General features: G+C 45.5%; 2 protein-coding genes and 1 long non-coding RNA gene across 8 annotated transcripts; 1 reads left to right on the top strand and 2 right to left on the bottom strand.

Moving 5' to 3' along the window:
* Positions 1–74466: 74466 nt before the first annotated feature.
* LOC134732771 (uncharacterized) lies at positions 74467–75930 on the bottom strand. Its single transcript, XR_010116261.1, has 2 exons — positions 75658–75930; positions 74467–75022 (listed from the first exon to the last, which is right to left on the bottom strand). It is a non-coding gene; the product is annotated as an uncharacterized lncRNA (long non-coding RNA).
* A 583-nt stretch (positions 75931–76513) lies between these two features.
* NSUN2 (NOP2/Sun RNA methyltransferase 2) lies at positions 76514–110987 on the bottom strand. Of its 2 annotated transcripts, XM_055245515.2 has the most exons (19): positions 110544–110987; positions 110259–110416; positions 109540–109644; positions 102956–103061; positions 100611–100682; positions 99418–99502; positions 97504–97696; positions 95372–95446; positions 94163–94293; positions 88947–89020; positions 88171–88301; positions 87024–87120; positions 84416–84600; positions 84040–84132; positions 82485–82620; positions 81820–81900; positions 81356–81494; positions 79675–79714; positions 76514–77507 (listed from the first exon to the last, which is right to left on the bottom strand). In XM_055245515.2, exons 1-19 carry the CDS (start codon positions 110637–110639, stop codon positions 77201–77203), a joined length of 2304 nt encoding a protein of 767 aa, XP_055101490.1. In that variant the 5' UTR covers positions 110640–110987; the 3' UTR covers positions 76514–77200. The 2 variants fall into 2 exon arrangements, with proteins under 2 accessions (XP_055101490.1, XP_055101491.1); XM_055245516.2 differs by lacking the exon at positions 109540–109644 and having other exon boundaries at positions 110544–110789.
* SRD5A1 (steroid 5 alpha-reductase 1) lies at positions 110965–143781 on the top strand. Of its 5 annotated transcripts, none has more exons than XM_055245519.2 (5): positions 110965–111527; positions 124892–125058; positions 129150–129251; positions 135865–136015; positions 143451–143781. In XM_055245519.2, the coding sequence occupies exons 1-5, from the start codon at positions 111235–111237 to the stop codon at positions 143515–143517; spliced, it is 780 nt and encodes a 259-aa protein (XP_055101494.1). In that variant the 5' UTR covers positions 110965–111234; the 3' UTR covers positions 143518–143781. The 5 variants fall into 5 exon arrangements, with proteins under 5 accessions (XP_055101494.1, XP_055101493.1, XP_063475653.1 ...); XM_055245518.2 differs by lacking the exon at positions 143451–143781 and adding an exon at positions 141296–142657; XM_063619583.1 differs by lacking the exon at positions 143451–143781 and adding an exon at positions 139259–142657.
* The last annotated feature ends 398 nt before the right edge of the window (positions 143782–144179 follow it).

The raw sequence follows: 144179 nt of genomic DNA, 5'->3' as shown, positions 1-144179 counted from the left end.
TGCGGAAGCCCAGGAAAAAAAAAAAAAGTCCTGAATTATTGAATCATGTCTCTGCAGGGTCACACTTCCTATCTCAGGCAGGTTGCCAAATTTAACAATTAAAAATATAGGCTGCCCAGTTGAAGCTGAATTTCAGATGAACAGTGAGTGATTTTTTAGTGTAAGTATGTCCCAAATACGGTATGGGACATACTTACACTAAAATGTTGATTATTTTTATCTGAAATTCAAACTTAACTGTACATCCTGCATCTATTTAAACTGTACACTAGAGCATCCTTACCCCAGAGCATCCTGTACCCCAGAGCATCCTCTACCCGGAGCATCCTGTACCCCAGAGTATCCTGTACCCCGGGGCATCCTGTACCCTGGAGCATCCTGTAACCCAGAATATCCTGTACCCCAGAGCATCCTCTACCTGGAGCATCCTGTACCCTGGAGCATCCTGGACGATGTGCAGAGGGAAGACTCCTTGGGAGGCACAGTGGCAGCATGAAATTTCCTGACTCAGAGGCTGAGCACAAGCCCCACTGTGGCAGGGAGGCCTGGCTCTCTCCCCAGCTGGTTTCTCTCCATGTCCTGCTCAGCATGCACTGCCCATCAGACAGCAGAGGCTCAGGCTTCCCAGCCAGGGAGGAAACAAGGGGCTGGCTCCCCGGGGACAGGAGGTACAGGCAGAATGAAGGGTGGCACGGGAAGGACCCCTGAAGGGTCATAGGTTGACCCTAGGCAGGCAGTGAGCAGCTTCTCCCCCTGCCTCCAGACCTGGATCGAGCCTGCCCCTTTCCAGTCCAGTCCTGCTCAGCCCCTTAAGAGCTTTGCAAGTCCATGTCCTCCATTTACAAACACCTCAGCTGATGCCAGCACCTCTTTGAGAAGGCGTGGTGAGGACTCAGCGTATGAGGTGCTCTCCCAAGTTGGAGCATCTGCGAGGCCTCCAGCTCCAGCCCTGGAAGTCAGCAGAGGTGGACCATGGAGCCATCTGCCATGTCTGGGGAGTAGAGCAAGGTGAACTGGCCACCAGAGACTGAGCTTCTTCCTGCTCAGGGCAAACATGAGCCCCGTCTGTGTGGGCAGAGGCACCCACAGACCTGAGCCCCTTCCTATGCCCCGAATGGTCTGGCCGCAGCCCTGAGGGCCTCAGAGCAGGAACTGCATGTTACAGTGGAGGAGAGCCAGAGGGCGTGGCTCCAAGCAGCCCATACCCATTCCAGAATCAGGAGCAATGGGAGGCCATGCCAGAGAATGACAGGGGAGCAAATGCTGACTCAATTTCCAACATGGATAGTTCCAGAAACAGCAATTCTGTGAAACCTAGATCTGTGACTGTTGATAATTACTTGCCAAAGGCCAGCATGGCCGTTCACTTACATGTTAGGGCGAAAGATCCTCTCCTCGGGGGTGTGAGTGTGTGGCAAGGGAGCTCCAGGGCAGATCACGGTGCGTCTTGGTTCTGGGGTGGTTCTGGGGCAAACTTGCAAAGCCCCTGCCTATGTCCCATGGGTAGGAAGATGGAATATGAGCTGGGCAATAGCATCGTCCAGTGGATTCAAAACCACTGGATGGCCATGCCTGCGAGTGTGGGTTACTGGTCTGAGGTCAATCTAGAGTCCTTCAGTGGCTCCAAATCCTATTCCATTCCAGATGTTCACCCCTCCTGATGCCAGGGTGATACCTGGCTGCCTCCAGGGGTGGATGGAATGAATGAGCTTAGAATAACCTCCATAAATATTCCAATCAGACCTTGGCTGATGGCTTGGGTGAAGCTACGGATGGGCAGCTTATGAGATTTGCAGACAATCTGTGTTTAGAGGGAAGCAAACACCACACATTGCAGAATGAAGGTTCAGAGACCAAATTTGCCAGGTGGCAATGTTGGGCCAAAACAAGCAAGGTGAAGTTTAAACAACATAAACATAAACTCCTGCATCCCGATTACACAAATAGAAGTTAAGCGGCCTGTTCTATAATTCAGGGAAGACGCAGCTCTGGGATCGGAGAGTGACAGGCTGCTGCCAACGCTAACACAGACGCCTGTCATGTAGGTCAGGGTGGCGCAGCCGCAGGTACTGTTGCTGGCGTTTGCTGCTGGGACCACATGAAGTGAATTGATTTTAATTCCAGGACCATGTTTCTCTGCTGTAATATCCAGAGAATTATTCTGAAAACCCGCTGCTCCAGTGCACCTAGAAAGGCTGGAAACCCTCTTCTCCAAAGCCTGGAAAGGCTCCAAAGCACCTAGAAAGGCCTATTGTTTAAATGTGTGATTAGGCTCACAAAAAAAAATAAGGAGAAACCTCAAAAGAATAAGAAGACTAGATCCCAAATCCAGAGAAGTGTGGTGGCACTGAGGCCCGAGGCTGACATTGGGCTTGAGGTGGTTCCTGTACCCTGGCATTGTCCATCTGTAGGGATCTGTGGGGACAGGAGACAAGTTCGTGGTGAGACGCCTCCCCTACAGTCCACGCACCCCAAGGACTCACCTCCAGGTACAGGGGAGTGAGGGAAACGGTTCAGATGGATGTAGGTGTGAGACATACTGGGAACAGCAGGGACGCCTGTAAGGAGGGAAAGCAGAGTGCCCAGGGCAGAAACAGAGAGGCTGAGCCAGGCTCAGAGGACGCCCAGCAGAGGCAGTCACACAGGCCAGCAGGGGTGGCTCTGGAATCCCCGAGCAAGTCGTGGCAGCAAGGAATTCGGAGTCTGAGGGGTTTCAGTTGTAGGTCTGAGGTCTGTAATGACAAGGGGCAGGATGCCAGCTTAGCACTAGTGGGGAGGTGAAGGCCTCATAGGGGATAGGGGATAGGGATGGGACAAAAGAGGGAGGTCTCTCACATACAAGACCCATTTACAGAGTCTCGGCTCATCAAAAGAATATGGGGGGAGGGGGCTTCGCGCTCACGGACAATTGCGTTGGGGAAAGACGATTAATCACAGGCCGTGGAGGGGTTTCGAGTTAGGAGCCAAGCCTTATGGCAGGGTAACGAAGGGGACGGCAAGGGCTGCTTTGTGGGGGTGCATGGCTGGGCCCGCAGCACCCCACCTGGTCACTAGGTCTGGGCAGCAATTAGACCTGCACCCAGCAGGGCCCACAAGGTCAGAACAGGGACTGTGAAGGTCAAACGGAAGCACAGGAGGGTGCTCGAGCCTTCGGACAGGGCTTGTGCTTCCCCCAAAATCAGTGCAGGTTTGCTGGTGGCTTTCAACCAGAAAGCACTAAGGAACGCTGTGTTCATCTGCTGGGCTGCGTGACAGAGTACCTCGGGCTAGGCAGTGCAGCCAACAGACAGTTATTTTTCCAGTGATGGAGGCTGGAGGTCCCAGAACAAGGTGGCATCAGCAGCGTGTCTGGTGAGGGCTCTTTCTGGCTTGCAGACAGCTGCCTTCTCCCTGTGTCCTCACATGGCAGACAGGGAGACAGAGAGAGCTCTGATGTCTCTTCCATTTACAAGTACACCAGCCCTACTGCACTTGGGACCCACCCTATCACCTCCCTATGAAGGCCAACTCTCTGCCTGCAGTCACACTGGGGATTAGGGCCTTAACACATGAATTTGGGAGGTGCATGCAGTCCACACAGGCTGAGGCAGGGATGGGAGGTCGGGGTGAACTTGGGAGTGTTTGAAACTGAAGGAAATAAAGTACGGCCAGGGAACCGCCTTCCAACATTCCAGCGGGTACCCCTCAGGGCAGCACTTCCTGGCCCTCAGGCTGTGGGTGGCCCCGACAGGTTAGATGTTTGGCTCAGCCTGCTCCAGAGAGCGCAGGTGGCTGCACCACAACCCTGTGGGCAGGACTCCGACCCTCACGCTGGCCTGGGTAGGGGGCTCCTCCCGTGCCCTTGGCTCAGCTGCTGACCCATGTACACCCTTGCTACACGACCCTGTGGATTTGCCCTCGTCCCCTTCACAGAGGGGGAACCAGAGACAGCATTTCCACCCGGCTTTTGAAGTGAGATTCTGCTGGGGGGTTTGTGTTTTCTTTTGCTTTTATTAGTGTCTGGCGCTTCTTTTACCCTCTTTTGTCCATTTCAAATTGTATTTTTATTCTAATAAAATATGTATAACATAAAATGTGCTATGGTAACCACTGTGAAGTATACAGCTCAGGGGAACCAAGCATAGTCACGCTGTTACGCGGCCGTCACCTCCATCCAGCTCCAGAACGGGTTTCATCTTCCCAGACTTCCCATTCCACCTCCTGTCTCTAAGAACGTGACTCCTCTGGGGACCTCATAGGAGTGGGCTCACAGCCTTTGCCCTTTTGTGACTGGCTTATTTCACTTAGCACAATGTCTTCGAAGTTCACCCCCTGTGCCATGTGTCTGTATTTTCTTCTTTTTTAAGAATGGATAACATTCTTATGTGAGGATGGACCACATCCTGTTTATCCATTCATCTGGCGACAAGCACTGCATTGGTTTTTCTCTCCCAAGCACATGAGGATGCCTGAGCCTGGCTGGTCCTCCTGCCCTTCTCAGGGAGACGGACGGCGTGTTCCATCTTTGCTCTCTGCTACATTGTGCATTTGGGCGCAGAGAGAAATTCAGAAAGGCTTCTAATTGTGCAAGGAATCGAGGTCTCATCTCCTCAGCACACTTGTTTGCAGCACTGAGCCCTCCTCTCCCTCTCCCTCCGACACACACTGGGACTTTGTCCCCTCTGGAACAGACACTGGTCAACAGCCTGGTGTCATCCCACAGACCTCCTGTGTGTGGACCAAAGGTCTTCAACATTTAGGGATGGTCCCCTCACAGGGGGGTCGGCCCTCTGTGTCTGAACGTGGCTGAGCCACAACCCCTGATGGAAAGTTACAAGGAGGCCAATGTGAGGAAGAATTTTCTCCAGAACGGAGCTCTGGGAGCAGGAAGAAATCACCCCCGGAAGTGAGTTCCCCATCACAGGGGGTATCCACTGGCTGAACGCCCATGAGTGAGGAGTGCTGAAGAGGTCTCTGGATTAAAGGGTAGGAGGCATGAGAGAGTCCATGTCCTTTCCAACTCCAGCATCCTCATGGCCTCGATACCCCAGAGTGAAGACTATGAGGCCCCAAGTCCTCGAGAGGGAGAGGGGCTGCCGCCTGCAAGGGAGAAGGATAGATCCAAGGAAGCAAGCCCAGGGGCCCCTGGGAGACACTGGGTGAGAGTCCAGGGGGCAGGGTCTATTCCCAGAAATGAGATGGATTGGAACGGCCACAGGAGGAAGGCGATGGGATCGGTCACCTTTGCAGCATTTGTTGTTAATGGACAGAGGTGCTGCCCCTCCTGGCTCAGCCTTGTCTGCAAGAGCAAGTGGGTACGGGCGTTGGCCTGGTTGCTGGGAGGCGCGGGGCAGGAGAAGCTGTGCCCCTCTCTCCACAAGGTTGGAGCTAGAGCTAACGAAGTCTGGCTCTGTGGCCTGCCATGCTGGGCCAGGTGTCCCTGCAGAGAAGGGAAGCTCTACTCAGCCCGGACAAGGCCACAGTGTCGACCAGGGGACAATGTGGATAAATCAGCCCAATCTTGTGACTATGGCTGTTGGTGGGAATAACTAACAAACTAACAGCGATGATGACTGTTAACAGTCAAGTGGAGACAGATGTAAATTTCAGTTTAACAAACAAGAAAGTAAGACCAAGTCATTTCTTTATCTTCTTTAAATCCACTGGACTCTAACTTCAGTCCCCCCTCTGCCATCAGGCAGGAAACTGAAACTCAGCCAGGCATCAGGGAGGCCCCGGAGTCCTCCCTTAGTGGCCTGCCCTGGTCACTGTGGGGACGTCCACTGTCCAGCCCGATAGACCCTTAAGGAGTTCAGCAACTCTGCTGCCCCTGATGGGAACTCCAGAGGCCCTGCCTGGGGGCTGGTCCTTCTGAGGGCTCAAAGTTCTTCCCTCTGCAGCCAGGCCATCCACCCAGGGATCCCCAAGTCCCCTCCACACCTGGGACCTACCTCTGAACATCCAGCAAACCTCCACCCTTGGTTTCCACTTTTCTCAAATACAGGGAGGGAAGTTTCTTACAAATGGCTTCCGCTTTTGACCATTTAATATAACTCACACTCACCTCACCTGAAGAAACAAGGAACATAAAAACCGGGTCACCCCATGAAATAGCAGGTGGGGGGAAACCAGAGAGAAGACACTAAATCACGTGCCTGAATAAGCGCATCTCTCGCAAGCACCCCGCAGCAGCTGGGCAAGGGCAGGTACTGTTCGAGCCTAACGGCACTCAGCCTTTACAGCAGCCGCATGGGGAAGGAGTAATTACGATCCCATTTCAGAAATGAGGAAAGTAAGGTAAGGATATGCTAACAGACTCGCCAGCAGGGAATGTGACATCAGAAACCCCATCCAACCAGCAGAGGTCCAGGGAAGGCTCCCCCATTGTGATAATTTTATATGTCAGGATAATTTTATGTGTCAACCTGTCTGGACATGGTCCCAGTCATTCTGCCAAACACTAGTCTGCATGTTGCTATGAAGGATTTTTTTAAAGATATGATTAACATTTAAATCAGAAGACTTTGAATAAAGCCAGCGACACTCCATAATATGGGTGGGTCTTACCCAGTCAGTCGAAGGCCTTAAAAGCAAAGACCGAGATTTCCCGAAGAAGAAGGGATTCTGTTGAAGACGGCAACATGGAGACCCTGACTGAGTTTCCAGATCACTGCCCTGTGAGATTCAGACCCAAGACAACACCACTAACTCCTCCCTAATTTGCAGCCTATTGATTCTGTTTCTTTGAAGAACTCCAACTATAATACATCCCCATCTCTATGCGGACGGTATGGGGAGATTTCCCAGGGAACTCCAGACTTCAGGCAGAGAATTCAGGACCCCATCTGGCACCAGTTACACCATCAGCCTCCACCCCTTGCCACCTCTAGTGCCACTTGCTTTCCCTGATAGCATTTATTTACTTGGGGTTCAAGTGAACCTTGATCTAAACACATCCCTCTTAGCAGAGAAGTTCCAATGAGGCATGAGTATGTGTATGTTGATTTGAGTCCTATTTGTTTTTCTTTCAAAATATTGAAAAAGTTTTTCTCTCTAAATGTCTGTCTACTGACAAGTTTTGATCTGTCTTCATTGTTCTGTAATTGCCGCTGAGATGTGGTATTCAGTGTGATGAAAATCCCCATTGCATTCCTCTAATTGAAGGTTTTAAGGGAAGAAACGTGTTCAAGACAACGGGCATCCATGCTCAAGATTGGGCGTCACCACCCAGGCCAGCGAGCCAGGTAGGCACAGTGTGCGGACATGGGTGTGTTGGCTACAAACAAGCGTCCCCAATCAGTTGGGTCACTCTGTGGGGAAAGCCAGCCAAGCCATTTACCTGGACCCAAATAGTCAAAGAGAGGTTTTACATCACACACCGGGGCCTGTTGTGGGGTGGGGGGAGGGGGGAGGGATAGCATTAGGAGATCTACCTAATGTTGAATGACGAGTTAATGGGTGCAGCACACCAACATGGCACATGTATGTATATGTAACTAACCTGCACGTTGTGCACATGTACCCTAAAACTTAAAGTATAATATAAATAAATAAATAAATAAATAAATAAATAAATAAAATAAAGTAGAGGCCATACCCTTCTGCTCTTAAAAAAAAAAATTACAACCCACTGAGTTAGCTGCAGGTAGTCATACGCTAAGATAGAAAACCAAAAAACTAGAAAAAGCTGTTTTTTCCTTTACCAACAACAAAGGACATAGCCGAAATCTTAGGGTGATGTACTTTCCCCAAAAGCTTCATTTTGACAAGAATCCTGCATTCAGAGACCTCAAAACACTCTAGATCCCAATGCACTATTAGGATTTGCATTTTAGGGCAGACTTGTTTTTATAGACTTGGACATGTTGGATCTTTTGGGCCTTTTGAATTTTATAATCTTCTTTTATGTGGTGAGAGGAGTCAGTGTAGACAGGGGGTTGAGTAAGAAGGAACCTGGAATAGACTTGTGGTTAGTCAGGTTACCAGGGGCAGAAAGGGCCGGTCAGGGCCAGGTGGCTGAGCCAGACAGGATCAGATTCCTTGGACCCTTCAGGAAAGGACTCTCGGCCCAGTCACCTTGAACTGTGCTGGGTGAGCCACGGAAGGCAGGTTTGTTTATTACAGGAGCTCTGAGACCCTCTCATTAGGGACTGTGTACTAAGAATCCCCTGGTGAGCAGGAATGCTGGAGTAAATATTGTGGGAGGTGTTTGCCAAACTCAAGCAACAACAGTGAGCGTCAGAGAAGGAGCCAGCATTTACCCTTGGGGAACAGGTGCCAGCCAGCAGCTGCGGGTCTCCCAGCAGGCAGGATGGCTGAGCCAGCTGTGGTCTGGCCCTGACGCCCACTGGGTAGGGAAGGGATAGCAGCAGTCTCTGAACACGCAGCGCCTCCAGGGCCTCCATGGAAACTGTCTGGGTGCTTTGAGTGGGAACCATATCACACCTTTTCTTGAAAGGTAAATTGAGTCAGGCCATCTGAATAAGTTTTCCCGCAAAAGTCAGCCCCTCTTTCTGGGGTTCCAGAGTCACACAGACCTCCTTTCGCGTTCAGCACCTTCCAAGTTGGTATCACAAGCACATGAGCCACAACCAAACTAAGCACAAGTCCCAGAGCGCCAAGAAGACCCCTGCCTAGAACAGGGATGCAGTGAGAGTGCCTGCTAAAGGGCTCAAGGTCCCGGCACGAACAGCCAGAATCAGAGGGGCTATAGAGGAGTCAGCTGGGCATCCCCCACCCTGGGAAAGAGGGCCCCAGCATCCTTCCCTCCTCAGAGAGCCCAGCGAGTCTCATCCTCAGCTTCCTGACACCTAGAGGAAACACCGAGCACCCACATCTGTGCCCACCTCTAAGCTCTGAGCGCCCACCCCAAACACCACCCTTTATCTCCTCACTCCTCCTTCCTTCCCATGGACCCTGGTCCCCATCCTCATGGCAATCTCTGCCCTGATCTTCACCCCTTCCAGGTACACTCTCCCCAGGCCCCTTCAGGCTACACACGCACCCCACCCATCTGGACTCAGGAACTGTCAGCTCTGCTCCTGGTAGCACCTCTAAGCCTTTGCCTCCTCCCTGCTGTGCCAGTGCCCATCACTTCCCTAAAACTTCCTTCCCACTTGGGATTTTTGCTAGAAAAATAAGTGTGGACACCTGGCCAGGGGCTGCCTGATGAACAGCAGCAGCTGGTGTTGCTGGCTGGCACCCACCCCGTCTCTCCGTCTGGGGAGGCTGCTCTGCTCTCTGTCCTCTCTCCCCTGTGCCTCCCACCACACCATCCACTCCCCTGCTCCTCCTGGTTCCCTTCTTGCCTGCTAGTTGTAACTGATTACCATCTTACATTGTAACTTATACTCCTGAGTGATCTCACTCATTGCATGTCTCTACCTATTACTTCAGGCCTCTTCCTTAATTCCCAGGTCCCCATTTCCAATAGCCTGAGTGTTCTCTGACCCAAACCAAGCTCATTACATTCCCTGATATACTTCTCTCCCCACCTCCATCTCTGCCAGTGTAGTACTCAAGCATAAAACTTGGGTGGCATCTGAACCTCTCTATTTTCCTCACACCTCCTGCACCAACTACTCATCAATACTTGCATCTTGTGCCACCAGGATTGATCAACCAATAGTCTTAATCTCCCTTCCTTAAGTGTGTTAGGATTTGGTTCAGCTACCTATAACAAAAAACCTCCAAACCACAGAAATTAAAACATAAAAATATATTATTATCTCACATGAAGTAACCTCAGATGGTTAGGCTCTGGAAGAAGTCCTAACTTAGTCTCCAGCATTAAAAGTCTGGAGCCTCCACACCAGAGGTTTATTTGGGAGACAGGTATAGTGACCCCACGGATGCCAGGGCCCAGGCTACTTCTATCTAGCTCCTTCCTGTTCCCAGTACATTGCCTCATCATCCAAAGCAGCTGCTGAAACTCCAGCCATTACAGCTTCATTCCAGACAACAGGAAAGAGGATGGGAGGATGAAGGTTATGCCTCTGTCTTTTGAAGATAGTCCTAGACACTTCACACAACATTTCAGCTTACGTCTTATTGGCCAAAAGCTGACTCCAAAAGAGGTAGAACCATTTTTCATTTATTTATGCCTCAAACAAAACTGGGGTCTGTTACTGTGAAAGGAGGAGAATAGACATAGGGAAGCAACCAGCCATTGTGGCCACACTACAGCATTTTCTCCAACTGAGCACCAAGATGAAGTACAGTCATCCCTCGGTATCCATGGGGAATTGGTTCCAGAACCACCCCCAACCCCTACAGATACCAAAATCCAAGGACGCTCAAGTGTCATATAAAATGGCATAGGCTGAGTGCAGTGGCTCACACCTGTAATCCCAGCACTTTGGGAAGCCGAGGTGGGAGGATCACTTGAGCTCAGGAGTATGAGACCAGCCTGGGCAACATGGCAAAACCCCATCTCTACAAACAATACAAAAATCAGCCAGGCATGGTGGCGCATGTCTGTGGTTCCAGCTACTCGGGAGGCTGAGGTGGGAAGATAGCTTGAGCCCAGAGGCGGATGTTGCAGTGAGCCGAGATCATACCATTGCACTCCAGCCTCGGTGACAGAGCAAGACGCTGACTCAAAAATAAAATGTCATAGTATTTGATATAACCTATGCACATCCTCCCTCATATTTTAAATCACCTCTAGATTATTTATATCTAATACAATGTAAATAGTTGTATTGGGTATTTTTTTCTTTTTTTCCTTTTTTTCCTTACATTAAATACATCAGAAAATCAGCAGTCACATTCTGTTACCACGATTGTTATGTTGGGAGAAGCAAAACAAAAACAAAAGAACCAGAACACCACGCCCCCCCACCACTGCCTTAAAAAAACTGGCCAGAAGAAAAAAATGAGCTGGGAAATTAAAAAAAACTAATATCCCCAAGCCTAACAGAGCTCAAAGGAAGGCAGAAGATCTGGTAGGAAGTAGAGGGAAGGCAGCCCATTGCCCGGAAGCTAAGGCTAGATCCTGTTCCTATAGGGGTGGGGGAGGGAGAAGCCTGGAGAAGTGGTTTCTGAGCCCCAAGACAATGAAACACCTTCACTCCTGCTCGCTGGGGCAAAGCTTCACAGAGAAAGAACTTCATTTCTAAGAGACTTTAGAAAGCCATCCTAGTTCTTCCACTTGTAAAAAGGATGCACTAGGTGCTCTGGGGGACTAGAGGCTTCTCAGAAAGGAAGGGAGAAATGTGTGTGTTTCAGGGCCATGGGAACTAAGGCTGCCGCTGGAAAAGGAAGGGAACTGAAGCCTAAGTGGAAGAACCTAAGCTGGGCCCTTCGGAATCTCAGCTTCATAGATTTCTCAGCTGTTCTGGAATAGAAGGCAGTCTGCAAGCCAAAAGGGCAGAAAGGTTCCAATCCTAGGTCATGGTGAGTCCTCATCATCATCTCCTCCTCGTCGTCATCTCCTCCTCCTCCTCCTCCTCCTCCTCCTCTTCCTCCTCCCCCTCCTCCTCCCTTCCTTTCTCTTTCTTTTCGTTTTCTTTCTTTCTTTCTTTCTTTCTTTCTTTCTTTCTTTCTTTCTTTCTTTCTTTCTTTTCTTTCTTTCTTTTTTTCTTTCTTTCCCTCTTTTCTTTCCCAAAACTCTGGGCTGGAACAAGGAACTTAAAGTTCTCTTTTGCCTTGATGGCTTCCCACAGCCATCTTAAAACACGTGATCAGGGATATGAAGAAAGGCTAGAGATTTAGAAAGGACCAGGGTCCTCTGATAATGAACCGGTTGTAAGGTACCTTCAGTGCCAGTCATTCCCTGTCCACAGAAACAGGTGGTATGATATGAGGGTATCCCAAGGAGGCCTCTGTGGTACTAGCCCCTAGTGGTACATGGATTAAACCATTGGTTGCATGGTGGGGAGGGGTGGGGATTAAGGATGGAGGGACTAAATTCAATATATTAACAAAGGAGAAAAGAAACAGGCCTGACAGGGGACAGAAGACAGAACAGACTGTACAGTGGGAATAAAGATCATACCTATTTACAGGGACGTAGAAAAGACATGGTAATGGATATCAAATTGGATGTGAAACCTGGGACAGGGTAGAAAACTCCTCCCTTTTGCCCGACCTCCTTTTAACTCCCCACCTTGGCCTATGCTATCCTGAGACACTCCCCAATTACCCAGTTAATTCTCCAGGAAAGGCAAACCTATACTCCATAGCTAGGTTGGCAAGAATATCGGTTAAGAATTGGAGTTGGAGGAAGCTAACAGTAGAGATTGGACTTGAGTAGCTGCCACTGGTTTTTATCTATAACCTCTCCAAAAACCTCATATTAACCTCAGATTCCATTGAATTAAAAAGAAGGTGGGAGGGCAGGTAAATCAATCAAAACTCCCGTAAAACAAGTACCCCAGCTGAACTACCGTCAGTTAAAGTGCAAACTGCAGGGGAATATGGTAGCTGGGCCTGAGGCCATCTAAAGGCCAGAGGGGAAAAATGCATATGTATAAATCAGAGGATGAGTATCAGAAACTGGTCCCTCCTCCAGTTAGATCACAGCAGAGCCAACAATGCAGGCAACCAGTGACGATTCTTTGGAGGACTCTGGGGTCCAATCCCCGCAATAGGGGAAATGCCATTTAAGAGGCTGAGTGAGGGGAAACTGGGCCTTGGAAGAGTTCCAGAGCCGCAGATGACACTGCACCTCCACCTCTGCCCATTTAGCTAACAAGACACCTCCTGCCTGGTGCCTGGGAGCTTGCCTCCCCATTCTCACCTCTACCTAGGAACACCCTCCACAAGGCCAACTCATGGATACTGCAGTGTTTTCAAATATGAGAAACTCCAGCCAAATACAAACAAAAAGTAAGTGTTTCCTTACTCCCTCCTGCTCTGAGCTTTATTCTCCCCCAGGGCCCCTAATGTAAATGAACTGGAAACCTCCTTCCTCAGCTCCTGGGTTCACCACCTTCTGCATCCTGGGGAGAGGAGAAAAGAGGATCAAGAACAGGGATTGACCAAAAGCAGATTGACCAAGAAGAGACAGGAGACAGAAGTGTTTTCTGAAAACATGGGGAGGAACAGTAGGGAGGAGGAGAAAAGAGAAGTAAATCACTGTCTTGTACCTAGAATACAAAATGAAGAAAGTTGGTTTTGGAAGGTAAGTCCTGGCGGAGTTGACCCCCAAGCCCCAGAGTAGGGGCTAGGAGGCCAGTGGCAACAGCTGCCTGGTGTTTGTTGCTGAAGCGTTAAGAAGTGCCATGGGCTGGGCGCAGCGGCTCACGCCTGTAATCCCAGCACTTTGGGGGGCCAAGGCAGGCAGATTACCTGAGGTCAGGAGTTCGAGACCAGCCGGACCAACATGGAGAAACCCCGTCTCTATTAAAAATAAAAAATTAGCTGGGAGTGGTGGCACATGCCTGTAATCCCAGCTACTGGGGAGGCTGAGGCAGGAGAATCACTTGAACCCGGGAGGCGGAGGTTGCTGTGAGCCGAGATCGCGCCATTGCACTCCAGCCTGGGCAACAAGAGTGAAACTCTAATCTCAAAAAAAAAAAAAAAAAAAAAAAAGGTGGCATGACGGAGGCATCAGGAGGCAGCCCGTGGAAGCCAGGGCTCAGTGTGCTGTTAAAACAGATTGCAGTAAAGAAGCCAGCCAAAACCCACCAAAACCAAGATGGCAATGAAAGTGACCGCTGGTCGTCCTCGCTGCTCATTATACACTAGTTATCATACATTAGCATGTTAAGAGACACTCCCACCAGTACCATGACAGCTTACAAATGCCATGGCAATGCCCAGAAGTTACTCTATATGGTCTAAAAAGGAGAGAAACCCTCAGTTCCAGGAATTGCCCACGCCTTCCCTAGGAATCTCTTGAATAATGCACCCCTTGTTTAGCATATAATCAAGAAGTAACTATGATTAGTTGAGCAGCCCACACCTCTGCTCTCCCTATGCAGTAGCCATTCTTTTATTCATTTACTTTCTTAATAAACTTGCTTTCACTTTACTCTTTACCCACCGAATTCTTTCTTGGAAGAGGTCCAAGAACCCTGTTGGGGTCTGGATTGGGAACCCTTTCCAGTAAAAACTGTAGACCTTAATCACACCTACAGAATTTCTTTAGAGCAACAACTACATGAGGCTTGACTAACTGGGGACTGGAGCCTCCCAGGTTGACAGAGAAGACTGCACCATCACAGGTGCCTACTCCATGTTCTACCCATCTGCTTGGAGCCGACTCTCACCCGCGTAAAGAACGCTGCCATGAACACCTTCATGCAGGTTACCTTAAGAACCTCGGCGAGAGTCTCTTTAGGATCCGTTTGTAGGAGCAGACCTGCTGGGGCATAGCTATGTGTATACCTAATGTCACTAATTCTGACGGATTGCTCTAAAGAATGACTACACTAGTCTATACTTCCGCTCCCCACCCTCCACTCCCACCCCCACCCCCACCCTGGAGAAAGTTCTATCCCTAGATACAAGTGACATTATCCAATTTGCAAATGTTTTCAAGCCTAATGGTATAAAGTGAGAGTTTTAATGGGTGTAAAGTGATAGTGTCTTTCAATGTGCAAATTCTTTAATTACTAGTGGATTTAAACAACTCTCTCTTTTTGCAAGTCTTTGATGTTTCTTCTGCTGTAAATTGCCTCTTTGCATACTTTGCTCATTTCTCTAGTGGAGTTTTTGCCCTTTCCTTGTTAATTTCAATGTTTCCTTTTATGGTCTACTTATTTTTCACTCAGTGGTTTTAGACATTACACATATCTTCTCCCAGGCAGCATTGAACAGAAATCTTTATCATGATAATACTAAATTCATCAATAGTTTTTTCAGTTATGGCATCTTGGGATTTACAGGTCTTTCTCCACCTCTGTATTACAAAGACATCACTTATATTATCTTCTATGACTTTAAGGAGGCACCACCTTTGTCGTATATTCTATTCCCACGTGAGATTCTCAGGATCTCTCTCTCTCAGCTCTGTGCTATGTTATCTTGGCTGTTTTTTTTCTTTCAAAAATACCATATTGTTTCTATTACTACATCTTTACAGAATGTCCTTATACCTAGTAGGACAAGTCCCCTTTCCCACTCCTTTCTTAGTTTTGTTAGATTCTGACAAATTTTATAAGTTTATAAAGTTCCTCAAAAAAATTCAAGTATTGGATGTCTCACTTAAGAACTATCTTCTTTAAAATATTGTCATCCCAGCTTGGAGAGGGATTATTTTCTATTTATTCATATCAACTTCTAGTATCTAACATATCTCTCAGTAAAGTTTTAAATGTTCCCCATAGAAGTTTCATATACTCTTAAATGATTTCTAGATACTTTATATTTTGTTTTTCTAGCTGGTTATTTCTGTTGTACAAAACCACTGGATTCTTTTTAACTGATCAGGTATCCATCAACATCGGTAAGTTTTCTCTTTATTGTAATCATTTGTTGATTCTATTGGTCTTTCTTGGAAGATGATTGAATAGCTTGCAAATATTGACCTTGTATTAAAATTATTCATGTATCTAACTCCTTAGAAAGACAGAATCCATGCTTGACCCATCTTTTAACACCATAGTAGCAAGCAAAGTGCAAAGAAGTTCAATCAATATTCATCGAATGCATAAGTGAATGATGGGCCATCAGAAGAATGTGTTGAACCTATCTGAGATCACTAAGGAAGTGAAAAATTCTATCACATTGATTTTTGAAGTTAGGTTGAGCAAAAAACAAACATGGCTGTTGATTCTCTCATAAGTGGTTGGATCTGATACAGGGCCCCTTCCCTTGGGTACTTATTATCAAATAGAAAACACAGTTGTATCAACAGACTTAAAGACAATACAGACAAGGGATAAAGGACAAATGATAAAACACAAGAAATTCAATAGTGCAAGGTAGCTCAGCACTGAGCTGACCAGTCCTCACCAGTCAAGGCCAAGAGCCCTGTAAACAGTGCCTCAGCCCTCCAACTCCACATCCTGCTTCCATCCAAGGCCCCTGTCCTGGCTGTGGTTGAGGTTTTTGATGCCATCATTCCCCATTCCACAGCCCTGACCAGGGACTTTCTATTGGACATGCTTCTACTCAATAATCTGCCTGGTATTCTTATCTGTCCCTTCTACCCACAAACACCACCTAGCTAAATGCCTTTAGATCTCACCAGGTTCAGGTTCAGCCCCGCCTCTGGTTGTGGGTGACCCTGAGAGCCCCTTGGTCCTTTGAGGGTCCTGTCAATAAGTCTTTGCCACGTAGGACCCATAGAGCCAAGAAGGCAACCAAGATGGTACTGGGTCAGGCCAATCCAAGGCAGGGCAAGGCCAGGCCCCTTGTCTTCTTTCGAGTCCACAAGCTGAGAGAAGAAATTTGTTCCATTCCTCCCTGGACCTGCTGCTTTCCCTGGTGATCAGAAGAAATGATTTCTCCTCCAGAGAATCTAGAGAGGGTTGGTCTGTGGGATCCCTACAAATGCAGGCCTCAACAACCTCAGAAAAGCTGGCATGCCCTTGTGCCTTACTCCCCAAGAAGTCTCCTAATCCAGGCTGTGACCTAGCCTGTTGGCCTGCCACAGAGACCTCCAATGCAGCTGCTAATAGCTCAGATTGTCACTTGTTGCCCAGAGTCATCAACCCAGGGCCACAGAAGGGGCCCTTGCAGGGACCTCAGGACCCAGATTTCTTGTCTCCCATCTCCAATACCTCATACCTCTGTGTCAACATCACTCACGTTGAGGCTCAAGGATCCACTAAAGGTGGGATTCTCCTTTCTCTGGGCTATTCCAAACTTGGACTTTCACCACAAGCAGACATTTTACCAAGAGGCAAAAACCAGCTAAATGGTCTTCACTGGACCTTGTTCCTACAGAATACCATGTCTAGCAACACCTGATTATGACCTGTTCCACTCCTGCCCTTTGTGCAAGGGTGCAGACCCTCAGTCTTTAAATAGTCCGGGGCCTCTGAGTGTGGTCACTCAGTCTCTGGGGCAAAGAACTGTTCCCTTTCCTGTACAGGTCCCCTGACCTGATCAGCAGGTGACCATTCTGAAGCGTTCTGCTGTATTTTACTGCTCTCCTCAGGGAAAAGATGTAGGCCAGAGCTGACAGCCACTCTCAGCTCTCTAACCCTCCAATTTAGGCTTATTGAGGATGTACAGTCACCACCACAGTCACCAAAGAGCAATTTTTTCTGCTGTTCTTTAACAGAAAAAATAAAAAATTAGCAGGCCTAATTTCAAGGCAGAGCAGATTCTCATTAGAAGTGTGCAGATATGAGATGTGAGGCCGGGCACAGTGGCTCATGCCTGTAATCCCAGCACTTTGGGAGGCCAAGGATCATTTAAGGTCAAGAGTTTGAGACCAGCCTGGCCAACATGGTGAAACCCTGTCTCTACTGAAAATACAAAAATTAGCTGGGCGATAGTGGCATACCTGTAATCCCAGCTATTCAGGAAGCTGAGGCAGGAGAATCGCTTGAGCTTGGGAGGTAGAGGTTGCGGTGAGCCAAGATCACGCCATTACACTCCAGTCTGGGTGACACAGTGAGACCCTGTCTCAAAAAAAAAAGAAGTGTGCAGATGTGAAATGTCCTCTTCCCTCTCCAATGTGTATCATTTATCATCTTCTAGTGATGGATTAGCAGTTCTCAAAGAACTCTGCTCAGAAACAATAGAAAATATCAATAACCCGCACACACAAGATAAAAGTCACCAAAAGCTCTCCCTTCAACAACAAAAAAAGAAAATTGATTCCTCCCTCATCCCAGATGCTCAAAGCGTTACCCACCAGGAAGGGAAGGATGCTGTGTTTGGCTTTCGGGGTGACCATTTAGCTTTTCTACAGCACAGCTCCCAAACTGCCCCCATCATACACAATGCCTCTCATATCCTACGACCTCTTCCTGCTGGACAGGTCTGCAGCTCCTTGTAGTGTGTGAGGGTTAATTTTATGTGTCAACTTTACTGGGCCACACGGTACCCAGATATTTGGTCAAACTTTATTCTGGGTGTGTCTATGGGGGTTCTTTGGAATGAGATCGATATTTAAATCAATAAACTGAGTAAAGTGGATTGCCCTCCCTAATGTGGTGAGCTTCATCCAATCCACTGAAGGCCAGAATAGAACATAAGGGCTGATTCTTCCTCGAGTAGGAGAGAAATTTTCCTGCCTGAGGACCTTCAAACTGGGATGACAGTTTTTTCTTGCTTTTGGACTCTGAGCCCAGCTTGCTAACTGCAGATCATTACATATATATAAGCTCTATGTATATACACACACATATGCCCCTACATTTGACCCTTGAACAACATGGGTTTGAACTGCATGGGTTCACTTACACTTAGATTTTCTTCTACTTCTGCCACCCCGAGACAGCAAGACTAATCGTTCTCTTTCTCCTTCTTAGCCTACTCAATGTGAAGACAATGAGGATGAAGACCTTTATAACGATCCACTTCCACTTAATGAATAGTAAATATATCTTGTGTTCCTTATGATTTTCTTAATAAAGTTTTCTCTAGCTTACTTTATTGTAAGAACACAATATATAACACATATATCATACAAAATATGTGTTAACTATGTTATCAGTAAGGCTTCAGGTCAAAAATATGTTACTAGTGGTTAAGTTTTTTGGGAGTCAAAAGTTTTGGAAGGTCAACAGTTATAAACAGATCTTCAACTTCTCAGAGTTTGACTCCCCTAACCCCCACATTATACACAAACACACACACACACACACACACACACACACACACACACACACACAGACATATACACATACGTATATATTTTTCATTGGTTCTGATTCTGTTTCTCTGGAGAACCCTAATAAAGAGCATTGGCAATCTCTTCATTACATGGCTTCAGAAAAGCTCAGTCTGGCTCATGGCCTGCAGAGTGCCAGTGAGCTTACAGCAGCCTCTGAGAATGCCAGGTGGGAAGTCAAAACATGTTTATTCTCATCCAGCTCTACCACCTCTTCCCTCTTGATGGGTGATCACCTTTCCGGGCCTCACTGTGCCATCACTAATAGGAAAGAGTGAGAGAAATAATCCCACATGTCCTTTCATTTCTAGCATTTTATCTAAGTGTCATGAAGGCTGGACCCTGAGCTGTCATGTCCACTGCCTATTATCAAATGGCTGGCACAATGTCTGGACACAGTAGGTGCCCAGCGAGAAGTTGTTAAATAAATGGAGGGAGGAATATTTGGATAGATGATTGGATAAAGAGATGGATTGATGGACAGATGGATGAAGGGATGGATGGTTGGATGGATGGTTAGATAAAAGGATGGATGGATGGATGGATGGATGGACAGACGGATGGATGAATGGATGGATGAACAGATGCTTGGTTGGATGTTTGAGTGGATGGATGATGGATGGATGAATGGTTGGATGGATGTTTGGGTGAATGGATGATGGATGGATGGATGGATGATGGATGATGGATGGATGGCTGGATGGATGTTTGAGTGGATGGATGATGGATGGATGCTTGGGTGGGCGGGTGGATGGATGGATTGATGGATGGGTGGATGGATGGATGAGTGGCTCAATGAAGCTCATTACTCTGTACCTTTGTTCTTTTATTTGTTTTCATTATACTCTGGTGTTTCAAATCAATGCACTGCAATCCCCAGTAGATCTAGTTGGTACCTGTCAATACGAGATCGTCATGCACATGTGCTGCTATATACTTGTACAAGTGCCTGAGTTTATAGTATAGAGTGAGGATGGGGAAGTGGTGAACAGAGACTGGACATGAGCCATGTTCCATTCACAGTTCTAAGCAAGTGAGCACAGAGTTTGAAACTTTTTGGTGTAGACCTTCTTCTGAGCCAGTCTAGCTAGGAACAGAGTTCTCAGCAGCTGAGTTTTCCTAGGACTTCCCTGGTTCTCCTGCCTATCAGAAGCTAGTCCTGAGGGATCCCAGTCTTGGACTTCCCCAGTAGCAGAAATACTGGTCAGGGCCAGCCTTAGATTTATCCTGGTCTATGAGCACATGAGCTCACTTATGGCAACCCTTTGTTCTCCAGCATTATTATAGGATGTGTTTATCCACAGAGGTGGTTTTCCAATCAACAAAAATCTTAAAGTTTAAACAAAACTTTAAGCGTTTTAGCCATCTTTGATAAAAGCACCAAAATATGGGTGTGCATTACCATACTTCTGAGTAAAGAATTCTGCCTTAGTTATAAACACCATAGTAACTCAGTGTGAGCTTCAGGAGTGGGAGTTGTCCTAGCACTGCCCAGACCCCTCTCAGGTGATGTGCTGGTGCGCAGAGCAATTTCCTCAACATGCAGATGGCTATGAGCTTTTGAGTTCTTGGCCTGTGTTAGATAGTTCCGAGCTGCTCTCATCTCTTGTTGCAGCCCTAGGTCTTAATCTACTAAGTCTGATCCATTGATTTTCTGCATCCAGCCTGTGACAGCCTGGAAAAGCAGTTTGCAACATTTGTTGGAAATTTATCAAAAGTCACAGTCTTAAACAGGCTCTGAGTAAGAGTTGGAGAGACTCTTCTACGTTAAAAATACACACACAAACAAGCATTAGCAGGTGGACACTGTGACCTCTAGTTTACTTGCTTGAGAATTTTTTCTGCACACACCTTTGAGTTTAACACTATATTCCAGAGGATCATAATCCCTGAGAGTTTAGTGTTTCAGGGAGCCTGAGCTCATTCACAATATATAATCTTTCGCTCATCCTACAAGTATGCACTGAGTGTTTATGTGGCAGACGCTATTCTAGGAGCTGAGAGCCCTGCAAAGACAAAGTTCCTACACGATGGAACTTACATTTTAGCAGGAAGGACAAAAAAAGAGTGAAACATACACAAATAAATATAACAAACAGTTTATATGACTAGGTAACCATAAGTGCTCTGAAGAACAAAACAGACCCAGGGGGAAAAGAGAGAGTCTTGGACAGGGAAGACCTCTCTGAGAAGGCAGCAGGTCAGCAGAGACTACACTAACCAAACTGATGGCAGCTCGTGCGAATGTTTGAAGGAACAGCTTTCATGGCCAAGGGAAGAGCAAGAGCAAAGAATCCACCTTGGAAAAGCCAGAGCATGTTCCAGGACCATGAAGAAGGCCGGTGTGCTACATCAGGATAAGTGAGGAGGACAGGGGAAGAGCGTGCAGAAGGAAGGATAGCCTGGCCACACAGGGTCTTTGGGGGCCACCTAGGGACTTGGGTCACCATTGTACAGCCACATGCAAACTGAAGGCATCAGTGTGGGTGGCTCAAGTATAAGGCCCTTGCTGGATCCAGATAAGAGATGATCGGAGCTTGGATACTGCAGCAAATGGAAGTGGAGGGACAGTGGGATTGTGGACATACCTTGAAGAGGGAGTCAACAGGATTTGCCAGTGGAGACGAAGAAGATTCAAGGATATGCATTTCTACAAAAGTAACTTTCTTGACAAAGCAGATTTGGGGTCCAATAAGTTATAATCTTTACATGGAAATGCCAGGACTGGTTTCTCAACCCCGGCCCTGCCACCATTTTGCACTGGATAGTTCTTTGTTGTGTGAGACTGTCCTGTGCACAGGATGTTTAGCAGCATCCCTGGCCTCTACCCATTTGCTGCTAGTAGCACAGCTCCCCTCCAATTATGACAACCAAAAATGTCTCCAGATGTACATAGATGTTCATAGCAGCACTATTTGCAATAGCCAAAGGGCAGAAATAATCCAAATGCCCATCCACGAATAAGTGGGTAAACAAAATGCAGTCTATCCATACAATAGAATATTATTCATCCATAGAAAGGAATGAAACACCAATCCATGCTGTAATGGGGATGAACCTCAAAAATATAATGCTAAATGACAGAAGCCAGATACAGAAGTGTGGACAGTGTGTGATTCCATTTATATGAGCTATCCAAGGTGGCTAAATCATAGAGACAGAATGCACACTGGAGGTTGCCAGGAGCTAGAGAGAGTGAAAATACAGAGTACCTGCTTGATAGGGATGGGTTTCCTTTTAGTTGAAAATATTTTTGAACTAGATTAAAGTGGTGGTTGCACTGGGCACGGTGGCTCACACTTGTAATCCCAGCACTTTGGGAAGCCGAGGCGGGCGGATCACATGAGGTCAGGAATTCGAGACCAGCCTGGCCACCATGGTGAAACCCTTTCTCTACTAAAAGTGCAAAAGTTAGCCAGGCGTGGTGGCAGGTGCCTGTAATCCCAGCTACTCAGGAGGCTGAGGCAGGAAAATTGCTTGAACCCAAGAGGCGGAGGTTGCAGTGAGCTGAGATTGCATCACTGCACTCCAGCATGGGTGACAAGAGCAAGACTCCGTCTAAAAAAAAAGTGGTGGTTGCACAACATTGCGAATGTGCTCAAATGTGCTTAATGCCATTGAGTGGTTCACATTAAAATGGTTAATTTCGTGTTATGTGAATTATTTCACTTCAATTAAAAAAAATATATATATATATATATACCAAGCAAAGGTGGGGCCCTGATGGGGAGACCAGTGTCCTTGTAAGAAAAGGCAAGAGAGCTCTTTTATCCCTCCTCTCTCTCTCTCTCCCCCACTCCATGTTTACACACACACACACACACACACAGAGAGAGAGAGAGAGAGGTCACATGAGGACACAGGCCAACTACGAGCCAGGAAGAGGGCCCTCACCAGAACTCGGCCATGCAAAAAAGTATTTTATCCACTCTGTAATGTATCCACTCCCTGCTCCTCAGAACATAAAACGGTCATGGGCTCCGGGCATCCCTGGGGGTCTTACATCCCAGAAACACTGAAAGAGCAAATAGTCCACCAGGATGGAGTTCACAGGCATCTTTAGCACCTGTTCGCCCCCTTCCTGGGCCATGAAACTTCCCTCTGGTCTGGTTCCTGACCCAAACCCCAGCCCCAGCCCCGTTCCCTCCAGCACCCTCCTGGCCTCCGTCCCTGGCCCTGGTTGCCTTCATCCCATAGCCCTTCCAAATGGGCCCTCTGCCTGGGTTCCGAGTAACCAGTGGGAAAGCTAAAGGGGGATGCAGTGAATTCAGGGGTGAATGACTCCTGCTTACTTCACATAACTCCCCTCTGTAGTGGGCAAATTGTGCCCCCAAGAGATATGCTGAAGCCCCAGCCCCTTTTACCAGTGGATGTGACCTTTTTTAGGAAATAGGGTCTTTGTGGATGTCATCAAATTAAGGTGTCATACTGGACACGTAATCCAATGACTGGTGTCCTAAGAGGAGAGGGAGGTCTGCAGGCAGAGACATTGGATGGGCAGTCACATGAAGATGGAGGTGGAGACTGGAGCCCTGTGGCCACAGCCAAGGAACATCATGGGCAGCCAGCACCCTCAGAAGCCAGAGGAAGAGCAAGGAACCCTCCCACCGCCCCCACCCTCAGAGGGGGTGCCGGCCTGCCGACACCGCCATCCCAGTTTTCTGGTGTCCAGAAATGTGAGAGAACAAATTCCTGTGGCTTCAAGTCACCCAATTTGTGGTAATTGGTTACGGCTGCCCTAGGAAACAAATCCACACTCTGTGACAACACTGGTGCGTTCATTAGAATCATCAGTAACTGTCACCAAAGAACAAGTAACATGGGAATGGGGAAACGTTTTGGGGATGTAGAGCCTCTGGTGCCCCTGAGACCACAACCTTCATGCCACCCACACCACACCTGTGCTGGCTATGTGCCCGCAGCTGGGGTCATTTCACCCAGCCATCGCCATCCCCGCTGGGTCCCCTGCGCAGGGCTCCGTGATCCTGCGAGGCCTGGTTCCTTCTCCACGATCAGTGCCAGCACCTTCCAGGCACAACTCATCCAACTCCCTGGACTGCCTCCCTTAACTCATCTCCACCCCTGCCCACCCCTGTCTCCAAAGGAGCCAGAATGGGTGTCCCAGCACCAGCGTTGGCGCATCCTGCAGACAAGCTGCGGAGTCTACGGAGGCCAGTGTCGTGCCCACACCCTGCTCCTGCAGCCTCGGCAGCCTGCACTCTCCTGGTCCTCCTGTGGGCTCTTCAGTGCCCCTTCCCCTGAGCCCGGGACCTCCCCGGCCTCCAGCAGGACCTTTCGTCACCTCACCCTCTGCTCTGAAGCGTCATTCCCTCCTTTCTCCCATGAAAAGTTGACCATTCCCAGAAGGCATCGCATTGCCCGGAGTCCTCCGTTCTCTCACACACCCAGTTCCACCAGTGCTAAGTGGAGTGGGCCAACTCCCCTGTACTCCTCACTGTGTAACTGAACCCAGGCTCAGCTGCTCACCACTCAAAAGCCAAAAGTCAAGAGATAAGAGTTGGTGGGAGGAAAAGCAGCTTTATTCGGAGAACCAGAAAACCAAGATAGTGGCCGACTAGTGTCCTAAAGCACCATCATAAGTCAGTTCAAATTTTAGGCTCTTTGCAGGTTAAGGGCAGGTGGAAAAACGGGGATTGGGAGCAAAAGGGAACGACAACTGCAGACACCGGGGCACCAGGGAGAGTCAAAGCAGGTGGGGAAAGTATTTGTGCTTGATCAGGTGGCCGTGCTCGCATAAATCCTTAACAAAACATCATTGTTTACATACTTTCCCTTTCATCCCAGAGTCAGTTTTTAGAACTCCTCGACTGCTGTTTTTGCATATGATCTCAGTGCTCTAAAATTATCCTAGCCTACATGCAGGAATGGGGGTAGAGATCCCTTAAACAAAAATGGAGTTCATTCTGTCAGTTCTTTTGCAGTTTCACTGTAACAGCTGCACCTAAAGACCGCTCCCCTGCCCAGGACCTTGGAGCTCTGTTTTTTGCCCTCTTACCATTGTTGTCGCCTGAAGCCTGCTGTGTGAAGTGGGCTTCTGGGCCCAGCAGCAGCAGCCTTCCCTGAGAGCCTGTGGGAAATGCTGAGTCTCAGGCCCCGCCTCGGTTCTGAGAATCAGCACCTGAATTTATCACAGCCCCCAGTGGTCTGCACCTGCAGATCGTGCGCCACACACACTGCTTCTTCCTCCACAATTTCTGAGGACATCAGCACCCACGTCATCACCCACATCCGTGCTCCTGGCAAATCCCCAAGCCAGTTAAATCCAATTTCCCCAACTCTGCTCCTACGTCTGGGTAGCTGAATATAGCTAGAAAAATAGCACTTACCACGCCAGCCTCATTCAACCTCACAGCCAGGGACATCCACTGGGCCCTGGCACTGCCCAGCACCCAACCTCATGCCTCTCCTTGCCTCAGGCACCTGTCTCCACTGCGACTCTTCCCACTCTCAGCTGGACCATCCCGCTTCATTGAGAAAGAGAAAACTGACCCTGCCACAGAATTGACAACCTACTTGCATGTGTGCCCCTCCTCTGCCTTCAGTTCCCACGAAGGAGGCTGAATTCTCTGTGTGCCACTTGTGCATGGGATCCCACCTCCTCTTTTCCTCTTTTTTTTTTGGAGATGGAGTCTCATTCTGTCGCCCAGACTCCAGGCTGGAGTGTAGTGGCGCGATCTCCGCTCACTGCAACCTCCACCTCCCAGGTTCAATCAATCCTCCCTGCCTCAGCTTCCCAAGTAGCTGGGATTACAGGCACCTGCCACCACGCCCAGCTAATTTTTGTATTTTTTAGTAGAGATGGGGTTTCGCCATGTTGGCCAGGCTGGTCTTGAACTCCTGACCTCAGGTGATCCACCCACCTCGGCCCCCCAAAGTGCCACCTCCTCTTTTACACCCAAAGACTTCACCTCACAACTGAGCCTCAGCACTGGGCTGAGGGGTGACTGAGCCCTGGGGCTGGGATGACTGAGTCCCAAACCTGCCCCTTCCCTTCCCTTTCCACTCCAGCTCCCCGCAGTGCAGGCTTCACTGTATGCAGCAGCCATGAGCCCTTCTCTTCCCCACCCCAGGCCACCTGGGACACATGGTCCTTCCAGCCCAGCTCAGCCATTTGGTCCCTGAGGAAGCTGAGCACTTTTTGGTTTGGGCCCAGGTACTTCAGAATCTGACCTCCAACTCCAATGCTTTCCCCCTAGGCACAGAAGACTCTGCTCCTTCCTCCCTTTTTTCAGTTCATGGAACCTAAATGGACTCCCCCAATACTTTCACCTCCAGCCATGAAGGCTGAGGACCATGTCTTCACTCTACGAACCCCCAGGTGGCTGCTGCGTGCAGGCCCTCGTGCCTCAGTCCTTGGAGGTTGTCTTTCCTTATCTTCCCACCTGTCTACTGGAGCCACTCTGGTCTTTTCCTAAGAGATCCTAAATAGCTTCACCCTCATTCTTTTCAGGTTCCCAACTCCAAGGCTCCCAAACTCCAGTCTGAACCACCACAGTTAGCACAGTGAGTGTTTGCACTCCCACCTCACAGATGTGGTCTCCCTGAAGTCCTCATTGTCGGGGGGGGGGCTTCAGGTCATTTACAAGCAACCTGGGAAGAAAAGGAGGACGGAGGCAGGAGGAGGAAAGAAAAGCCAGGCAGATCCGGTGTGAGGTACATTATGACACATAAGTGTCAGCTGAATGGCTTGGGTCAGTTTCATCTCTTCTGACCCCTGTTGACTCTAGAATCATCTGCAGCGATTTTGTTGGTTGGTAACCTGAAGTTTCATTTTTCTTCTCTAATCTCCCTGCCCAGGCCAATGCATGTGAAGGAAATTTTGCATCTGGCTTCTCTCTTGGTTTTCACTGGTCACATTAAACATAGATGGAAGGCGGCCCACAGGCAGGGCCTAGGGCAGACACCTGCCAAATGACCACAGCTGATATGGTTTGGCCGTGTCCCCACCCAAATCTCATCTTGAATTGTAGCTCCCATAATTCCCACGTGTTGCGGGAGCACCTGGTGGGAGATAATTGAATCATGGGGGTGGTTTTCCCCATACTGTTCTCATGGTAGTGAATAAGTCTCATGAGATCTGATGGTTTTATAGGGGGTTTCCCCTTTCATTTGGCTCTCGTTCTCTCTTGCCTGCTGCCGCGTAAGATGTGTCTTCCTTTCCCTTTGCCATGATTGTAAGTTTCCTGAGGCCTTCCCAGTCATATAGAACTGTGAGTCAATTAAACCTCTTTCCTTTATAAATTACCCAGTCTCAGATATGTCTTTATCATCAGTGTGAGAACAAACTAATACGCCAGCCTAGCCAGACCTCTGCTCCAAAGTGCATGAGAACGAAACAAGAGAGATGAGTGAGGGCTTCTACTTTCCTGCCTCTCACAATATTTCTGTCTGTGGAAAGGGGCAGCGCCAATGAATATTGATTACTACTGAGATTTCCACCCCACTAGCATCAAAGGGGATGTTAGAGAAATAAGATTATATCAAAAGGAAGCTCTGTTTTCCCAAGAAGAAAATATCTTCACTTCACTTACTGGGCTTTGTTCGTAGCTGCAGTAGGGAAGGAAAACTTGCAATTTGGAAAATGTTGGGGGAAAATTCCCTGCATGTTCCTTTAAGAGACTCGTTTTTAATAAAAGTATTCTCTGCAGCTATTCTGTAAAATGTATCATCAGAGGGGAACCTATATAACCTTCACATCGCCATTTTATCAGCACTCAGCATTTTTCAAAGACCTGATGGATATAAATACTTCACAACAACTTTTTTATTGCATTCTAAGCATGAACAAGTTTCCAAAGAAATCTATGATGTCTGTGACCTCCAATGTAGCTAGAAGCGATGGGTGGAAGATGAAATGGCTTGTTCCAAGTCGTAAAGCAAAAGCAGCAACAAAGCTGGACTTGGGCTCCGTTCCTTCCAGGCCATTTAATCTACTGCCACTTTCAAAGTGTATTCCTGCCCAAATCTAGAAAACATCGCACACGAATGGGGAAGGCCTGAGATATGTACGCTGAGCAATACTCACAGCGGAGGTGGAATGCCTTCTCCCCATCCAGCTTTCAAATGCTTGCATTCTCCCTTCAAAGCCTCAGTCTCACAATTACCTTTCAGAGGTAATTTCACAATTGTGTGTGTCCTGGCTGGGCTTGGCTCTCTCCTCTCGCTCTGTACACCACGATTGACTTTGGAACCCATCTTAATGAAAAGGGAGGAGAATTGGAACAAGAACAGGGTGAATTCTTACATGCAGCATGCTACACCTATAGCCCAAAGGGCTTTCTCGTCCCTCTTTTTCATCTCCCATATCAAGTCTGTCCAAAAATTTGGTGAATGCTTCCTTTGAAAGGACTGTTTAAAAACAGCCATACACTTCACCCACTTAAAGTGTACAATTCAATAGGTTTTGTATACACAGATATGTGCAACCACAATCATTTTTAGAACATTTCATCACCTCAGGAAATAAATTCTTTATCTTCAACCATGCCCCCTGCCCGCCAGCTGCCCCCAGACTCCTAAGCAACCACTAATCTACTTTTGGATCTATAGATTTTACTCTTCTGGACACATCATATAAATGGAATCACACAATATTTGTCATTTTATGACTGGCTTCTTTCGCTTAGCGTAATGTTTTCAAGGTTTGTCCATATTGTAGCAAGTATCAGTATTTCATTTTTCAAGGCCAAATACTCTGCCACTGTATAGGTAGACCACATTTTGTTTATATACTCATCAGGTGATAGACACTTGGATTCCTTCCACCCTTTAGCTATTATGAATAATGCTGCTGTAACTTGTCATATGTGCAAGTTTCTGTGCAGACATATATCCTCATTTCTCTTGGGCATATACCTAGGAGGGGAACTGCTGGGCCATATGGTAACTGTGTTGAATACTTGGAGGAGCTACCAGATGGTTTTCTGAAGTGGCTTCACCATCCTACATTCCCACCAGCAGTGTATGAAGTCCGATTTCTCCATCAAATGACTTTTTTTTTTTTTTTTGAGATGGAGTTTCACTCTTGTTGCCCCTGCTGGAGTACAGTGGCACCATATTGGCTCACTGCAACCTTCACCTTCCAGGTTCAAGCGATTTTCCTGCCTCAGCCTCCCAAGTAACTGGGATTACAGGTGCCCACCACCACGCCCAGATAATTTCTGTATGTTTAGTAGAGATGGGGTTTCACCATGTTGGCCAGGCCGGTCTTGGGCTCCTGATCCGAAGTCATCCACCTGCCTTGGCCTCCCAAAGTGTGAAATGACTTTTAACTATACCAAATACTCATTCTTGATGCCACTATCTAAGCCCAGGCCCTCCAACCTCATGACTGCTGTTCCGGATTTCCCCTGCAGTCCACACCAGCAGCAGAGCTGCTGTCCCACCAGCCCCACACCAACATTTGCACAACCCCTGAATAATATTCAGGGTAGAGCGACTGCTGCTACCCATGAGCCTCCATCATCCAGGCTGAGACTCAGCCACAGTCACAGCAAATCTTCCCCTCCCAGCTCACCTCCTCCCAGCATGAGACTCTGCCTCTAGCCCATGCCTGAGGTCCCCATGTCATGCCCCAGGGCAAGCAATTCCCAGCCTCTCAGCAGCCTCTCATGTCTTCTCGACACCCCGCTCCCCAAAAGTGGCCACCATCCTTACTCTCCACGGAGCTGGGGGTTCTGGCCACTGCAGTGTGCGTTCTTTGGGCTGCTTCTTCAGCTTTTCTCTGGGCCCAGCCCCTAACTGGCTCCCTTCGATGAGTCTGCTCTCTTCTCCACCTATCAAGGGCCACTCCCCTCATCATTCCAGTGCACACCATTCCACATCCATGAGGAGTCACAAAACTACTCCATCAATGACCCCTCCCCTCTAAGGTCCTACTGCACCATTGGGCTTTTCATTACATGTCCTTAAATAGTATTGCACAAATAGGTCACAGTGCTAAGATAGTTTTTGGTCTCCTGAATATCATGGTAGCCCCCTGGGAGGTAATGATGGTGTCCTGTGGATCCTTTTCCCACGTTGGGGTGACAGAAAGTGGATAGAGGAATATAGTAATGTCTGCAGTGGACATTTATCGTGTTGCATTCCACTGCAATGAGCTACGTGTTTCAGGTGGAGTAGCTCAGCAGCTAATGAGGCAGGCTGGTGATGATCTGGGAGACGTGCCTATACGGGAAGTATGGCGTATGGGTGTGGGAGGGGTCTGTGGTCCCAATTTCACACTCGCATAGCATGGTGAGGACTGAGACCCAACATGACCACAGGCTTGGCCCAGGTTATGCAGCAGGTGACTCATCCAAGGCTGAACAGCTGGTAGCCTTGGCTCACTGCCTATTCCTTGGCAGGACACTCAGAACACTGTGCTGGTTCCCCCCGCCAGCCCAGGAAGCCCCCATGATCTGTCCAGCTGGCACATCTTATCCCACTGGCCTCCTCTGTACCAGCCAACTCTCCTCCTTGTGAGTCCCCTAAATACACAAGTTGTGTCCCTTCTCCACGCCTTTGCCCAGGCTGTACCTTCTGCCTGGAGGGCCATCCTTCCTGGCCTTGTGGATCTACTGTGCTTCTGGGTATCAGGGTCACCTCCTCCAAGAGGCTTCTGAACAGCCTGGCTGAAACGGCCACTGTCTGGCTGACTCTCCGGGCTCTGCATGGTGTCTGGCATGATGTGATCTTTCTCTTATGTGTTCACCTACTTCCCCCCGCCCCCGCCCCCATGCTGAAGGGAAGCCCCTCCAGGGGAGACGGGCCTCATCTGTGTCCCATAACCATCATATCCATAGCACCTCCGGCACCTGCATACAGCAGGCGTCAAATAAGTGATTCTATGAAGGAAGCCAGTCGCACTCTGCCATCTGAAGACCTTCAGCACCGACAGCTGCAGGGATACAACTTCTTGGCAGGAATATTCCAGGTGTGAAGCAGAAAGAGCTTATGGGGAGCATAGAAGTGGCTTGGGCCACGGCTCATGGTCACAAGGGCACGCCACTGTCCCACTGCTCATGACTTCACACAGATTAACTTATTCAACACGGGCAGTGACCCTCTGTAGTACTCAGCTTAGTCTCCTTTTACAAATGAGGAAACTGAGGCACAGAGGGGATTGAAACTTGAGTGAATCACACAGCAAGCAGGCAGTGTAGCCAGGTTCAAAGCCAGGCGGGCCCCTTTGCCACGAGCCTCCTCTCTACTGGTCTCTGCCATCTGCCTCCCTGTTTGCAAAATCAGTGAAAGCATGAAAAATAAAAAGAGCTCAGAAAGCCATCCCTGGCCTTTATTCTGATCCCAGCCAATATCATCCAATGGCATGTTCAGAACTCTGGGCCATCTTTCAGCTCTGGCCCCACAGTGCATTTTCATTTCATTGTCGGTTAAAAACAGGCATTCTGCAGTCAGCTAAAAGGAAGCCAAGGCTGAAGACATCTCTTTTGTCTGACATACTCGCCTTGATGTCCAGGGAGAGAGGTGCTCTTGTACCTACCTGTCCCAGGGCTGTACATGAGACTCCAGACCTGTGTCCAGGGCTGCACAGGGCAGAGTCAACCCTCTAGGATGCCAACGTGGAGCAGGGTTCTCTGGGCATCAGCATTGGTCTTTGGGCATCAGCAGTTTTCATGACCTCTGATCAGTGTCACCATCCGGGGAACTTACGAGCATTCCCTATCCCAGAGAACCCTGCTCCGTGGGCCTGGGCATCAGCATGGAAAGGCTCCCTGGTGTGCAGTCAGGGTCAGAGCCACAGGCTGGACGGGCTCTCGCACTCCCCTAACTCCACAGTTGCAATGCTTCTACATTTTCTATCCAGAAAAATGAACGCAAGTCCCAAATAGCTGCTCTTGTCTGGCAAGGGAGAGAAATCAATAAACGTATTCAATATTTATCCACCGTCTCCTGTGCACAGAGCCCTGTGCCACCGTGGCGTGGGGACAGCGGGGAACTAGGCAGAGTGACATGGCCAGTCCCAAGCAGCCATGGGCCCTGAATACCTGCACGGCTCTCCACTGCTACCCCGGCAGTAAATGACAGTTCGTAAATAAACATTAAGAAAAGTGTCATTCCAGAGGATTTGCCAAAAATGCAGAGAAGGCACTCATCTTTCTGAGACTCAAACCCTCCAGCGCCTTTGGGCCAAGTGATGCTGTCATCCTGCGAGGGTCGAGGGAGGGAGACGAGGAGGGAAAGGAAAAGGATGAGAGCAGAAAGGGGATAAGAAGGGAGGCAGGAAGTCAGTAAGGGAGGGAATGAAGGAAACAGAGGGAGGGAGAGAGGGAGGGATCTTAGGAATGTTGGTTGCACGTGGAGGCCGGTTGGCATTGGGGAGGCAGAAGGGGAGAGAAGCCAAGCTGAAAGGGAGATTTTTTTATTTTTTTGAGAAAGTCTCCCTCTGTCACTCAGCATGGAGTTCTGTGGCGCAATCTCAGCTCGCTGCAACCTCTGCCTCCCAGATTCCAGTGATTCTTATGCCTCGGCCTCCCCAGTATGTAGGATTACAGGCATGCGCCACCATGCCTGGCTAATTGTTTGTATTTTTAGTGGAGATGAGGTGTTGCCATGTTGGCCAGGCTAGTCTTGAACTCCTGGCCTCCCAAAGTGTGAAAGGGAGATTTTGTGTACACACACACACACACTGCAATAAGTATAATGTGATCACGTTTATAAATCAGTATGGAATCATACAAACCTGTGTGCACATGTAAAAATAAGAATTCCAAGAAGGATGAGAGAGGGAGGTAACGAGACCAGGCCTGCTGGAAGGGTCCCCACAGGGACACCTGGCCTCACACAGCTCACGAGGAAGGACTGGGGTCTCCTCAAGGCTGAAGGAGGAGACGGCATCTCCGCATCCCACACCAATGAGCAGAGCAGAGCTGCACGCTTAGATCTGCAGACTCTCCTTGCTGCCGAGCAAGACCCACCCCAGCCCAGCCCGGCGCCTGTCCTCCTCTCTGGCTGGGAAGCTCGGTGCTGTGAACGAATTAGACTATCCAGCTTCCCCAGGAGCGCTCCTCCGCTAGAAACTTGGGCGCCCACAAATTCTGCTTCAGTTACAGATGCCCAACGGGTACCAGATGTTTTTCCCGCTTCCAGGGTGGGACCAGGGCCCCTCACCTGGCTCGTCCTAAGACACTTGGGGAGAGCTTGGCTCCTTTTCAGATCCAGGGGGTGGGAGAGCAGCCCAGAAACGCCAGGTCTCCTAGGGGCAGCCGGGCCACACTGCCCCCCACAGAACATCAGACGTGGAAAGCATGAATATACAAATTTCCATGGAAGAGATTGGGCTGTACTGAAAAAAGCCCCCCACAGCTTTCGGAATTGTCTTTCTCATTCTCCGTTTCATTCAAGTTTTATATTAATCCGGCCAGACGCGGTGGCTCACGCCTGTAATCCCAGCACTTTGGGAAGCTGAGGCGGGCGGATCACGAGGTCAGGAGATCGAGACCATCCTGGCCAACACGATGAAACCCCGTCTCTACTAAAAATACGGGCACCTGTAGTCCCAGCTACTCGGGAGGCTGAGGCAGGAGAATGGTGTGAAACCAGGAGGCAGAGCTTGCAGTGAGCTGAGATCTCGCCACTGCACTCCAGCCTGGGCGACAGAACGAGACTCCGTCTCAGAAAAAAAAAAAAAAAAAAAAAAAGTTTTATATTAATCCTCTCTCTTTTAATTTCTTAGGGTTTACATTGTTATTTTGCAAAATTTGTGAAAAGAATTCCAAGTATTCTTATTTTTCCTCTTTCTCCTTTAATCATGAAGGCATTAAAGATGACACATTTCCTGAAAGTGTTATTCTCTCTGACTCACTGATTTTAGCAAGAATTTTTCTCTTTTTGTGGTTTCTACATAGTAATTTTCCTTTTAATTCTTTTTTGACTTAAGCGGTATCAAGAAATGTGTTTCTTTCTCATTTCCAACTATCTTAAGTTATTTATCACTACTTATTTCCAGCTTCACTGGTTTATGATCAGAGACTGCAGCCTGTACGCTTTAATTTTTGGAACGTATTACAGTCTTCTTTCTGGCAAAACACTGTTTTCATAAGTGTTCCTTGGACCTAGGGGGAGAAAATGTACATTGCCTTTCAACAGATCTGTGGCTCTTTTTTACTTAATACATCAAGTTTACTAATTGCGTTCTTCAAATCCTTAATATCCTGCTTATTTTTGGTATTAATTAGATGTAATTCTGAAAAAGGTAAATGGAAATTCTTCACTCTCCATGGCATTTTTTCATCAGGTTCTTTCTGCATCTTTAAGCATTTTTGCTTCATGTATTTCTGCTCTACTGTTCAGTACATGCAAATACATTATTATATCATTTCATGAACTAAACCTTTTATCTTTATGTAACATTTAGTGTTTATCTTTGTATGTGTAGCACTTTTAACCTTAAATTTGATATTTTGGATTATCCATTGGTTATTAATGTTATGACTTCTGATTCCTTTCAGCTGGAATTCCCTAGTATCTTTTTGCTCATCTTTTTATCTCAAAACTTCCTCATTCTTTTTTTTTTTTTTTTTTTTTTTTGACAGGATCTCACTCTGTCACCCGTGTGGGAGTGTGGTGATGTGATCACAGCCCACCACAGCCTCAAACTCCTGGGCTCATGCAATCCTACCACCTGGAACCACAGGTGCATGCCACCACACTCAGTTAATTTTTGTGTTTTTTGGTAGAGATGGGATTTCACCATGTTGCCCAAGCTGACCTTAAACTCCTGAGCTCAAGCGGTCCTCCTGCCTTGGCATCCCAAAGTGCACAGCATGAGCCACCATGCCTGGTCAAAACTTTATCATTCTAAGTGTGTTTCTTGGGTTTTGTTTTTTAACTCAATCACATAATCTGTCCTCTAATGGTAGCTTTAATGGTAGAAACCACTCCACTCTCATTAATTGTAAAGGCTAATGTTCTTGATTTCATTACTTCAATCTTATTTCCTTAGTACTTACTTAGATTATTGTTTTCCCTGCCTGGGGAGTTTGGGGAGTGAGTCAGCACCTAGACCAGCTCCCTAAGCCTTCCAACCCGCATCTGCCATCTCCCTCTCATTCACTGCAGGCTCTGGGTCTTGGCAAGCAGGCTGTCTAGACACTAGGGCTTTGGCCAAGATGAGCCTTTCAGAAACTGTTTTTCCAAAAGAGCTTGTGGCATTCTTGGCAAAGACGAAAAAGAATGGCCTTTCTGCAGCACAGCTCAGAAATGCTCCGAAGAGCAATTGACATTGCAAACTCACTTCCAAGGGCTTCCCTCCAGCAGTCTTCAGAAGCTGGGTTTCCCTGGGAACCATGCCTTGGCCTAGACAGTCCATGATGGCAACAAATTGAAGAGGTGAAACCTACCTGGCTGCCAAACTTCCTCCATGACTGGTGCTGCACAAATAGACAGGGATGTTCTCAAGGGGCATCAGCTGCATCACGGCCCTTGGGCTGAAGCTCCCAACCTATGATAGCTTGGGCAGGCACCTGGTGGCATTCATGCGGGAACCTGGCAAGCCTTGTTGCACTTCCAAGGGGTTGCTCACGATGGAGTCAGCACCTCTCCCTCCCAGCTGCAGGGGCACCGGAAACACTCACTTTCTCACAGGACACAGTGTTGCCTCCGATGAAGTTGGGTGTCCATTTGTAAGGAAGGTGAGTGCGTGCTGCACGGGTTTGTGGCAGTGTCTGCCCTGCCCATGAAGAGGCCCCCTCAGAAGGAGATGGGGACCCTTGATACTGCAATAGGGGTCAGGGGCACTGGGCTGCATAAGCTAAGGAGTGAATGTGGCCAGGAAGGGTGAGTGGAAAAGCAGGTGATGCTCTCCTGTTGCCAGGGGAAGAAGAGCAAGAGCTCGAGGACAGGGAGAAACATTTGTCTTCTTAGGATGGTGAGGAGTGGGCACTGTAACTTGGTGAAGGGAGGAAGCTGGGGGAAGATCCTTCAAAAGGGTTTGGGGAGGTGGAACATTGATGAGTAAAATCCTGAGGACAGCGGGGCTGTTAAGCCCACACCCCAGAAGACAGCAGGTGGCTGGGGAGGACCGAGGGTGTGGCCCACCTGCCTCCAGTTCCTGTCTGAGGAAGGGGTGAGTGCTGCTGAGTCACCTGGAGCTGGAGCCCCTTCCCAGTCTGTCCTATGCAACCTTGGCTTGGTGGGGCTTGTTCTGGGCCCTGAGGAGCCCAGCTTCAGGTCAAAACCCTACGTGTGCTCTTACAGGTCCAACCACAGGCAATGACAAGGCTTCACCAGGAGCCTCCTGGGGGCAGCTGCCCTCAGCTTGTAGAGCTTGGTGCACAGTAAGTGCATTGTATTCTCCTGGGGGTCACTGCAACCAAGGATTCAAGTACCCCAGGGCCAGACACACTCACACACAGACCCAAATTCCTCGACTGAGCTCCTCCACCCAAAACTTCCTCCTCAGAGACCTTGGCTAAGGCACTTTGTCCAGGCTGACTCGGAACTTTTCCACTCCTAGCCCCTTCCCCTCCCCTCTCTGGACACCAGGGCGATAAAGAGAGAGGAGTCCTTAGTGTGGGGTCCCTGGGCCATGAGAAAATTTCCCCATCTGTGCTGGTCCCCCTGACCCTCACCTGGTGCATTTCTTGGGGGAAAAAAATGAACCTCAGGAGCCGGTGCCTGTCAGAGTAAGTGCATAAAGGATTGGTGGTCACTTTCAGTGTGGCTCATTGTCTTAACTGACCTCCTCAAGACCCAATTGCATGACAGTCTCCTTGTTCCTACTGTCAACTAGGGGCCTCTGACCTCTCAGCAGGAGACAGGTGAGAAAGCTGGAGAGAAGATGACTAGGAACCAGCCTCAAAAGGGGCAGGTGTGGCAGCTGACCCCCATGTCAGGCATTCAAATCACTCAGCAGACAGAAGCAGAGGCCCCCTCACTGCTCACTTAAAAGCCACTTCCCACCTGAGACCTCATGGAAATGCTCATTCTCTGGAGTGCACTTGTTTCCTTCCTTCTGTGTTCACTTCCTGTCAAGGGAGCCATGGCATGACCTTTAGGGCCAGTTTTTAAGCCCAGGCCTTAAAAAAAACAGGATTCCATTTCCTGTACCTTGAGACCCAGCAGCCACGCTGTGAAAAAGCCCAGGCTACGTGGAGAGGCCACGCAGAAGTTCTCTGGACAACAGCCTCAGCTGAGGTCCTAACTAACAGCCAGCACCAGCCACCAGACGTGCAAGTGAGGACGCCTTTGAGATGGTGCTTGCCCCTAATTATCATGTGACTGTAATCACAGAAGAGACCCCAAGCAAGGCCCAGCCAGCTGAGCTCAGTAAACTCCCTAAAAGAGGAGGAGGGGGAATAATATGAGTAAAAATAATGATAAAATTATTGTTTTGCTTTAAGCCACTAAGTCTGGGGTGATGAGATATTCAGCAATACGAAGTGGTACAAATGGTAGACTAATAAGCATTGTTGAAACTGAAATAGAGTTCATCACTTGTCCCTCTTTGAATAAGACTACTCAGGCATTCCACTTTCATACAAACAGGTTGTACCTCTTCTTAGGAAAACCACTCTACTCTTTTATAAAAAATCACTTTGAATCTCTTTTGAGAGATACCACTAGGTATCACCAATATTGTTGCTAGAGTGGAAAGAAGTTAGATCATTTAAAAAGTCTTTAAATTTTAAAATGCCCATTTGCAGATATGTCCTAAAGGCCATTCATAATAAATATCTAAGTAAGTCTATTCACTTTGTTCGTTAATACAGTATTTTCCATCAGATTCTTTCTTTGAGCAACATAAAACTGTTTGCTCAAGGACCCAATATTTGAGCATGAACAGGGTTGCTTTAATAATTAATCATTAAATAACTCCAATATAGAATGTAAGTCAGAGTGAAACACGTACACAAGAATACAAATGAACTAGGTTAATAGCATCACTGTGGAAAAGACCTCCCGATGCCAAGAAGGTTAATGTTTGCATGGCAAGAAGTCAGTCACCTCAAAACCTCTTAAAGAGGGTCAGAACATGTCACCCAATACCATGGAACAGGCAAAGGGAAGCTTAACTGTATGGAAAGAAACTTCTTTGCACGTCAGCACTCTCTTCCTCAAACGGTGAGCATTTACAGAGCAAGAGCACTGGGCCTCAACTATACCAAGCCCTTGAGAATGCAGTGTTCCTTCTTGTTGCCAGAAAGACAAAACTACAAGAATTTCAAGGAAGTTGTTAACAGTTGCATGCTTTATCTAGATTCTCTATCTAAACTTAGGAGTAGCACGGAACAAAAGATGTATTTGCTTGGGGTGGGAATAATCAAGATTGTTTAGAAGACTTACATAGCATTATATTGCAAGACCTTTAAAGCTTTCATCATACACCCCTTGAATCAAGAGTGGCTGTCAATCTTGTAAGATGGATTTTGAAAGTAAAGCCAGTTCACTAGATTAATAAACATTGCATCATTTACTGCTAAACTTCTTGACAGCTCTATTAAAATAAAGGGCTTTTTTTCTCTTTTTTCTTCTTTTTTTTTTTAATTGGACCTCAGATGCACAGAATTGGGTTGACATAATCCTTAATTCAGGTTATGATATCATCATTGGTTCATTATTATTCTCTTTGGTATGTGCATCTGTCTATCTGTATTATATAATGAACATTCTTGAACCCACAAGCCAATCCAAGAATGAGAACATTGCAGATAATTCACACCTATGTGCATTTTTCCCATTGATCACTTAACCTCTTTACCCAGAGGCAACCACTATCTTGAATTTGGGGATTATTATTTCTTTTCTTTTCTTTTTTTTTTTAAAAAAGCACTATGATATACATATATATGCTTAAGCATATTTTGTTTAGCTGTGCATTTTCAAAAACATATATCCTAGCCAGAGAATTTAGGCAAGAAAAAGAAATAAAAGACATCCACATCAGAAAGAAAGAAGTTATCTGTTTTTGCAAATGGCACAATCTTATATGAAGAAAACCCTAATGAATGTGTGTGCACACACACATGCACAGGTGTGTGTGCCCACACACACATACACACTGCTAGTACTAATAAACAAATTTATTACAGAATACATAATCGACATACAAAAATCAGTTGAATGTCTACATTTACAGTAAACTATCTGAAAAGGAAATTTAGAAAATTCCATTTACAATAGCACCAAAAAAGAATACAATACTTAAAATAAACATAACCAAGAAGGTAAAAGACTTGTACATTAGGCTGGACACGGTGGCTCATGCCTGTAATCCCAGCACTTTGGGAGGCCAAGGCAGGCGGATCACAAGGTCAGTAGATCAAGACCATCCTGGCTAACACAGTGAAACCCCGTCTCTACTAAAACTACAAAAAATTGGCCAGGTGTGTTGGTGGGCGCCTGTAGTCCCAGCTACTCGGGAGGCTGAGGCAGGAGAATGGCATGAACCCAGGAGGCAGAGCTTGCAGTGAGCCAAGATGGAGCCACTGCACTCCAGCCTAGGTGACAGAGCAAGACTCTGTCTCAAAAAAAAAAAAAAAAAAAAAAAGACTTGTACATTGAAAACTACAAAACACTGATGAAAGAAATTAAAGAAAAGACCAAATAAATGGGCAGGAATTTCATGTTCATGGGTTGAAAGGTTTAATATTGCTAAAACATGTATACTACCCAAAACGATTTGCAAATTCAGTGCAACCCTATGGACATACCAATGGTATTTTTTAAATAAATAGAAAAAAACTATAAATTCATTTGGAACAACAAAGGATCTTGAATAGCCAAAATAATCTTGAGAAAGAACAAAGTTGGCATCACACTTCCTGATTTCAAAATATATTACAAAGTTACAGTAGTTAAAACACTATAGTACTGGCATAAAGACAGACATATAAATCAGTGGAACAGAGTAGAGAACCCCAAATAAACTCGACCTATATAGTCAACTGATCTTTGTCAAGAGTGTCCAAACTATACAATGGAGAAAGAATAGTCTCTTCAACAAATGGTGCTGGGAAAACTGCATAACTCAATGAAGAAGAATAAAATTAAACCATTGTCTTATTCCATTAAAAATATCAATTCAAAATGAACTTAAGACTTACATGTAAGACATGGAATTATAAAACTCCTAGAAGAAAACAGAGGAAAATTAGCTGGGCTTGGTGGCATGTACCTGTAGTCCCAGCTACTTGAGAGGCTGAGACAGGAGAATCACTTGAACCTGGGAGGTGGAGGTTGCAGTGAGCTTAGATCACGCCACTGCACTCCAGCCTGGCAACAGAGTGCAGTGCTTAAAACTTTATTACATTTGTCTTGGCAATAATTTCATGGGTATGACACCAAAAGTACAAGCAATGAAACCAAAAATAGACAAATGGTACTACATCAAACTAGAAGTTTCTGCACAGCTAAGGAAACAACAGAGTAAGAAGGCAGCCTATGGAATTGGAGAATGTATTTGTAAACAGTTATATATGATAAATATTAACATCCAAAATATATAAGAAACTCCTTCAACTCAATAGCAAAAACACAAATAATCCAATTTAAAACTGGGTAAAGGACTTGAATAGACATTTATCCAAAGAAGATATACAAATGGCCAAGAGGCATATGAAAAGATGCTTAATGCCATTAATCATCAGGAAAATGCAAATCAAAACCAGAATGAGATATCACCTCACACCTGTCTGAATGGCTGTTATTTTTAAAAAATGAAAGATTACAAGTGTTGATGAGAATGTGGAGAAATTTGAACCTTTATGTACTGTTGATGGGAATGTAAAATGGTGCAGCCACTATGGGAAACAGCATGGAAGTTTCTCAAAAAGTTAAAAACAGAAATACCATATGAAATCCCTCGATTTAGTATTTATCCAGAAGAATTGAAATCAAGATCTCAGAGAGATATTTACATTTTCACGTTCACTGCAGCATTACTCACAATAGCCATGATGTAGAAGCAACCTAAATGTTTATCAAAAAGAAATTATATGTATACACATACACACAATGGAATATTGGTCAGCCTGTTGAAAAACAAATCTTGTCATATGAGACAACATGAAAGAAATTTGATGTCTTTAAGCTAAGTGAAATAAGCCAGTCACAGAAGGACAAAAATTCCAGGATTCTATTTATTTGAGGTATCTAAAATATTCAAACACATAGATGATTATAGCAGAATGGTGCTATGGTTTGAATATCCCCTCCAAAACTCATGCTGAAACTTAATATTGAGAGGTGGGGCCTTTGAAGGTAATTGGATCATGAGGTCTTGGCCCTCATGAAGGATTAACCAATCATGAATGAATGGATTAATGGGTTAATTAGTTACCATGTGAGGGAAACTGGTAGCTTTTAAACAAGAGGAAGAAAGACCTGAGATAGCACACTCAGCCCCTCACCATGGGATTCCCTGTGCTGCCTCAGGACTCTGCAGAGCTCACACCAGCAAGAAGCTCTTACTAGATATGACCCCTCGACCTTGGACTTCTCAGCCTCCATAACTCTGAGAAGTAAATTTTTTTCTCTATAAATTACCCAGTTTCAGATATTCTGTTATAAGCAACAGAAAATGTTCTAAGACAAATGGCAACCCCCAGGGGCTGGGGGAAGAGGGAAATGGGAAGTTATTTGATGGTTATGAAGTTTGAGTTGTACATGATGCCTAGGTTCTAGAGATCTGCAGTATGGAATTGTGCCTATAGTTAACAATATTGTATTTTACATTTAAGAATTTGTTAACAGGATAGATCTCATTTTAAGTGTTCTTATTGCAATTTTTAAAACTATATAAAAGAATATCATATTATATGAGTCTTTTGAGACCCTGCCTTCTCATGCAACATTATGTTACTATGATGCATCCATGTGCTGAATCTGGCTGTAGTTCATTCCTTTTCAATTTTGTATAATAGTTTATTATATGAATAGATTCAAATCTGTGTGGGCCTTTGGGATGTTTCCAGGTTTTTGCTATTAAAATCAGAGCTGCTACAAGCATTCTTCTTCATAACTTACATGCATTTGCAAGCATTTCTCTTAGGTACATATACCTACAAATGGAATTGCGAGATTGCAGGGTATGCTAATATTCAAATTTACAAGATTAATTTGCAAACTGGTTGTACTAATTGAAGTTCCCACCAGTAAAGTATAAAATATACTCTTGATCCATTCTTCTCCAATACTTGGTACTATCAGATTTCTTGGATTTGCCAATCAAAATTTGGTATGCAATGCTATGTTAGTGTGTGACGAGAATGTCCCTGATTACTAGTGATATGTATCATCTCTTCATAGCTTATTGGCTCCCTGTATTTTTTCTTCTTTGAAATGCTTGTTCATGTTTTTTACCCAATTTTTTAAAATTCAATTGTCTTTTTTTATTAATTTTTAGAAGTTTGTTTCATATAGTTTGTGTTGGTACTTTCTGCAGGAAATGTGTTTTCTTTAACTTGCAAAATTCATCAATGTTTCAGAGTTTAGCCTTTTTGTGCCTCTTTTAAGAAATATTTTCCTATCCCAGGGTCAGGAAAATAACCACCTATATTTTCCTCTAAAAATTTTATGTTTTGCTTTTGATATTTCAAATTTTTATTGTATATGTTGTGAGGTAGAGATCCAGTTTACTTTTTTCTACGTAAGCAATGGAAAACTAGCTTTTCCCACACCATTGACTACACAGTCTCCCCTTCAGCCAATGATCTTTCAACCCACTGATGTCATATATCAAGTAGTCCTACTCTGTGGTTCTGTTTCTGGTATTCTATTCTGAGTCATTGCTCAATTTGTTATCATTATACCAACACCACCCTGTCTTAACTGCTGCAGCTTAATAAATAGGTCTTAACTTTGATAGGCAAATCCTCCTTCTCCGTATTTCATTTTTAAAAGATTCAAGGCTATTCTTATCCCTTTGATCTTCTCTACACATGTTAAAATCCAGGTGTGTGAGAACCCTGTTGTGATTTTTATTGGCACTGCATTAAATCTAGAGATCTATTGGAAGAGAATTATCTTTATGATATTAAGTTTCCCTACTCATAAGCACAGGATATATATCCATTTATTTGGTACTTCTTTAAAGTCTTTGTATATACAGATTTTCTATGTGGGTCTTACAAATGATTTCTAGATTTATTTCAAGACAATCTGCAGCATTTTATTCTATAATTTTTTTCTATAACTTTTTTGCTATTGACTTTTGTATATTGATTTTATATCCGGCCACCTTGCTAAACATATTTTTTTTTTTTTTGAGACAGTCTTGCTCTGTTGCCCAGGCTGGAGTGCAGTGGCACAATCTCGGCTCACTGCAAGCTCCACCTCCTGGGTTCACGCCATTCTCCTGCCTCAGCCTCCCGAGTAGCTAGGACTACAGGCGCCCACTACCATGCCCGGCTTTTTTTGTATTTTTAGTAGAGATGGGATTTCACCATATTAGCCAGGATGGTCTTGATCTCCTGACCTTGTGATCTGCCCACCTCGCCCTCCCAAAGTGCTGGGATTACAGGCATGAGCCACCACACCCAGCCTAAACATATTTTATTTATAATAATTTATAGAATTTTGGGTAATCTCTATAGATAATCATATTACCTGCAAATAATGACAAATTTCTCTCTTTTTCTATCATATGCTATTAATTCCTGTTCCTATATAATGTCAAAGAGAAGCATAGTAGTATAAGACATCCTTGTCTTGCTATTTTTAAGCTAGGTGCTTCCAATATTTTATCATTATAATGATTCTTTTTGTATATCTTTAGATAATTATTTATCAGGTCAGGAACATTTACTGTTAGTTACTCCTAGTTTTAAAAGAAGGTTTTTATTTCTCATTTCGAATGGGTAATTTTATCAAACACTTTTTCTGTATCTACTGAGATGATTTCCTCTTTCAAAACAGTAACGATTTTTACATTTTCCAATATTAAATCATCTTTGAGTTCCTAGGCAATCTCTAGATATTAATTTTCATTTTTCTACACTGTGGGGGGCAGCTTGCTATTTTGTTAGAATCCTTCCATCCATCTTCGTAAGTGAGATGGGCTTACAATTCGGTTTTCTTGTACTGTCCTTGTTTAGTTTTGATTTTAAGGTCAGACCTGGCTCATCAAATGAAGGAGGAAAATTCTTTCAAATAAGCTAACTTTTCTAAATCAGCTTATTGGCCTCCTCAAACAAACCTGTTCATCCCAGTGAGCAAGATGGGAAGGAATTCAAAATAGGACAAGAGGGGCATTTTATAGTTATTAATATATATACAAGCAAGTGTTTTTTGGAGACTGAGTATGTCAGTGTTCCTCAGCTATAAAAATTCTTATGAGGGACCCACCAGCCCAATTAAATCTGAATCTCAGGGGGGTTGGGCCAAGCCATTGTAATTATGAAGAGCCCCCTTGAGTAAGTCTAATCTGCAGCTAGGGTTAGAAATGTTTTTCCATGTAGAAATCTCACACACTGTCTGTCATCTTATAGTGAACCAGTCCATCAGTTTATCAACCAACAAGCATTTGCCAACTGCTGGCATATTTCTGGAAACACAACAGGCTTAATTGAATTGGTATGATATGGTTCTTTTCTCCACGTACAGGCCCACTGGGAAGAAAGAGTGACCCCCTTGGTTTCAGTTAGAGAACAATCGATTAAAACAATCTGTGTGTTAACAATGATGCTGATCACAGCATAAACACAGACAGTTGATAATATGCTATTGAATAAATTATTCAATGAAACCTAGTCAACCACAAAAAGATGTTAGTGATCTAGTGTTCATGCAGATGACAAAACTGTAGGTGCTAACATCACATTTTGTAACATATCTTGATATAGAAAAAAGTTAAATGAATAAAGAACAAATAACAGTATTAATTGCCATGTGTTAAAAAAGAAGAATTGTTCAAAGGGTACAAAGTTTTAGGCAGGAGGAATAAGTTTCAGTGACCTATTAATAATAATATATTGTATATTTCAAAATCGCTAAATATTCTGACCACAAAAAAAGGTAAGTATGTGAGGTGATGGATATATTAATTAGCTTGATTTATTTACTCCACAGTGTATACATACATTTTAACATCACACTGAATCCCATAAATATATACAATTATTATTTGTCGATTTAAAATAAAATAAGAATTATTTCATTTTGCTTTTATTTTTTCCCAGCCTCTTTGCAATGCATTGGAATTTCTTATGCAATAAAAAAAATGCAAAATATAACGAGAGAGTTACATAGTGGTTTATTTTAAGTCATTTTTGTTACAAGAAAAATTTTGCTCCTTTTGACTCTAGCACAGAGGAGCAGGGGTTTTGTATGGAACTTTCACATTAAGAACTGAACAAAGTCCAGTTAGCCTAGAACTAGAACCCAGAAATTCAGGTGTAGCACTTTCTCTGGGCTCCTGTCTTCAATAACCTACTCCTTCTTCAGTCTCCCTAGAAGTCTAGTTAGCTTGAGAGTGTAACTTGCCATGGAGTGATACGGACTACAGCCATGGCAACATGATCTTTTGAATACAGTGCCCATCCCATTAGGCAAGTTGCTCCATCTTCCCAAGCCTTAGTTTGTCCTGTGCAAATAAAGATATAATAGAACAACATCCAATATATGTTTGAGGATGATATTTCTAGCAAAGTACCTGTTGCATCAAAAACTTTCCCCAAATGTTCACTATAAAATGTTTGTGTCCTTTCTTGTTGAAGATGTGCAACCAAGCTTCAGCATGTCCATGGTACAAGGGCACAGGGAGCCCGGGACCAGGGCCCACCTGGGCATGAATGGTGCCTGTGGACTTGTGGAGTCGCTCTGGGTTCGGGGCAGCATGCAATAGAATATTACCTACCCAAAAAAAGAAATCAAATTCCAACACATGCGACAACATGAATGAACCTTGAGGACATTATGCTAAACGAAATAAGCCAATCACACAAACAAAAAGCAAATATGGTGACTCCACTTATATAAGAGACCTAGAATAGGCAAATTCATGGAGACAGGAAGTAGAATAGCAGTGACCAGGGCTGGGCAGAGTGGGGAATGGGGAGTTATTGTTTAATAGCCTAGAGTTTCTGTTTAGGATGAGGAAAACATTTTGAAACGGTAATGATAGTTTCACAACATCATGACTTTACTTAACTCCGCAGAATTGTACACTTAAAATGATTAAACAGCTCTGGGCACGGTGGCTCACGCCTGTAATCCAAGTACTTTGGGAGGCTGAGACAGGCAGGTCAGGCGGTCAGGAGGACCTGAGGTCAGGAGTTAGATACCAGACTGGCCAACATGGAGAAATCCCATCTCTACTAAAAATACAAAAATTAGCCAGGCATGGTGGCGCATGCCTGTAATCTCAGCTACTCAGGAGGCTGAGGCAGGAGAATCACTTGAACCTGGGAGGTGGAGGTTGCAGTGAGTCGAGATTGTGCCACTGCATTCCAGCCTATGGGACAGAGTGAGACTCTGTCTCAAAAAAAAAAAAAAAAAAAAGATTAAACTGATAAATTTTATATAATACGTGTGTGTGTGTGTGTGTGTGTGCATATATTAATACAATAATAAAACTAAAACAAACAAAAAAATCCCACAAATTTATTATCTCATGGTGTCTGTGGAGCCTGGACTCAGGGGCTCACCAGGCTGAAATGAAGGTTTCAATAAACTGTCCTGGTCTGGAGGCTTCCCCGGGGAAAGATCCACCTCCTATCTCTTTGGGGTTACAGGGAATTTATCAGGACTGAGGTCTCTGTTGTCTTTCTAGCTGCCAGCCAGGGACCACTCTCAGCTTCTAAAGGCCACCCGCAGGCCCTGCCATGTGGCCCCTGGCAAGGGTCCCTCACATGTGCCATCTCCTGCTCCAGGAAGGGATTGTCCCTTGTAGGGACTCACCTGATCAGGTCAGGCTTACCAGGGTAATCTCGCTTTTGATAACTCAGAGTCAATTGATTGGCAGCCTTCTCATGGGCATGATGTCCCATCACATTCTGGGGGGCTGCCTGCCACCCAGGGAAGGGGATTACCCAGGGCATACCCACCAGGGAACAGGAATCCTGAAGGCCATCTTAGAACTCTGCCCATCACACCTTCCCATGCCCATTAGACGTCTCATTGCATCTCATTTACCCGAAAGTACACAGGTGATAACAGGTGCACACTGAGGTTCTCCACTTCATTTGTGGAGCCTTGGGGGAAAGAAGGTTTTAGTCTGGGCTGTTGAAGGAATAAAGATGAATCTTGACTTTTCCAAAGGGCCCTGCCTGTGTGTAACACCTGGGGAGCATCACTTGTAAGACGCGCGCATTTGGAAGGGCCAGTAAGAGCTGCTCCATCTCACCGGACAATGAGGCCCCTGGTGGTTTCCAATTAGGCTGAGCTCATTGGCTTAATAGTCCGGCCCCAGCTGCTGCCTGGGCTTGAAAGAAAGAAAACTGGGTCAAGCAAATGATTTCAGGCATCCAGAGCAGTTATTTCCACTCACCAGCCTGTCTGCGCTCTGGATACTGTCAGTGCTTTGAGAATGGGCTGGGTTGTAGTTTCTCCACCGTGGCTGCCCATCAAGACCACCCAGGGACCCACCCACCCAGACCTGTCATCTCAGGTTCTCTAAGGTGGGCCCAGGGTTTTCTCAAAGCCACTCGGGTGGTTTTAACGGCCAGCCAGGGTGGAGAACCACTAGATTGGATAATCATTTGGGAAACAACTTCTCACAAGATGAAAATTAAAATACCAGTTGACTTTGTTGAAGGGGATTCAGTTTATTACAGCAAGAAGTAGAGCCCTGCAGCGAGTGGAAATGCATTTTGGAAAGAAATCGGTTTCGTGCAAATGGGGAGGAAATGGATTGTTTCAGGACATCCAGATGCATTCTATGAGTGCGCATCAAGTACTCCCAAGTGCAAGGTGCTAAGACACAGACAGTTGTGCACAAGGTCAACAGGGGCCCTGCCTCCTGGAGCTGATAGTCTCCTGGAAATGTACAGTAGCAACACAACGTGTCCTTAAAGCTGCTAAGATCCTGAACTTGTTTTTAAACTGGAGCACAGCAGAATTAAGCTCTGCCTTGCACTTTCCTTTAGGTGAGAAAAATCACATCACATTTGTGTTAAGAGAAAACACATCCTGAAAATTTGTGAATGAAATGATAGCGTCTCGTGTGTGTGTGTGTGTGTGTGTGTGCATCAGGGCACCAGTCTGCATAGATATAACTAAATTAGACAAAGGTTGTCACTTGTTGGAGCTGGGTGACAGCTGCATGAGGAAGGGTCATTGTGCCATTCTCCCCACTTTTGTATGATTGATATTTTCCATAACAGAAACTTAACTAAATTAAATTAATAAATCAAGAGACAAAAGAATAACATATTGTGATGGTTAATACAGTGTCAACTTGATTGGACTGAAGGATGCAAAGTATTGATCCTGGGTGTGTCTGTGAGGGTGTTGCCAAAGGAGACTAACATTTGACTCAGTGGGCTGGGAAAATGCAGACCCACCCTTAGTCTGGGTGGGCACCATCTAATTAGCTGTCAGTGTGGCTAGAATATAAAGCAGGCAGTAAAATATCAAAAGACTAGACTGGCCCAGCCTCCCAGCCTACATCTTTCTCTCATGCCAGATGCTTCCTGCCCTCGAACACTGGACTCCAAGTTCTTCAGTTTTGGGACTCAGACTGGCTCTCCTTTCTCCTCAACTTGCAGAGGCCCCGTTGTGGGACCTCGTGATCATGTGGGTTAATACTTAATGAACTCCCCTTTATATGTGTGTGTGTGTGTGTGTGTGTGTATATATATATATATATATATATGTATATATATATATATATATAAAGGAAACAGGGGATGAGCCATGTTACAGATGCACTGAAGACCCCTGCTGATATATATATATAAACACACATATATATATCTTATTATATATACACATATATATCCTATTATATATACACATATAAATCCTATTATATATAATATATATATATATCCTATTAGTTCTGTCCCTCTAGAGAACCCTAATACACATATCAATTAAAATTTTAAAGGTATATTTAAAAAAAAAAAGCTAAGAGTTCAAAGTGGAGCAGAGAACTGTTGTATAAAACCCTTAGCAATACTGAACTTTTCAAACTCTGCACGTTACTACCTGGCACACGTATAAGTCTAGAAAGCAGACTTCTGCAAAACCCCATGTCGGGCTGCGGCGTGTGCCTCCCTTAGAGCATGAGTGGGGGGCAGCCTCAGGGTCCACAGGCCTGAACCCCCAGCACTGGGTACAGTGTGCAGCCCAGAGAGGGCCTGAACAATCAATGGCTATTTACAGAACAGAAATGAATCAACACAAGCACTCATTTTCTCCCCGTACCAAGTCCGGTCAAGCCCTTGTGGAAAACATTTCCTGTTTGGGGATCCACATTTCCAAAGAACACACTGGACAGAGTCAAGAAGAAAGTCCTTAGCCAAGGCTAACAGCACAGGCCGGGGAAGGGGGACGGTACAGGGCCGCGCTGCTTCTCCACAGCACACCCAATGGAGGACAACTGGGTTTCTCTTCTGGAAACAGGGGATAAGCCACATTAGAGATGCACTGAAGACCCCTGCTGAGTGACATCTTCACAGGCCCAGGTCCTGCCTGTTTTCTCACCAGCTGTCCTGAGCACACATCACAGTGCTAGGCTCACAATGGTGAGTGGTGGAGGAAAGGAAGAGAGGGAGGAGGGAAGGAGGGAGGGAGGAAGGGAGGGAAGAGAGAAGGAAGGAGGGAGGAAAGGAGGGAGGAGAGAAGGAGGGAGGGAGGAGAGAAGGAGGGAGGGAGGAGAGAAGGAGGGAGGAAGGAAGGAAGGAAGGAAGGAGAGAGGGAGGAAAGAAGGAAGGAAGGAAGGAAGGAGAGAGGGAGGAAAGAAGGAAGGAAGGAGAGAGGGAGGAAGAAAGGGAGGGATGGAGGAAGGGAGTGAGGGAGGGAGAAACAGAGGGAGGGAGGAAAAAGGCAGAGAAGGGTAAGGCAGAGAAGGGTAAGGTAGAGAAGGGAGAGAGGGGAGGGAGGGAGAAAAAAAGGAAGTTGTCGGTCATTAAAGGAGGTTATGGCATATTCTCCATGGGAGAACTTTTATTCTTTTATTTTTGTACCTTTTTAATCTTTTTTTTTTTTTTTTTTTTTTTAGAGACAGGGGCAGAGTCTCCCTATGTAGCCTATGCTGGTCTCGAACTCCTGAGCTCAAGAGATCATCACAGGAGACTTTTCAAAGAAAACACAAAGCCTTTTGGGATTTGGACCATTGAATTGCAATATTGAAAATGCAGTACTCAGATCAGCGGGGAAGACCTGAGCCTTGAAGGGGGATGCCAAGACCCCAGGTTGGCAGTTCCAGGCTTCACGACTGTGTTATACACAGCGCCGGCTTCCTGGTCTCACAGGGAAACAGGTCTCGGCCTCCATCAGCCCGCAGTGTGTGCAGGGCGATCCCGCACAGGAGAAGCCTGGGGTGATGGCTCTGCGGAGAGCAGGCTGGCTGGGCTGAACGACACTGCCCAAAATTCTCCCTCTCGTGTGGTCCTCGTGGAGCGGACAGCAAAGGATAAGATCTCCTCAGAGTTTTAGGGGAGGGAGTCAACCTCTTTGCAGCTTGTCTGCCTGGAGGGTTCACGCATCCGGATCTGCATCTGCTCCATCCTTGGCGCCCCTCCCCAGCAGCCTTCGGCTCTCCCATACCCGGGACAGGCTGTGTGAGCCCCGGGATAAAGGCCCAGCCTCTGCAGGACACCCTCTCACCGAGGTCAGAGGCAGTGAGGACGGATGCGGGTCCCAGTCCATCCTCAGGAGGTCCTGGCTTGCGGGCCCCAGCTCATCCTCGTGGAGTCTCACCGTGTGTTCAGGGGGTTCCCTTCCTGGCCGCCTCCCTGTGGGCTTTCTCACCAGCCTCTCAACGGCGTAGGTTCAGTCCCTGCGGCAAATCCCTACTCACGGTCGTCTTCTCTGGTGGAAGTCTCACCGAGAGCCACTAAATCAGGGGATCCCTGGGCCTAAGCTGACATCAGTGGCTGAGGTCCTGGGTCGCCGCACTCACCTGTCATTCCTGCGCTCCACCAAGGTCTGCCAGACTCAGCTGAGAAGTGTGGGCAGCGTCCCTGGCTCAGGGCAGATGGCCGTCCCAGAGTCTTTTTATTTAGCGATGTCATCGCAGTCCTAGTTTGCTGCACACCACTTCTGCTTCTAAGGGCTCCAAAGGCCTTGGAGAAACAGCGTGGATGGCTGGCTAAGGGTGTCACATTTTGAGACGGGGCATGAGTGGAGCCGGGGTTCCCAATTCCTGACCTCCGAGCAGGTTTCTCACCCCGGGCACTGCTGCCACAGGTCCGCTCTGCGCACTAGAAGACATTTAGAGGCATCCCTGGCCTTTGCTCACCTGATACCAAGAGTACCCTCCCCCACAAGTTGTAGCAACCCAAATGTCTCCAGACATTACCCTATCCCATGGGGCAAAATCGCCCTCAGTGGAGAACCACCACCTTCGATGTGGACCAGATAAATAAAGACCGAGATACTGGAGGAGGAGGGCTGCACACTGTCCTTTTTGGGGCAGGTCTGCCCTGCATTTCCAGGTTAAGTGCTGCTTATTCTCTTGGTGTTAAACGACCCCTTCTCTCTTGAAGATCTTGATCATCCAGAAAAGCTGTGTTTCACGATCCTTCTTGGCAATCACATTTTGGTCCCCACGATTGCCTTTGAGAACCGCGTCGGTCTATGAAATCTGAATGCCTGAGACAGCTGCATGTGTCTCCACCCTGGCTGGTGGGCTTCTCTGCTGGTGTCCCCAGCGGGCCCCACAGTGCCTCCTGTGGCACGTGCGATGCAGAGCGAGATGTGAGTCTACAGGATCCCTGGCGTGTCTGCTAAAACACAGGGGGTGGTGGCTGAGCCCCATCAACAGCGAGCTCTGCATCAGTAGCCTGAGCTCCTCTCCTGTGGTTGGTCTTCATTTATTTCCACAACTCTGCCCCCTGGACTGCTCTCCTCCAGCCTTGCACATGCCAGGGGGTGGCCCTGCCTGGCACTGCTCTGTCCTGCCCTCCTTGCTGCTCCTCTGAAGGTCACACTGTCCTTTGACCCTGTGCCCCACGTCCCTACCCTGGGGAATTTAGAAGCTCTCAAAGCGCTTCTGTCCCTTTCTTTCCTCCCTGCTCTGTGGCTCTGCTCCCCTTTCTGCCCTTACTTGGTCTGCAGGTGGGGATGTCAGATAAGACACAGGCCGGGCGTTACATTTGGATTTCAGATAATGATACTTTTTTAGCAAAAGTGTACCCAGAATATTGCATGGGACATATTGTGCTTTAAAGCTATATTTGCATTGCCGATCTGCCAGTCACACGGAACTGGGGACCCTGTATTTGTATTTGCTAAATTTGGCAACCCCTGGCTTCCCCAGCTGAACGTTTGCCACATCCAGACTCCTCTTGTCGGTGTCTCTGGCCCAGCCTTCTCTGCGTGTCACTCACAGTCACTCCTCCTGGCGCTCCCCTGTTTCCCTCGTAGGCATGTTAAGAGCCACTGTTCACCCACAGGCTAGGGATGATGAAAGAATAGCTCCTGGCAGCAAGGCCACTATCCCCAAGATGTCAAAGGGGGAGCGGAGGGTCAGGGAGCTGCCGCAGTGCTCAGGGTGTACACGCACCACGAGCCACCAAAGGAGGGACCGCAAGGGAGACCCAGCTCCAGAAGCTGGCAGGAAATGTGCACCACATCTGTGCTCTCCAAAAGCCACCGCAGCTGGAGACAGGTGTCCTGACCACTGCTTACGGGTCCCATGTTCACATATGTCTCATGAATCAGATCCTCATAGCAACATCGTGTGCTCCCCTTTCCTCCTCATTCCAGATGGGGAAGCTGACGACACACAGCCGGGCTGGACCCACGCTCTTGCCATATCATTTGGTTGGGTTCTCCCCTTGTATGGCAGACTGAGTAAATTACAGATAGCAAGTGACTCTCTCCCCTCTCCTGTCCCGAGGCATCAAGGGCTGTGAGCTGAGAAATCAGGGAGGGACCTGCTAAGAATGACTCCAAGCTGGAAAACGCTGAATGTTGTTCAGCACACCTGCCAAGGGTGGTCTTTTGTGCTCAAGGAATGCTTTTGACTTGATCAGAGCCCACACTCTGTGATGACAGCTATTAACTTGATAAACTGCAAATATATTTGTCCAGGAGAAAAGATGACCCCAGAGGCCACACTGTTACTCTCGGTGGATGATGGCCCAATTTTGCATGTCCACGGCCAAGATATCCCAGGATCTCTTTTCTGATGGGCTGCATAAATCAAATGCCCATTAAACCAGCTCCACCATCCTGCTGCTCCCCTCATTGCTGAGTGAAATGAATCTTCAACAAATCGTTGGCCACACTTCACTATATTTTAAAATTATACTCGGGCCCTGTGATAGCATGCTTGTGTTTACCATGTTCTGCATATACTGCAAATCAAGCCATGTTTTAAAAAAAAAGATTATTCAGTAAAACTCTGGGATTATGATTTATCTATAGACTAGTGTGTGTCTTGTCCTCTAACACCAACGTTATGTCTTAAAAAAGAAAGTAGGCTGAGCGTGGTGGCTCATCCCTGTAATCCCAGCACTTTGAGAGGCTGAGGCAGGCAGATCATGAGGTCAGGAGTTCAAGATCAGCCTGGCCAGCATGGTGAAACCCCATCTCTACTAAAAATACAAAATATTAGCCAGGCATGGTGGTGGGCACCTGTAATCCCAGCTACTCGGGAGGCTGAGGCAGGAGAATTGCTTGAACCCAGGGGGCAAAGGTTGCAGTGAGCTGAGATTGCACCAGTGTACTCCAGCCTGGGTGACAGAGCAAGATTCCATCTCAAAAAAAAAAAAAAAAAAAAAAAGAGGCTGGGTGCGGTGGCTCACGCCTGTAATCCCAGCACTTTGGGAGGCCGAGGTGGGCGGATCACGAGGTCAGGAGATCAAGACCATCCTGGCTAACACGGTGAAACCCCGTCTCTACTAAAAATACAAAATAGCCGGGCATGGTAGCAGGCGCCTGTAGTCCCAGCTACTTGGGAGGCTGAGGCAGGAGAAAGGCATGAACCCGGGAAGTGGAGCTGGCAGTGAGCCAAGATTGCACCACTGCACTCCAGCCTGGGCGACAGAGCAAGACTCTATCTCAAAAAAAAAAAAAAAAAAGAAGAAGAAGAAAAGAAAAGGAAAAAAAAGAAAAAAAGCAAGGAAACAGCTTCTTGGAACAGGATTGAGGCAGCAAGGCAGCAGCTGGCTGGAACCTTGCCCTCTGGGAAGGCCGCCACCAACTTTGGTGTCCTGAACGACACCACCAGGCTGACTGGGGGCATGTTTCACATTTCAAGTCCAGTGACAGTTCCATTTCCATATCTATAAAACCCAGAGAAGTCAGCGCTATTCTGGGGAGTAGCCATGGCAGCAGGTCCTCTCAGGTAACCCTAATTTGGACGGGAAACGAGGCAGCCCACAGGAGTGCCTCCAGGGAGGACCCGATGCAAGGGGAAGCCAGGCAGTCATCTCATGGAGAGTGCAGGGTACCTAGGCTCCAGTGTCACCTCAGCCCTCACTCAACAGCAAAGCAGGTGGATAGGGGACCTGTAAGACACAGCTGTGGGAGAGAGTCTACTGCAAAATTCCTAGAGGCAAAGCCATGTTGTCCCTCAAAACCATTAGTCAAAGAGCCCAACAGTGTTCCAAGAAAATCCTGGTTTCTCACAGATGTTAACCACCTGACATTCAAGAGTAAAGTTTCTTCCCAAAGCCTCGCCCAGTCGCTCCATCCTTTCCACCCCTGGCATCCTTCAAGGGCCAGCATGCCCTGCAATGTTTCTTTTTCTCTACAATCACTTCCTCCTTGAGCAAAGTTTCTTCTGATTCATGGCAACAAGAAAAGAAAAAACGTTTGCCCTTCCTATATCTCTCTCCTCCTAAATGATGCCAAATGCTACACAAAGAAAAAAAAGAAAGAAAAGAAAAGCAATAAAAAGGATGTCCCTTAAATTACAAGTGGATATTGAATGCTCATCAGTTTGGGAACACTCTATGATCCAGGGTTGCAGTGGAGAAGCACAAGACAGAACCCTTAAGACATGTAGAGAGAGAGAGAGAGAGACAGACAGAGAGACAGATACAGAGAGCTTTGTTTAAAGGCATTGGTTTACTAGATTATCAGGGCTGGCAAGTTCAAATCCATAGGGCAGGCCATCCGGAATGCAGACTGGAAACTCTGGGGCAGGAGCTGCTGCTGCCACCTTGAGGCAGAATTTCTTCTTTCTCTGGGAAACCTGTTTTGTTCTTAAGGTCTTCCATTGATGAGATGAGACCCACCCACATTTTTGAGGGTAGCCTTCCTGACTTAAAACCAATTGATCATGGATGTTAACTGCAGCTACAAAATACCTTCAAGGCAACCCCTGAATTAGTGTTTGATTAAATAAGTGGATATGAGAACTTAGCCAAGTTGACCCATGAAACTGATGATCACAAAATACAGAATTAACCTTCCAGCATGGTGGTACATGCCTGTAGTCCCAGCTACTTGGGAGGCTGAGTGGGGAGGATTGCTTGCACTGAGGAGGTCAAGGCTACAGTGAGCTGTGACTGCACCATGGCACTCCAGCCTGGGCAACAGAGTGAGATCCTGTCTCAAAAAATAGAAAAGGAAAAATTAGCCTTCCAACTAGAGTGTGCATCATTCTCCCTGCCATTTTGGACTGCCCAGGCAGGCGACGCTGACTGGCATCTCAAGAGGCACAGGGCAATGGTGTTTTAGTCATCCCCAGACAGCAAGACACACACAGTGAGCTCTCAGCACCTGCCCCATGGGCCCTCTGAATATGCATGGACAAAACGGAGAACACTGTCTTCCAAAACTCCCAAAGTAAGAGACGACAGGTTTAGAATTCAAGAGATGGTTTCAGCTCTTCTCGCTCCCTGTCCAACCCCATGTATGGCTGAGAAACGGAGGCCTGAGCAGGAGTCCATGTGACTCTCCCAAGTAGCGGTGCATGCAGGACTGGCCGTCAGGCCCACATCATGTATTCGATTTGAAAATGCCGCTGTCCACATGACTACAAACACCATGTGACTAAAGCCACCAGCTCCTCCTTACCCTGGTTCACTTTGAAGAAACAAGGATTATTCAAGTAATCCCCCAACTCCCTTCACCTCAAAACCTATCCATATCAAATCAAGAAAAAAGATCCATTGAACATGTCTCATGTGTTATAGCAGGGTATTGATTTCAGAGACGTTGGGATTTGCAGTCCCCAGGAATGATGTCTCTGCACAGGTAGGGTGTACGGGGGAGTGACACAAGAGCCCCCAGATCTGCTGCACCCCAGCCTTCACTGGGGAGCCACGTACCATGAGCTTTGGAAGGCGACCCAAGTGCGGGCTGCTGCCCTGCAGTCCCAGCTCTGTGACTCGGGATGAATGTCCTTCCCCATCCATCCTCTAAAATGAACAGGGAGGGCTAATTGAGCCCTAAAATTCTGTGTGTTGGCAGATAATTATATTCTTCTGTGATTACAGAAGTTTATAATTGTTATATTTTTCTGTCCGTGACATCTCTTTGGTTTTATTTGCTGCCACATCCTCGGTGTGACAGGCGATCCCCAATCACTTTATGCCATCCATTATTTCCATTGTTCCTTCGGGAAAATGCTGCCTGCTTTCCAAAGCAGTTTCTAGAAATGCATTGCACAATTCCTGCGGTGTCTGTGCCCTCATCTGTCATTGTCGCCTGGTGAAAGAGCTTCTGTGACTGTCGGGAGGATCATCTGGGAGCTCTCTGCCGCCCGTGGCTCCCCACAGCAATGGTCCTGAAGGTGCAGAGGTGTGGAAGGGCTGGAGAAAGAAAGGCCCCGAAGTTACACTGCCTCCGAGTCACCTCCACGTCACCACAGATGCCACGGTGGGGAGGCGGGGGTGACCAAAGGGAGCATTCCAAATATTTGCGAGCACATCCCATAAACCACTGCACTCGCTTCCAAAGAAATCAATCCCCTCGGTAGTTCCCGTGTGTCTTGGAAGCTTTTGGAATGTTGGAACGTGTTCATTCTTCGGAGAAATGCAAATTCCAGCCAAACACAAAGTTACCTCCCACCGTACAAAGGAAAATCTCCTGAAAATACCAGGCACATGGCACAAGCAGAGATCTTGTGCAAGGGCTGGCAGCAACCATTGACAGGGGGATTGCGGGAATCACCTAAGTGGGCTGAAGCGGGGGCCTTGCCTGTGGAATGTGCAGGTTCTAATGTCTCTCCAGTGGCCTCCATCCACATTTTTCTCTTCAGGACGGTGTGTTACCAGTCTACAGTCTCAATGAGCAGGCGCCACCTCCACTTTTTGTGGATGACACCTCCTGCCGGGGCTTTGCAGGGAACTCAGAGGAGCCCTGAGGCATATGGATAAATTTAGGCAGCTGTACTAGTCCGTTTTCATGCTGCTGATAAAGATATATCCAAAACTGGGCAATTTACAAAAGAAAGAGGTTAAATGGACTCAGTTCCACGTGGCTGGGGAGGCCTCACAATCATGGCAGAAGGTGAAAGGCACGTCTCACATGGTGGCAGACAAGAGAAGAGAATGAGAATCAAGCAAAAGGGGTTTCCCCCCTATAAAACCATCAGGTCTCATGAGATTTATTCACTACCATGAGAACAGTATGGGGGAAACCACCCCATGATTCAATTGTCTCCCACTGGGTCCCTCCCACAACTCTTGGGAATTATGGGAACTACAGATCAAGATGAGATTTGGCTGGGGACACAGCCAAACCATATGAGCAGCTCTGCTGCAAGCCAGGCCCAGGTGGCCAGAAGGTTGGTTCCTCAGGCGAGCTTGGTGAGGCCCAGATGGCATCCTAGACACACAGAACATGAATTTGCCATGTACATTCAACATCCCTCTAAAAGGCATGGGAACCAGTTCCACAGAACAGGCAGTTCCCTCTACCATGGGACTCATGAGTAGGCCTCCATGGTGAGCATGACATGGGCAGCCTCCGCTGCTGTGCACGGGCAGTCTCGGTTCCCAGCCAGAGTTTGAGGATGAGTTTCCTCACTGCAAGCCATTCCTTCATCAGAGGCTGACGTGGAGAAGGAGATCCACTCCAATTCCAGCGCAAAAGCCACTACGCTTTCATTCTGACCACACAAATGTTCTCCCATAGGAGTTAACTTTACTGTTTTTAAGTGCCCTATTTATTTTAAACAAATAATACGCAGATGTGGAACAAAATTTAAAGGTACACAATGTGTTCCCCTCTAATTGCCATCCATGAGGCACTCAGTCTCCTCTCAAGAGATGAGCCCTGGATCAGACTCCCTGCATGTCTTTCCAGAGAGATCCACGTAAAGTAGACAGACGCCAGAGATTCTGCCCATCTGCACCTCGCTTTTCTGCATTCACCAAGATATATTAGAAACATGCATCGGCAAATACACAGCTGCCTGACGCTTTCAGCAAGTGCACGATGCCATTCCCTTTTGTGGATACGTGGTAATTTATTCAATCAGTTAGTTCCCTATTAGCAGGTGGTCTCCCATCCTTCACTCTTGCGATGCTGTGTGATTAACTTTGCACATCTGCCTCGAACACTTAGCAAAAGATGTGTTGGATAAATTCCTGGAAGTACAATTCCTAAGTCAAAAGGTATGAGTGTTTTTAATTTGATAATTACTGCCAGCCAGTAGGTTTAATCAATGCATACCCTCATCTGCAATATATGATGGTACCTGGTCAATACAGCTATGGGAAAAAGCTCATTGTTCAACTTTGCACTCTGTAATGAAATGGGGCATATTTCAACATGTTTATTGGCCATTAGTGTATATATATATAGATATATATTTTTACCTCTTTCTCTGTTTATCTTTTTCTGTTTGATTTGGAGGTACTCTTTGTTTATTAAAGAATAAATTAGTCCCTTGATTTGGGATGCCTTTCCTTTTGTTTGTTTTTTTTTGTTTTTTTGTCATGACTATTTTATGGGTCCTTTTTCATTCAGAAGATTTTTGTGTGGTTGATTTTATGATTTTTTTTTGTATCTGGGTTTGGGGTCAAAATTTTAAAAGCCTTCCCCACTCCAAGATTGCAAGTCTGCTGACTTGAAATCCCCACACTTCCCCCTCTCTCACACACACTGTATAAAATTTAACTCTACTGCAGCTAAACTGCTAAATACTGTCGGCCAAAATTAAGGCTATTGAGGCAGAAATAATTTGAGAAAGGTTTACTGGAAGCCAAATGTGAGGATTGTTCCAGGGTCGGAATAGTTCTATGAGAAAGTTTAGGAGCAGGGAGGGGAGGGCACTCCTTACACTGTCTTTTCCATCAGAGGGTACCAGGGTGTCCCAAAGAGGTTACAATCATTAGCTTCAGATTACAACACAAACACATGCTAAAGCATTCTATCTGCAAGACAACTGGCAAAACTTCATGATTCAGAGACAAATCACGGCCTGGTGCACTGGTTCATGCCTGTAATCCCAGAGTTTTTTGAGGCTGAGGTGAGGGATCCCTTGAGGCCAGAAGTTTGAGGTTACAGTGAGCTATGATTGTGCCACTGCACTCCAACCTGGGCCACAGATCAAAGCCCCATTTCCAAAAAATAAATAAGTAAAACAGAAATAAATCAGTGTCCTTTTTCATATTGATCTTTACGTCGACAGTTGGAGGAGGTTACAAGAAGATTTGAGGGATTCACGAGAAGACCCTTTACTCAGGGGACAGGACGCAAACCATGCATCACGAAACCTTTCCCAAGCAGGTAACTCAGAAGGCTGCCAAGTGGGACCTGTAAGCTCTCAGCACCTACCTGTGGAATGACAGATCCAAGCCAGAAGGGATATGGACAATCCATAGGTCCCACTCACCTGTTTCAGCAGTGAGAGAATTGAGACACCATCGAGTATCTCCTGAGGTCACCCAGCCAACTGGCCCCAGGGAGCACAGGTCCCAGGAAGCCCACCCTTTGTCTCCCCCAGATTCTGACCAACCCCCACATCATCTCCTTGCCTGGTTTCTCTGGGGAACCAGGAAAAGAGCTGAAGAGTAGCTCCTGCTTTATAATATTCACATTCCTTTTCTAGTTGAAATTCAGTTGATTTTTAAGTAATGCATCGCCTTAGATTGTGGGTTTTGGCAGGAATTTCAAGATACAGATAAAATTCCAGAGAGTAAAAAAGAGAAACACGTTTACTGCCAATTCCTTTTGAGGGGAATAGAAAAACATATTTTTGAATAAGCTCATCCTGGGTTCAGCTTTCCCTGTGAGAAGGGCACATATAACAAAAAGAAATTAAGGGCTCGGAAAGGAGTGGGGCCACCATGTGCTCACTCCCACGCGGCCTTGCAGGAAAACCCAGTGAACGGTGCCCAGGTGCCTGGCTGACTCCTGGGCCGGGAGGGGACATAGAGGGACAGTGGCCATCAGGCTCTTTGTGGACACTGGGAATTAACTACTGCTCGTTCTCATCTCACTGGTGTCCAGCCCATCAATAACCTCATCAGTAACCTAACTTCGGTCAATTAGGTTGGAGTCTGAAGGTGACTGACTTGCTGGCAAGGTTTTCTTCCTCTGTAAAGTGGAGTCCTTCATCATCCATTGCAAGGAGACAACTCGCTTCCTAATGCCTCTGCATCAAGGATCCATGCTCTGCAGCTCTCTGGTACGTGATCACAAATAGATTCATGCGTCCTTCTGCTGGCACGGTGGGTACCTCCTGGAGTCCCGGACTCAGAGCATGGACACCAGCCTAACTCCAGCTAGGGGAGGGCGAAGCCACCTGCACCTGGGAGGCTGGCGCTGCCTAAGCAGGTCAGGCAAGTCCTCACCTTGGAGGGGACAGTCCTTAGTGATTTTCCCTGGCTCTGCTCCCACCGACGGGATGGACTCAGGAGGGGCAAACGGTACGTGGGGAGGGAACGGTTTGTTCAGATGGCGTCATCAACCCCAGGTCCGTCTGGTCTTTTTCCTTCACTGCATATTAAGGTGCATGCGGCCTGTGGCTGGTCCCTGCCCTGCACACCTGCATGGCCGGGACTAGGCCTGAGCGCCTCAAGGGCCGAGCTGGGTCCTCCCCACCCGCCGGATTCCCCAGCGCCCAGGCTGTCTCCAAAGAATCCCCCCAGAGCAGGTCCCTGCTTCTCGGGCGTCGGGGCTCGCCGCAGTCACGCTGCACACCCTCCCGGCCTACGGCAGCGCCGGCCCGGGACTCGCGTCTTTCCCCGCGGCGCCGCGCAGGACCCGGGCCTTGGAGCCCGGCAGCATCCCCTGCTGGCCGCTGGGCTGAGGAGCCGCGGGAGGCCGGGAACGCGGGACCGCGGGGGCTGGGCGGGCCGGAGTGCGCCGTAGAGGGGGCGGGGCGGCCGGGGTGCGCGGTAGAGATGGGGCGGCGTGGCCGGGGCTCGCCAGCACCAGCCCTGGAACCCCGCAGGGTCCTCGACAACGGCGCCTTTGCGGCGTGGGCCCCTTTCTGCAGCCCCTCCACCGGCGCGCTGTCGGCTCCGGGGCACTGGGGCTTTGAAGGGCGCCAGTTCCCAGCCGCACTTGCACGCCTAGGAGGGCGCAGGCCGCGTGTCCCTGTGGGAGGAAAGCCCCGGCAACCTGCAAAGACCTCACGTCACAGAAACTTGCGGCGTGTGCCCCCGATGCGCGCGTCAGGTGCTCCGTCCCTTCCAGGTGGCAGAGGAGAGGGAAGGGTCCCGCCTGGTGGGGGCCTGAGAGCCACCGGGCTGCGGTGCGCGAGTGTGGACGCCGCCCCCGCCTTCTGCGTCTACAGCCCTGGGTTCTGGGACCGTTGGAAACCGCTTTGGACGAAGCTGAGCATCTCTTTCCCCACGCTGACCTCCCCCATAGACTCCGGATGGAGGTAAATGAGGGTCAGGGGTGCCGTCACCGCAGGAGGTGGGTTTTCTATGCTCCACAAGACAAAAAATCTGTTAAGTTTAATTTTCTGCAGTTTATGTTATTTTTTCCAAGTTTGTAGTTTCGTCTTCCAAACGTAGAATTTATATTCATAGAACTAGAATTTATATTCACAATGCTAGAATTTATACTCATAATGCAAAATACATATGCTCTTAAACTGTACCCCCTAATAAAAGCACAAGGCAGTCTCTCCCCTGAGGAATTGACCCCGCCGCACAGCCCCCACTCCTGAGGTCACATCGCAGCTAAAAATTTCAGCAGGGAGTGAGGGACTTGTCTTTCCATGATATCATGGAACGATATACATACACATACATATACATACACATGTACATACATATACATACATATGTATGTATATATGTATACATATACATACACATTACATATGTCATATGTGGTATAGTATGCACATGATACATGACATATTGATTTGAGAATTAGTTTGATTACCCAGGGAGCCACTCCAGGGCAAGGCCTGTATTTAAGGATGTTGCCAGTATCCAGACTGTGTGTGCTGCAAGGGAGGGCTGTGGTAGACTAGAGGGAAGGACCTAGGGAGGGAAGAACATGCTCGGTCGGCTTCTTCCCTCCAGGCCCAATCCTCTCTGTGTTCTCCCTGGAAGGGGAAGATGTGGAGATGAGCTGGGGCTTTAATTTTTTCCTAATTATCAAATCTTTAGTCCAAACCACTCTGCCCAGCCTTGGTGATGGGAAGGCCAAGGGTACGGCAACAGTGAGCGTCTCTGTTTCCAGGTTGCAGTGAGGACCTGGAAAGTCAAGAGACAAAGTAACCCAGCACCTGGCCCTCAGATAAGCAATTTCTGCTTCGGGATGATGAAAAAAAAATCCCTGGCTCAGTTCTTTCTTGAGGTGCTGGGCTCATAACTAACCTTGTTTTTTCCCCTCACCCAGCCTCCTGTGAACAAAGCATCACAACAGTCAGCATCACAAACCCCCATCAGCCCCGTGCAGTTGCAGTTGTGCTGGACCAGAGCCCATCAGCCTGGCCTTCGGGCCCTCCTCCACAGCGCCCCGCCCAGCTGTTCAGGTTGGCCGTGTCCACCTTCCATCTGACGCTGTGTGCTCCCTGCACCTGGCCCCAGGATGCGTGCAGTGGGCTGAACTGTGTCCCTCTTGAAATGCATGTGCTAATATCCTAATCCCAAGTACCTCGGAATGGGAGCTCATGTGGAGCGAGGGTCTTTACCAAGTTAAATAGAGTCATCAGGGTGAGGCATCAGCCCATGTGACTGGTATCCCTACAGAAAAAGGGAAATGTGGCGACAGACACACACACACACACACACACACACACACACAGAGAACACAGTGTGACCATGAACATGGCCATGGGCAAGCCAAGGAGAGGGGCCTGGAACCTGTCCTCCCCACACAGCCCTCAGAGAGGACCAGCCCTGCCCACACCTTGACTTTGGACTTCCCACCTCCGGAACAGAGAAACAATCCACCTCGCTTGTTTAAGCCTCTAATTTGTGCTGCTTTGTGATGGCAGCCCCAGGAAACCGAAAAAATGGACTAGCAGGCAATGAAAAGGGCAGGCCCACCCCAGGCCAGCTTCAAAGTGAGTCATCTTCCCCTCTCCTTTCCTGAGAGGCGGCCACCTTCGCCTGCTGCCCTGGCACACGCTAGACACCGTGCCCAAGCACTGGCCAGTCCCTGAAGGGCATGGGAGAAAAGTCATCCATCCCTGAAATTCACAGGGAAGGCAACCACGTGGCGCCCACTTCTCTTAGAAGCATCCTGAAAGGGGGTGCAATTAAGCCAGTTCAATTTGGAATTGCTTAAAAATGTGGATTTAAAGCAGAATATAAAAAGGAATGATTTCCGACAGTGCGATGAGGTTTTATTTTTTTACTTTTTACAGCTCCTGGGAAATCCAGAAGCTTCACTCTAGAGAAGCTTGTTTGGCCAAACCTTGCTTTGGGCAGTGGAGACAGAATATCATGTCCCGGATCAGCGTGTGGTGACTTTGGAGGCATTTACACACAGCGCACTCCAGCTCTGCCACTGGGCCGGCTGAGGTGGCTGCGGTACATGGCGCCCATCATGAGCCGCAGGTTCCTCACATGTCAGCAGCATGAAAAGTGCCTCTAAGACATCCACAGGTGTGCAGTGTTAGAGCGGGTGAGTGTCCTAGTGTAGACTCAGCGGAGTGGGGCCAGGGCTGCGGGTAGTGGGTGTTCCGCCCCCGGCTTGCTACCCAGCCCTCCCTGTCCCTCAGACCTGGCCCCAACCCTCAGGCAGACCCGTGTCTTCTCTTCCAACCCCTCCCTTCTCCTCCCTGGCACTCAGCCTTGCTCCTCTACTCTCTACCCTCCCTCCCCAGGCAGCGCCTCAGCTTGGTCAGCTCCCTTAGGGACTGTGGCTCACCTGGAACAAGGCTCTGTCCCTCAGAGCACTGAGTGCGATCTAATGCTGGTATCTTAGAGACATTGTATTCACCACGTAAGATGGATTCACATCTGCTGGGCGCATGAACTCTTCCTCCTTCCTTGCCACCAGCCAGCATCACAACCAGCCTGGCCAGGCTCCCGTCCCAGCCCAGCCTAGCAGCTAACCCCAGCTCCATCCCCCAGCAAGCCCCTCTGCCTGCGTCTCAGCTTCTTCATGGAAGACGAGTCAGGTCATGATGCCACCAGGGAGCGTGTTTCCATGTTGAACTGAGACACTAAGCCCTTGACAAATGTTGGCCAAGAAAAAAAGGGGCTCCAAGAGGGGACCTGTGGCTCAGGTAGAAGACGGTGAACGAGCATTGCCTGAATCAGAGTTAGCTACTCTGGTTACGCAGGTGTCCCCAGCGGGTTGGTCAAAAGCCCTTCCCTAAGTCCTGTGACTAGTGGGGGGAGGGAGGCAAAGAGGCAAATCAAAGACCCCCACACACCTCCTGCATGGATGGCCAGAGCGCTGGTCCCACCTCCTTCCTTCCAAACTGCAACCCCGATCAGCACAGCAGAGAAGTCTCCTGTGGCAGGGACCAGTAATTCAGTGCTTCCCCTGGAGAGTCTGGGATCACACAGAACACCAGAGGCTGGGGATTTCTTTGTTCACCAACATTCATTCAACGAACACTTACTGAGGCCAACACTGGGAATGGAGACGAACTTCCCTGTCCTCATGGAGCTTGCTTTCCAACGGGAAGGAGGCGGACAGTAAACAAAACAAACAAGTTAATATAGAGCATGATGCAGAAAAGGAGTGATGCCACCCTCTTGCCTGACTTTATAACAAGCGGATGATGTTGTCCTAAGAATTAATTTCAGCCGGTGAAAGAGTGCAGGCAGAAAACCTGGTCTCGGACTTTCCGGTGACGCTTAAGAACATAGTTGCAGTTTTTGTTCTGATTCTTTGTGCATCTCGCACTAGTGAAGGATTCTGCCGTGATTGCCACCTCTGGAGATGTCACAGCCAGCACAGCCGTGACCAGGGATGAACTTGGCCATCGTCCAGCAGCACCGTGAGAGGACCAGCTGCTGTAAGTGACGGTCATCATCCATCTGATTTGCTGGCTTTTTGCCACTACTGCAGTGGAAGTCTTCGAGTAGCCACCTTCTCTGTAACTCAGACCTTCACTTCGCCGATGTCAGCACAGCAGTGTCAGCAGCTTCGTCAAACACGAACACCACCACCTCTCTGGATCAGAAGCACATGGAAAACCCACCTTCCGAAAAGACCCAGCTAATCCAAAGGTACCCATATCCCTGTAGCATCCTCTTAGCTGAATGTCTGTACTCCTTAAACTTGTAGCACTTTGAAGAGTAAAAATTTAAATTCATTTATATTATCATTTTTTAGTATAAGTGGAGCTGTTTATTGGTCATTTGTATGTCCTTTTTTTTTTTTTTTTTGCAAATTACTCCTTTGCCAAATTTTCTCTCAAATAACTCATCTTTTTCTTATTGATTTGCAGAAGCTATTTACATATTATGGATGTGGGCAGTCTAACATACACAGCCAATACTTTCTCCCAGTGTGTCACTTTTTAAAAAAATTCTTATAATGTCTTTCATCCTTAAAACATTATTAAGCTATTGTGAGCTTTTATGCCTTTTCAGTTTATTTTCTTATGTAGATAATTATCTGATGTGCAAATAGGGGCAGTGTTAGTCTCATCTTCCCAAGGCTGCACCTCAGGTGTGGAATGTTGACAGCAATATCTGTTACCTTGTTCCTGTTTTTAAGATTTTAGTGTTAAGGCCAGGCATAATGGCTCACGCCTGTAATTCCAGCACTTTGGGAGGCTGAGGTGGGCGGATCACTTGAAGCCAGGAGTTCAAGACCAGCCTGGCCAACATGGAGAAACCCTGTCTCTATTTTTAAATACATTTAAAATGTTAAAATTAAAACAAAATATTTTACCGTAGTATGATGCTTGATACAGGATTTCTGGTACATACTCTTTATCTAATTAAATAAGTTTCCTTTTACTCTTGTTTGTTATTTTTAAAAATAAGGAATGAATCTTGGATTTTAGTGTATCAATAATTATATTTTATTCTTTAACTTCATATTCCTTATGTCATATTAAAGATGTAAATTCATATGTATTTTATCATACAAATGATTAATAAATGTATAAGCATGTCATTATATGAGAGTATACTTCCTTATGTTTCACGAATGCATCGTGACAGGCTCATTTTTTTAATCGCTGCTCACTTTGTGCCACTGATGTTTTATGAGGCCTGTTTATGTCAGCAATGGTAAGAGTGTTAGTGTTTCCTCTATGGGTACCTTCATCTACTGTGAGTCTCCTGGATATGCTAGCACCACAGAATGGCAGGCGGAAATTTCCAGCTTTTTCTGTAGAATGAGTTTAACATAGAAAATAGATCTTTCTTGAAAATGTGGTAACATTTACCTGGAAACCTCCCTGGCCTAGTGCCTCTTTTCTTGGGGATAAAGGGTATGAAAATGGGTAGATCTCCAAATGCCTTTTCCATTTTTCTAGGATTATTATTCCTACTCAGGCTTTTCTCTTCTTGGAACAATGCTAACTTGTGCCTACTTGGATATTTCTACTACTTGTATATTTTCAAATCCATTGGTGTGCAGGTGGACTTAGTATGTTCTTGAAAGCGTAAGAGTCTCTCCGTTAGTGTAATGACCTTCTTTCTTTTTGTTTTCCTTGAGCAATTAACAAATATTTGTCTATTTTATTGGTCTTTTCAAAAGAATAAACTTTTGAGTTATTGATCACCACTACTATGTGTTCTATCACGTTATTCTGTGTTTACTCAAGCTTGTTAATTGATACGCAAATCCCTGTATTTTGTCAATTTCTGTTAGATGCTAGTATTAAAATTTTTTTATATAATCATAGATTTGTCTATTTATTATTATATTGGTGTTTTTGCTTTTTCCAATATTTTGTTCTAAGGCGCTTTTTTAAGTTCTTTTTTAATTATTTAATATTTTTTGGTTATTGTTGTAAGGTGCTTGTTAAAGTTCTTTTTGAATTATTCTATGTTTGTGGTGATTGTTGTAAGGTGCTTGTTAAAGTTATTTTTGAATTATTTTGTGTTTGTGATTGTTGTAAGGTGCTTGTTTAAGTTCTTTTTGAATTATTTTGTTTTTGGTTATTGTGGTGCTTTTTTAATGTCCTTTTTGATTTATTTTGTATTTGTAGTGATTGTTGTAAGATGCTTAAGTTCTTTTTGAATTATTTTGTAGTTTTTGGTTATTGTGGTGCTTTTTTAATGTCCTTTTTGAATTATTTTGTATTTGTGGTGATTGTTGTCAGGTGCTTAAGTTCTTTTTGAATTATTTGGTGTTTGTGGTGATTGTTGTAAGGTGCTTGTTTAAGTTCTTTTTGAATTATTTTGTATTTGTGGTGATTGTTGTAAGGTGCTTTAAGGTTAAGTGCTGTCACGTGTTCTTGACAGCTTATTCCTTTTATAAATACCAGATGTAGAAAATTTCCCTGTTCCCCCATTTACTGTGTCTTGCCATGAATTGTTTTTTTTTTATATATTGACATACCTAATACCTATCGTAATTTAAAACACACATACTCCTTGACCAATAAATATGACTCCTAGGAATTTATTCTAACACACACACGTGTGCAATATTTGAAATGAAAGGGACGTTATTCATTGCAGGCTTTGTAGGTAATAACAAAGGATTGGAAGTAATCCACATATACATTCACAGGGATCTGGATAAACAATGGACCCTCTGCCACTCTGGAAAGAATGAAGCTCCTTATGTACTGATAGGAAATGATCTGTCAGACCTGTGATTAAACAAAAACAAATCCTAGGAACAAAACATTCTGAATAGATGTCAATATTTGTGTAATGTCAAAATATTGTCAATATCTGTCAAATAGATAATGTCAAAATAGATGTCAATATTTTTGTCAATATTTGGGCAAGGTGGCTCATGCCTGTAATCCCAGCACTTTGGGAGGCCAATGCAGGCAGATCACTTGAGGTCAGGAGTTTGAGAGCAGACTGGCCAACATGGTGAAACCCCATGTCTATGAAAAATACAAAAATTAGCTGCGTGTGGTGGTGCATGCCTGTAATCCCAGTTACTGGGGAGGCTGAGGCAGGATAATCACTTGAACTTGGGAGGTGGAGGTTGCAGTGAGCCAAGATTATGCCACTGCACTCCAGCCTGGGCAACAGAGTGACAACCTGTCTCAAAAAAAAAAAAGTTTAACAGGGGAAAATCGTATCTACCTATCTGCACAGAATATCTCGAGGGATGGACAGGAAACTGTTACTGCTGGCTGCCCACAGAGGATGGCGCTGGGCAAGGGGGTGGGAGGGAGCATTTCATGGAGCTGAATCTCTCAAATATTGAACTCAGTGTTTAACGATTCAAAACATAATTAAAATTAAGTATCCACACCTGCATCTTGCATTAGCATTTGCCTATGTATGTCAGTCTTATTTCCATTTTGTGAGCTGTTTTGCATTTTCTGTTTAGTATGTTTTCTTGCTATTTCTTTTTTTTTTTTTTTTTTGAAACGGAGTCTCGGTCTGTCACCCAGGCTGGAGTGCAGTGGCGCGATGTTGGCTCACTGCAAGCTCTGCCTCCTGGGTTCATGCCATTCTCCTGCCTCAGCCTCCCAAGTAGCTGGCACTGCAGGCGCCCGCCACCACGCCCAGCTAATGTTTTTTTTATTTTTAGTAGAGACGGGATTTCACCGTGTTAGCCAGGATGGTCTCATCTCGATCTCCTGACCTCGTGATCCGCCCGCCTTGACCTCCCAAAGTGCTGGGATTACAGACGTGAGCCACCACGCCCGGCCTTCTATCCTTTTTTCTTCCTTTCTTCTCTTTCCTTAGACTGATGGCAATTTTGTGACTTTTCTTTTCTAGTGATTTGGAGGTTATACTTCGTATTGCTGTCTTTATAATCATTACTCAACCATGTGAACAGACGTATTGAAGCGGTGGAGCAGATAAGGAGGTATTCAGGTCTGGAGCTGTCCAGGAGCTGAGACAGTCTCAGCTGGTAGCTGGGACACTCTTGGGGAGTTCCCCCAGCTGAAGAAAGTCTCCCTGCCTAAGGTCGTGATCTTTCCCAGGGCAGCCCACACCCCACATCTAATGGCTGGTTGATGTTGGAGGTGCCGTGTCAACTCTCACCCCAACTCTGCCACGTCATGCAGCTCCAGAGCACCCCATGGGACCCGCTGGGGCCTGTCATGCCTGCAACACAGTCCCATGTCTCCTTGAGCCCCATCCACCCAACCCTGCTTCTTTCACTCTGCTGCAGGGAATGATCCACACTTTCTGCATGCAAATCTCTAGCTCAGAGTGTTTCCCAGGGAACCTGGCTTCCAAAGATTGATTTGTCTAACAAGTTCTAACACACACCATAATATACAAATGGGCAGGGCCGATCGTAAAAGGTGATCAGTCTTATGAAGAGGCTTATCTGTATGTTGGTTCTGGTAATATCCCATTAGTACATTCTCTTGGACCCTTTATATTGTAGTTGTTTAAAATGGGTTGAAATTTTAGAGCTCTTGATACTGGAAAATGTCATTTGTTGTAACCAAAATCCACCTGGAAAAGCATACCACAGATATTTCAATTTTAATTGTAAAAAGTGAAGTCGTTCTCTTGATACCCACAATTATCTTATAAATAACCTAATGACCTAATTAGAACACAAATTTGCATCAATTGCCAGGTGCTTGGATACTTGGAGTGCAGGGCCAATGTTTTCTAGTTTTTATTAGTTTTTCGTAAGGTACTTTAAAATAATCTTTGATGCTGAAGCTTGGCATTGAGGATGTGAGAGGTAGGTAGCAGAAATTCGTGTTTGACATTAAAAAGCAGTCAGTTATGCAATTCTGTGTTTCTTGCTGCAACCAGCTCCAGGGTGCCCTGCCACTGACAGCTCAGCAGAAGGGCATGAGGCACCTCCTCCCCAGACCAATAACAGGAAATTAGAACAAGAATACATGAACTATGTGATGCTCCTTGGTTCTCAGGGCTGTGATTCAGTGACTATGTTAGTTTCTGCTAGTACTGAAGATTCTGCAGCAGCCAAATATGTGAGCAAAGATGACATTTAAGTTCTATATGCTTCACCCACCTCCTCTTTGGATCCCCCAGTCAAAAAGTTTTATTCAGTAGCAAATAGATAAATAAATGATGATCAGTAAATGTGCTGTCTTAGCACCTCACACCCCAACCAGCCCCCACCTTGAAACACTAGCTGTCAGGTGCCATTCTCAGTGCACTGCACATATGTTGGGGTGATCAGACCCAACACCAGGTCGTGGGGGCAACGAAGTCTGGCAGAGTCAAACGATTGAGAAAAAGTTTGAGAACTAAAGTGGGACCAGGGGACCATTGTGATTGTGGAGGCTGCAAAGGCCCCGAGCTCTGGGAGACCGCGCTATTTATTGGTAATCCAACAGAGGAGGAGGTGGCGAGAATGTGGGGGTCAAAAGGGCGCGTTGCATCAAACACATGATTTACAGCTGTGATGGTTTAGCATTTGCTCTGCTACTTGAGATAATGGACAGCAGGTTCTTTTAACTCAACATACAGTTGATCCTGGGAGAGCAAGGAGCAAGGAGCCAGCAAGTCTAGACACATTCTGGAGCCACGAGCCCTGGATTCCATCCAAGCCACGAGGGATTTTATGCCCTGGGCTTAGATTAGGTGTGTCAGGGTAGCCTTCCACTCTTCAGCACAGAGCTTGGTATGCCAAAGGCCACAAGGGGTTTTAGACCCTGGACCCCAGACATGTTCCAAGACTCTTTTACATTATGTCAGACATGCAAGCCCTGCCTCAGCTTCTTCCCAACACTCAGCTTTTTCCCAACACACATATTCACTAACTCAGGTCTCAGCACACCTTATCGGGTAGGTGCTACCATCTGCCCATTTTATAGATGAGGAAATAAAGGCTCAGAGATGTTAAGAAACTTGCCCAGGGTCATATAGTCAAGAAGTAAGTGACTGTATCAGTCATCTATGGGTTTGTAACAAATTACCCAAGGATGTAGTGGCTTGAAACAATATTTAATATCTCACAACTTCTGTAGGTCACAAATGCTGGCAGGGCTTAACTGGGTCTTTTGCTTCAAAGTCTCTGTAAACTAAAATAAACTTCTAAGCCCCCTGCTGACTGAATGGACTCCTTGTGGTCAAGAGGACCCCAGAAAAACCTTAAAACTAAGCTCCCAGCCATAATTGGATGTGAGGTCAGACACACCTCATTCTACCCCCTCCCTTTTGTGGTTCAGACACAACTGACCAACATTAATGTTAAAAAAGAGATCATAAGACTGGCAAATAGACTCTCTGTGGCAGTAAGATGCCAGATTGTAAACAGGACCCAAGGCCATGCCAGGCAAGGGTTACATCACACATCCCTACCCTTTCTTCTAACAGCCAAGGGTTTTTTTTCCCCTAGCAACTAAACAAGCACTGGCCTCGAGATACGTTAAACAATTCCAGCTCATCCAGCTCAGAGACATTAACTAACTGACCCCGTTCCACCAGCCATAACTGCAGCTTTGACTTGAACTTACTGAAATCCCTTTGTAGTACTACAAAGAGCCTGTAGTACAAAGCGATTGATTCCAGTAACTTTCTCCTGACCATCAACTGGTCCTGGCTGGCTGAACACTTGGACGCCTTCATGTCCTGAAAAGACCTTTTGACATATAGGGCCTAACTATAGTACATTTAAATGTTAAGTCTCCATCCCAAAGTGAACATGGGTGGTATGTTACACGAACGTTTGTCCCATACACATGTGCCAGGACCATCATGAATATTCATAGCTCCTCCCGTCACCTGTCGAATACGCATGTTTAGCCAACCAGTTCAGCATAAAGCTCCCGTCCCAGCTTCTCTTCTTCCAAGGTGTTTCTCTCTGGTCTTGGCTGGAGGCTGTGCTTCCCAGGCTACAGGATGGCCACCTTGCAGGCTGAAACCTTTACAAGAAATAAAGTCTCCTCTGTTTTCTAAATGTATTAATTGTGGTTGATATGGTTTGTGTCTCCACCCATATCTGATCTTGAATTGTAGCTCCCATCATTCCCATGTATTGTGGACGGGACTTGGTGGGAGGTAATTGAATCATGGGGGCGGTGATTTCTCACACTGGTCTCATGGTAGTGAGTAAGTCTCACAAGATCTGATGGTTTTAGAAATGGGAGTTCCCGTGAACAAGCTCTCTTGACTGCCACCATGTAAGACGTGACTTTGCTCCTCATTCACCTTCCACCATGATTGTGAGGCCTCTCCAGCCATGTGGAACCATGGGTCAATTAAATTTCTTTCCTTTATAAATTACCCAGTCACGGGTATGTCTTTATTAGCAGCATGAGAACAGACTGATACAGTGCTTTTGTATTTTTAAAGTTAACATCTCTCAAGAAGTGGGTTGACTCAAACCTCAGCTAGGGCAGGATCTGTTTCCAAGCTCATGTATGGGGTTGTTGGCTGGATTAGGGTCCAAGGCAGTTGCTGGACTAAGTGCCTCAGTTCCTTGCTTTTCCAATGCTGCACTTAATTCATTGCAGTAAGGCAGGTGTGAGGACTTTACCCAGCAGGCCCAAGGCCACTCTCCCTAAAAAGGCCTGAATGCAAGACTGGCCCTTAGGTGGCCTCTGGGAACCTGGATTTTGGGAGTGTTCCCAACATCCCAACTGATAAGAGTGATTCAATGTGCCTAAACTGTTTATGCAAACAATACACTGAGTGCCTGCTTTCCCTGCGGGAGTCTGGAATGTTGGAGGTGCCAGACAGGTGCCCACATGACCCCTGTAAGTTCCCTGAGCACTGAGTCTTTAATGAGCTTCCCTAAAAAACAACACTTTGCATGTGTAATCACAACTCACTGGGTCAATCAAGTCTGTCCTGTTTGATACCTCTGGGAGGGGACTCTCGGAAGCCTGCACCTGTTTTTTTCTAGATGTTACCCCCTGTGCCTTTCCCTTTGCTGCAGTCACAAGTCTTTTGTGTAATAAATCATAGCAGAGTAGGACTAGGTGCTGAGTCCTGGGAGTCCTCACCAAACCCAGGGGTGGGTCTTGGGGACCCCGACACAGCACAAGAGTATCACCAACAAGATGGAAGTCACAGTCTTCTATATAATCTCATTGGAAGTTTTGCCCCATCATCATTCTGTGCATTAGAAGCAAGTCACAAGGTACAGCCCACACACACGGGAGAATGCACCAGAACATGAACCCCAGAGGCGGGGGTCAAAGGGGCTGTTGTGGAGGCACGCAGGCCACCACGGCAGAGCCAGGAGTCAAGCCCCTCACCCTCCACCCCAGGCTGCTCAGCATTTGTTGAAGTGAGCAAGAACAGATGTCCCAAACCCACTTCCTGAGAAGTGCTCTGGGAATGGAGTGCCATTTGCTAGGGTGAAGTTTGTATATATACAATCCCGGACTTGCAGATGCCCATTAAGAATTTTGTCCTCTGGGTTCACAGAGACACAGACATCTCTTTTGCAGCACTTATTCATTACACACTTATTAACTGAATAGATCTAAGATTACCATGTTTTAATAGACAGGGCCCCTGACTTACAATTCCCATGATTTTTTGGCTTTATGATGGTAGGAAAGCAACACATATTCAATAGAAACTGTACTTTGGATTTTGATCTCTACGTGGGCTGGTGATCTGGAGTCAATATCCTTGTGACATTGGGCAGTGGCCGAGCTGCTCCATCAGCCATGCGATCACAAGGGTAAACAGCCAACCCTCTACAGGGGACTGTGTTGCCAGATGATTTTCCCAACTGTAGCATGGAAGTGTTCTGAGCATGCTGAAGGTAGTCTAGGTGTACTTAATGCACTTTGATGTAGGGCATTTTCAACATATGCTGGGCTTATCCAAGACATAATCCCATCGTAAGTTGAAGAGCATCTGTATTTAAAATCTCCTTGTTAACGGTGGCCAGCCCACATAGATCCCCTTCTCAGAGGCAACCAGTACTGTCAATTTCTTCTGTATCCTTCCAGTTACTTTACATAAATTCAATTCAAAAGCACATGTCTGTCTCTAAGCCTGTGTATTTTTCCCCCTTTACACAATGGCAGCAGAATGCACATTCTTCTCTACACCTTGCGTTTCTTTCTTGGTGGTCACTGGACTCCAGGACACAGCGAGCTGCTTCAGCCCCTTTGCTGGCCACAGTGTCCACTTAGGGGCTCTGCACCATTTGTATCCCAGTGCCTCGTCATCGATGCTGAGGGCTTCCAGGTTTCTGCTATTAACAACATTGCATCAAATGACTCTGCAGACACATCTGACTCATCTGTAGGCCTGTGAAGTGGACTCGCTAGCTCAAAGTTGTCCTTTTTTTTAGGAAATTTATTTTATTCATCTACTCAACAGGTATGTCAAAGTTCAAAGGAAACAGAGTTTTCAGTAAAAAGTTTTTCTCCCATTTAAGCACCCCCACCAGAAGACAACCACTATTCCCAGCCTATGGGGCTGGCTACTTCAGAGAGGCCCTCATCAGAGACAAGCCTGCTGGGTGGAAGCGAAAAATCCTTCTCCAGCTGATGTCTTTTCTTCTGCAGTGCACTCTTTGGGAATCGGAAGACCCTTAACAAAATGCTGATTAAAGTTAGAGAAAGAAAACCCTTCATGTTAGGAACAGTCTTCTCTTGAATGTTTCCTCAGGCTTATCCATACACCGTAACAACTGTCCACCTTATTTATCAATTTTTAAGTTTTCTTCTCCCTGTGTGGTCTGTACTTGCTAGTTGCTGTTCTGCTGTCTTTGACCCCTACATCCAATGCTGGAGGCTGCTCTCAGCGTCTGGTTACCCGGGGTTGTCTATTCTGACAAGGCAAGGTGCTCACAGGCAGTGCGGAGTGCAGGAGTGACTCCTCGCTTTGAGCGTCGCTACAGGGTGATAAGAGTGGGCTATTTCCCAGGAATCCTAAGGCTGCTATCTTTACGGCTTTTTTGGAGCTAGACAGTTTCCCCAGAGAAGCATCTTTCAACAATCCCCTTTTGTAGACCAAGATCTCACTGCACTAAAAGTTCTGGGGACTGAGGGAGGAGAAAGATGCCAAGAGCACTAACCCCATCCCCACACACCTGTGTGGCCCCCAGGTCCCCACCGTGCCTGGTGTCCCCAGTCCAGGGCCTGGACCAGCAAGTAGGATAAAGGATAATGGGGCATGCAAGAGGGCATTGAAACTGACTGGAAACAGTTCCCACTGGCCAATGCCGGGACAATCTGAGAACCAAAATAAATGACAGTAAAAATAAGTAAATAACTGAATAAAACAGAATCCTTGAATCCATACTGATAGAAAATGAATCAAGAAGTAAACAAAGGAGACAGGAGTGCTTATTCTATGTAGAATGAAAACTAATAATGTAGAAGTGATGAAAAATGGGGAAAAATCGTTTGTAGCTATCACAGTAAAAACTGGCTAAGGCAAATTATCAAGAAATACTAAAGCTAGCAGTTAAAAGTTTGATGAGAGAGAGGAATATAGTCTTGAAATATCTCCTTGCAAAATACTTACAAATTTTTCAGTGGAGAAACTTGGCAGGCAGATATCATATTAATAATAATAAAAAAAACTTCACCACCACTGTAAAGAGAAAAACCAACATCGTCAGCCTCCTGACATGATGCAGCAAAAAGAACACAGCACCACCTCTCTGGTACTCCTGTCAAAAATGCACACATCACAGGGACACTTCAGACCAACCAAAACTGAAGCACATTCAGACTACCTGACCGGTACCCCACAAGACTGTCTCAATCATAAAAGACAGACTGGGAACTGTTTCAGACTGGAGTGAACTCGAGACAAGACAGACAAAGGCAACAGGTGTCACCCCAGACAAAACTGGACATTGTGACTGCAAAGCACATTACCGGGCCACTGGAGCGAGCTTGCTGGTTAGAGGGTGACCTGCATCCATGTTTCCGACGCCTATGCTGTGAGCTGTAAAGAGGGCCTCTGTTTCCAGGAAACACCATAGGAGCAAGGGGGTAATGGAACATGTCTGTAACTTACTGTCAAAGCGTTCGGAAAACAATGAGTGACATGCAAGCACACCAGAAGATGCAAATGCAAATGCAGAGAAATGTTCAGTGGAGAATTTGGGCGAAAGAGAAATAGGAGCTTTTCACGCCACAGAGCTTGAAAGTATTTCAGAGTGGAGACTCCAGAGACAAATCCACCAAAGGCAGTGTGTGGTCGGTGTCTGTACAGACCAACACACAAAATGAGGTAGACAAGGAGACAGCAGCCTTCACAGTAAAACTGCTTTCACTGGAGAAAATAAGGATGTATTCTAACACTGCCATTTAGCCAAAAGTAAGTTTGTTCTTTCTGCTTCCTAAGAGCAAAACCAAGAATCACACATGTATATATTTTATCAACTTTATTTAAATATTCCAAGGATCCCAACCCCATTTAAAAATAAAAATTGTAAAGCACTCCATTCAATAAAAGCACATAATTCCCCCTCAATAATTAGTATGACAATTCATGATACAGCTCTTACTCTGGGAGAGTTTATTTTACACTTTATTCCAAAAGGCACGAAGTCATCTGAGGCCTCAGATATTAACCCCACTGCATGTTAATGTCACACCACTAATGTGCAACTCAATGTAATTATTAAAGCTTATAACATACTTCCCCAAGAATTTATAGATTCTTTCTATAAATAATAATTTAAAAAATACTGGACCTTAAGACCAATACAGGCTTAACAAGAGACCTGAAATTTCTGCAAGGGCGGTTTTGTTTCTTGATAGAAGTACGACTTTTGAAAGCCTATTCCCAGCAAAAGAAACACTAGACCCAGCTTGGCCAAAGAAACAAAGTAAAACGAGTGATTTCTAACACGCTAAAAGCATATGTTTTCATCAGCTCCAAAGAAAGCAGTCCTGGTCATTCAGAAGGCTCCTGTCATCCCACCAGTCTGCAGTCGTTAGAAATATCTGCTTTACAGGCCACAGGCTGCTCTGGATTTGGTTTCAGACACCAGTAACCAGAAGAAGCCAGTTTTGCGTGTGAGGGGTGTGGGCCCCCGCTGCCTTGGGCCTGCTCACCGGGGTGGGTGGACCCCTGCCGGGTCACAGCCTGCTGTCACGTCTGGACTGTTGGCCTCTTCTGCGTCCGGGCTGTTGGGCTCTCCTGCTCTCTGTCCCTCAGTCACTTCATTCTCTGGCTGTCCAGTGCTGGCTGCACTCTCATTTGTGAGGATAACCCCTTCCTTCTTCTTTTCTCCCAACACCTCTAGCCCCATCATCCTGAGATAATGAAGCCGCTCATTCTTGGGCACAAAAGTTCGAATGGAGGCCTTTCCCCGCCATCCGCACAAGACGATGGGACACTGCAGAGCGTCTGGATTCCTGCAAGTGATAGTGGCTTCATGTAGAACATTAAACATTCCCACAACTAAATCGAACAAGATATAATATGCAACTGCTTAAAAAAGAAAACCACAGAAAACCCACACTCACAAAACCCCCAAGACTACTGGGAGGACATTTTCATCTGTGATCCGAGGGGTAGGTTTCCTCAAAGGGAGATCAGCTTCCTTCTTCATGTCCTGAGTAAAATTCTCACCCTCACTTTCGCCTTGCCTCTTTAAGTTCACAATGGAGTAGGCCCCAAATCTACAGATTTCAGATATACTTTCTACATACTTCCTTCTCAAACTTTACTGTCCCCGCCGCCCCGTGTCACCTCACCCCACTAAATGAGAAGCGTTTCTCCACAGGCTCCTTGCAGCTCACCTCAAGTTTCCTAAGTGAACTGAAGCTCCTGAGAGGCCGGGAGACTCTGCCCTTAGCAGGGCTGCCAGAGCAGGACCCGGGACCACCCGTGATTCGCGTGATTTGTTCTCTAGGGACCCCACATGGCAGTCTGAGCCCTGCTGGGCACGCAGTGCTCATTTCCGTTCCCAGCATGCAGCGTTACCCACAGTCAAAAACATCCCTGCCTCTCTGAACCTGCCCTGAGCCTCCCGACCTTCCAGGCTCCACTGTCCAGCCAGTTGGCATCGACGCCCCAGCAGAGATGGACGCCACCATTTCCAACCTGCAGACGCCCTCTCTCAACTTACCTAATTTCTTTCATACGCGACTCTGACCTAGATTTTAGGCTCCTAACGGCTGTGTTTAATCACCTTTCCATTTTTCTTAATGTAAAGCAGGGGCACTAAGGTGGTTTTAAGAAGTGAGAGGAAAATACAAGAAACCCAACTCCCATCTTCTTAAGAAAAAAATCATTATTCCTGAAGTTGACTTTTCACCTGTGTATTTCACCAAGTAGAAACGAGTGTTCAAATACGGAAAAGTGAATCCACACCTTAAAATATCCCAATATTTTCTATGTGGGCCACATGGGACTGTTATTTTAAAAACCACTTCTGAGTCACTGAATTATTCAAACTCTCGTAAAAACACCCAGAAGCCATCAATCACTAGACGCTCCTGCCCCTTCACCGTCCAGACACCATCCGCCTCCAGCAGGTCCCCGGGGTGCCCATGCGCTCGGCCGACCTCCCCAGCCCATCCATCTGTTGTTCCCTCACCAAGTGCCTGCCCCTCCCACCTCAGCCCCCACCTGTCCTCTCTCCACATGGCAGCCGGACAGCCTGAACCCTGAGGACATGCGGCCCCTCGGCCTCCCTGCCAACCTCTTACCTGTCCCTCTTCCTTCCCTACTTGGCTGGGCCCGCCCCGACCCCCAGCTTGCACCTGCCTCAGGATCTGCACTTTGGTGGTTCCTTCAAGTTAGCACTGGATCCCTGGTCCAACACTAACTTCCCAAAGAAATCTGTACAGTGGTTCTACGTATTCACTCCCCCAAATCCCAGTCAGCCCTGGACCCCATTCTATTCCTTCCTCTCAGAAATGGTGTTTCATTGTTTCATGTCACCAAGATGGAGCTGTTGCAGGTGAGATCCAAATTCTGCCACTCGTAAGCTGAGGAGCTCTGGGCGAGCCACCTAACTTTCTGTCCCGGCTTCCTCCTCTGGCAAGTGCTGCCAAAACCAGCACCTGCTCCCCCAAGGCCCCCCATGAGGATGCAGCGTGAATACCTGCAAGCAGCATGGAGCAGTGGTCCTGTGGGGACTGTGAGTGCAAGCGTGAGCAAATCCCATGCTCCGGCCCTAGCACTCCTGATGCAATAACATGTCAGCAACACACATGGCTGAACCAGCCACGAGGGAGAAAGAACGGAACCTCACTCAACTGTCCAATCTTTACACTTACTCTGTACAAGACAGAAATTTTCACTGGTTTCTAATGCTTAAAAAATAAGTACTATGCATTTTATTCTCTGTAAGTAAAAATTCACTTAGCCTGAGCTGAGTGTTCTATGAAACAGTATCTTCATGATGACCTACAGGAATATTTTGTTCCTGAAGTTTTCACAAGGCTACTTCTGAGGAACAATCACAAAAGGCCTGAAAGTTCCCACCTTCCCAAGTCACTTTCCTCACCAACGAAAACACTGTAGATAATGACAAGATATGTGCATCTAAGGGCAGGGCGTATACTGACTTACGCAGAATCTGGTTCATACTTCAGCACGATGCTTCCCTTTGCTGGAAGAGAAAGAGACACACATTTGCCAAGTTTTCCAGGTAGTGGATGCATGCGCTGAGCACATTTCTGCACCTAGTGATGTGTTAAGCATTCTGATGAAAGAGAACAACAAATAATCTACATTCTTGGCTTCGAGGATCTAGATGGTGAAAAGAGGCCGTCTGGATACATGAACCAAGTCCAAATGATGCAATAGGGACGATCTGGAAGAGGACGCAGGCAAAAGCCATTCAGGGACTTCAAGGGATGTCACCTGACAATCCACTGAGAAGCAAAGCAAGGAGGCTGGGGATTAACTGCTGGTTAATTCTTCAAAATTCAAGATTAAATAAACTATAACACCAACTCCCAGAATGGCATGAAATACATAAAAATTGTCTAAAACAATACTGCAATCATCTAAGTGCAGGATTAAAAGAAAACCAGTATAAACAGTTCCTTTATCCTTTACAAGAATCTCTACTTTAAATTGTGGTTCTTGCCTGGAGACGGCAGCAGGAGACAGACTCCACAGAGCATGTTTTATATCCCAAAGGAACACACGAGTAAGTTTTAAATGCAAGTAAGAGATGTAACTGCAAGAAGTGATTCATGTACTTTTCATCAAATTGAGCCAAAAATATTAAACAGCAAGTTATTTAAAAAAATAAACAAGAATGAAGACAATAGAAAAACAAAATTAGAACAGCTTGGAGAAATGATTTTTATGCTTAGGGGAAAATGTCACTGGAGTGATTTGAAGTGGAAGTTGATGAAATATAAAAGCAGCAATACGACCAATGATCTACTGCAGCTGGCTAGCAGAAAAGTCAGAACTGTTGGCAAGACTCTTATTTTGCTCTAACACAGGTGATTAAAATCTGCATGTTAGCCAGTCTCGTGAGGCTGTGTACCTTAAAAAACAAATTTACTGGCTGGGCGCAGTCGCTCACGCCTGTAATCCCAGCACTTTGGGAGGCCGAGATGGGCAGATCACAAGGTCAGGAGATCGAGACCATCCTGGCTAACATGGTCAAACCCTGTCTCTACTAAAAATACAAAAAATTAGCCGGGTGTGGTGGCAGGCACCTGTAGTCCCAGCTACTCTGGAGGCTGAGGCAGGAGAATGGCTGAACCCGGGAGGCGGAGCTTGCAGTGAGCCGAGATCGCGCCACTGCACTCCAGCCTGGGCGACAGAGCAAGACTCCGTCTCAAAGCAAAAAAAGAAAAAAACAAATTTACCCATGCACAGAGACCTGCTTCCATCCACCCGCGACCTGCTGACAGGCAAGTAGGTCAAGAGCTCTGGCTGGGGGGTTTGCTAGGGCTGCTCACAGGCTGACCCCTCCTCTCCCTGGACTCTCTGGCCCAGCAAAGGTGAGCGAAGGCCAGCCCCACACGCCACACAGACACATCACAGGCTGCTGGGCAGCAGTGGGGCACCACCAGAGTCTGGGGAAGCACAGCAACCCCAAGATGCCTTTGACCCTTAGCATTCTGAACTGTCAGTCAGGGATCTACAGAGCCCTCTGGAAACTGATGTAGCCATAAATAAACTGAAAACTATGATTGATAAATACGCCCCAAAGCACACACCTGCATTTCTGCCGTCCTTGTAAAGGGAATACAAGTTATGTCCCTATGCATTTCCAACTACTCACCCAGGTCCTTCGCTTGACTGTAGGTCTCACTGCTGAGTTTTCTAAAAAAGGGATTTTCCTGGGTCAACAGTATCTTAACATCTTCCATTGATACGGTAATAATTCTTGAATTAATAAATGGATACAATGTATATATACCCTGTGTGAATAAAGAGAATAAGAGAACGGATACCATGATGTCATTCATGAATGACAATAGCCTGCTCTCAGGGGCTATGCTCTCGGGGGCTATGGTGGTCGAGCCCTCACTATGGCCCCTCCCCTTGGACAGGTGTGGAACCCACCCCCTAGGAGGGGAAACCAGCACCCTGGGAGAGCTCTATAACCTGTGAGGGTCAAGTGGCTGGAAGGTGCCAGCCGAGCCCTGAGCCACTAAGACCATCTGGCTGACCAGAAAGCCCATCTACTCCCGACTGCTTCAGTCATCTGTGGCTACTGCTGTTCAAATCCACTTCCAAAATTACCTCCTGTGCCAGCCGGAAAGCACAGTCAAACTCTTCACCGCTGTTATTTCTACACCAGACTTTGATCCCCGTGTTAATAACCTGTAAGTAAAAAAAAGAAGATGAAACACACAGAGATGAACACAGGACCATCTCCTGTAAGGACGCCGGGCCACATGGAGCAACCGTCACGGAATGGGAAAGGAGAGAAGTAGAAACCCACCGAGAAACCCCAGTAAGAACCAACTGATACTCACAACCTGTGTTTATGCAGTTTGCAGGGCAGTAAAGCAAATGAAAGAAGGGTCTCCAAATGGCCAAATTCTAAGGGAAGTGTCTCCAAGGACAAATCCCAAGGGTCGGGGCAGCAGTACTCATAGCCTCTATGCCCTCAGTAACTTCTCTGCCCAGGAGGGCGAGCTGTAAGAACTACACCAAGGCTCACCCGGCTGCAGGAATGGGGCACAGAAAAGACACAGGCCACCAGATTCGGGACTCTGGTAGGAACCACTCAGCCCTGTGCCAGTCAACAGCTCTGAAATCACAGGGCAGGCTCAGGGACCTGCAGCCAACGCTACAGGTGGGGAGAGCAGAAGCCACGGTCTGCTCTAAATGGAATCTAAGCCGCTGTGAAAAGCCACACGCATCCCGAATCACACAGCACTCAGCGTCTGTGCGGCTGGCACCTTCATCTTCTCGCTGTTATTCAGCAGCACATTCCGCAGCTCCTTAGAAACCATGTAGAGCTGCCTTTTCTTCCCTTCTGTAGTCCGAGTTAACAAATTCATCCTTGGGAATGAAGGATCCAAAGCATAAAATTTCCTGTACATAAAAACAGTGTTGTTTATACACACTGAGTTCAAAATCTGGTAGACTGTTTCTAAACATCTTATTCTCCTCCTTAAGAATTCAATCCCTAAAACTGCAGTGTGGTTCAAGGGCACTGGGCTCTGTTCTGGACTCCAGCTTCTAAACTTCATCCACTTCCACCTGAAACCTCCAAGCAACACTTATTTGGGGCACAAGTCCATCAGAAACCTAAATGAACAAGTGCAGCTTCTCTCCCTCAGCGGCTACTCCAACGATAATGATCTGATAAACACTACTTTTGAGACTTTTTTTTTTTTGATATGGAGTCTTGCTCTGCCGCCCAAGCTGGAGTGCAGTGGCGCAATCTCGGCTCACTGCAACCTCTGCCTCCCGGGTTGAAGTGGTTCTCCTGCCTCAGCCTGAGTAGCTGTGATTACAGGCGCACACCACCACACCTGACTAATTTTTTTTTTTGTATTTTTAGTAAAGACGGGGTTTCACCACATTGGTCAGGCTGGTCTCTAACTCCTGACCTCATGATCTACCTGCCTCGGCCTCCCCAAGTGCTGGGATGTGCCCGGCTGAGACTTATTTTTTAATAGACTTTTACAAATGTATGCAAAGGACCAGTTATGTAAAAGACAGTAAGTTACCGCCCTGGTTAATAGATTCTAAAATTCAATGAATAAGAAACAGATGAATGTCAGACTTATCCTAAACCCTTTTCCTCTATGTTCTGTCTATGTTGTCCCTAATTAGGCCTCACACACACTGCTCTTCATTTCTTCTACAGAAACTGAACTAGACAACCTTGGCCACTAGTCTATATACTCAACTGAGCAATTTAGGTTCAGGATCACAACTGAGTAATTTAGATTCATAATCACAGTCCAGTTTTTTTTTTTTTTTTTTTTTTTTGAGATGGAGTCTCGCTCTGTTGCCCAGGCTGGAGTGCAGTGGTGTGATCTCGGCTCACTGCAAGCTCCGCCTCCCAGGTTCACGCCATTCTCCTGCCTCAGCCCCCTGAGTAGCTGGGACTACAGGCACCCGCCACCACACCCGGCTAATTTTTTTGTATTTTTAGTAGAGACAGGGTTTCACTGTGTTAGCCAGGATGGTCTCAATCTCCTGACCTTGTGATCCGCCCATCTCAGCCTCCCAAAGTGCTGGGATTACAGGCGTGAGCCACTGTGCCCGGTCCAGTTTTTTTTATCTATCATGTTCACAAAGTAAAAGTTTACCTTCTCCTTAAATTAAAAGGTTGAGTAACCTCTAAAGTTTCATCCTGCTCTAACATGCGGTTAAAAAGGTTAAAAAAAAAAAAGCTAGACAGAACTACATACAAAACAATAGTTACATGTGATCAGTTGTACATTTGATACTCTATAGTAAATTTCTTTAAATGAATAATTAAAAAGGCTGAATCCTTACTCAATAGGTGGAAATAATGGGTCATCTTCAGGAATAAATACAAATGGGTCTTCTTTAAATCCAAATAACTTCATTTTCTTTGATGGAGGAGGACTAAAAAGAGAATCAGGATGAGACACATCAATCTGTAATGGGTGGTAACCTTCAATACCAAAAGCACATTCTTCCTTTCTGTCAGTTCTGTGCAACATGGGGTTTGCGGCAGATGTTGAAACCTTCCAGCTTCCACAGAGTCCAGCCCTCACACTGCATGTACCTGATACCACACATGTACTGCCCCCTCAAACCAACCAAGAAGTGGCTCTGGGATCCCATTTAATCCAAAAGGACTGTGAAGACACCAGAGTGTTAGATCAAGACATACCCCTTTTCTTACCCACACACGCCATCTTTCTTACTGCCATTATTCTCTAAATCCTCAGTTGCATGAGCTATTTCTGTGTCACCAGATCCTGTGAATGACGGACTTTCCAGCTTAGAGGGATCTGTGGGTTTCCCTTCTGTGGGATCTGCAGGGCTCAGCTGTGTGCTTTCTCTGGTCTCTGTAGATTTACCCTGCAGCTGTCATAGAGAACAATTTCATTGACACACAAAGAACAGCATTCTTTGTGCTGCTACGAAAAGTTAAAAATACCAAGTTCACAAAATTCATCAGTTATATTTTTCTACAGCATTATATGTAGAGAAAGACGACAGAATTTTTTTAAAGTGTCATTTTAAATCTACTTGCTATTATAAACAAAATTCATGGACAGTTTCTTTGGAGTTAAAGCTGATTCTACCTTAATCCCACAAAGGGCATATATAGCCTGTTCCTTAGCAGAGGCCTACACCACCAGCTTGTTCTCATGTAAAAATGCTTATCGTGCATCTGCTCTGGGTAAAGCACACTGAAGGACACAAAGTGCACCAAGCACAATTTCTAAAATACCCGGCAGGGGCAAAAAGACAAGTATATAAATAACGAGAAAGGAGGGAACGAACTGTTCCTGGGCACCTGGACAAACTGCCACAGGAACTGGGAGAAAGACAGAGTGCCCCAGGCACCAAGGGAACACCTGCCAAAGAATGAATTTCTGAATTAGGGCCATGGTATAATTTAAATTTGGCTTTGGGAATGAGCAAAATGTTTTACTTAAAAATCTTTAAAAAATACGTGTCCTTTTTAACAAGTCACAAAATTGATAAAAGTTGTAATTCCTCAGTCCCTATGAAGTAAGTTTAAAAATTAGGATATTTCAGCACAGGCAAGTTCATTTTATTCAGAGCCACAAAGCTACTGAGCAGAGAAGCCGGGAGCATCCCAGGGAACACATTTTATTTCCATGTTAATATAATGTAAAAAAGCAAAAAACAAAAGCAGATGAACCCCAAGCCTGTGAGCAGGCCAGTGAGGGCACACGCCCTTCCTGTCCAACCTCAGCTTCTCCCAGAGGGGCCTTCTTGTTGAGTAGGTCCAGCTCCAAGGGCACGCTCTCCCATCTCTGTTCCACCTCTACAACCTCATTGTAGGACCTTCAAATACCAAGGTCAGTGTGAGCTTCCCTGGCCTAACTTCTAGCCGAGTGCTCACAGGCCTCAGCACCGCAACAGATCACGGCATCCTGACCACAAAGACTCTACCTGGGTTCCCAGTAGGACCAACAGCAGCACAGGCCATGCTAGCACTAGATCTGTTGAACTACATGATTAAGAAACTGACATAGTAACAGAAAGAGAGAAGTATTCATATTATTTAAAAGAGAAAATGACAATAAGTTGTTCTAAAAAGTAAGACTATACATAAGGGGCGAACTGAAAAAATGTCAAAACCTTTCTACGTAAGTATTAACCCATCAGAAACATCAACGTAAGCCCCAATGCAGGCCAACCTAAAGCACGCGTCTCTAAGACAAGCTTCTCTGTGACTGCACTGTGCTGTGCAGCCGGGCAGCCACGAGCCTGTGGCCACTGACCACTTAAAATGTGACAAGTGCAAAGTCTAAAACACAAGCTAGTGAAACCTAGTATGAATGAATGCAAAGTATCTAATGCTTTGCAATATAATGTCTTAATACTGATTCCATGAAAATAACATTCCATAAGAGTTAAGATACCTTGTGGGACTTTTAGCCTCAAAGTGAAACACTTTCTAACCTGATAGAAAAACCCTGGTGGCGGCAGGAGAAGTGCAGTTGCCCCCTTTGCCAGTCTGAGGCTGTACGTTCCAATGTTAATCTGCACAAACCGTGCCCCAGAAAAAGGCTGGGGTTCTTTGCGAAACTGTTTCCTTTTTGTTCCTCCAAAGCTAAGTGTTTTTTGTCCTAATTTTCAAGCATGGATCTTAAAGAAATAGAGACTTCCAGACTTTGATTCCAGGCCAGGTTCTATCATCATGGAAGGCTGATTTAGGAACTAATAAATAATGCTGGCGTGATACAGGTGAGACAGCACGCATTACAAAGGACGGCGTGTTAAGATGAAGGCAACACTCCTTCCCCACTCTGTTTCCTAGCCCACCTTGGAAAGGAACCAGCAGGCAGTTTAGATCCATCACAAACAGGCCGGGCTGCATCTTTCTAGCCAGGTCTGGACAAGCCAAGGTGAACCCAGGCTGGCTCGGGGTCAGCAGAGCTCTGCTATCTGTAATCGGTGAAATGAACCACTCAGAAGGAACTGGAGCACAGAAACCTGGGGCTTCCAATTGAGAGCCACAGAGCAATCTTTCATGTCTTTTCAATTTTTATTAAATAACTGGATTTACCGTGTGGCAGGAATACATTCCCCCAAACACTGACTTCTCCACTTATCTATCACCTATGAGAAATATCTGCTTTTTGGGAAACCTGATATTTAAATGAACTTCCCCTTCATTCAGGGTCAGCTCTCCTGCTGCCCACAGCAAGAAGCTCCTCTTTCCTCGTACTTCTACTAAACTCTGGTTAGTTTTTGTCTTAAATGTACAAGATCAAATGTTATGTCATTTTGGAAAAAGAAAAACTCACCTTTGGCTGACGTTTATTCCACGGCATTGAAGATTTTTTCACCAATACTGCCACAAAGAACCCTCCAGTATTCTGATGATGGGGTAATATCCTAAGGCTAAATATATATATATGTAATTCACACCTTTGAACTAATCAAAAATGCATTATTTTACTATTAAGACAAATACTGCAAAGATGATACAAGAGAAAAATCATGTCTTCAACCCTCACTCATAGAATGGCCAATATGTAAACTTAAATTTTTTTTTTCTTTTTTTTTTTTTGAGATAAGGTCTGGCTCTGTTGCCTAGGCTGGAGTACAGTGGTGTGATCTCGGCTCACTGTAGCCTCCACCTCCTGGGCTCAGGCGATCCTCCTGCCTCAGCCTCCCAAGGAGCTAGGACTACAAACATGCAACACTCTGCCTGGCCAGTTTTTGTATTTTTCTTTTTTTTTTTCTGTAGAGATGGGGTCTTGCCATATCACCCAGGCTGGTCTCAAACTTTTGAGCTCAAGTGATCCATCAGCCTTGGCCTCCCAAAGTGCTGGGGATTACAGGAATGGGCCACCGCACCTAGCCCACTTTGTAATCTTTAAAAAGTTCATGAAGGCTGGGCATGGTGGCTCATGCCTGTAATCCCAGCACTTTGGGAGGCCGAGGCGGGCAGATAACCTGAGGTCGGGAGTTCAAGACCAACCTGGCCAATGTGGTGAAACCCCGTCTCTACTAATAAAAATACAAAAATTAGCCAGGCATGGCGGCAGGCACCTGTAATCCCAGCTACTTGGGAGGCTAAGGCATGAGAACTGCTTGAACCCAGGAGGGAGGGATTGCAGTGAGCCGAGATCGAGCTACTGCACTCCAGCCTGGGTGACAGAGTGAGACTCTGTCTCAAAAAAAAAAGTTCATGAAGTATCCTAAGCATTACCGTTTAGATTCTAGCCAATTTCACTATTAATAAATGCTCAGTGCCAGCAACTAACAGGCACAAAAGCCATACTGGCTGGGAAGTTCACACACATGGGGGTCATGACCCTGGCATAGCTCAAGCCTCACTGCAATGTCACCTGGTGCCTCCAACTCACCCCAGCAAGACTCACCAGCTCACCAGGGGTGGGGCTTAACCTTCCCCCCTCCCCACACCTGGAGGCCCCACCAGCTCACCATCGCTCCAGGTGCATGGCCTGCAGCTTTTCTGGGTCCTTCGGAGGGAACATGGTGGGTCGGATCTGGGTGTGTCTGCTGTGAGGAACGGCGTCCCAGTCTGTAAACCACTGCCCATCTTTCGTCATTACCTGCAGAACCACAGGGTACATTCCAGATTACTAGCACTATCCAATAACAACAAAAATCACAGGGCAGGAGTGTCCATTCTCTCAAAGGTGACAAATGGTCATTCTCATTCGCTCCAAAGATAGGAAGATTATTTGCCAAGACAAAACAAAACAATCTTTACAGAAAATCCCCAAATTATTAATACATAAATTCTGTTAAAAACAAAGAGGAAATACATTTATTCTAAAAACCAGGACAAGCATTATAAAATAACATTTTCCATCTAGTTTTTTTCTTTTTAAACAAGCCTCAGGCTGTTTCTGGCCTAAAATTGTAATGAATTACTTCATATTGGAAACAAGGCTTGAATCCCAGCCCAATTAAAAAAAAAAAAAAAAAAAAAAGCAAAGCTACCCTTACAGGGATGAGAGTAAAAGAGTTTATTTCTGTACGTGGAGAAAAAAAAACTTTTCCACTGCTAGGAATAAACATGCCGCTTGTCATGAAATGTGTCATGAAACAACACTCTGAAATTGATTCTAATTGGCATAACCAGAGGTAGCATTTATTCAAGTTACCCACATGTGAATGCTTTGAAACTTGACTCTCTACTTCAGTGATGCTGCACCTACTCTTTAGAATGAAAGTTCTCGAGGAAAGGTTACCTTCCACTGTGTGATTCCAGGCATCCACTTCAGCCCTGGCAGTTCATTAGACACATCAGCAAGCTCCAAAGCACCTGTGTAGCAAAAGCATGGACGACTTTTGTTTTTCAAAAAAGTGGAACACACTATGCCCAGTGAAAAAAACCAGACACAGATCACATATTATATGATTCCATGTACAGAAAATGTCCAGGGAAGGCAAACCCATCGACAGAAAGTGGATGAGTGGCTGATGGGGCTCGGCTGGAATGGGGAGCAAGCACTGTTGGGCAGGAAGGGTCTGCTAGGGTGATGGGAATGGCCTAAAGCTGGACTGTGGTAAGGGGCTGCCAACTGGATAAACTGACTAAAAATCACTGAACTGTATACTTAAAATGAGCAAATGTTAACAATATGTAAATGACACCTCAATAAAGTTGTTCCAATGACAGGGCATTGAGGAGTCCTGCCACGGACGTGAGACTAACTCTGCAAGAAGACAACCAGGAGGCTGGGCTGCAGGACGCCTGCTCCGTCTCCCCATTCCAATGCACACCAGGGCGATGCTGTGGGTCTTCATGCAGGCACATCTAACAAACATCCCAGAGCAATGCTGAAAACGAACTGTGGGAATTTTTAAACCTCAAGTTTGTGGTCCCAGGAAATTTCCTAAAATTGCCCATCAGGACACAGTCAGCCCAATTTTAAAAACAATTCGATAAGAGCTGTGAAAACACACTGGCCTTAAGTGTCCATACCAGTGACACAACAAGCTATAAGGTGAGGCCATTACAGGAAACCGGTAAGACCAGCTACTAGCACAAATACTGATGTGACAGCCTCTCAGCAGAGGAAAATTCAACAAATCTCCCAGAAAACATGAAAATGGGACAATTACAAAAACAAAGGAAAAGAATCCCCAAGGTGGAGGAATGGCAGTAAGAAACCTTGGAAGCAAGCATCGTATTGATTTCTGCCATCATTTCTGAATCCTCTTCCTTTTAAAAGCTAACGCTAAATGACAGTGCAGGCAAACATGACGGGCTTCTCCATCAAACACTGTCCAGGGGCCTCATAGATGAGCAGGGCAGGCATCAGGTGTTACCTCAACGCCCCAGCACCTGGGTTGGAAGCTGCCAATGCTACCCCATGTTGCCCTTTCTCCAGTAAAGTTGTTGAGCACTGTCAGGTGGGGAATGCACACCCCCTCCAGTCAAAATCACCAGCAACCACCCACTCTAAGGCTCAGCCAAGGTCTGCTCCTTCTGGATACAGCCATATCGATGCGCACCACCTCTGACAGAGGAAAGGGAGGAAGCATCTACAATGCAGTCTGAAGCCACTCACATGCACAAAGTTGGCTGTGACATCATACTGTACACGCTCCATGCTGGAAACCCACCTGTCCAGTAAGAAAGTGACTACAGAATAGTAGACTCACTCAATGAATTAATTCATTTTTGACACTTGCTAACAGGAAAAACTACTATGACATATTGGAACGTTAGGTGAAAAAGCAGCGTATTTAAGATATACACAACACAATCAAAACTATTCAACACAGTGAAAACTAGAAGAAAAGTTGCAAAAAGTAATGCAGTTACTTGAAGGAAAAGAATCCATGTACTTTTTTTCTAAATATGAATGCCCTTATACATAAAACCCACTGGCCAAACGGTGCTGGCTGTTCTTTGAAATCTCCTATGTGGAGACAGAAGCCAGCCCCTGACCAAGAACTCCCTCCACCCCCAAGGTATCTCCCCTGGCATCTCAGAAAGCTAAAATGATTCCAAAATTTGAATAAAGAACCTGAGCACTCTCTCCTTTCTTTTCTTGCAGTGAAGCTTGCCCTTAGAACAAAGTTCAACTGTATGCCACAGTCTAACACCTTCTGTGACCTGTGACGATGAGGAGATAAGCCTCATTTTAAAGGTAAGTATTTGAAAGCACATCATCTGCTCTATTGGTAATAAAGGTGCGATTCTGGCTTTGGTCTGCCTTGCTCCATTACCTTATTTGTCAACTGGTTCAGAACCTGGACAGGGAAAGAGGGCGTTATTTACTGGGCTTTCAAAAGAAAGCCTGCCAGGCTGGGCATGGTGGCTCACATCTGTAATCCCAGCACTTTGGGAGGCTGAGGTGGGCAGACTGCCCGAGGTCAGGAGTTTGAGACCAGCCTGGCCAACATGGTGAAACCCCGTCTCTACTAAAAATACAAAAATTGGCTGGGCGTGGTAGCACATACCTGTAGTCCCAGCTACTCGGGAGGCTGAGGTAGGAGAATCACTTAACCCGGGAGATGGAGGTTGCAGTGAGCCGAGATGGCGCCATTGCACTCCAGCCTGGGCAACAGAGCGAGACTGTCTCGAAAAAAAAAAAAAAAAAAAGCCTCCCACCTCGCAAACACACATACAGACAGACATAAAGCCAGCTAGAGCCACGAATTTGATGAAGTCTGAAAAGATTATGAGTGTTCACTTAGAAAACCAGCAGTAACATTCTAAATAGAAGAAAAGGAACCAGCCGGCCAGTCTGAAAATCAGAAAGACCAATGAAAATCCACAATCAAGAAAGGTTTCAGACCAGATGAAGACGAACCCATCAGTACCCCAGGACAATCCCACGTCTGCTCGTCCCGCCTCACAATCCTGATCAGCAGCATTCCCGTTTTCTTCTTCACCCTGCAGCTCTTTCTCACTCCCCCGTGCCTGGGTCACGCTTGCTCATTATTAACTTTCAAATGTGGTGCACTGTGCGTGAGGTTCTGTCCACTCTTCCCCTAGAGATCAGTGGGTTTTCAGGAGAATGATGCTTCCCCACTGCTGCTGGAAAGAGAGACCCACGGGAAGGAGAACTAGAACTTGGATTCAACCTGCTTTCAGATGACAACCCCTCACAAAGCCACTCCTTCAAACGTTGGCATGTTCAGGAAACGGGTGACGGTGGCAGAAAGCATCCACAGCTCCAGGCAAGTAACCCGGTCCAACAGCACAACCAGCCCACAGAGCACACAGCATGTTCTCTGAGCGGGGACAATTTTGTGGTAATGAGACAGGCAAATGGCACGTATCTCAAATGTGAGGAAAGTAAAGCCCGGTGGACTCGGGTCAGCAAGTCCTGCCTGCAAAGAATGACTCCAGCCACGAGTGAGGACAGGCTTGTGCGGACAAGAGCCTCTCTCACCTGAGAACTCAGGAGACCTGGCTTTTGGTCCCAGCCACAAGCTTACAACAGAAAAAGGAGCAAAATTAACCACCTAGAGTACTTAACTAGGCAACAGAGACTTAGTAGAGTAGCAAATGCTTAAGGAATCTACAAACATTTTAAGCTAAGCAGCACAAGATGGGGCTGTGGCCACTCACTCCAAGTTAAGAAAGCTGCTCACCGAGAAACCGGGGGAAGCTGTCTTTACAAAAGACAAAGAGCACCAGCAAAGAATGCAGTGAGAGCGCCCAGGAACTGGGGCTCACCCTCAAGTCTGAGCCGTAAATGGCAACTAGGCACGCAAATTAATAAATGCAGTCCATTTTCTTTCTCAGAGATCTGAAAGCAGACTGTGGCAAGGGAAATAGGAGGTGTTTGTGCTGTTCAAGCTGCCTGGAATCATGGTTTCCTAAATTCCTAGCTAATGAACACAAAAATCTGAGCAGGATTCAACAGTCCTAACAACTGACCCCAAATCACACTTGAAGGTATAATTTCCCTACAACTAAACTATTATGTCCCCCATACTCCCCCCACACACCTTTTGGAATAAAGTATCACCAACATCATGGCAATTATGACCGTGCAAAAAAACATCATTCAGAAATGACATCTTTACAGAGGTCTACATAAGCACAGGAAAATAAAAACAACATTAAATTCCAGCTTAAAGGACTGTGAAGGCATCAACAACCACAGGGCTGAGGGCACAACCCAGACCAGCCGGGCGCCAAGGGGAGCCTCACTGGAAGGACAGCAGCGGGTGGGCACTGCCCAGGAAATGCCTGTCTCACTGGCTATGCACCAACTGACTTCACACATGTGGGTACAGGAAACATGCTAAGTTTGAAATTTCCCATTATTGGCTCTAAGGAAAATATGATGGGAAAAGTTAACATTTTGGCAAAACATAAAAGGAGAAATATTTTATATCAATACACTGTAGAAATACATTGCTGTTTCAGAATATTCTGTACTATCTGTCGGTTCCTCAGTATAAAACTGTATGAAGTGACCTCACACCCATTAGGATGGCTACTAACAACAAAGAGCCCCAGATAATAAGTGTCCCTGAACGTGTAGAGAAACTGGAACCCTTGTGCACTGGGGGTAGAAATGTAAAATGACGCAGCCACTGTGAAAAAGAGCATGGTGGGTCCCCCCAGAATTAAACACAGAATTACCATATGATCGTATGATCCAGCCGTTCAACTTCTGAGTATATATCCAAAGAATCGTAACCAGGGTCTTGGAGAGACATTTGTATACCATGCTCACAGCAGTATTGCTCACAACAGCCAAAAAGTGGAAGAAACCCAGATGTCCATCAACAGATGGATGGGTAAACAAAATGCAGTTTACATAAACAACAGAATAGTGTTCAGCCTTAATAAGAAATGCAATTTTGACACACACAAAAACACAGGTGAGCCCTGAGGACACTGCAGTAAGTTAAATAAGCCAGTCACGAAAAGACAAATACAGTATGATTCCGCTTCTGTGAGGTTTACAGTAGTCAAATTCATACAAAAAATAGAATGGTGGTGTGAGGGGCAGGGAAGAGAGAGAGACAGGAGCTACTGTTTAAAGGAGTTCAAAATTTCAGTTTTGCAAGGTGAAGATTTCTGGAGATGGATGGTGGTGATGATTAACAATGGGAATATACCTAACGGGACTGAACTGCAGGCTCAAAAATGATTAAGATAGTAAACTTCATGTTATGTGTATTGTACCACAATTAAAAATTTAAAAAAACAGTGATAAGGATCTGACAATCTTTCAAACTTAGAAAAAAATAGCCAAAGCTCCTTTTGTTTCCAAACCTCCAAATTCCAATCAATTCACAAAATACAGCAAATCCACACATCCACACGTTTTTAAGTAGGACATCTCCTTAACCCATAACCCTAAGTTATAGGTTCATCACATAAACAAATTCCCGGGAAAAGGTCTACATGAATACAAAACACAAAGAAAAACAGTGTTTCTGAAAAGAATATGCTGTTAATAAAAGATCCATCAAGCGTGCTTACCTTCACTTTTTTCCAGTAAAGATGCTATGACTGCTTCATCCTCAATAGGGTTTAGTGAACACGTGGAATACACCATCCTTCCACCTTCAGCCAGCTGTTCAGCCCCACGTGTTGCAATCCGCAGCTGTAAGCTAAGGGGAGATATCAGATGACTGTAAGGCCAAACGTATCCATGAAGCGCACATATTGGAAGCACCTACTTATGTCACATATTCATTACAAGTTTTTATAACACAATTATACTTAAAAAAAACCTTCTAGGGATCTAAGTGAAGTTAAACTTACATAAGTGTTTCATGTTAATTAAAAACAGTATTATATAAATATTCTTACTGCTCTGTTAACCTTTCCCAATATGTCAACCAGCAGAGCATAAAGTTCAGTAACAACAGAATTCAACATATCAGATGAAATTTCACCATTTAAAAAACCTCCATACTTTCTAAATATGTGGTTTTTCTATGGAAAATTGGTATCATACATTCCAGTCCTAACTCTTGTCTCTGTGTCACAAAACAGTAGACAGTATTTTACGGAGACGAGGCCTCCTGCTACAGTTGGTTGTGGTGGATGCGAATTAGTATTCTTTGGCTCAGGCACAGTACAGTCCTGCATGCAAGACTATGGCATTTGTCATGTCAAATGAAAAAAAGAATACACAGCTCTACAGACAGCATGATCAAAAGTATTTGGAAAAAGTACTTAAAAAATCCCTATAAACAGGAAAACAATATAATACACCAAACATTAACAGACGTGATCATCGTGTTATGAGATTAAGAATTTTCCAACTGTTCTTTAACGAATAGTTCCCCATCATAAAAAGCCAACCAAAAAATATTTCTAAGAGATCAAAATGTCTCTTAGCAAAATGATGACACAAAAGAACAAAAACAGAGATAAAAGATTAGTAATGCATACATCAAGAGGTAAACGGTCATTTCATGGAAAAATACATATTTGAAGTGTTGCAAGAAATTTTTATAGAAGGCATTTTTAATAAACGTGTTATCTGAAATGTATACAATTTGTAGTTATTGCTCTTGAAAGGTTTTCAAATAACTTCTGACAAAACTGTTGAAGGTGGCCATTGACCATCCTCTGATGCTTTCAGCTCTCTAATTAAAGATCGGATGCTCAGGTACATAACAATAAATCTCTGCTAATCTACTTGTCACACAGTGTTAGCAGTGATGAAGTTTTACTTACCCATGTAGCTGCAAGCTATTTAAGGTGGTCCACTTTTTCCAAACATCAATGTTTTTTCTCATAGTGCCATCTCCACTGGAAAAAAAGATATTTATGAGTGTAAAGCTCCCTACAGGTGGATGACCACACTTTAACAGACATGTCACATGCAAGCTAAGTTACAAAACAGCTGTTACAAATATCAGTTAGGAAACAATCTCCATTTTCACCAACTACAATCAACTTTCGGTTTTTGTTTTAGGGATTTTCTAACGTATTATACTTTTAAATTATACTTCAATTTTCAAGCAGAAAATAATGCATTTGAATAGGAAACTCCATTCACTATCTAAGGAGATATTAATGTGCTTCCATTTGGAAAAAACACTAGCAAGACTAATTTGCAGACCTAGGACACAGAACCTAAAATACTATTGAAAATCTCAGTTAATCAACAATGACACTTTAATCAGAATTACATGAATAATGACTAATAAGAAATTTTCCACAGTTAAGCCAATATATTAGCTAAATTTTCCCTACAATCACAGTTAAACATTTCTGACTTTCTACTTTTATTTAATGGAAGTTACTTTCATGTTTTTCAGAACCTAAAATACTATTGAAAAACTCCGTTAATTAACAATGGCATTTTAATCAGAATTACATGAATAATGACTAATAAATTTTCCACAGTAATTTCAATTAAGCTAATATAGGAGCTAAATTTTTCTTACAATCACGGTTAAATTTCTGACTTTCTACTTTTATTTAATGGAAGTTATTTTCATGTTTTTGTTAATGGACGCTCTTTCCATGTATATTTTATAATAAAGACTGGATTTGTTACTTTCTGTGTCTAATTTTATCTACCCTGTTTTCCCAGAAGGTAACGCCTGCTTTTGTTGGCTTTCTCTGTAAATGCTGATTTTCCTTGGTGGTCTAGCCGCATGCACAGCAGGGACTAGGTCTGCAGGATGGAAGTATCCCATGAGATGTAATCCCCACTGTGCAATGGCATTCCTGGCTGTACACTAGTTGTGTGCATGGCAGAAATCCCACCACAATTTCAGAAATTTCCCCAGCTTGCAACCTCTGCTCATAAGGTCACTGTGTTCTCAGATCTCGGAATATGATACAAGGAACGAGTTAGCTTTCTGATCAAAAAACAGGGGTGGGAAAACATGAGACCCCAAGGAATACTGAAAAATTGCAACCTAGAGGAAAAAAAAACTTCAGTTCATGACCTATTTTAAATTTTACTTTAAAGAGGACTTTTTCCAGATTACTTTAACACTCAGCTATATTCAGAGCCACCAGCTGCAAGTTTCATACTGAGTTCTGCCATGAACAGTTAACTCTGCCACTTACTGAAACAAAATGGCATTCTTCCATAATGTGGTATCGTATTTAAACCTTGCATTCTGTGCTAACAAGTTTTGTGGCAGCTTTTGAATTCTGGTCTTGACAAACTTATGTCATTCGGAAGTCATTATCACCTGGGATCATCATCCGTGCACCTCCTATGGGAACGGAACAGATGATGTCTTTAGTTTTGTTTCTTTCCTTTTAAAAAAACTTGTTACTCAGTTATACCATGAGTATTATTTTATATCTAAACACTAAATATTTAAAATGTTCACGTATTAACTCAAGAAAGGTATAAAAACACAAGTAAAATGAATTTCTTAAGGGCTTGAACTCCGAAATTTCTTTCATTCAACAAATAACATAAAATCCAATGTGATTACGTATTATTTTATGACAAAGTTTTTTATATACTGTACTCACTGGAAGAACTAATATGAAATAGTTGGGGTGCACAAATTGCTCCAAGCGATAACATCCTAAAACACACCACAATGAGAGTCTACGATTCTATTTTCCTCTTAGGTATTTTCTGTTTTTTTTTTTTCTCTTTATCTTTCTGCAGGCTATCGCAACCACCCCTTCCTGTTCTTTATCCCGCATCTGCTGCGCTGCTTCTCATTAAGACTCTATGTGTCCACCTTTTGGTTTAGGCTCACGCTATCTTTCTCCATACCCCAAGACTTATGTATAATTGTGTCATATTCACGCACAATTTCATTTTAGTCTCTATTTGACTTGATTTCTTTAGTGGATTTGAGCTTTCTGGCCAATAAGATAAATACCTGCAAGGGACATCACATAAAATTCGATCATAGAAGAGGATCTCTTTCCTGCCGTCCACATCTATCTGGAGCCTGGGTATGCTGGAGGCATCGTGGTTGACCACCATGATGCAGGGGCTGCTCAGCCTCTTGGCTTGATGGACGAGCAGGTAGCAGCGCTTGTTGTCCACATCATTCGCAATAACAAATCCCTCTGAAGGCACAGAATCGCAGTGTCAGGTGAAATGGAGCGTAAGTGGAGTCACATCCTGAAATATGTGACCTCTAAAGGTCAGCCAGTGAGAAGCAGCAATCCACCAAACCTAAGACCCATAGTCAAGGTTTTCTAGAATTATGCTAAGTGGTTCAAAAAAAGGAACCAGGTGGCTCTGGATGGATTTTATGGACACTCGAATTTTGAAAGCCTCAAAAGTCATCTATTCAACAATTATTCACTTTGTGCCAATTACCACGCCAAAAATGTCTTTTCTATTACTAGTAACGATTAATTACAAAAAAAAAGGTGAAGAGAAAGGTGTGGAAACAACAAAATCCCCTTACAAATGTTTCAAAATCCTGAACGTGAGCCGGGACCCTGCTCTGACTGTGAGTCAGGCTCCTGGGGTGGGGCCCCAAGCACCGGAACGCGGAACCTGTTCCTGGGAGGCTCCGCTGGCTGGGAATTCTACTGGGTGTGCCTCTGCTCATTTCTGGTTCTTCTCACGCCCTCAGCAAAAAGGCAAATATACCGACAACATTTATGATCAAAGCCACTCTTCAAAACAGTATGAAACGCAAAACATCACGATACAAAGAGGAGAAACCTGCTGCTGCTACTGGGACACCAAGGCTCTTTACTGCCAATGTGGAGAAAATAACTAAAAACAGGGAAAAGTGAAGCAGGCTTTTTAGCCAAGGCATTATCTTTAAACAATGTAAAAAAGAGGACTTCAAAAAACAGACCTAACAAATATGCCTATTAAAACAGAACTAGAGAAGTTTGCCTGAACAAAGGTAGGACGAGATGAAAGCTGACTCTAAAACATCATGAGAGGTATTTGTTTCCACTTAAGAGAAAGGGGCATGCTGTCACTGTAACAGCTGCCATTTCCTGAGCACCTTGCAAGCTACATACTGAAGCGTCCCATTTCGTATGGGATGTCTAACACTGTAAGTAAGTTGCCGATTAGGATTTGAACCCAGGGAGTCTGACAGTAGCTTTTAACTACACACTACTACCCTTTATGTAAGGCAGTAAGTAATAATAATAATAATAATAATAATAGTAATAATAATAATGAACAAAGGTGGGGGAAAGGGGAAATTGTTACTAAAAATTAAAACAGTGAAATCTATCTTCTGTAAGTAGGCTTGATAAAGAAACACCATCTGTGGCCGGACGTGGTGGCTCACGCCTGTAATACCAGCACTTTGGGAGGCCAAGGCTGGCGGATCATGAGGTCAGGAGATCGAGACCATCCTGGCTAACATGGTGAAACCCCGTCTAAAAATACAAAAAATTAGCTGGGCGTGGTGGTGGGCGCCTGTAGTCCCAGCTACTCGGGAGGCTGCGGCAGGAGAATGGCGTGAACCCGGGAGGCGGAGCTGCAGTGAGCCGAGATTGCACCACTGCACTCCAGCCTGGGCGACAGAGAGAGACTCCGCCTCAAAAAAAAAAAAAGGAACACCATTCGTTTTTATAGAAAACACACATAATTCTAAAATAAAGCTCCCCCAAGGTATGAGTGTGTTGGTTTGAGTACTACTGACGGTGGTAGGCAAGATGTCCAGTTCTACTTCCGGTAGACAGAAAACCCATCTGCTTGTCATAGGAGACTTTAGAGCCAAATTAGCAGGCAAAGTTACGAGTCTTTTCCTTGTCTACAATCTGCCAAAGTGGCATTCCTAACCTCTGAACACAAGTCCAATGCATACCTGGAAAGGGGACATTCATGTCGGCATGTAGCATTTCAATTAACTGTGTGGTCTTTGAGCCAGGTGCTGCACACATATCTAAGATCTATTAACAAAGCAAGAAACTGTTTCATGTTTTTAAAAAACCAAATATTCTACATTTAATTTAAAGCAATTCTAGTTTTCCAATTTCTAGTCCAAGATCTAAATATACTTCTTTACAGAGTCTATAGCATGACATAGTTTACTTTTAGGGATTCCACACTGCCCCAAAAATCACAGAATGATATAGGTACAGTCTCCAAAGAGGAGAATGAAACTGGAAGCCAGTGAGACTAAATATAGAGATGAACGAGTAAGAATCATGAGAACATAATGCTAAGGAACAGAGCTACCTAGGCTCAAATCTCAGCTCAGCCACTTATCAGCTCCACAACCTCAGGTCAATTACTTCTCCTTGCTTCCTTTTCCTCATCTGGAAAAATGGAGATGGTGACAGTATCTGCCCTTAGAGGGTTGTGTGAATGATAAAGCCAACTAATTCACCTAAAAAACACAGAGCACAGCCAGGCGCAGTGGCTCACGCCTGTAATTCCAGCACTTTGGAAGGCCAAGGCATGCGGATCGCCTGAGGTCGGGAGTTCGAGACCAGCCTGACCAACATAGAGAAACCCCGTCTCTACTAAAAATACAAAATTAGCCGGGCGTGGTGGTGCGCACCTGTAATCCCGGCTACTCAGGAGACTGAGGCAGGAGAATTGCCTGAACTCGGGAGGCGGAGGTTGCAGTGAGCCAAGATCGTGCCACTGCACTCCAGCCTGGACAACAAGAGTGAAACTGTCTCAAAAAAAAAAAAAAAAAGAAAGAAAGAAAAAAAAAAGAGCACAGAGCAATGCTTGCCATCCAATGAGCTCTCAATACATGTTCACTATCATTTTCAACCTAATTTAGCCAATCACCATCACTGAAGACAACCCATATAGTAAACAAATCAGTAAAACTAAAGGGGAGAAAATAGTTTTCCAAACCATAAAAATTAAGTAGGACAAAAATAAAAAAAAAAAAAAGAAACTGATATGTACATATCACTATCCAAAGTGAAAAGAAGAAAAAATGGACTAATTATATTAAGAAAAAATGGTTTCATCAAAACAAACAGGCATGACACTGGTAACAAGCTGCCCACCCACACGTTTCTAGTTGCTGTATGCTACCTTATGATGAGGCCGGACGCTGAGGAGCAGTGGTGGGATCATGCTAACAGCTTCTTGACGACTGATATTTCCCTTGAGAAAAAAAAATCAGCAACAATTACAAAAAAAAAAAAAAAAAAAAAAACGCAGAGAATTTCAATCTTTGGCATTGTTTCAAAGGCAAAAGGAAAACAGCACATAATCTTACACAGAACAAGAGAACTCGTACTATCACACAGAACACTAAATGAGATGGATCTGTACACTAGCGGACAAATAGTTGCTATACCATTCAAATATTAGAAATTCAGGTATAATACCAACTTTCATGAAAGAAAAGGGACTTGAAGCTTACAGAGCCCCAACTCCCCGTCACAGGAAAGCACAGAAGCTAGAGGGGCAGCTCTCAACGACAGAAATGCTATTAAATATTTAAACAAATAACTTCAACAGACAGCATCAACTTAGGATAGAAAGTGACTGTCACAGGGTTTTTCCTTCTTGCCTAAAATTCTATTTCTTAGTCCTCCACTATTTTCAGACATAGCCCATGTCCACTTTCTATTTCTCACAACTACCTTTCAAAGAGATGAAGACATCAACCACTGCTTCCATCTTTCCATCTTTAGACCATCAATATCTAAAATCCCTCACCATACTCCCTGCCCTCTGTCTTCTCTAGTGGGCCAGAACATCTGTTACAAGGCAGAACTATTCAGGTGCAGACAAAATCCTCCTGCCCTGGCCCAGCACTAGCCTCAACCACACCTCTATTTTAACCGCCTTGAAGCTGAGGCTCCTGCTCCAACACAACCCTACAAAAGCTGGGACTTCTGGAAATGAACAGCCACCCAGGCATCCATCACTCACCTTAAACTCAGGCATGTGACTGTCAAGAGCCTTAAATACAGGCTTTTACACTGATGGCTGCTAATTTTCACCTCATGGGTTTCTGGCCAGTATGAGGCTGTGGTGATTCCCTCACTAGGCACACTGATTGCAAGCTTTCGAGTTATACGTGTGATCCTAATACGCCTGCCTTCTGTATCCATCCAATGTTTTGATTAAAGCATTAAGTAAGATGGGGACAACCTAGCAGACAGTCACCAGATTCATGACCACCCTGTGTAGACGTTTTGTGGCCAACTTTCCATAACCCAGAGGTTACTGCCATTCATCTCAAGAGCTCTCATCACGCTGACTCCTAATCAAAAACCTATACTAGTTCCCTACAACATTTGCTACCCACCATAAACTCCCATCTCTTCCATCTTCCAAACATGCCAAAACCTGGCTCTTCCAACCTACCCATGTGCATCACACCCACAAACCCCATGCTCTCTTCCAAGTGCAAACCTGAGCTGTTCTCTAGCAGCTTACTCATCTTTATTTGGCCTTCCATCTAGATTAAAAGTTGAGCAAAAGAATCCTTTCCTGCACTGGTCTCAAGTACGAAAGGGGTATGTGGCAGCACTTAGTTCCTGGTTCTTGTTACTATTCAGGAAGGAAAAGCCAGGCAGACACAAGCCGGTTTAGTCGGTTACTTAGATGACAGAAAGCCAAAGTGAAAAAGAACCATAATCTGGTGACACACAGATTTACCAGAAAGTAGTAGTTTAGAAAATAGGAAGGACGAAACCTCTGATTTTAAATGTGAGACTAAGAATTCCAAAAAAACAAATACCCAAACTTTATGGACATTCATTGAATTATTTAGTACATAAGCAAATAGCTATTTTGCTGGGGATGGTCTGATGCTAAAGGTAAAAAGCTCAGCACCTGAACTGCACTCAAGGAATGTGGGTGGCAATAGAGAATGTGAAGACAGATGCTGTCCTGTGAGGACCAAAGCTGTGCTTAGGGGTTTTGTGGTTCTTAGGTGTTTTGTGGTTACCAAGAGCAATGTGTGGTAAGAAAAAAGAAATACAGTAAAAAGTAAAATCAAAAGCTTCATAAAATAAATCGATTTTAAAAAACAAAACCAAAAACCTATTCCCCACCAAGATGGCCTTAAAAACATACTACTTTTTATGTACAACGGGCACCTGAAATGTGTACCTAAGAAGGAAATGAGAGTGCAGTGCTCACCCCAACCCTATAGCCATCCAAATACACGAGCAAGAGGAAACAAGAAATTAACCAGCTGGGATTGATATCCTTACTAAATTTCATGACTAGATAAACCAAACAAGGCAACGGATATACAAATAATCAGAAATTGCAGGTGGTGCACACACCGCAGTTGTCTTTACCGTGTGTGATGTCCACCTATTGCTTCTAGTGACAAGAACCTAAAAACAGAACGACACTACATCTATACATTTACAGCTTTAAGGAAACTAGCAAATCTAAAGAAATCAACTTACAGATTCAGTTTCACTAACTAGAAACTGATGAAACTTTTCCAACTGTGGCGATTTTCTCAAGATTTTTCGACTTAAATTTGTGTGCCAGGCAAGTTCTTCAGGATACCTGACCAAAAAGAAAGCAAAACGTTTATGGATTATAAACACTAAAGTCCTCTGCTGACAACTTTGTGCTTCTATTAGTCACATGCCAATTGAGACTTTGAATGTTGTTCTCCCTGCTCCTATTCACAATCCTCTACAGTCAGCCAGCAACACTCAGATGTCACTGTAGGCTTAAGGAACATGGCTCTAGCTATACCGTGGCCCAATCAGAAACAGGAGAGCCATGGGGGGTTATAAGATTATGCATATTACTGTAAAATTATAATGATGAAACGTTCGAGATCAGATGGAAAAGTGGACACTCCTCTGCTCTTCACCATTATAAGGTAACAATGGTAAGGTCATCAGAAAAAAAAGATAAAAGATGACTTACTTAATGTGCAGATCGCACAGAATCAAAATAATGCAGTGTCAGAGTGTCCCACAACTATATGATTAGAGTTTTTTTATATATATTTTTCATTATTTCTAACACCAGTTCAATAATGCACTAAAATATTTTATATACCAAAAAAACCCTACCCTGGAAACCACTAATGCATTAATTCGAGCTCCTAGGCTATTACCTGTATATAACTAAGAATAAAGCACTTCCTGCCATCATTTCTGTGAATATATTTGAACTTTCTACAAATGATGACATCAATGGTATTTTTATTTTTTATTTTTTTAATTAGGGGAGAAATGGGGGATACTAAAAACACTGCTTTTTTTTGAGACAGTCTCACTGTCACCTAGGCTGGAGTGTAGTGGTGTAATCTCAGCTCACTGCAACTTCTGCCTCCCGGATTCAAGCAATTCTCATGCCTCAGTCAGCCACCTGAGTAGCTGGGATTACAGACGTGTATTTTCAGTAGAGATGGAGTTTTGCTGTGTTGGCCAGGTCGGTCTCGAACTCCTGGCCTCGAGTGATCCGCCCACATCAGCCTCCCAAAGTGTTGGGATTACAGGCACGAGTCACTGTACCCAACCCAGGATGTGCTTTTAAACTTGGCCTGCACCTATATACAGGTATCTGCACCGTACAAATGAGCACACTGATGTCACACGGCACCATGCTCAATCCAATGCCAAACCAAGTGTAACATGTCACGCAGCCATATTACTGTAGTTTCAGCAATTCTCACTAAATCTGAGATGCAGTAATACACTCAATTTAACAATGCAGGCTCACAATGTTTCCATCCGTCAAACTGTAGCTAGAGCGAAAACCATGAAAATAAAATTGGAATGTTTGGAAAACACAAACATATTTGACTGCTTTTAAACTTTGATTATTTGATGGAAACAAACTCAGGACTTAAAAGCCTGACAGTGCTCAAGTCATAATATTACAAGATATATCTGAAAAGCATTTTCTACCAAATAATGAAGATGAAACTGGCTGAATCTGTCCATGGCCACCCTCCAAAGGTCCCCAGTGCTTTGATTCTATCTCTTACAGCCCAGTTCCCTCGACATTTAATGTGTTCAAAAATATAAAGCCAAAATAAAATCATATTCATAAGGCAATTTAAAAAAGAATTGTTTTAAATAATCTTTTGGACTCATTAGAGGCGAAATAGTAGGTTACATGCAAATTTGTCATTTCCTATAGTATTAGGCAAATATCTTCTGTGCCACTGTAACCTCTACTTGCAAACAGCCAAATGCCAGCTCATACAGTATCTGGTCTTCCTGAACAGACTTGTCTGTCTGAAAGCTAGTACGATCATGTAAGTTATTGCCTTACCAAATCACTAAAACATCAATATGAACACCACATGCCATTTAGACTTATTGTAAAGAGCTGAATTTTCATTTTCAAATATAGATAAGCAGTCTAGATATACTTTGAACAAATATAGCCTTATATGTCTTATTCATCAAATTTCTGATAATCAAAATGTAAACGTACTATTACAAGATTAAAATTCTACAGTATTTATACTTGTGAAGGCTGTTGATCTCATGTAAAGAAACATTTAGGAACTCTGAAATATTTAAATACAAACAGAAACTAAGAGATAAATGTTAATTTCCTCCGGGCACAGAGAACAGCCTGGGCAACAAAGTGAGGCCCTGTTTCTACAAGAAATGTTTTCATATTATGTTTCTTAGATAGCTTTAGGAACAGCATCATCTTTTTATGAACCAAAAAATGTTTATTGAATCTTTGTAGATTTTAACATCAAACAAAATGAGAGGTATATTTAATTTTTAGTTAATTCAAATTTAGCTTGTGTCTTTTAAGAAAAAATCCTGTTTGGGCTTTTTAGAGGATAAGTTAAAAGGACCACTGTCATCTTTGCATATCAAAAATTCTCAAGTGGTAAGAACTCTGTAAATATATACAACATCTATAACAAACCATCCTCAATCTAGACATTAAAAAGCACGTAAATGGGCGAGGTGCAGTGGCTCAGGCCTGTAATACCAGCACTTTGGGAGACCAAGGTGGGCGGATCACTTGAGGTCGGGAGTTCAAGACTAGCCTGTCCAACACGGCAAAACCCCATCTGTACAAAAAATAGCTGGGTATGGTGACAGGGGCATGTAATCCCAGCTACCTGGGACGCTGAGGTGGGAGGATCACCTGAGCCCAGGAGGTGGAGGTTGCAGTGAGCTGAGATCATGCCACTGCACTCCAACCTGGGCAACAGAGACCCTGTCTCAAAAAAAATAAGTAAACAGCACATAAATAGAATGACAATAAGGTGCACTCTGAACAGCTGGTTGTCAAAATAATGCTTTTATAAGAATGCTTTAGGACAATTTCTCATTGTTCTGAGTCTATGGAAAGTAAGAAAAAAAATGAAAGTGGCCCAAGCTATGGTCCTATACATAACTTTCCTTCTAAAAAATGTAGTTCCAAAAAATGTTTTCCTAAATTGTATTTCACTATGTACCAGAGGACTGGGAGGAATATTACATGATTTGTTTCTGCATCTTCAGCAATACAGAAAACTACCAGAAGTCCTGGAAAGCTTCTGCTTTACTTGCTTGCTGAGAGATTTAGTATCCTAAAACTGACAGGTGAATTTGAATAAATGTTTAGAGAATACAGCTGCCAAGAAACTGGCATTGGCCAGGAATGGTGGCTCATGTCTGTAATCCCAGCACTTTGGGAAACCAAGGCAGGAGGATCGCTTGAGCCCTGGAATGCAAGACCAACCTGGGCAACAAGGTGAAACTCCATCTCTACAAAAAATAAAAAAAAAAAATTAGCCAGGCGTGGTGGCATGCAGCTGTAGTCCGAGCTACTCAGGAGGCTGAGGTGGGAGGATCACTTGAGCCTGGGAGGTCAAGGCTGCAGTGAACCATCATGACATCACTGCACTCCAGCCTGGGTGACAGAGTGAGACCCTGTCTCAAAATAAAATAGAGAAACCATCGATAATGGAAAAAGCCAAGTATTAGAAACCCAAATCTACAATGTTTTGTTCATACCCTTCAGCTGTGTGTTCAGAAAATTAAAGCAAACGAAAACATAGCTGGCTGTTGGCAGAGAGCAATTCACTTTCATTCTTCAACTACAGACAACCTGCAGATTCTAAGAGTTTGGTAATTACCTCGTCATATACCCAGACACGTTATTAAACAAACAAGGCGGAAAAGCAGCTATTAAATGTTAAAAGGGCTGATCAAATCAAAGTTTAACTGGAGTTTGCAGAGAATAATAAAAAACTAGCAAGCCTTATTAACATCGCATGGTTTCTCCTAGTTTGTTGGAGCCTGCAGAAGAAAATGCCCACACTGATGGGCCTCGAGACCACACCTCTTCCCTACAGACGCATGCTGAAACGTTCCTCCTGGACAGGAACTTCTTCATCTTAAAAGCATTTCTTATCCCATTTCTGTGCTTCTAAACACAAGGTTTTAGAAACAAATGTTTCCAGGTGATTGTTTTTTTTTTTTTTTTTTTTTTTTTTTTGAGCGGAGTCTCGCTCTGTCGCCCAGGCTGGAGTGCAGTGGCGCAATCTCGGCTCACTGCAAGCTCCGCCTCCCGGGTTCGCGCCATTCTCCTGCCTCAGCCTCTCCGAGTAGCTGGGACTACAGGCGCCCGCCACCACGCCCGGCTAAATTTTTTGTATTTTTAGTAGAGACGGGGTTTCACCGTGGTCTCGATCTCCTGAGCTCGTGATCCGCCCGCCTCAGCCTCCCAAAGTGCTGGGATTACAAGCGTGAGCCACCGCGCCCGGCCCTTTCCAGGTGATTGTGTGAAGCAGCACATACATGCATCACTGGTAAAAATACAAACGTGCCCAAGAAGAATCGTAATCCTGTCTTCTTAAAATATTTTAGATGGTTTGGCTCTGTGTTCCCACCCCAATTTCACCTTGAATTGTAACATTCCCCACGTGTCAAGGGCAGGACCAGATGGAGATAATTAAATCACGGGGGCAGTTGGCCTCATGTTGTTCTCACAACAGTGAGTTCGTTCTCAGGGGGAAATCTGATGGTTTATAAGGGGCTTCTTCCTTTGCTCAGCACTCATTCTCTCTCCTGCCACCCTGTGCAGACATCTTTCGCCATGATTTTAAGCTTCCTGAGGCCTCCCAGGCCATGTGGAAATGTGAGTCAATTAAGCCTCTTTCCTTTATCTATACATTACTCGGGTATGTCCTTATAACAGCGTGAAACGGAATACTACAGTATCAGACCTCTACTTCGAGTAGAACACAATCAGTGTTGTCAATCAAATCTTCAAACCAAATGACTTGAGGAAAGTCTACAACCTAGTTATTGGGAGGAAGAAAAGCTTGATCTCATGAAGGCTACCTCATCTCAGCAATGCCGTAACTAGAGGCTGAAAAACATCTACCTTTTCCACTGACCTCACTACAGTGGACAATTAGTGACCACTAACAGCAACCTAGCACCCGTACCATTTTCCTATACTGCACCCTTCAAGATTTTAAAAATCTAAGATTTGGCATATCTATTCTGTTTTTTCTTTTTTGAGACAGGGTCTCGCTCTGTGGCCCAGGCTGGAGTGCAGTGGCACGATGTTGGCTCACTGCAACCTCCACCTCCTGGGTTCAAGCGATTCTCATGCCTCAGCTCCCTAGTGGCTGGGATTATAGCTGTGTGCCACCATGCCCGTCTAATTTTTGCATTTTTAGTAGAGATGGTTTCACGATGTTGGTCATATTTATTCCTATATCCCAGCAACACATTCCATGATGGTGATATTCGGTCTTGATTCAGAATATTGGCTTAATGTTTGGCCAGTCAGCATTCATTGTGAATGTATATGCTTATCTGTGATATGGACGATGAAAATCCAAATAGCCAATGAAACAAAAACAGGCAAACCTGTACCCCATGATTAATGAAAATCTGCCCTCGATTTGCGAACACTAAAGGTTATCCAAAAAGGAAAGATAACACTACGTACTGGAATAGTCAAAACCTCAAAAGTTGATGCAAACACTATTCGGCTGGGCGCGGTGGCTCACACCTGTAATCCCGACACTTTGGGAGGCTGTGGTGTGCGGATCATGAGGTCAGGAGATGAGACCATCCTGGCTAAAACGGTGAAACCCCGTCTCTACTAAAAATACAAAAAATTGGCCGGGCATGGTGGCGGGCACCTGTAGTCCCAGCTACTCGGGAGGCTGAGGCGAGAGAACGGCGTGAACCAGGGAGGTGGAGCTTGCAGTGATCCAAGATCGTGCCACTGCACTCCAGCCTGGGCGACAGAGCGAGACTCCATCTCAAAACAAACAGACAAACAAAAAACGGCTTAATTCACCTTTTCGTGCATTACTTTTCTTTTCTGAGAACTCAATACCTCAAAGTTAATGATAACGACTTTTCCACTTACAAGTTAACTGAAGGACTGGCACCTCCAGAGTTCTCCAAGCATCTTTACAAGATGCTGTCAGCACAAGGGGATCACCTTCACACAACTGAGACTAGAACTGAGCCATGAGGAATAGGTAACCCAGAGGGCACCTCCAGGACAGGTCAAGAAAGAGGTAGCTCCCGGAGTAGTAGTACGCTTGGGTGCTGAGACTCGGAAATGCTACACTGGCTGGTGCAGTCTGTACTGGGAAGCACCAGGAGACAACCTGACAGCAGAGAGTGGTAACCCGTCTGTAATGGAAAATACTAGCAGACCACCTACCAGGAGACTGTTGTCAAGCTAAGTCCGTCCTTTTTCTGAAGGCAAACAAGCCACTCTGCAACAGTTTTGATGTGAGAAAACAAGGGCTGTAACATAGAGCTGGCGGAAGTGGTGACATAAAGGAAGACGCTGGATGTACTAGTAAGAGCTGGCTGAACTCAGTGACTCATAAAGCTGCAAATCACATGAAAACTTGCATAGCAATGTAATGTTGATAAAAGCACCAGGTACTAGAACATTAGGATGTTTGCAAAGTATACCCAGGCTCTTTCATGTTAACAGCAAATGCAGTACCAAGAAATACGATTCAAGTGATAGAGATTAATATCCCAAATAAATATTCGGCATGAAGCATTGTGGTACCTACCAACTCAGTGGCTGTGGAACTTCAACTTTCTGACCGTCCACCTCCAGGTCCTCCAATTCCTTGAAATATTTGTTCTTTAAGCAATGGAGAATCTCTTTTGCGTGGCTATTGAAAAATAAAAAAGTTTCAAACTGATCTAAAAAGCTATGTTAATACATTGTATCTTTTTAAATTTAAGACTGCAAGTGTTTTAAAACTAAAACCAACTTTTGCATGGAGAGCAAACATTCTTTAGTCACCACTTTTACACTGTATGCCTTCAAAATTTAAGCAGTCCACACTGAGCCCTAAGAGCAATACTGCATTCCTTCTCTCCTGAGCATACCTACAGTTACAGTCTTACTTGCGACTCATTTAGAAAGATGTAACTACAAAGATGGGGGGGGGGGGCGGAGAGGGGAATGACCAAGGGGTTTTATGCATTCTCTATAAATTCTTTTACGTTCCAAAAGGTAAGACCCTCAGCTTCCCTCCTGGAAGATTCCCCAGGAACCGAATCTTCCTCAGATCTCATTTTCATTTCCTCTAACCTTGCACCTGCAACACCTCCGTGACTATTTCATTGGACCCTGTGCTCCACACCTCAATGCTTCCTGAATCCAAACCGCTGAAACGCCACGGTTCTCTGGCACTGTAACACTTGTCGGAGAAAACACCGTCGCCTTTAACCTCCAGCATCCTGGCCCCAACTCCCAAAAAATCAGGCACTGCCTCCCTACCTTTTGTAACCAGTAATTCTTAAAGTGGCCGGGAGGGGCTCCCTGAGAGCGTCCATGAACTGGCCCCACTCGCCCTCCGGCACGATCTTGAGCTCCTGGTAGTAGTGCTCGAACAGCTTGTTCTCCTTGACGATCTCGGGGTAGCCTCCTTCCCAGCCCTGAGGAAGGAAAGGGACGTCTACCCCGAGGCCCGAGGAGCCGCCCCCTCGCCGCTGCCTCGCAGGCCTGGGGGTCCAGGAGGCCCAGGAAGAGCCCCTGGCCCGCCCGCCTGGTCCCGGCTCCTACCGCCTCGCCGCGCTTTCCACCGCCCTCGGCGCCATCCTCCGCGTCCTCTGGCCGCTGCTGTTGCTGGAGCCGCCGGCCCCGCGACCGCCGCCCCATAGCCCACGCGGCCGCGCACGCAGCACGCAGAAACCGGCCCGCCACGGCCACAACTCTAGCCCTACAGCTCCCGGGACTTCCGGCCGGAAACCAAGGCCCCACGTGTCCGGGCCTGGTCCTTTCGGGGACCTTTGGGGACCGTCCAGGAATAGGCCCAAAGCGCGCAACCCGTCTTCCCGAAAAGCAGCGTGAAAGGGAAAACCGCGGACAGCTCTAAGGGGAAAAAACGCTCCAGGAAGCAGTCACAAAGGCGTCTCCGCGCGAAGCGCCCGGGTTTCCCACGCGGGCTCAGGGAGCTCCGCGGACAGCCTGAAGCCGCGCGTGCGCAGAGCGGTGCGGGGTTACAGCGGCCCAGCATGGGCGGGGCGCTTGCAGATCCCTCCCCGCGCAGGTGCTCGCCCCGCCCCCGGGGCCGTGCCCACAGTCCCGGCTGCCCTGGAGAATCCTGAATTGAGAACCCTTTCTGCAGTGTCCCGGCAGTGCGGGACTCCGGTGGCCGCCCCTCCGGTAGCCACCCCTCCTGCCCCTGCGCCGCCGCCCTATATGTTGCCCGCCGCGGCCTCTGGGGCATGGAGCACGCTGCCCAGCCCTGGCGATGGCAACGGCGACTGGGGTGGCGGAGGAGCGCCTGCTGGCCGCGCTCACCTACCTGCAGTGCGCCGCGGGCTGCGCGGTCTTCGCGCGGAATCGTCAGACGAACTCGGTGTACGGCCGCCACGCGCCGCCCAGCCACAGGCTCCGAGTGCCGGCGCGGGCCGCCTGGGTGGTGCAGGAGCTGCCCTCGCTGGTCCTGCCGCTCTACCAGTACGCCAGCGAGTCCGCCCCGCGCCTCCGCAGCGCGCCCAACTGCATCCTCCTGGCCATGTTCCTCGTCCACTACGGGCATCGGTAACGTCCCCGGCCTCCGGCCCCCTACCCCCTGCCCGGTCCCCTCTCCCCGAAGCCTCCCCCACCCAGATGCCCTCTCCCTGCCAGATCCCCCGGGGCGTCCCCCATCTGCACGCGTCCCCTTCCCCTGCCACCGCTGGGTCTCCTCCCCGAGTCCCCCGGCCCCGGGAGTTTGGAAACCAGAAGGGATTCGTCTAGAAAGGGCAGGAAACAAAGGACTGGAAGGGAGTGATGGAAAAAAACATGATGAAACTGATCTGGAAAGAGCACTCAGTGGTCCTAGGTTTGGTTTCCTTAGCCGGGCGCGGTGGCGCCTGTCTGTAATCCCAGTTACTTGGGAGTGTGAGATGGGAGAATCGCTTGAACCCGAGAGGCGGAGGTTACAGTGAGCCGAGATCTCGCCACTGCCCTGGGTGACAGAGCGAGACTCTGTCTCAAAATTAAATAAATAAAAATAAAGAATTAAAAAGTAAAAATGTAAAATAAAAATGAAGACTAGATTTTGTTCCCTTAGATCACGACTGTGGGGGCGGCGGGGCGGGGGGTGGCCTAGAGTCTAATGCTGGTGGTCTTCGGTCTTGAGGGCCACTGGTTTCTACTCCTTTCTGCCGGTTCCCCTTTTGGTATCTTTGGTGATGGTGGAGCTGTTTTCTCCCAGCCAAGTGATCAGCTGCAACTGGAAACCTGGTGTCCTAAAACTGCCTAGCAGTTTCTCCATGTAGGCTTGATCACTTTCATGTCCACCTTATGCAAGGGACCCCAGGATTGTGGGGGTGGCTTTCCAGGCAGCAACCTTAAACCTTAAACAAACGAAGTCTTAAAGATGACTTCTAAATCTTTCAAGGTTTTTGTTTTTTTGAATATTTGAAAACTGGCTGTGTCTGAAATCTTCAAGTCTTCTAATAAGTTGGGGTTCTCTCCAGGTCTTATCTTTTGGCTTTTACACAGCCAAAGCAAACGACAGGTCGAAAGTTCAGAATCAAAGTTTAAACGTTTTCATTCAGGCTCTGGAAAGCTTCACAGTTAAAAAGGGTGTCTCTACACCCAAGGAAGTTGAACTCACTGGCTGTGTGACTATGGGCGGTTTACCCAACCTTTCTGATTTGGGGTCCCACCTTAAAACACCCACTTCCCAGAGAGAGACAGGAAGAACTCAGTGTGTGTTTATAAGCCTCTCTTCTTTCTCCTGGTGTCGTGCATTCCAGCGAAGAGAAAGTACACAGCTCCACTGCTTGGAACCAGTGTTGTACCCAGCACAGTTTTTGATACCTGAGTTCCCTGAAAACCAGCACCTTACCCTGTAACTGGTGCAGTCTGTGTCCTCAGTGTGCTTTGATGACTTGCACTTTAAACAGGGGCAAGTCAACATTCATCAGAGGCTTAGTGAGTACTGTGTGCCTGAAACTCTTTGCCATTAGACAAAGTTGCTTCATTTTTTTTTTTTGGAATGGGATCAACCATTGCTACAATTTGAATATTAGTCAGACTTTGCTGTTTGTATATACGTTTCCATAAATATACCAGAAGCTGTATGCCTGTTTCTTTATGACTAAAAGCAATCACAGGTCAGAGTATTCGGTGCTATCCTAGCCCCGTCGCTCATGACCCCGGATGAGTTACTAAGCTGCCCCGCAGCAAGGTTTCCCCACCTGTAGAATGGGCATAGTGGTGGAACCACCCTGTGGGATCACATGAATTTTAAGCAAAGGCAACTCCCTAAAATGCTTGCATGGCGCTGGCGCATCTGAGTGCTCAGTACATGATATCTAGCACTATTTTGCATTGCTGTGAATGCACATACAGACGTGTACTCTGTGTGTCATTCGTGTGCACTGCTGCCAGCCTCGTGTGTCAGCAAAACTGTGGTGTTGGAAATGAAGGGAGCACTTTACAAAGTTTTGCCTGACATCCCAAGTGGAAGCTTTTTACCTTGAGACATCATGTTTAATTGTACCTACATTCACTCAAGCAGAAAAATGAATGCAGCCTCCCAAAGGGCCAGAGTCACCTTGAATAATAGAACTTGAACAGCTCATTCATACAGAGTAGAACACGGAGACACAGCGTGCTGCTGTCTTCCCTAAGGCTGTTGCAGGAGGAGCTGCTGGGACAAAAGCCCACTTCCTATACTAATAGTTTAAAAGCTGCTCCAAGAGGATTGGCTGGGTCAGGTATAGTTTTTTTTTTTTTAAACTGCTAGGCTATATATTTTTTTTGAATTGTACATGTTATTCTGTACATAGCCTATGTGGTTTGGGGACGTTTACGTTTTCCAAATAGAAAAGATAGACATTTTCCATTCTACCCAAGCAACTAATTTATTAAACAGTCACTCGATCTAAGTCATGAGCACTTGGAAGAGAACCAGAGTGGAAACAGCATTCAGCACTGAACACAAACCATCCCAGCAGCCCCTGGAAGCGTCCTGGAGCCCCTTATTTGCACAGGGCCCTGCAGAGAACACCACACCCGGTGAGAGGAGGCTGTGGGTACAAGGATGACTCTTATGAAAGGCAGGAGAAAAGTGAGCTGAGGAGGCGCTGGCCAGGCAGAGCCAGTAGCACCTTACACAACCTGACAGGTGTGCGCGCAGGCCCTGTGCTGACCTGTGAGGTTTCGCTGGAGTGAGGTTGGGCCTTGCCCTAGGGAGCTAGAGCCTCTTTTGGGAGTGACAAGGACCAGAGCCAGGTCCAGGGACTTTCCACAGTCCACGAGGCCTGAAAGCAGCAGCAGAACTACAGCTCTTCCCAGAGCAACTGACAGTTCTGCGAACAATGAGTACAAGACAGTCAGGTCGAGGGAGGAAAGGTGAAGGAAGGGATAGAGGGAATGGTGCGCTTTCATGTGTTTATTCAGCAAACACTTACTGAAGACTTACGTGCCAGCGAGGATTTCTGGACCTGGCGTTGTGCTGGGGATATAGTGACAAGACATTCCCTTTGAGTTGAGGAGTAAAAGACAGGTTATGGAGAATCTATGGGGTCTTTTGGACACAAACACCAGGGAGGGAAGGACAGGCTGCCTGGAAGGGGACAGGGCTGGGGTGGGGGGATAGCCGTGACGCAGGACTAGCTGTGGTCCTTACCAGTTCCCCTAGGAGGGCAAAGGACATTTTCAGGAACATCTTTAGGGCTCGCGGTAGCGACAAGGATTGCCTGCCTCCTGTCTGTGCTGAAGCCTCCTCCTTCTGATCCCAGGGCGCTTGGGTTCTTGGGCGCAGGGGCGGCAGCATCTCACTGGGGCCTTAGTCATGTAGAACGTGGAATGGCGTCTGGCACAGTGGCAGCCCCTGGAGGCAGGTGCCTTCCCCAACCTCCTGGCAGGCCTCCCTAGAGCCCTCCAAAGCCTGTGCTTACTCCTATCACCTTTGCCCTTCGCTCTGTGGTTACAGTGACGCCCCGCTGCATTTACCCTGTTCCCTGGCCCTCTATTTTGTCTCCCTGGGCTGGTGCTGTAACCAGGTCCTCATCACCTGTGTTGGTTCTTGCTGGGCTTCTTCACTCTTCCCCACTGGTCTTTCTCTACCCTCGTTTGTAAATCCTGCTTTGCTAGACCCAGCAAAAGACTCCTGGAGTCAAGGGCATTAGCTCTGAACTGTGTGGGAGTCGCTAGGGGGCTTTGCAGACTGTGCCTGGCCTCAGGCTCTTTCTCTCCAGCCACGTGGGTTTGTTCAGTATTCCCTGAACTCAGGCTGCTTTGCTCATGGATTTTCCTTCCCCACTATCAGCAGTGAATTAGTCAGGGGATTGTCTCTTCATTGCGCATTCATTTAACAAATAACTCTGAGGAGCCTGAGCAGGAGGTGCTGCTTGCCACAGGAGTCCTCAGTGACTGCCTTTGTTAGGACTGGTGGCCAAATGGTGCCCAGAGTGCACACAGTCAGATGCCCCGAGGCCTCCTCTTTCTGACACCTGCCCCAGGTTTGTACTCAGCCAGGTCCATGACCTTGTGGGACTTTGCTTCTGTCTTTATCTCTGACGATGATGCCTCAAAAAATTGCACCAACTTTGATTCCTTGTTTCTCTTGTGTAATCCTGTTAATGGGCTCTTGTGGGGAGCCTAGCCCAGCTTCACTTCTAAATGTGTTGTGGGTAATGTTAAAACACATCAGGGAACTTTGAGGGTGAAGCATGTTAAAAGATAAACTCAGGTGCCTTAAAATTGTAATTTTTTAGGCTGGGCGCAGTGGCTCATGCCTATAATCCCAGCACTTTCTGAGGCCGAGGAAGGTGGATCACACGAGGTCAGGAGTTCGAGACCATCCTGACCAACATGCTGAAACCCTGTCTCTACTTAAAATACAAAATATAGCTGGGTGTGGTGGCACATGCCTGTAATCCCAGCTACTTGGGAGGCTGAGGCAGGAGAATCGCTTGAACCCAGAGGTGGAGGTGCAGTCCAGCCTGGGCAACAAGAGCAAAACTCCGTCTTAAAAAAAAAAAAAAAGAAGTTGTAGCATTTTTTTGGAGCAAACCAATTCATGAATCAGCACCAAACCACAAGCAGTATGAGCTCTACCTAGAAGGTGTGTGGGAAAGCGATTTTGTAAGACATGTTTGCACAAGCAAGACAAAGGAAGCATTTGATTGGTGAGAGTGGAAAGTCCCGGAGGTTAGTGGGTGGTTTCTGCTTGGCACGATCTCTCATTAGAAGTCACTTGGCAGTTTCTGATTGGTTTAAGTTTCCTTCTGGTTTAAGTTTCCTTCCACTGTTGGGGTTCCATGTGCTTATGTAAGACACAAGACACCATCTCAGCCTAATGGCCTTCTAATTAATTTGTTTTAATAAGGGCATACTGAATCCTTGGCCCTTGCCTCATAGATTGGAATAATCTGAGAAAAGAAAAACTTCTATTCAAAAGTGTAGAATGATGAAAAGTGAAATAATGATAGCCAAGCGCTTATTTTAAGCATGCTTTGTTGGCAGCTGTGCAATTTGGCCATCATTTCAAAAGTATTTTACAGGAGGAAAATCTAGACGAAAGGAACAGACCCAAATCTAGAAAGTGCTATAGATTTCAATGGTCTCAAGTTGTTAAGGGAAAAAAGCAATAAAGCTGATTATTAAAATTAGCCACTCTCAGTTTTAAACATTTAAAAATGATTAAATCCACCATGGCCTAAATTACTCCCATATAACCAAATTCTCTATTTCATTGTTCCTAAACTTGGGGGTACAACATTATAGGTTGTCCTGGAAGATGACGTCCAGTTGCTTTGAGAGTCAAATCATTTGCTGAATAAATGCCTTGTTGTTATCAGTAAACCAAGGGATTATTATTCCAGTTTGTTGGGAAAATATTTCAAGACATACTTCTTTAGTTCACTGTGTGAATTAAACAGGCATAGAACTTGCTTGCAAGACGACAAAACCCAAAAATCTTACTTTAAATGCTTTAAAGGATAGTCATTCCAAGTAGTTGCTTGCGTTTTCTTCCTCTGGAATGCATACTGTATTATATTTTGATTCTTTCCCCTTTGGAGCAGATCACGTCGAGCAGACGAGTATGAGCAGTTATTTACCAGTTACTTGGGTTTATACTGTATGGGTAATTCTGCTGGTTTGAATAGCTGGAGAAATCACTCAAGTGCTGCTTGTGAGTAGACGTTTGAGAAGCTCGGAGTTCTCAGTGCCCTTGTGTGGGTGCCACCCCACAGCCCTCGCAGACAGTAAGAATGGACGTGGAGGCAGTCCCGATGATTTTGTTCTTTTCAATAATCCGTTTTTCTTCCTGGGTGCTTATAGGGTACTTTCTTTTTCCTTAGATGGATAATCTGTGTTTGCTTGTTTATTAATTTCGCCTGATTTTCTCCGAGCCTTTTTAGGAAATTGAATTTAGCCCAGGAAATTGAATTTCTCCATGTCTCTCATTCCGTCTGTTCTGAATGTTAGGTGCCAGGACTTAAGATACTTGTCAATATTGTATGTGAACAAACTTACAGGTGAAATACATGCTTGTTGTAGAAAACTTAGAAAATAATTCAAGGAAAGAAATAAAAGGTGCCTATAATTTCATCTTAGAGATAAAGCTGACAGTATTGTGGTATTATCTTTTTCCCATATCTTTCATTGTTTTTAATAAGTTTTTTTTCTAAGCAGTAGAGATAAACACGTACAACATCTTGTAACCTACTTTTAGCAGTTGGTAAGTATTTCTTCTGACTTAATAGAAACACTTAATGAAAATGACTGACAGTGATGATTTCATATGCTTGGGCCAGACATTCCCATGTCTCAAGGGTCCTCATGGTGTGGTGGTCGGAGCACCTGGGAAAAGGGACATTGCCAGCCAGCCCTGCCACTGTGATGTTCTCTGGCCACGTCACCATATTCCTGTGAGCTTCCACATTCTGATCTGTAAAATAAAGATAATAGTCACAGTTTTGCAGTGTAAAAAAAGGGCCTTTAGTATAGGATTAGGAATTATTAGGAACACTTCTATAAGGAACTATAAGATGCACTTTCTTATTATATCTAAGCTTGTAAACTCAACCAAAAGGCAACTGCAAATCGTCCTTGCCATTAAAGCACCAAATAAATTCTGGCTCATTAATACTCTCAGTTCAGCTCCATCATCAAACATGTCTCCCATTCCTGGTGGCCTCACAGACACCAACGTTTGCAGTTTTCGTGGGTTATAAAAACAACTTGATGAAAAGCAAGTCTTATTCTTTTTTTTTTTTTTTTTTTTTCAATTGAGATGGGGCCTCCCAGTGTTGCCTGGGCTGGTCTCGAACTCCTGGGCTCAAACAGTCCTCCTTCCGTGGCCTCCCAAAGTAGTGGGATTACCACCACACCAGGCCAAAGTCTTGTTCTTTACATGGAAAGAAATCAGATAAAACAGGAAAATTGTAACATGACAGAGAATGAAGTGTCAGATTTAATCTTACATTGATTAATCAGCAAACAGAATCTCTGTGTAGCTTCCCAGACGTGACTGTTTTGTATTCGTTAACTTGTAATCAGAACAGAAAACAGATTTATAGCACATTACTTAATGTTCTTTTTAATCCAAGTGCCTCATAGTTTCTCTTAAAGATGGTTTCCATCCTAAGGGACCGTCACCTTCTGGTTCAATCCTTTATTTTCTCAAAGAGAGGGAATAGTTGTTTCCCACTGTTCCTCTATGGAAGGGTGATTTTGTGTGCAAATGGGACGGTGTAGGAGAAAGGCTATGAGTGCCCACGCCTGTCCTAACTGGGGTAGCCTGGGCCGCAGACTGATGTGCTGTGAGTTCCATGAGTAATTTATGTCCAGGCAGGTGCACCCACCTTCCTTGCTATCTGAAATTGGCCCCATGGCCCTAAGTAGGACCCTGTCATTTATGCCTGGGGTCCACTGCACTCTCAAGTGCTGTTGTCCCTCTAGAGTCTAGAAAAAGACTCATGTAAAAGCCATGCCCAGACACCTTCTTCCCGACCCCACGCCACGCGAATTCCAAATTGGCCACAGTCAAAGGAAAATCTTTGCCGACAACAATGGATTTCCAAGGAAGGAAACTGAGTAAAGCTAAAGGGAATGGCCCGCAAGAAGAAAAGCCTTCCAGGAGGTGCTGAGAGGGGCAGAGCGCTTCCTTGGAGTGGAGTGCCTAGGTCCAAGTCAGAGCTCTCTAGGGGGAAGGAAGTTGGGAGGAAGATCTCACCTTCTCCTAGCGATTGGAGGCAGAGGCAGCATTCCCCTCCTCTCCCCTGTCCACCGCTCTGTTGACTGCAGCGGTTTTATGACAGGCCTATAGGCACCAGGGTTACTGGTGTCCCCTTCCAGGGCAGGAATCAGAGAACACCAGAAGAGACTGGTGTCGATCTTTTTAAGGCTCGGTTTCCAGTCCTTGCAGTTCTCAGACATTCACGTGAGACAAAAAAGAGGGACAAATCTTATCCTGAGGTTCTTTGTGAATGTGTTATCCAGGGCATGTGCTAGAGCAGAAGTCATTCAAAAATGCAGATACACAGAAGCGCGTCCTCACTCCCAGAGCACAGCCAAGCCTAGACCGCAGCAGCTGCAGCCATGTAGCACCAATGCCCTGAGCAAGAGCACTTTCTAAGGAAGTCAAGTCGATGTCTCCAAAATATAACACACTTGTGCTAATTCAGACTAATTGTCAGCAGGCTTTTCTGGAAGGACCCAGGTAGTGCATATCTTAGGCTTTGTGGGCCAAGATCCTGGGTAGGTATTTACGATGAGAGAAAACACATTTTCACAAAAGTTTCAGTGGTAAATTCAAAATATATTATCTTAGTGCATTTTTTGTAATATATGTCTAATGAGAAGAATAGAATTCTTTTCTTGGTGAGGGATAACATTTCACTTATTGGGATTCAAAGTTTGTTTCCTATTATCAACATCAATTGTAAATGTTCCTCTCTTAGTGTTGATCTGTCATGAGATTTTATGTATTTTATCTCTGTAAATGGAAGCATTGACATCAGTCCACATGTATATGATTTTAATTGAGCATGATCATCACTTGGAAGGCACTCATGGAATCCCGTTAGATTCTTCTCTTGATCTTTGCCTTTCCGTATGGTATTACATTGCAGATTCATATCTTCCTATGAAAGATTAGATGGCAACTCTTCCACTGCACAGCTAAATGGATTTTGAAATATGGAAATCCAGGCTCACAAACACACTGTATTTAAACTTAGAATTTATATCCACTGCAAACTTATGTGAGCATGGAGATCTCACGTCTTTTAATTTTAATAGCATGGAAAGTACAGAACGCAGTTTGATATGACTTGTGATTGGAACAATGTCAGTTGTCATCAAAATGACTTTAACACAGTATGAGTTTTGCACATGAGTGCTGTTTTGCCTTGCAGCTTTAGGTTGAATTTATTATCAAGTCTGCAGTAAAAGCTACTTAAGCCCTTCAGAACTCAATAATGGTGGTGAGGGCAGTTCTTGCTCAGAAAAGTTTCGGTCTTAGCTCTGAGCTCAAAATAATGTGATGAAACTTTATTAAGCCATCAAACTGGTGTATTTACGTGGGGCAAATCGGCATAGTCAGCTTATTTGTGACAAAAAGTTAGAGAACTGATGATGGTTGAGTCCGTGAGAGAGATTGTCATTCACTGTTGACACTATGGGCTCAGTCACACACAACAGATTTTCTGCAAAAGACCTGCTGATACAAAAAATAGCATGAAACACCTTACATTTTTACAAGCTTTGTAAGTTTGTAATTTGTTTTTTTGTCCCATACATTTTTATCACCATCAGTTGCAACAGGTTAGCAAATTCCACTTTGGATTTTACTAAATTCGTTTTTTCTCAACATCTTTGAAAATATTCTCACCGGTAGTTGTTCTACACATACTGTCTAAAGAGCCTGACCCTTCATTCACTTCAGCCTTGATGTGAACTCCTCAAATAAACAACTGAGCTGTATCAGTAACATCCATAGACTCACCCAGAGCCAACAAAGACTGCTCATCATCTGCCTTGCTTTTTTTTTTTTTTTTAATTATTATTTTGAGACAGGATCTCACTCTGTCACCCAAGCTGGAATGCAGTGACATGATCCTCAGCTCACTGCAGCCTCCACCTCCCAGGCTCTGACGATCCTCCCACCTCAGTCTCCCGAGTAGCTGGGACTACAGGCATGTGCAACCATACCCAGCTAATTTTCGTATTTTTTGTAGAGGGGGGGTTTTGCCATGTTGCCCAGGCTGGTCACAGCAATCTACCTGCCTCGGCCTCCCGAAGTGCTGGGATTACAGGCATGAGCCCCTGCATCTGGTCCTGCCTTGTTTAAATTGACTGTCGAGGTTGCTCCCAGTGTCCTTAACTCCTCTAGCAAGTGTTCTCCCCGAAAGGCTAATTGTGGGAAACAGTGTGTATTCTCTGGACACGCCTCTTTGGCTGCCGCCGTTGGTTAACTCACCATTGATGCGCACCTTTCCTTGCTTCACTAACCAATGAGCCGCCCAATAACCTACTTTGGTTGCAGCCTCATTTTCCTTTGTTTTGTGAAGAAACCCTGCTGCCTCAGCCTCCCTGTCTTAAATGTTCTGATTTCTCTGACCAGTGCTTTTCTGTGAGTTGGGAATAGGCTGGTGAGTGCAGAGTCTGGTAGTATTATCCTCTATTATATTCTTTTGACACAGTTCTATTGTCATTGCCAGCTGACGTTTTTCAGGTCCGAATTCAACCCACAACTTGGATGCAAATTGGGAGAAATGGATCGAGGTTCGCTGGATGTGATTCTCATATCCCAGAGGGAACGTCCACCACATACGCAGAATGTTTCCTCAGCGTTGTTTCTCTCACACTGCATTTGTCCATTGTTTCAGTGGGTGACATCCAATGCAGAAGTGTCTTAGACCATTTTCCATTCTGTGTATTTCAAGCTTGCTAATATTTTCCCTTCCTCTTTTTCACCTTGCCTTCTTGTTATCCAGTATTGAATTTAGGATGGATTTTTTTCAGGTCCAGAGGCCCGACCTCTTATGAACTGAGTCCTTTCTATTTAACAGACATCTTTCTAAACCAAATCCAGGCCTTATATTCCCCACAATTTTTATGTCTTCCTTGCATTGGGTTAGAACATGCTCCTTTGGCTCAGAGGAGTTTGTTATTACCCACCTTCTGAAGCCTACTTCTTTGAATTCGTCAAACTAATTCTCTGTCCAGTTTTGTTCCCTTGCTGGCAAGGAGTTGTGATCCTTTGGAGGAGAAGAGGTGTTCTGGTTTTTTGAATTTTCAGCCTTTTTGCACTGGTTTTTCCCCATCTTTGTGGATTTATCTGCCTTTGGTCTTTGATGTTGGTGATATTGATACTATTTTTTTTCTGTTCGTTAGTTTTCCTTCTAACAGGCCCCTCTGCTGCAGGTGTGCTGGAGTTTGCTGGAGGTCCACTCCAGACCCTGTTTGCCTGGGTATCACCAGTGGAGGCTGCAGAACAACAAACATTGCTGCCTGTTCCTACCTCTGGAAGCTTCATCCCAGAGGGGCACCCGCCAGATGCCAGCCAGAGCTCTCCTGTATGAGGCGTCTGTCGGCCCCTACTGGGAGGAGTCTTCCAGTGTGGATACACGGGGGGTCAGGGACCCACTTGAGGAGGTTGTCCCTTATCAGAGCTCGAACGCTGTGCTGGGAGAACCACTGCTGTCTTCAGAGCTGTCAGGCAGGAACGTTTAAGTCTGCTGAAGCTGCACCCATAGCCGCCCCCTCCCCCAGTTGGCTCTGCCCAGTTTGAACTTCCTGGGGCTTTGTTTACACCGTGAGGGTAAAACTGTCCACTCAAGCCTCAGCAATGTCAGATGCCCCTCCCCCCACCAAGCTTTAGCATCCCAGGTCAACCTCAAACTGCTGTGGAGCAGCGAGAATTTCAAGCCTGTGGATCTTAGCTTGCTGGGATCCATCGGGGTGGGACCCACTGAGCCAGGCACTGGAGAGAATCTCCTGGTCTGCTGGTTGCGAAGACTATGGGAAAAGCATAGTGTCTGGGCCAGAATGCACCGTTCCTCCTGGTACAGTCTCTCACGGCTTCCCTTGGCTAGGAAAGGGAAATCCCTCGACCCCTTGCACTTCCCGGGTGAGGCGATGCCCCACCCTGCTTCGGCTTGCCCTCCGTGGGCTGCACCCACTGTCCAACCAGTCCCGGTGAGATAAGCCAGTTACCTCAGTTGGAAATGCAGGAATCACCCACCTTCTGTGTCGATCTCGCTGGGAGCTGCAAGACTGGAGCTGTTCCTATTCAGCCATCTTGCCCACCCACCCTTCACAATCTATTAATATATAGAGAGCAGTAATATTGCCCAAAAATGGAAAGTCAATCTTTGCAGTTAATCCTCTCCCCTGAGTCTCATTTTGGCTTTTCTAGAATTTCATAAGTCTAAATTGGATTGATTTCATTGGTAACAGTGCTATTCATGTTGTCTTTCTTTCTTCTTGGGTCAGTTTTGGTCATCTGTGTCTTTCAAGGACTTTGTCTATTTCAGCAAGTTGTTAAATTTATTGGTATAAGGTTGTTCATAATAGTTCCTTATTATCTGGGTGCATCATGTGAGCCCAGGAGTTCAAGACCAGAACTAGAGATCAGACATAGAGAGACCCTGTCTCTACAAAAAAAAGTTTTTAAATTAGCCAGGTGTGGTGGTGTGTGCCTGAGGTCCCAGCTACTCAGGAAGCTGAGGCAGGAGGATCACTCGAGCCTAGGATGTTGAGGCAGCAGTTAGCCATGATTGCCCCACTGCACTCTAGCCTGGGTGACAGAGCAAGACCCTGTCTTGGAAAAAAAAAAAAAAAAAAGAGTTCCTTATTATCCTCTTAAGGTCTGTAGGATATGTAGTGATGTCCCCTCTTTCAATGGGTTATACACTGATATTAAAAAGAAAATTCAAACGGAGAATAACATTTTGCATTCTCTTTATAATTTTCTAATTTCTTGTCCTTTTATTTTCACTCATTAAACCATTAGTAAAGTGCACCTAAGCCAGTGTGGTACAACAGAACATGATCTTTGAATTGCCCCGATTTACGTTTAAGCTCAGCCACTCACTAGCCCGTGGCCTTGAGCAGCTTACTTAACCACTCTGAGTCTTAATTTTATCCTCTATCAAATGTGGATAAGAGTGCCTCTGCCTGGTTAGCTGAGCTGGGGGCGAGGAGTCGCGGGGGGAGTTGGGGGTGGGGCTAGCAGGTGAAAGGGCTCAGTGAATGGAAGCCATTGCAATGGTGATGGATGATGTGATGATGTGTTCCAAATCTCATTGCTTAGACTAGGACTAGTTAATGGTTTTAGGGTAGTGGAAATCTTGAGAGCCTCTTGAAGCCCCTAGTTTTCTCAAATTCAGTGTATTCTGTTTTATATTGCATGTAAGTAGAATCTGGAGTTTGTACACTGTGGTAAACATGATTGAAATGTGGTAATGCTTAATTGAAAAATCTGCTTTTTGGCTGGATACAGTGGCTCACGCCTATAATGCCGACATTTTGGGACGACAAGGCAGGAAGATCACTTGAGGCTGAAGTTTGAGACCAGCCTGAGCAACAGAGTGAGACCTGGTCTCTATAAAATAATAATAATAATAAGTGTGGTGGTACATGCTTGTAGTCCCAGCTACTCGAGAGGCTGGGACAGGAAGATCGCTTAAGCCCTGGAGCTCAAGGCCGCGGTGAGCCATGACCATGCCACTGCACTGCAGCCTGGGCAACACAGCAAGAACCTGTCTCAAAAAATAAAATTAAAATCAAAATCCACTTTTAGCTTAGACATAATAAATCAGTATAAATGTTACTGAGGATGACATTTGTACAAGAAAGTAAGATTTAAAACCCAAATCATTTAAGATAGGATTACGGAAATGATTATCTTTAATTTTTTAAAAAATTGTGCCTTTTTCTTGTTTCCTAAGGTGCTTAATTTACCCATTTCTGATGCGAGGAGGAAAGCCTATGCCACTGCTGGCGTGTGCAATGGCGATTATGTTCTGTACCTGTAACGGCTACTTGCAAAGCAGATACTTGAGCCATTGTGCAGTGTACGCTGATGACTGGGTAACAGATCCCCGTTTTCTAATAGGTGAGTGTCCACAGCAGTGAACTGCGCCTTGTTCACATCATTGCTTTTATGTTGATGTCCCAGTGGTTTCTAATGAGAAAGTCCAAGCTTCCTGTGAGAACAAAGACTCACAACAGAGAGGGCAGCAGGACCCCGAAGTCCCCGTGGGAGAGCCCAGCTGTCTCAGCACGGCTGAGGGCAGGGAGGTGACGCAGGTGCTGGGCGCCTTCCCCTGCACGGGCAGGCGCTGAAACACAGGTGCCTGGTCAGGCCAAGAACCCAAAAATAGCAGCGTACTGTAGCAGAATGAGTAGGACTAAAGACTGAGACCCTTTGGCCACTCATTGACCACATAATCTCCTGCAGTACCTTCCATGACATGAGAAAAACCCACACTGGGTTATCTTCCTACAGTGCAGCTTCTGTGATTCTATGAACTTGAATCAACTTTTAGGTTTATAAAGTTGTTGAATTTTTTTATTTGTATCGGTTAATGTGAATTAATGTACATTTTCAACTTCTAATTATAACTTTGTAAGTTCTAAGCAAAAATGAAAATAAAACAGCCATCAAAAATATTTGCAAGAGCATTAAAAATTAATAAATTGGCTGGGTGCAGTGGCTCACACTGTAATCCTAGCACTTTGGGAAGCTGAGGTGGGCAGATCACTTGAATCCAGGGGTTCAAGACCAGCCTGGGCAACATGGCGAAACTCCAGCTCTACAAAAAATACAAAAGCGTAGCTGGGCATGGTGACACGCACCTGTGGTCCCCGCTTACTCAGAGGCACTGAGGTGGGAGGATCACCTGAGGCCAGGAGATCAAGGCTGCAGTGAGTCCTGATTGTGCCACTGCGTTCCAGCCTGGGTGACAGAGTGAGACTCTGTCTCAAAAAAAAAAAAAAAAAAAAAAAAAAAAACCTCAGGGATCTTATATATAGGAAAGGTTCCTCTGTGTATTTGTTTAGTCTATCCTAGCATTTAGATGTTAAACCACACTGAGGTGTAGCTTACAAAGGTAGCATGCTAAAAGTCTGAAGTCAGTCTGTCAGATTTGCAAACTACCCTGCAGTGCTTCACCTTAAGCTACATAAAGTGACCTTACATTGCATTTTGCTTTTTATCCATGTGTATTAATTTATAATCATAGAAATAAACTAACACTTGGATACTACTTTGTTGCTGAGAGATCCCTTTCACATTTCTCAGCCATGTTTTTTGTTAATGAATTAGAATTTTATTCCAAGGTTTCATCATACCTGAGGATCGTTATAGTGAGACACCTGTCCCTCCTCTACAAAAGGAGGGTTGGCTGAGAAGGCGTTTCAAGATCCTTTTCTAGCCCCAGAAATCTGTGCCTCCATGAAATGCTAGACTAAATTGTTTGGTACTAAATTGTTGTACAGTATCCCCAAATATCTTCTTGGTTTACCTGCTTTTTGACTATTTTCTTCTGCCCTACCTGTCAAGAGGAAGAACAGGCTTTTGAGTTCCTGTGCAGATCACGTGATTTATGCCTCCCCATGTTCTCTGAGGCAGAAAGGATGCCCATAAGATGTGAAGGGTTAGAAGAGTTACACAGCTGGCCCAAGACATCTAGACACACTGAATGGCAGAGCGGTGATTTCCACCACCTCACCAAGCTGAGTGTCCACAAGTGGCAACAAGGAATAAGAGGAAGGGGAATTTCCTTCTTTTTTTCTTTTTAACTGAAGATATAGATTTTAAATGTTTGCTAGAGAGTCTCATGGTACTCACCTCTATGATGAACAACAACAGAAGAACCCTCCTATTTAAAGTAGCTCCGCAGATGGTTCACATCACATAGAGGTGACTGTGAAGCTGGTCAGAGATTCCAAACACCAATCAATTGTATACAGACCTCTTGACTTCTCTACAATTAAACAGAAGGATTTGAAAAGGAAAAAATACGCCAATTGGAAGACAATCTAGGTTACCTTTTGTGTGTTATATTTATTGCCTAGAGTTTATTGTTTTTGTGAGGAAACACACATGAAATTACATAAGTAATTATGCCTACTATAGTTACCGTGAAGTAATAAGCAAATAATAATAAATTTCTTTTTTTTTTTTTTTTTGAGATGATGTCTTTCTGTCGCCCAGGCTGGAGTGCAGAGGTGCAATCTCGGCTCACTGCAACCTCTGCCTCTTGAGTTCAAGAGATTCTCCTGCCTCAGCCTCCCGAATAGCTGGGACTATAGGTGCATGCCACTATGCCCAGCTAATTTTTGTATTTTTTTAGTAAAGACAGGGTTTCATCATGTAGGCCAGACTGGTCTTGGACTCCTGAGCTCAGGTGATTCACCCGCCTCAGCCTCCCAAAATGGTGGGATTACAGGTGTGAGCCACTGTGCCCAGCAAATTTCTAACAAAAGGTTTTCCAAAACAGCAAAAATGGTTAATCTAAAATATTTTATAGAAAGATTTTGTTTCGTTTTTTTTTTTTTTTTTTTTTTTTTTTTTTTTTTTTTGAGGCAGCCTGTCATCCAGGCTGGAGTGCAGTGGCACAATCTTGGCTCATGGCAACGTGTGCCTCACAGGCTCAAGCAATTCTTGTACCTCAGCCTCAGAGTAGCTGGGATTCCAGGCGTGTGCCATCTTACCTGGTTAACTTTTGTATTTTCAGTAGAGATGGGGTTTCACCATGTTGGCCAGGCTGGTCTTGAACTCCTAGCCTGAAGTGATCCACCCACCTTGGCCTCCCAAAGTGCTGGGATTATAGGTATGAGCCACTGTGCACAGCCAGATTTTAAGATTCTTATAAATGGAATTAAATATTTAGCTTAGATGAACACAAGTACTAGTTTTCTTCCAATCTAAGCAATAAAGGGAGCTTATCTCCTAGAAGAAACATAAAGTAGCCATGTTATTTAGACAACATGATTTCTTTTTAGAACCTCATATTGGAAGCCAAATTACCTGGGAGTGAAATACTAAAATCCCAAAAAGGTAGCAAATCAACTATGAATGTATGGATCCAGTAAATGACTTACAAAACCTATTATAAAACTTGGTATGAACTGCTTTGCTTAGAAAAAAAAAAAAAGCTGATTACAGTGGCAAAATCAGAAGAAAGAAATCTTGAAACTCTTGCTATAGATCAGAAGGTTTTCCATGTCCTTTTTCTAACTGTGAAAAAGTATTCAATGTCACTGATGTGATGACTCAAATAATAATGATACCCACATGTACATTGATTTAGTATTGAACTGAATGCCAGCATTAAGCAGCATCTGTCTTTCACATTTTAAAAAAGTATATCAGAACCATCAGGTTAACCTCTTTTTATCAATATTTCTTTTATAAAACACTGTTTTGGCCTTTTGCCTTTTCTTGACGGAATTAATTGATGTGATACAAACAACTCTCCTTTAAGTGATGAAAAATCTTTGCAGATTTGTAAGAATAGGAGAGAAAACTAGGGATACCGTGGGATTCTGGGGAGAGCCGTGCAGCCGGCCACGGGAGACTCTTATCAAGAACCGAGGAGGAAGGACTGACCGAGGAATGCTGATTGATGAGCCTGCAGGAATTCTGCGGTGGGGGAAATGTGGATGTGCATTAATTTGTTTAAATGAGGTTGTAAATAAGAGAAGAAGACCAGAGATCTGCTCCTAGGAACTGTCACTCCTCAAGGGGTGGCGTACAGCCAGTGGTGACAGAGCAGCACAGGAGCATCACCCCTCCTGGTTCATGTGGTGGAGATGGTAGCATTGCCTCATGCAGATTTTGTGAGAAATAAGTGGGATGAGTCTGTCTGGTGGGCTGACTCCCTGATGCTCCCTGGAAAAGAGCCATATGCCCAAGTCAGTTTTCTGTCCATACTTGTCATCCTGAAAATGTAGATTGTGATGATCAGGTCGAAGTATTTTGAGTACATTAGATGATGTATTTGTATTATTAGAAAAACAAAGCCCTGCTTAGCATACCTGACAACAGTGCTTCGTGGTTTTTACTACCAGTTCTGGCTAATATGTTACACTAACAATGGTAATATGAGGGGTTGCAGTAATACTGTTCAGTCAGGCTGGGCTCGTAGTGAAATTTTATGGTTTATTAGCCATAATCATCTTGCAATTTTTTTCCTTTAGGTTTTGGCTTGTGGTTAACGGGCATGTTGATAAACATCCATTCAGATCATATCCTAAGGAATCTCAGAAAACCAGGAGACACTGGATACAAAATACCGAGGGGTACGTACTGAAAGTGAAGAATTTCTGTGAAAGTTGCGTGCCGTGGTTCCCGGCTATTTTAGTGTTGCCAGCTCTAAGAAGTAGTAGCATAGTATTTATTAGCTACAAGTTTTCAGAGTAAGTCATCATTATTAATAACAAGTGCTATTGTTATTGTCTTATTAGAACAACAAAAGAACCAAATCTGGCTAACTGAACAGTTATTAAACAAAGCAGAAACTGCAGTTATATCTGTGCTTGGAAAGAGAGGATGAGGAAGAATTTGTGATTTACGAGGAGTGTCTGACACTTTTGTTTCTAGCAGTATAATGGAATAGATACTTTGACCCTCCTCTGAAAACAGTTTAAAATGTTGGAATATTTTGAAAATCTTCTTAAATGCATCAGTATACTATCAAGAAAGGAAGTAATCATCAGAGGACAAGATCTAGGTGAATGGTGGAATCTGGAGCGTGTCTTTTGAGAATTTGTAATGAATTTATAAACCCCCATGCTGGTTTATAACCCAGATTCACACTACTTGTATAGTATGAAAAATCTCAAGCCATAAATTAATTTCCATGGCCTAAGGTGGTGGTGGACTCTCCTGGCCAGCAAAAGCCCAGATCCCCAAAGGGATCTGCATTCAACCTGAGCCTCAAAGAACCCAATGTGCCACGTTCCACAGAGTAAGAGGCATGGTCACAAGGTACAGAACCCACAAGGAAGTACAGCACCATTAGGGAGAGCGTAATTCAACATGAAAGATTTCGGATGTTAGAATTAATGGAAACATTATAAAGTGAGTACTTGAAATGCTTTTTAAAAGGAGTAGATTACAATTAGGAATAAAGAAGCAATGTACCATAAAAAGGACTAGAAACCAATAGAGCTTCAGAAAAAAATTTTTGAAGTCCATAAATCTAAAACTTTAATGGAGAAAGAGCGTGACATCACTTAGTTTGACTTCTTCCACTTATGTTCCTAGAAACCATATGAGAATAGCAACAAAAACAAACAATGCCGCAAATCTCAAATTACTTAAACCGTGATGCTGAGAACCTGGACTCAGCAAAGCCAGCTCCAAACATGACGGTAGTGTGATAGAAGTGGCAAAGAAGAGAAAACATGACAGAGTCCTAGACAGGCTGCTGATCACCCATTCAGCCCCTGGGTGGATTGGGAAAGAATCCCCTCTTTGGTGTTGGGCTTATGAGCAAACTGCACCCTCATGGGGTCATCCCAAGGAGCCGCTTCGTCTGGCAGGTACAGTGGCTGGGAGAGCACAATGTAAGCTGGATGGTGGCCCCCTCGCTTCCTGCCCAGCACCCTTGCATGGGGAACAGTGTGATTCCAAATTCATCGGCAAGTGTTCATCCCCTGAAGGAGAGGGCCCTGTCCTGAGGAGGGGCTGCCATGAGCCAGACTAAGAAGGGACAGGGCACAGTCCTGGGGGAGACAGAATGAAAAGGTGCAGAAGATGCCAGAAGCCACAGACTGGCAGATTTGAGAAACACCACTTCCAAAAGAAAGGGCATCCCCAGAGACGGCAGGATCCCATGGGGGCCCTCCTGGGCCGGGCTGGTCACGGAAATGCCTGAGGTGCCTCACACAGAGGGTCCTGTCCACTGTCCCACAGTAGTTGAGATGCCACAAAAACTTTTCAGCCCCTTTCCCTCCATTTCCCCTCTCAGTGTCTGATCCTTCTTCTAATCCAACATATTCAAACCTGAAGAACAAAAAAGGTACAATCCCCAAATCTGTGCAGTCATAACATTAGGACAGCAAAAAAGCAGCAAAACTTACCTGAGCAGAAACTCACAAAAGCAGGGGGAAATTGTAATCAAATTTCCAACATGAATTTTAAAATGTGAATGGAGTCCAGGCGTGGAGGCTGACACCTGTAATCCCAGCACGTTGAGAGGCCGAGGTGGGCAGATCACATGAGGTCCAGAGTTCGAGACCAACCTGGCCAAGATGGTAAAACCCCATCCCTACTAAAAACACAAAAATTAGCTGGGCGTGGTGGCACATGTCTGTAATCCCAGCTACTTGGGAAGCTGAGACATGAGAATCACTTGAGTCTGGGAGGCAGAGAGTGCAGTTAGCCGAGATCATGCCACTGCACTCCAGCCTGGACGACAGAGTGAGACTCTGTCTCTAAAAAATAAAAAATAAAAATAAAATGTGAATGGAGCAGTTGCAGAGTCTATACCCATCAGCTAAAGAACACCTGCGACAAACCCGCAATCCACAAACTTAGCTTATTACCTGTCGCAGTAAAGGGAGACCTCTCCCTGCCATGTTTCCCCACAGCACGTAGCCTCCTTCATGCAGCTAGTAATCAACCCAGCTTCCTGATGGCCTGTGGCCATCAATGGCATCTCTGTGAACAGACAGGCCAAAGGAAATGCAGAAGCTTGGCTGCAACTCTCAGGCAGCAGGAGGTGACACCAGACATCGGTGCAGATAACATGGGACACATGAGACTTAGGGAAGAAAATGCTTCTAAAGTTCTTAATTTCTCCTATCCAAGTACTAACCAGGCTCAACCTTGCTTAGCTTCCAAGATCAGACAAGATCAAAATTCTTTATTTCTAATCATTAAAAAAAAAAAAACACACACAGAAGCATGTTAGAAGATAGAAATGGAAAAGCAAAGAATATGAAACCTAGACTGGGTGCAGTGGCTCACACCTGTAATCCCAGCACTTTGGGAGGCTGAGGCAGGAGGATCACTTGAGGCCAGGAGTTCGAGACCAGCCTAGGCAACATAGCCAGACCCCCCATCTCTACAAAAAAAATGAAAGAAAAGTAGCCAAGCATGGTGGTGCACACCTGTAGTCCCAGCCACACAGGAGGCTGAGGTGGGAGGATCACTTGAACCCAGGAGTTTGTGGCTACAGTGAGCCTCGATCATACCACTGCACTCCAGAGGGAAACACTGTCTCAAAAAAAAAAATTTTTTTTTTTTTTTTTTTTTTGAGATGGAGTCTCGCTCTGTCCCCTAGGCTGGAGTGCAGTGGTGCGATCTCGGCTCACTACAAGCTCTGCCTCCCTGGTTCACGCCATTCTCCTGCCTCAGCCCCCTGAGTAGCTGGGACTACAGGTGCCCGCCACCACGCCTGGCTAATTTTTTGTATTTTTAGTAGAGATGGGGTTTCACCGTGTTAGCCAGGATGGTCTCGATCTTCTGACCTCGTGATCCACCCGCCTCGGCCTCCCAAAGTGCTGGGATTACAGGCGTGCGCCACCACGCCCAGCCAAAAAAGGTCATTCTTATTGTGAATGACCTTTTTGGTGATAGATGGAGAAGGTAGGGAAAATATATCCATCCTAGGCACATTGAAGTCCATGAAGAAGAAATCCAAGGCATTGGAACAGAATATATTTTAAAAACTAATTCAAGAAAGCTTTTGTGAAGTAAAACAAGACACAAGAGCGTCTGCCGTTTGTAAGTGCGCACCCTATACCGGAGGAAGTCTACAGGAAACAGTGACGATCATCTGCACTTGCCATGAGTGGCTTGTGAGGGAAAGTTTGTTAGATTCGTTCCATGCCAAGGCCTTAGAGGCAGCACCATGAGAGGCCCGAGGAACGTGGAAGCCAAAATATTATCCTAGCTTTGGAGATCCTCATGTAAAATCTGTCGGGTTTTGAAGACTACAGGTATAGGGAGTCTGAGTGCTGTGCCCCGTGAGGACTCCACCGTGGTCGGCTTTGTGACCGGCGCCCTTCGCTGCAGACTCGTAATTTTGCAGGGTGTTTTCATGTGACCCATTCACGGTTTCTAATACACAGGTGTGCCGTCTACATCCAGTGACTATGTGAGGTCTTTCAGAAACACTTTCCAGGACTCTGTTAATAATGGTGCCATAACTGGTTAGGGTGAAAGGAGCAAGTGACAAAAATGAACAAATTAAGAGATAAAGGGAGGTGCAGAGGTGTGACATCCATAGTCAGTACATACAGGCTGAACTAGGGCTTAGGACAAGTGCTGTGGGCTGTGTGTGACAACCAGTTTGTGGTTTTGTAATGCGGCATCTGTAAGCAGCCTGTGTCTCAAGAGGACATTTTTTAGCAGATTGGCATCTGCAGGTTTTCCAGTCTACTTACATGCTTACCAGTCCACCCATATGGTTCCACCAAATAGCGTGCCCCACACCGGACACTTAGAGAGAAGGTTCACTGAGCAGGCTGCACGCAGGAAGGCATCGTGGCCCCAGCCCTGCCCACAGGCTGTCTGCCCTTTGGGTGACTGGCATCTGCAGGGTGGGGTGCAAAGGTCCTTCCACGTCTGGGATTCAGCTGCCCAGGGCTCTGATGAAATACAGATGATCATTAACGTAATCTTGTAGAAAGCTGAAGCAGTTACAGAAATGGGTGAATAAGAAAGTGAAAGCGACTAAGCTCCATGGCTCAGAGGGAACAGCACTGTGAATTCTTGGGGTCGATTCTTGCAGGCACTTCTGCAGGTGCACATGCCCACACATGGCGAATGACTTTCTATTTATTGGGCATTAAGTTTGATATTTTTATGTTTTATATTGTCATTAAAAAGTTTACTTGTCAATGAATATTGATATTTGTATTAGTTTTCATTCTGCTATAAAGAACTACCTGAGACTGGGTAATTTATGAACAAAAAAGGTTTAATTGACCCACAATTCCACATGGCTGGGGAGGACTCAGGAAACTTACAATCATGGCAGAAGGCGAAGGGGAAGCAAAAACCTTCACATGGCAGCAGGAGAGAGAACGAGTGAAGGGGGGACCTGCTTCACACTTTCAAACAATTACATCTCTTGAGAACCCACTATCACAAGAAACCACCCCCATGATTCAGTCCCCTCCCACCGGGTCCCTCCCTTGTCCTGTTCAATTTGAGATTGGGTGGGGACACAGAATCAAACCATATCAGTATTATTTTACAATGATGAATTATTCCAAGCTTACAGAAAAATAGTAGAGAGCTGAATATTGCAAGCATCTACACACCCCACCTTCCTTAAATAAGAAAAAGAAAAGCACTTTGCTGTCTTGGGCTCAGCAAAACCATTTTCTTTCTTTTTAAAATATAGACCATCTCAGGCTGGGTGCCATGGCTCACGCCTGTAATCCCAACACTTTGGGAGGCCAAGACAGGTGGATCACCTGAGGTCAGGAATTCCACACCAGCCTAGCCAGCATAGTGAAACCCCGTCCCTACTAAAAATACACAACTCCAAAAAAAGAAAAAAAAGTAGACTGTCTCAGCTCCAGCTAAAGCCCTCATGCATGTAAGTTACAGTGTGCTCAGAGATGTAGTCTCCACCCTATGCTGGAGTATTTGTTGAAATTGATGACTTAGGGTGTAATCGGTTTGTCTTTTTTTTTTTGGAGACAGTCTAGCTCTGTCACCCAGGCTGGAGTGCAGTGATGATCTTGGCTCATTGCAACCTCTGCCTCCTGGGTTCAAGCGATTCTCATGCATCAGCCTCCCGAGTAGCTGGGACTGCAGGTGTGTACCATCACACCTGGCTAATTTTTGTATTTTCAGTATAGACAAGGTTTCACCATGTTGGCCAGGCTGGTCTCGAACTCCTGACCTGACATGATCCACCTGCCTCATTCTCCCAAAGTTCTGGGATTAGAGGCGTAAGCCACTGCACCCAACCTAATTTTTTTTAAAAAATGCTCTGTCCTTATATGCCTTCAGAATTTTCTCAGCTCTGCAGACATAGTTTCCAATTGGAACCTGGGGCAGATCACACCAGGCCTCTCTAAACACACTTGAGTAACCACAAAGCTACAGCCTGAGGGTGAGTCCCAAGGAGGGGCCTCCTGCCCTTCCTCTCTGCTGGGACCCCTCTTCCCTCCCCTCATCTGGTCCTTGAAGTGTGCCAGCCATTGCTGTCCGCCTGAGGGCCTTTGCTGCATCTCTTCTCCTGCCTGGAGCACTCCTGAGAGCATCTCCAGCACCTGCCAGGCTGGCCCTCACCTGCAAGCCTTGAATCGACCCTCACCTTCCCTGTGAGGCCTGTTCCCAGCCACTCTGCGATGGTGACCTCCTCCACCGCGTCCCAGCTCCGGGGCCCCCTCACTCTGCGCTGCCCCTCGCTACTCCTCCCCCTCCATGTGCCGTGTGCTCTCCTTGTTCATGACACTGGAGTTTATGGCTCTAGATGTAGGGAGGGGGTCTGTCCAAGTGCCTGGGCAGGGCGTGGCCCGTAATACTGACTCAGTGCATTTGTGAAGATGTGATGAATGAATGAATCTGTGCTTAAAAATGATTATCTCTGTCACTCATTGCTCTAGGGTTCTATCTAGGTCCATTTTACATGGTTTACTTGTATTCTCCGTTTGCATGATCCATCAGCAGGTGCAGTGGTTTATTGGTGTCTTCCGCTGTAACTGTACGTGTGCGTATTCACATAGACGGGTATTGATATACATATGCAGTTGACGATCAGAAGTTGTGATATGAATTAGTAAACCATGTAATCCTGGATATGTCTTATTGATTAACATTCTGTAAGGGCAGTATTTTTCCGTTCTTGAATTTATGTTCTCCAGGTAAGTATTCACTAGCATCTCTGAAGTCCGTATTTCATTTTGTAGTAAATGCACTACTTTGGTGTGTGTTTTCTTCTAGGAGGCTTATTTGAATACGTAACTGCAGCCAACTATTTCGGAGAAATCATGGAGTGGTGTGGCTATGCCCTGGCCAGCTGGTCTGTCCAAGGCGCGGCTTTTGCTTTCTTCACGTTTTGTTTTTTAGCTGGTAGAGCAAAAGAGCATCATGAGTAAGTTTTAAAACACTTTTACCATTTGTAATTTGTTCTTTGACTATATTATTACCATTTTTCAGGCTAGATTTTTGAAGTGTTCATTTAAATTGCTGAATTCCAGTTTATTCTGTGCTTTGGCCAAACAAGTGCAAAACCAAATAGCTGTAGAATCACCCAGCTCTAGGGAATAATCAGATCCACATCAGCACAGTTGTTCTCTATACCACGTCCTTAGCCTCTCTGAATTGACATTGCTGGATTCAGTGGTCAAGTTAGACACCAAGGAGGGGATTCAGGGCTCTGAATGGGAAATACTGATTAAAACAGATCCCTGACCGAGCAATAGCCAATGGCCAGCTTGTGAATGCTGCAGGTTGAGGAAGTCCTCAAGAGGAAGGTGAATCTCAGAGCCCAGCGACACTGGCAGAACTCATGCACACAAGAGCTCTCCAGCTATGTGGTGGCTTAGGCCATGGCTCTGAACCTGGGGTCCTTGATGGGCTACAGAAGCTCTGCATGCCCCCTAAAATGACATCATTTTCCAGAGACTGGGTCCTTGGCTTTTATCTGATCCCCCAAAGGGCTTGCAAGCCATTTGACCAACACACTCGTAAAGAAATCAAAGGGACTGGGCACGGTGGCTCACGCCTGTAATCCCAGCACTTTGGGAGGCCGAGGCTGGTGGATCACTTGAGGTCAGGAGTTCAAGACTAGCCTGGCCAACATGGTGAAACCCCGTCTCTAGTAAAAATACAAAAATTAGCCAGGCATGGTGGCAGGTGCCTGTAATCCCAGCTACTCAGGAGGCTGAGGCACGAGAGTCACTTGAACCTGGGAGGTGGAGGCTGCAGTGAGCCAAGATCGCACCACTGCACTCCAGCCTGGTTGATAGAGTGAGACTCAGTCTCAAAAAAAAAAAAAAAAAAAAAAGGGAAAAGAAAAAAGGAAAAGAAATTGAAGGATGTCAAGGCTGAAGTGAATTTAGAGAACATCTTTCTAATCCAATGGATGAGGAAACTGAGTTTCGAGGAGCTGAGTGTGAGGCCAGCCAGGAGCCCCATCTCATTGACAGGAAGAGATCTCAGCAGCAGCGAGGGATCTTTACCTGCCCTGACATTGGCGCATGTCCCTGACAATAAATGATGGAGACTGGGCTTAGCAAGCGGCTAGCCTGGTATGCACATTTACTGTGTCCCCCGAGCCACCCACTTCATCCGCTCAAAACATCTAATCGAAATCTCCAATGCTGCTGATGCTACGAGGTGTGCAAAAATGTATAACTCTGTCCTACTTCATGGAGTTTATCATCTTTTTTGGGACTATGGACAGAGAGAAAAAGCTAAAAGAAGAATAGATTGATATCATGGTATAGTGGGAAGAGTACCTAGGTGTACTTCCCAGCCTCACCACGTGTTTGCAGATGCAAAGGATGATTATTGGAGATAAGAAGAAGAAAGGTCATATCTGAAGTATCTCTTGGTCTAATTTTTTTTTAAGGCAGCGTCTCGCTCTGTCACCCAGGCTGGAGTACAGTGGCACAGTCTCAGCTCACTGCCACCTCTGCCTCCTGGGCTCAAATGATCTTCCCACCTCAGCCTCCCGAGTAGCTGGGATTACAGGCATGCACCACCAGGCCTGGCTAATTTTTTATATTTTTTGTAGAGTTGTGGTCTCACTATATTGCCCAAGCTGGTCTTGAACTCCTGGACTCAAGTAATCCTCTCACCTCAGCCTCCTGAAGTGCTAGGATTCGAGGCGTGAGCCAACGTGGCTGGCCTCTTTGTCTCATATTTGAAGAAGTGATAGCATAAATGTGAGAGCTGATGAGAGCTCTAAGAGCAGCGCCCTGCATTCTTCGAGACACTCCATCGTGCCAGTGGCCTGGTATTTTCACGCATAGACAGTGAGGAGAGAGCGAGATCAGAGAGCCACGACCTACCTAAATCCCAGAGCTGCTGAGAAAAACAGAGGGGTCTGCGGAAAGTTGAGTGAGTGCCAAAGGCAGAGAGGGTTTGAGAAGGAGGCTCAATGCCAGGCATGGCAGAAAACACTATGGGCCAGGAATGGGCCTTCTGTGCTGGGAACTGTGTCTGCCAAAAGGTCATATGAGAGTCCTAAGCCCTGGTACCTGTGAAAGCGACCTCACTGGGGGACGTAATCAGTTGAGATGAGAAGGGGAAACATGGATAGACATACACCAGGTGATCACACAGAGTGCGAAGGCCGTGGGAAGATGGACACAGAGGCGGGGGCGATGCAGCCATGAGCCCAGGAACACGTGGTGCCACCAGAGCTGGGGGAGATGGGACTGGAACCTTCCCTGAAACTTCAGAGGGAGCGTAGCCCTGCTGCCACCTTGATTTCCAACTTCTGGCCTCCAGAACTGGGAGAGAATCAATGGCCATTATTATAAGCCACCCAGTGTGTGGTTAACTTTGTTCTAGCAGCCACAGGGAACTGATACGCCAGCCTTCCAGCCATTTAAAATTGACTGGGAAAGTAAGGGCAGGAGTATGATTGGTGAACCCCTCTGTTTTCTCCTCCGCCAGATGACTTTGTTATCATAAGATTGGTTGAAATACAACATTATCTCTCTAAATATACATTCTAGAATCTGACTTCCTCCCCTCTGCCCCCGCTGCTCCCAGCACTGCACCCGGCCTGGGCCACACTTCCCGGTGAAGATGCCATCCTTTTACATTCCTAATATTTGATGTGAAGAAGCGAGTAATGGCTCATTTCTCATTAAAAAAAATGAGATAACACTGACGTTTAAAAAAACATGGATCAGAGTAAGATTGAACACGGGCACACCATGTCGGTGGCAAAGATGTTTTCTCAAATGAAATCAGGAAACAGGAAAGCCCCTCTCGGTATTTGAATATGAAACATATAGAAATGGAAAATAAATAATTCAGTTATCTAAATGAAAGTCTTTGCTAATGAAAACCCAAAGATATTCTTTGCAGAAGAATTCATGAGTTGAAAGAGCTCTTTGTGATTCATTTGCTGTTTAAATTGGTGTCAGTGTGAAACCAGTTTTAAGCCCTGAAGAATTAATAATTCAGTTTTGCAGAAGTATGTTCAGAAATGTAGGACTTACAAGCTGAGAATAAAATAAAAACTCCTTTTTAAAAAATATTTTCATAAACCCAACTAATTAAGCCATCAAATAAATGTATTCCAAAAGAAAACATGCCGAGGATCTATTCCTTGCACTCTGATGGATTATAATGTTCTTTTTTTTTTTTTTTTGAGATGGAGTCTCGCTCTGTCGCCCAGGCTGGAGTGCAGTGGCGTGATCTTGGCTCACTGCAAGCTCCGCCTCCCAGGTTCACGCCATTCTCCTGCTTCAGCCTCCTGAGTAGCTGGGACTACAGGTGCCTGCCACCATGCCTGGCTAATTTTTTTGTATTTTTAGTAGAGACGGGGTTTCACCATGTTAGCCAGGATGGTCTTGATCTCCTGACCTCGTGATCTGCCCGCCTCGGCCTCCCAAAGTGCTGGGATTACAGGCATGAGCCGCTGTGCCCGGCCGGATTATAACGTTCTAAAAACAAAATTGTATTCCATGAAATCTTTCTATAATAATTAGTCTTTAAATTCATAAATGATTGCATTGATAGTTAAACTCTAGGTCAGAAACAGTCAATTGTGCTTGGTTGCTAACAAATATTCTCTTTAAGGGCAAAATTTAAAGGTATTCTAAGCAGTAAGAAAAATTTAATCATTTAACAATAAATATTTTATTTCTATATAATGGTTTCTGTGAAATACATTTAACCTCTTCAGCCAACATCCCTTCATTGTGTGAGAACACCCTGACCTCACACATGTTCTTTCTGATGTCACGGAGCCCAGCCTTGCTGCCCGGCCTCGTGGCTGGGGGGCGTGTTTTCGTGGCGTCCTGCGGCAGTCCTGTGTTTCCCGTCTCCCGCCTGCCCTCTCGTGTTTGCCCATTTCAGGATCTCCTGCTGTCATGTACTCTGCCCTTGCCTTTTCGGGCCAGGGTGCCCATCTTCCCACGGGCAGTTTCTGGGAGAGAGGAGCTCACCCGCTATGTCCCTGTGCGGCACCCAGTGCCGCTGGCCCATGGGGAAACTCTTCAGCACTTGCAAGTGGCGGATGGCCTGGATCCCAGCAGGCCTGTGAAAACCTTCAGCCTCTAACCGGCGAACATGTTTGCAGTGCACTTTCGCAGGTTTGATACCGACTGTTAGGCTTGGCCACGTTGTGTGTTGGGTACTCGTGGGTCCATGCGTCACCACTGAGCCACACAGCTGGAAAGGCTGCAGTCTCGAGGCCTCATGCCAAGGGAAGTGACACTTGACCTGGAAGTCCTGACCGACTCCTTAGAATTGTTCTTATTACATGCCTTTTTGGGGACACAGAACATACAAAAGTAAACGTGGCCGCCCAGTATGTTCAAATGCTCTATTTGTGGATTCCGGTGTTAAACTTAACTAAGACCAGCAGAGTTTTGCCAACTCCCTCTCAGTTTCTCATCCTCATATGCTTCTACCACATTAACAAAGAGCTAATTGCTTTCTATGATGATTTTTAGTCTGTTGTTTAATCTTTCTGTGTGTGTTTATAGAAACTCCCTTTTTATGACTATTTCTCCATCTTGTCAAATTATTTCTAATTTTTACTCCATCCACTTAGTTGCCACCTTTCCCAACTGGCTATTACCCCCACAACAAATCAGCACGCCTTCATTGATACAATTTGTATCAAAACTGAAAATAATGTTTGTTTCGAGCACAAGAATGAATTGTGGACAATGCCATATTGCATTTCCCCAGATTTCGCTGAATCCTTACTAAGAGCTGTTCGTGAGCCTCCTGGTATGCAGCTGGGTGCCCACTCCACACCCTGGGCTAGACCAGTAGTTCTCAACCGCAGGCTGGAGAAAACCGTGGAGTCACCAGCAGATATTCAGGAAGCACCTACTTCAGGTCCTGCCCCTCCTCCAGCCTGCCTGCTTTCCCCAGGGGCTGAAAAGACAGCTCCACAGTGTGCTCATCAGTATTTTCATCAAATGTCAGTAATTTTCCTTCCAGATATAAAGGTGAATTCTATGGGCTACTTCTTCTGACTCACACTTTATGATTAGATATATTTAATTCTTCATAACAGGCAAAATTAAACTATAAGTATGAAATGCCCAAGTTTTTGTTACTACATTTAAAAAACTGAGTATTCTTTTGTAATGAAAAATATTGTCACTTTTGTTAGCATCTGTTAAATGTCTAAGTGACAGAATTATTTCCTTTTTTAATTTTTTTTTCTTAGGTGGTACCTCCGGAAATTTGAAGAGTATCCAAAGTTCAGAAAAATTATAATTCCATTTTTATTTTAAGTGCATTTTCAATGAAATTATCTTCAACTGGAAGCTTTCCAGTGGCGCTTCTCTATGGACTTTGTAAATAAGTTATATCTTTGTAATTTTCCTGCTACTTCATCATTTTCAAGATATCCACTAGGAATTTTTTTTCTAGTAATTTTGCAAGCTACCTAATAAGTACCTAAATACACTGATATGGAGGTTGAATATCCTACCGTGTAACAGGTCAGAATTTCAAGCTCTGGGTAATAACTGCTGACATTTTTTCTAATTTCAAATTTACCTCTTTTGGCTATGTCTTAACAAGTGTGTATAAGCCTAGACTTTACAACTGTCTTTGATGGCATTTTCAGAACAATAAATGTCACAATCCCTTCTATAGCCCCCTACAGTGATCCCTTCAAGGTCAATGGCAGTGTTGCTTCCCTCCCTCTGTAGGGCTGGGATCTGTCTTGGAGCCCTCTCTGGGAGGCCACAGAGGCTGGGGGTTGCCATTGTGCAGTCATGACCCGGGGGAAACTTAACCTTCGTGTCGGGTGCTGTGTGTAAGTGGAGAACTTGGGGATGGAGGAGGAAGCTCCTCGTGGCCCTTCCAAGGCGAGGCAAAAACATCTGGATTTGTTCCAGCCCAGCCCACCGGGTGACATCACCAGGCAGGGAGGCGTGCTGGTGGTGGTTCATATGGAGTAAGCTGCTCTGCCTGTGCGAGAGGCTCCTGGGCCCTAAACAGGCATCTTTAGGCCATGGGTCACTCACCATGAGCCATCAATATGCTCTGGTCTGACATGGTTTCTCTCTGTCTTCTAGTCTAGACCTAGTTTTTTGTTCTGTTCCCCACGTATGGATATAGTAGAGATTGTTGTCTGTGAAATTTCTCCTTTGTAGATTTGGAGTTTTCCCTTGTAGTGTAAAGAATGATCACTTTCTGTAACAATAACAAGACCACTTGTTAAGATTTATCCTGTTTGTTCTTTGTTGATTGAAACATAGTAATTATACTGTTAAACTTCTCTACAGCCTTCTTTTTGTTCCATAGCTAATCTTCCTTCTAATAGTTTTTGCTTTCTGTTTTGCTGTTGTTGCTTTGCAAAGCTTTCCCCTCATAGCCTGTACCTGTTATCAGTATAAAATAATCTTCCTGTTGAATGCTTCATGACTTGAATTCTACTTTGATAAAAACATTGCCATACTGCTTTTTATCTTGATGAATTCATCTGGCATTGCTTTGCCTTATCATCTCATCTGGAGTTTTTAAATGCCATTTGTTTCAGTTGTCTTTAACAACATAATAAATAGACTTTGCCATTTAACAAGGTAGCTCAAATTCTTTTACTAATTGTTACATCGAAACATTCTTTCATCACGTTTCCTGTTTTTATTTGGTTTTTTCAACTTCTGTTTATTATCTACAGTGATTTGGAAAGGAGATTTCCTTTAAAACAAACAAGCTTATTGGGAATGGCTTTTATGATTTTTAAAGTAGCCTTGAGAGCTTCCAGTTAAATGTGATGAGCTGAACATACACCTTTCCTTCTCCCCTCTCCTGACCCCAGTTGAAATCACCTCAAAGGAATTTAAGTGGGGTGTGGCCCCATAAAGAGAGTGAGAGAGAGTCATCACTGCAGATGGACCACAGCACGGGTGGAGATGGGCCTGATGTGGCAGAGCAGAGAGGCCATGACAGTGCATGCCCTGCAGAGACCCTGGGTCCTCACACCTGGGCTGACAGAGGGCAGAGGAAAATGAGCACCTCAAAGTGAGACTAACTCAACACGGCGCCCGCAGCAGAAAGCAGCGTCCTCTGCACCCCCACTCCCCAGGGAGAGCACAGAGAGCCCAGAAATGAGCTGTGTGCCCATTACCGGGGAAGAGAAGGTAGGCTGAGGAGGTGGCCTTTCCTAACACAAAAATTAACTAGGTGGGGAAAACCAGAGAACTAGGTGTTGGCATCCCAGGAAAAAAAATAAAGTCTCCACATTTTGGTCTGTAGGGATCCTGCCCCATAATGGCGGGTTACCTCCTGCCTCAAGCTGCAGGGAAGCCGGGGGTGGCATGGTGCCCCCACAATTACCTCTCCTGCCCAGCCTTTCTGGTCCTTTTTAGAAAATGTGAACCAGTGAGCAAGAAGCACCAGATACATAGAAAAATCTGCATCATGAAAGAACAATGAAAGCCTCTTCAAGAAAACATGATCCCAGGAACCAAAGGGAATTTTTAAAAAGAAATTGTAACTTCAGGGAGATTCAGCATCCACAGGGGAATGGACATCACTCACTGTGGGACATCACATACTGGAATACCACTCAGCAATGTGAAGGAATGGACTGTTGATGAATATTTATAAATCACATATCTGCTAAAGGTTTTAATGTTCATAATATGTAAAGAACTATCAAAATTCAATAATAAAGCATACATTTTTTAAATGGACAAATTATCCGACACGTCACCAAATAATACATGTAAGTGGCAAATAAGTACATGCAAAGATGCTTAATGTCTTTGGTCACTGGGGAAACATTAATAAGATATCAGTACACATCTATGAGCCTTTCACAAAACTCTGATTTGAATGTCGAAATCTATAAAAATTCATTCTGTTGAACAGTAAGCTGAGGCTCAAACAAATTTTAAAGAATTTATTTGAACAGACAACAATTCATTAACTAGGCAGCTCCAAACCAGACGTGGTTAAGGAGCTCCACTGCGGGGAGCAAGGGGAAGGCTTCCACTGGATGGACACAGAGGAAAGCAGCACCGAATTTGTGGCTCCAGCTACACAGCTGCCTCATTTGGTCTGTTCCCTTGGAAGGTCCCTGGTTATATAAGTTT

This window comes from Symphalangus syndactylus, chromosome 16 (genome assembly GCF_028878055.3).
Source record: "Symphalangus syndactylus isolate Jambi chromosome 16, NHGRI_mSymSyn1-v2.1_pri, whole genome shotgun sequence".
NCBI classification, from domain to species: domain Eukaryota; kingdom Metazoa; phylum Chordata; class Mammalia; order Primates; family Hylobatidae; genus Symphalangus; species Symphalangus syndactylus.
The sequence above is the reverse complement of the archived record's forward strand: the minus strand, read 5'-3'. Positions and strand labels throughout refer to the sequence as shown.

What these genes read in the sequence shown, in the direction of transcription:
- NSUN2 (XM_055245515.2), bottom strand. Translation starts at nt 110,639, where the DNA reads ATGGGGCGGCGGTCGCGGGGCCGGCGGCTCCAGCAACAGCAGCGGCCA. An exon ending in GTGGAAAGCGCGGCGAGGCG is followed by an intron (nt 110,417 to 110,543) that starts GTAGGAGCCGGG and finishes TTCCTTCCTCAG; the next exon opens with GGCTGGGAAGGAGGCTACCC. An exon ending in CCATTATTTCCACCTATTGA is followed by an intron (nt 82,621 to 84,039) that starts GTAAGGATTCAG and finishes TTTTATGTACAG; the next exon opens with GAAATTTTATGCTTTGGATC.
- SRD5A1 (XM_063619583.1), top strand. Translation starts at nt 111,235, where the DNA reads ATGGCAACGGCGACTGGGGTGGCGGAGGAGCGCCTGCTGGCCGCGCTC. An exon ending in AGATCCCCGTTTTCTAATAG is followed by an intron (nt 125,059 to 129,149) that starts GTGAGTGTCCAC and finishes TTTTTCCTTTAG; the next exon opens with GTTTTGGCTTGTGGTTAACG. An exon ending in TGGATACAAAATACCGAGGG is followed by an intron (nt 129,252 to 135,864) that starts GTACGTACTGAA and finishes GTTTTCTTCTAG; the next exon opens with GAGGCTTATTTGAATACGTA.